Below are 122,991 nucleotides of genomic sequence, written 5' to 3' on the forward strand. Positions count from 1 at the left end.
TTGCAGGAACCTCTGTGGGTTACAGCCACTGCACCTGGCTCTGTTCCTTGGACAGGTCCTGCTAGTTATTTGCAGACAGGAACCTAAATGCTGCCTGCACTGGTGTAGCCACTTACCTCCCTCCCTGGCTGCCTCAGTTCTCCCAGAAGTGAAATATGCTTTTCCATAACTCAAAATTTTGAGCTTATGGTTCACCACTTCACGTACACATGGCCGTGAAAGCCTACAGAAGTACAAGCTTTGCAAAGTTTTAAGAAAGGAGACTTTTTACTTTAGTTAGCACAGTAAAATAAGCAGACCTGGATTAAAAGAAAAAAAATACTCCAGTGTATTTCCATGCTGGAAATCTCGTAAAACTTTGAATATTCTTTGGGTCCTTGTAGCAGTAGAAACCACCACCTTTTTTCAAATGTGCCAGGTATTTTGGAGAATAACTCTTTCTTCCTCCTTTCTAATCTATCCTTAGACCCCAAAGGCGCAGTGTTTACGCTTTTGTTTATAACATCTGGTCTTCTCTGTTCCTCGACATAGAATAATGTTGGTAGGTTGTCAGTTCTATAATTAGCAGTTCTTTATTTGCTGAAGACTAGATTCTACGAGACGTTTGCTGTAGTGCATGGCCCAGAAGCAATCTAGTTAAGTGAGTGCCCATCCAAGTTTAACAGAGGACTCCAGCAGATAAGGGTTTTTATCTTATTATTTCCTTCTGGTTTCATTTCCATCGGGGCACAGAAGACAGCAGATAAATCTTTTGAAGTAGCGTTTGCAACCTAGTCCAGTTAATCAGCAAAAATATCTAACATGAAACAAAATCCTTAAACAGAATATATGTTTTCCAGCTACTCAGTTTTCCAGTTGTGATTTTGCTCACTTTGGTGGTACTAATTATACTGTTGTATTGATTTATTAGTCTCTTAAGTACTGACCTTTTTTATTTTTGTAAGTAAAGTTGTGGTAGACAGACAGACAGACCTGAAAAAAAAAAAAAAAGATACTATCACAAACACCAGAAAGGCCAAAATTTGTCTGGATGCCAAGAATATGTGGGTTGGATGATAAGAATGCAATTGAGATGCTACTCTTCTGTGACAGCCCAAGCCAGGCTGCTGTAGCTGGCCATATGCACGTGCCCTAATTGCCCAGTATAACGAATTAATTTGAACAAGTAATTACCCTGTATGTAATTCCTCCAGGATGTGGAAGGTGTCTGACCACACAGCTGTGGCGCATTTCTTATGTACGTACAGACAGTTAAGCAACTCCACGGACAGTCAGCAGCCAGTGAATCAATGCCAATGTATTTAAGACTCATGCCTTGACTTTGTACATACTCATTAGTTCTTAATATTAAAAGATCAAATATTTTATGCTTTTTCAGTTTTTTCATAGTCTGTCACTGACGTCACTCAAAATGTTTAAAGAAGATGTAATCAAGAGGGTAAAATACTTTTTTCGGTATAAATATGTAAGTTGAAGCATCGAATGCTCAATTGTACAGGGTTAGATGCAATGTAATAAATGTTTGATATTCACTTTCACTTTCTTAGAAGCGTCAATTATTTGTACAACTAATTGTTGAACTATTTCTGTGTTCATGGACACTTTGCAGATCAGTATATTAAGACTGAAGAGTTATTTGAGGAGGATTTTGGAAAGTGTAACTGATCTGGAAGCACTGGTCCTGTTGTTTTCTAATAAAACTCATATTTGTTGGTGTGTCACGTATTTTTGAAACATTCCCCCTTTATAGGTTGTTATGCTGAAAGTTGTATTTTGAGCTGTGTCTTGCGCAACAGCTATTGTTCTGGATTGGTTGTTTGTTTGGAAATGCCCACATCTATGTAGAATGCAAGAATAATTTGTTTTCAAAATATTTAGTGAACTTTTTTTGTTACTAAAATGGTCACTCACCTGTTAAACAAACAATAACAATTAATAAAAACCCTTACATATTTCAGCACTGTTGTGTAACTCGGACAAGGTGGGTGGAAAGAGTAGAATTTGTTGGTTTATTCCAAGTTTCTGAGCAAATTGCACAATTTTAAGGTTTTACAAATTGGAGAATTTTTAAATTGGCATGTAAAAAGTTTTGGTCTTGGTGCTGAGAAGAGAATACTTTGGAAAGTTTTTTTCTTTCTTAGGAAAGAACAACATCATTAAACATGGAAGTGCACCAGCATTAACTAAAGATGAGTGATTAAAGATGACCATCCCACTGAAAGAGTGGGGTAATTCCTTCTGTTTATTTGTTACGTAGGGTATTCTGCCTTCTTCCAGAATCCCTCAGATATCTCTGCATGTCGGCCTTTTTTTGTTTCCCTATGTGGAATTTTCTCATCTTCCTGCTTGCTGTGCAGAACTACAATGTAGCTGCTCTAGGACAGTGTTCAGACACCCTAGAAATAAGTCCTCATTCCCTTCATAAAAGATCCTTAATCCCTCGTGTTTACCCATCCCTCATCTTCATAGCGAAGTTGTCCTCGGTCCATACCCCGTGGGGCAGTAGCTGTGTTCATATGACTTTCTACATTTAGATGCAGGTAAGAAAGCGCCCTGAGAGATCTTGTGCTTTCAATGAAAGCAAAATGGACGTTCATTTGTCTCCTCTCTTGTGCCATACAGCTGCTGTCCCGGGTGCGTGCAATGCAGAGAAACACAAAACACACTCTGGACTTCACAGAACTTGGACTCAGTGCTAGAAAAGGGAAATCTTCCTTAGAAAATGCTCCTGAAGGGGGGCAGGTAAAGAGGAGCAGCTCAGAGGGTCTAGCCTTCTCTTGCTCCTTTTGCCTAAATAGGAGCTGCCAGAAGACCACTGACAGGACATGTCTTGCTTAAAGGGATGCTGCCCTCTGGAAGTGACAGCTCTTTTCAAGCCCCCCTGAAGGGGAAGGATCTTAGGAAGCCACCCATTGCCTCTTACTCTTTAAATCATGCCTTTGAGCACTCCTATGTAAGGATGAGAAAGCAGCGAGTGTTCCTCAGTGGAGGACACAAGGCAGAAACAGTGGTCAACAGTTCAGGTATTGCAGCAAAATCAAAGGAATTGAAGTTATTGCTGTGATAAAAGGATGAAATTCAAGCTTTTTCTATAGTTAACAGTAGTGGTGCTGCTGGATATGAAGGCTTTGCCTCTGGGCATGCCAAGGCCACTTAGTCGTTGATTAACTGCCTGGTCCAGGAGCTCTCCAGCTACTGTGCATAGCTGAGAAAACAGATGCATCTGTAAAGAAGTAACTCACTGAAATTTGGAGTAGTGTGGCAATGAGAAGATCAACTAATCTGCCAACCACTTCACAACAAAAAAAACCTGACTGCTGCAGGAGCTCTCCCAGCAAAGGTTTCCACAGGGAGCTCCTGCTGATACTTGGGAGCTTTGCTCCATAAGCTGATAGACGCTATCTGTATGTTTAGATAAGACATTGCTTAACCACTTGGCGTGAAGGATCCAGTGCTCAGCTAGAGATTTCCCCAAGCAGTTCCCTTTGTTGGTTAACGAGTTGACCAAACCATGTATAATTTTATATAGGCAGTGGAAATTGTTCCTGCCTGTGCAAGAATGGGCATATGAGGCTGTCTTTTGCTCGTAGTTAAAATGTTTCTTACCTGGTTTAAGATAATCAACAAAAACTGATTATGCATACACTGTAGTGGTCACATAGGTCCACAGGGTGGATGGATTATAAGAATTCACCAGCACAACAGTTTGGGGAGTCTCAGTCCAGTTAGCTGAAGACACTGTTGAGGGATGCTTGCAACAGCAGCAGCAGAACTGAAATCAATGGCTGCGACACGTGTACTGGGTAGTATCGAGGAAAACAGAACAATTTTGATACTGAAATCAACTTATGTGGCCAAACTGAGAGATCAATCACAATCTGATCAGTCATCTTAGTACTCTTTCCATGGATTCTGATGACTAGGGTAACAAACGCTTGATGTATTAATGGGTGACAAAGAGGCCTTATAGCTAAACCTGGGTTCTCTGAGAGTGTAGAATCACTCCAACTTGTCATTCAATATTCTTGGAAAAAACATTACCCCTGTGGGCAGTGTTCACAGAGCCAGCCGAGGCCTCCTGGTCAGTGACACATGAACATGCCCTCTGATTCTGAAGTAAACAGATCAATCTGAGCATGTGATCAGATGAAACTTGATCTAGAAGTGCCACCACTCACGTAGAATTGAAAAAGGGTTGTGCTGAGGCAATTACCATCAAGGTCAGAGTCAAACAAGCTCAGAAAGCTTCAGAAAGCTTCAGAAAGCTCACAACTTTGGAGACCTACACAGTAGCAAGACTCACATACTTGGTGAACCACGCAGACACAAAGGATGGGCCTTAGCATCAGAAGGGCTGTTAAAAACTGATCACACCTCCCAGCTTATACACATAAATCACCTACTGTACAACAGCACCAAGGGTGGTGGCCTGCAAGTCACCTGCGTGGCAAGCTTTATTCCAAATCGACAAGTACCGTCATGGTGTATAATCCTACTCACAAGGTACCACCATCTGAGAAACTACTGTGAAAGGAGTTGTGCAAAAAGACTAATTACAGACAGATTATGGATAGCCGTTGGAGAAAGTGGAAAGATTAAATAGACCTGTTGAAATAGCCCCAAAAGTGGTAGCTACTGTATACAGTGCTAATGTTAACAACCAAACAAATGAAAGCACATGGTGCCTCTGAAAACAAAGACTCCACGGAAGAGTTTGAAGAGTGCAGAGGGAATGTGAGACCTGCCGTGATGGCCGTTTGCTGCCAAGCACGTCCAACAGCCCTGTGCTCCAGACTGATCCTAGCCTGAGCTGTCCAGCTGCTGGAAAAACACCCTTCACCCTTCTCTTTACGACTGCTCCTGTGCGTTTGTGTTTCTGAGACACCTCGCTTTTAAACTGGTTTTACACAACCAGAACAAAATCCTCAGCTAAAGCCGTTGGTGCTTCGTATTATTAAATACGACCTCCCCCTTGTGGCTAATGGCTCTTCTAGCCAGCAGCCTCAACGGCACCTTCGGTTCCCATGAGCAGGATCCTCTGGAGAACACTTCCAATGCTACATGGTCAGAGTTCTCTGCTCCAAACACTAGAGCATGATAACAAGAAAGATGAGAAAAAACGTGATGTCTGGTGACAAAGACAGAATGAACTTGTCTCCACCAAAGTGGGTGTTGCGATAGATCTCTATGCAAAGGTCCCATGCAGGAGTTGGATGTAGTTCTGCAACCTATTAGCATCTCACTGTATCCCACAGCACTGGAAAAGAAAACAGGAGCAACTTTAATTAAAGAATACTGTTCATTGCTTAATGAATATGACAAGCAACAACCTACAACTGTCAACATGTTCTGCTGCCTGCTAGAGAAGAGATGCACATGGTAAGATCCAAGCAGTTGCACTTTACTGGCTAAGAAATTTAGGGCTACACTGGCCTTCATGAGATCAGATAATTTGGTGCTGTCCACAGAAGAATTTCTGCACCTATGCACCTTACCTTTAGTTCCTCCCACAGTGATTCCAAAGATTAAATGTATCCTTCAAAGATGAAACCAATATTCTGGGCATCTTCTGAATGTATGCAGTGCAACATTAAGGACAGCACATCTCCCTCCTTGGTATCAACAAGAAGAACAAAACAAGAAAGATGGATGATGATGCTGCAGCTGATATTCAGAGAAATATTTATATACAAAGCTGAAGTAACTATTACACAAACTATCAGCATATACACAAATAAAGATTGTGCCTATTTCTGGAAGATAAAAAGGAGAAAAGTGCCACACGGGCATCAGTGTCAGCTCAGTTCTGGATGAACTATAGCAGATGTGATGTTCATAGCTTGTTCCCTTTAATTCTTTTGTGTCTAAGGACACTGCTGCTTCCACAATAAACATGGACTGTTAATTTCAAGGCATGTCAGATTGATGAAGGAAATTCCCTGACACCGTAAAAACACTCCAGAATGGGATGCTTGTGGATGTCACTGCATATGACATCCTACCTCTGTTGCCCAATAGCCTGAGACAGTTTCAATGACAGCTCAGTCATGTTTCTCCTCTGCAGGGATACTTGCTGGCACAAAAGGACTTCTCTGCCATCTGGAGAAGTTTACAATCACATATAAAGACATTTAGCCTCCAAAGTTTATTGGGCTTCTCCAAAGCCCTCAAGGTACCCCTGCTTGAACTACTGTGGGCTGTCAGCAGCAGCTTTGAAGCACACACACGGGAAATCAAACCATGCCAGCTGAGGAGCTGTATCTTTTGGTTATTTATCAGGCAGAGTTTGAGAACAATACAGCATAAAACTTAGATCAAGTTAAAGATTTACAGAACACTTCTTGGCAAGGTAAACTCCATAACCACCTGCTGTTGATTATTAGCCTTAAAACTAAGTGACTTAAATATTTTGCCTACATATCTCCTGTTCTGATATGATCATTAGCGTCCCTTAGGCTGGGGATTTTGAGTCTCTTCTTGAGCCTGGGGTTCAGTGCTTCCTCTTTGCATAGCTAGTCAAAGATTTTACCCATTCCTGGCTCATAAAAGGATTTTGTGCTTTCTCTGCATATTTTAGAGGATATTCCAAGCAGATTTTGCCAGGGACAGGCTGTCCGAGAGACCATTTCATTTAACCTCTGAATTTTCTTATTATTCACATTTATTACATCTTTACCACTTTCTGTCTCCAAATGAGAATCTTGTGCTTTAGGCATTTGGCTGTATATTTACCACTCTTCACCTTTCCTTCTTTTCCTGTTTTAGGCTCATCGCTCAACCAAGAGTAATTATGATTGCTGTATATATTGCTTTGACTACAAAGTAGAAGCTGACTGGGAAAATAAATTATTAATGCTGGTGAGATATTCCTATAGAATCACTAGAGTAAGAGATTTCACATCAGTATCCACTACAGTACCAAAAAGGATTAGAAAATAATGTAGCTAATCCTAATAGCATGGTATACTGTAAGGCAAGATTAGAGAACACGCTTGTTGTTTATGATTAATTGCCTTTAGCTGCAACACTCTGCAAATGTCACTCTGAAAATATTTGGAGAGCTACAAATATTTGTCCCATGTCATACCAGGGATGATGGGATCACAAGGAAAGGACCGTACTGTATTTCATTCCTGAAACTGTGACTGGATGCGAACCACATATGTTGCTGCTGCTCTCTGCTTTCCTCAAGGGCTTTAAATGAAAGGAATTGGATGTTCTAAAGAACAGGTCCCTGCGCTGCCTTACTAGTTGCTCCTTGTTCTCTCTTTCACAGGACCCATCCAGAAGAGGTTCCTCCACTGCAGCCCCCTCTAGCCCGTAGTGGAGGGCAGAAGAAGACAAGTGCTTCAGCCAGGTCCTGCAGTCAATTGACTCAACTCATTCACGGAAGAGAAGAACCTGTCCTTCTCCCTGTCAGGATGGCTTCCCACTGGGCAAGTGAGCTGTGCTGGCCCAGGAGTGCCCATGCCACCACAAAGCAAGACCCCTACAAGGTCAGAAGCAGGAGTGACTGCTTAGGTGGTCAGCCTGGGAGAGGGTGTCAGGCCCCACCTGCACCTCAAGGGAGGAGGGTTTGTCTCCCAGCCAGAGCCAGCCCAGGCTACCACAGACACGTCAGGGGTAGCCCATAGCCAGGAGCCCCTCACCCCTGGTGGGTACCACACCATGCCCAGACCTGGCTCTGCAGAGGGAATTGAGTAGCTCCATCCTTGCTCTTGTCTTGATTCACATCCCTTGTACTCTTCTACTGCTGTTTCTTTTCTTTACTGCTACCCTTTCTCACAATCTTTCCTAACATCTTCATCATCCAGTGAGATGAAAGACATTTTCATCTAAGAAAAGGAATAAGCCCATATTCTCCCACAAATGTGTATTTGTGTATATTCCAGTAATATATATGACTTTTAGAAAGGGAATATATCCTTTTTAACCAATCTTTTATAAGACTGTGAGTTACTTAATGACAAGTTGGCTTACTTTTTTTGTCCAGTCTCTTAAATTTTGCAAAAAACAGTATATTAAAAATACAGGGGTAATAGACAAAAAGATAAATGTGTAATTCAAAATCTTTTAACACAAGTAATCCAATCTAAATGTAAGATTCATTTTCTCCCACATTTATAATTAGCAATTTGCAGAACATGTCTTGTTTAGCAGCCAATATAGTGAAAGGATTGATTTCGTAGCTGTTTGTTAGCCATAACAAACCCTGTGGGATGTGCCAGACCTAAGCCTTGCATTATTTGAAGGAGAAGTTTACCTTAGAGCAAAGGAAAGAGCTCTGTTGGACAAGCAAGTGGCTGTGACTACCACGGAGCAGCCCCAACTTCTTTGTTCAAGTCCACAGGGTGGCAATATAGACAACCCTGCTGTGCCATTACGGGTCATGTTGGAGCTGGTGTCACTGTTACTGCAGGTCCTTCAGAAAAAGGCACTGTGCCTTCCAAGATCATTAGCCATGCAATTACACTGATAAAGACATTTGAACTAGATGCTATACCAGCATATTTGCTTCTGCAAATATTTAACGACTGATAGATAATTAGCAACCACTGGAACCTGGCGTTACCGAACTAAGATAAACTTGGAAAAGACATTTTGGATTAAATCAGCAGAATGCCATCTGGAATGTATTTTTGGATCCTGATGCAAACTGCTTGCACATGAAACTTAGAGAGAAATTTTCAGATCATCCTAGCACAAATGTGAATTTATTTCATATCCTATCAATTTGTCCCCATATAATTTGATTCCCAAAGGAAGCTACGATAATTCCTTCCATGTCAGCTTGTGCTGTGCTTAAAGAGAAACATGGTATTTTAGATTCCATAAATTCTGTGTGGAATCTTGATTGTCAAAGATTTCTGATTACAAAGAGTCATTAAGTTGTAGCTGTAAGATATGTTGTCTGGACATCATGTAATCATGATCTGATTCAGTTGTTGAAAGAGGCTCTACGTAAAACTTTGCAAAGCTATAGAACTAAAGCCTACAAGTCAGGGAATGTAGAAATATTATGAGAAGGATGTTAGGATTTCCTATTTGTCTTCTATTTCCTCTTTATTACTGCCTCATATTCCCTATGGCACGAACACTAGGGTTATATTCCTATTCCTATTCCTGTTCAGGAGGCAGAATAATAACCCAGATGAGTTGTGAATTCCTGGACCGTGTAGTTTCGTGCTATTGACTAATAGGTCACTGTCTTTCTGCAAAATTGGAAGTTGAAGATCTGCAATTTGAAAGGTCTCTATTGCCACTTACAAGTGAAAATTGATTTTTCTAGACAAGGGAAGTACAGTAAATGCAATCTTTTTGAACTTCAGTAGACCAGTCACCACTTGACTACAACTGGATGAGCTGAGCTAAATAGGAGATATAACATGAACAAAGAGCTAAGTAAAGATCTGATGATGATAGTAAGCTGTGCTGAAAGCAGAAATGGTGGTCTAAGGTGGGGTTACTAATGCAGTTCTTCAAGGATCAGTTCAGGAACAGTCCTTTGTCATTATTCCACTAACGACTAAGGACAAAAAAATAGTAGCATGTTAGTGAAATACTCTTGACACAATCTCAGAAGTATTGTGAATGCTGAAAAAGTATCATTCAGGAAGAACTGAGTAGCTCAATTTGTGAAGTAGCAGAAACTGAGTGAAATTTAAAATATGCTTTTGGTAACTTAGAAAAAGAAGTTGTGCTAGACGTTAGGAAATCCTTAGTTGGCCCTGCCAGAGGAGAAGAATGGCATTGATCCAGTGATTAATCAGGAAACAGTTTATCTGCAGAACTGATAGGGTCACGAAAAAGGCAAGTGCTATCACTAGCCAGACTGATAGAGATATTTTGAAGTAAAGTTAGGGAAATACTAGTACCTGATTACAAGGCACAAGCAAAAACCATCTGGGCTACTCTATACAGCTGTCCATATGAAGGATGAAGACTTTTTTTGTAACTTTTCTATTCAAGGGATAATGAACAGCCTTCTTAGGGCATAAGAGGACTGAAATTCTAGACCAGTCTTTTAGAAATAGGGAGTACAAAAAAATCAATTCTGAATAAACATGGTAAGGTTGCAAAGGGATACTGCGATGCGTTCACCTTCTTTGGCAGGGGCTGGACTTACAAGATCCCTTCTAGTTCCTTATTTTGACCACCCTGTATCATTGTATGCAATGATCCTGCAGGGCTTAGCTGACAAAATTATTTCTTACGACATATACTGTGTTAGATTTTATATATAGTTTTCAGTAACAAGTACTTACCTTTTGAGAACAGGTAGAAACACAACAGTCTTGTTATGATTGTACTGAAAGAGTAAGGATGTGTGTAGTATCTGTGACATTTGTTGACCAGTGTCTCTTTTTGGTTTTGAGCAGTGTATCATAGGGTCATTGAAAAGGTGAAAGGACCTTTGATTTCAAGCCCTTTTATGAGAAAGGTGTTATGTTCTTCAGACCTTGTTCTGTAATGATTAGAGGCATTAAGGTAAGCAGATTATGCTTATGATTTTAAAGGTCAGATTTTATAATCCTTTTCATTTTCCATCCTTTTTGTCAGAGCATTTAGTAGAGTAAGAACCCTTACAGAGAAATAAGAACATGTTTTGGTAATTATCACGACACATACAATTTTGTAAGCATACACTACGGGAAACTGAGTGTGATGATGATTCACAAGCGGTTCTCAATCTTCCTCATAAAAAATAGTATGAAACCTCTATATGCAATCTGAGGCCAGTGGAATCTTTTTACTCCATATTTGCTAGGGCTATATATGTATTTAAGTGAGTTTAAACAGGGGAGTGGCAAGGAGTGTTTCACAATCTATAGGCGATTACAGTTTATAGCCAAATTATCTCCTGAATTACATTAGCTGAAATCAATGTCTTCTACTAGATGAACAGACTGTTCCGTAAAACCTTGACAGGTAAAGCATTAATAAGTGTCAGAGCTGACTTGGTCAATCGAACGATTTGCTGACGCTCCTTTTTACCATGAGCCTGCACTTTCAAGTTCAGTGTCAAAGGTTCACTATATATAGCTGAAGGCAGCAAATAGATGTTCTCTTTTGGCACAGATTTCCAGCTAGCTGCCTGTTTCATTATCTCCTCACTGGGGCAGCATTTTCAGTCAGGAAATTTAAAATATGGTGAAGCTACAGCTTCCCAATCCTGGCCTGGAGGACAGGATACCTTCTCATGCAGAACTTGAAGTCCTTGAGAAAGAAGAGGCAGACTCCAGACCAAAATGGGATAACAAGGCTCAGTACCTGCTGACGTGCGTAGGGTTTTGTGTGGGCTTAGGAAATGTGTGGCGGTTTCCATATCTCTGTCAGAGCCATGGAGGAGGTATGTCTTTTATATATCTTAACTAACTTTGGCTATAAACTAGGTTTGATCTCTCTTTTGGGAAACAAATAGTGGAATATGCTTAGAGCTGGTCAGCTCCTATAGGAACGGCGATGTCCATCTCTAACAGACCATCCAATGGAGAAAACTATTTCACAGGTTATGATGTTATGTTAGTGATGGAAAAAAAAGGAAGAGACTGGTTTTATTTTGGGACAGAGGATTTATCACATCAGTCTTGCACTGTCAATTATATTTTGATAATATAAAACTAATGGTGCTTTAAATACATACATACATAATATATGTTCAAAAACATTCATAAACTACTTGTGAGCGTGATTCTGATCACAATTTCAAATGATCTTTTTATAATAGGGTTTTCATTGGTTTTGGACTGATCTGTGTATCAGCTGTAGGGTTAGTGTGTGTGTAATTTATGATAGGAGTAAACACGTGAAAGCAGTAAACATTAAGAATATGTTTTTAGCAGTTGGTGTTACTAAGGCATCTAAAATCCAAATATATGTTATTTACCATATAATTTACTGTGATTCCTTTGGGTTCATGCGAGGACTGAATGACTATATTAATAGTTTTGTTTCACTGTTTTGCTAGGTATTTTTAAAGATGAACTTGAACTGAACCATTGCCTAAATATTATATGACAACAAAACTTTCTCATTTTCTGACAATCTTTTCTCCCCACTATCTACTTGTTATCTTCATTTCATTCTGAAATATGTGTGGAAAGTGTTTATTCCTTTGTGATGTCTGATCTTGAAAGAAAACTTTTGGTTTACGGAACAGTACTTCAAAGTAATTTTCACTAAATGTAAACAGTAAGACTTTTAAAACTTGCTCTTCCTTGTTAAAGTAGGGATCAAGGAGGGCTCTGTGGGGAGTTGCTGGTACAAACTCAGGGATGTTTAACTACAGATTACTCAGTTGCAAGAAGAGATACTTTTAAAATCTTAAGATCTCAATTCTTAAGCTTTTTCTAACATGGTCTGATTGGAGTATAAGATATGAGAGATGCAGTCCCAGTAGGGAAGCCTAAGTTTATGTCTTCTACTTCACCAATAGCATGAATTCAAGAGGCAATGGGCACAAACTGAAACACAGGAGATTCCCTCTGAACACTTTTTCACTCTGAGGGTGGCTAAGCTCTGGCACAGTTTGCCCAGGGAGGTGGTGGGATCTCCATCTTTGGAGATGTTCAAAAGCCATCCAGACATGGTTCTGGGCAACTGACTCTAGGTGGCCCTGCTTGAGCAGAGTGGTTGGACCAGCTGACCTTCAGAGGTCCCTTCCAACCTCAACCTTTCTGTGGTTCTGTGTGTTTAGAGTTTACAGTGCAAACTGAAGGTCATTTGCAGCACAGCCAACTCTTGTAACAAAAAAAGTTACAAGACGCACACACAAAAATCATAACCCCCCTTTCTATGTGTGAAATTCTAATTTGAAAAAGTGGATGGACATCTCCAAAATTCATGGCACTTATTGCCTTCTCAGGTTCTTCTACTTAATCTTAGAAAGCAGACATACCCTGATTCCCAGGGTTGATTTATAGGCATTTTCCTGCTTTTCTGTCTATCTTGCCTTTCCCTCGTGTTCTAACTGTATGAAACACAGCTGAAAAATGAACATCCAACAATGCAAAGAACTTGGTATGGAGCATGGTTTTCTGACTGACATCAGTGAATATTTATGAATTGCTGTGTGTGTCTGTTAGTACTGTGTTTTAATTTATCCTTTGGGAGCAATTATTTTTCTTTCTCATCATCCTATGTCTTGCCCTTGCTTAGCCTCGTGGTTTAACCAGCCAGCAGCCAAACATCATGCAGCCACTCATTCACCCTCCCCTGTCCCTGGGGAATGGATGAGGGAATTGAAGGGGATAAGGGAAGGAGACTCGTGGGTCAAGATAAGAGCAATTTAAGAACTGAAATAAAATAAAGGTAATAATGATAATAATAGTAGTAATGATAATAATATATACAAACAAGTGACGTGCAGTGTAATTGCTCACCACCCACTGACAAACACTCCTCCCATCCCTGGCTAGCAATCCTGAAGAAGTCTCAAAACTGCAATTCTGGAAGAGAGCGAGCTCCGAAGAGAGAAGACCTTCCCAGCCAACCCTCATCGATATAGTGAGCATGATGTTGCATGATATGGCCAATGGTATATGCAATGATATGGCTCCTTTGGCCAATTCAGGCCTCAGTCCTAGGAGGTGTGGGTCCTTTCTTCCAGCCATGCTCCCTCCCAGCTTGTTATGCACTTGCACACTGGCAAAACATGGGAAGCTGACAAATCCTCGATGTCTTAGCAACAACTATAAACATCAGTATGTTAACATTCTTCTTATACCAAAAGCCATACTAAATCCAAAACAGAGTGCTATTCTAGCTCTTAAGAAGAAAACTAAAGCTATCCCAGCTGAAACCAGGACACTCAGGAACACTAACAACAGTTACCTCTGGCTTCTTGCTTCCCTGAGACTCTCTCACTCAAATTTCAGGCAGAAGCTGAAAGGCAGTACATAGCAAAGGAATTATGTAGCTGGCTCTGGGCTTAGAGCTACTGTACAGATAGGTAGCCAGTAGCCAGCCTTGCTATTTTCTCTACCAATTCTTCTGTATAACCCCAAATGATGTGACTCTTACCAGTACGTAAGAATGAGCAGCAATGTCTTCCTGTGGCTTCCTTGAAAGGACTCCTTAACTTCATCACACCTGAAGGTGCAGAGCTGTTGTGCAATCCCTCCTCCCTCCCTGCTGTACAGTGCACCTCAGTATCTTCTGGTCGGTCTAAATCCAACTCCTGCCACCACTGCCATCCTCTCCTTACAGCACCTGTTCTCCAACTTCTCTCTTCAATCAGTAAAAGAAACATCTCTTGCTGTTCTTTGGATGGATGGCTTTGAATTCAAACTTGTGACTATCTGTATTGTAAAAACAGATCTTGACATTCTTATTTCTGAAGATATTTCTGCCTCATGGATTTTTTGGCTTCTGCATCTCTAATTCCCATTCAGCTGTGTTCACAGCATAGCGAACACCCAACAGATACAGCACTCTGCATCATCTTTGATTGCACAGACACTCTGTGAAGTCTGGCTTCAGCTACCTTCGGTTGGAAATACATATTTACTAGACATTTTGGACAAGCTTTGCCATAGTCATTGCCACTCAACATGGTGGTCAAGATGATTCTTTCATCTTTGCAGTTGTGTGGCCCACTCAGGAGTACAGACATGCCTCTCTAACACAGCTGGGGAAAACTGCAACGTTATGGACCTTCTTCCAAATTAACTAATACAAAGCACACACCACACACTTGAGTGTGCTGAGGAAGCTCCATTTTCCCCTAGTCTGTCCAGTACCTTTACCCTGGGTGGTCTATATCTTCACAATTCATGTCTTCACGATGTGTCTTCACCGAATACTGAGTGCAGAGCAGCAGGAATCCCTGCTGCTGCTCTCTTTCTCTGGAGATGGGGATTATGCTGCTCCTCAGTCTGTCCCTGGCATGATTATTTTGTAGAGTCCTCAAGCTCATTTTGGATATGATGGTGGATTATGGCTGTGCATTAAGACATAGAAAAAAAATACAGCTATTCAGCACACAGTAAGTATCTGCAGAGGATGAGAAAAAGTCCTATGTGATCACAGAATTAGAGGTTGTCTCATAAGTTGCATGCAGAATCAAGGTTGCATAGACTACCTCATGAAATAGTTTCTAATTTTTGTGGGTTGGCTTTTCTATCTTCTTTCTTTTTGAGGTATGAGTTTATATGGATGAACGTTTGGAGTCATTTAGCATGAGTGAGATCAGATAGCAAGGGTGTAGTCAGTATTTCAGCAAGGACACTCCCAAATGAGGTTGGATGTCCAGCTACTTTGCAAATCAGTGTTTGCACATTTTATATCCTTCATGAAACATAAATGGACTATAGCGAAGTATAAAGTTTACCCTTGTAGTGCTCGAACTCCAAGGCAGGTGAATTTTTTTTCTCTGCAAATTGACTTTAGTAAAGGTAGTTAGGAACATTTAGTTGTATAGATAACTCTTATTTTCAGATGTTTGAATTTAAATCTAGAATTATTTGAGGGCTGCTTCTTCTTACACACAGCCTTATGGTAGTGTTTTAACACCGTGTTACCCAAATACACAAAAATAAATAGATGGTTACATAATTTACTTACTTTTCTTGTCAAAGATTATGAGCTTATGTTTTAAAAAATTGAATACCTACCCCAGTAAAATTTAGTAGAGTAAAGCACATTTTATCCTTTTCCCATCTTGAATGTTGTAAAATACATCATTAGCACAGGCAAACTAGATTTCAATATACACACAATGTAAATGCTACTGTGTTTGCCTCAGTGCTTTCACCAGCTTAATGAGATTGACATTTCCTTTCATTTGATAGCTGTCTCTGACATTATGCATAGCTTTTGTTTAATTTTTATTGAGCAACATGTCATTTAATCAACTGTTAAACATTTTCTTTCATCCCTGATGAGTATTATAAAAAAGAGGATGTCTGTCTAATGTTTAAACCATTGATATAAAAAAAAAGTCTTTAAGTCTACAGCTCGCATATGTCTACAGTAAACCTTGCTGCTGCATGAGGGAGAACTTTTTAATCTCTGTGCACGTCACGCTGAATGAAGTAACAGTAATGACATCAGCAGTTCCTCACTGGTACTGGTACCCTCACTACAGCTGAGGTCTAAGAATGTGATAGTATAGAAAAATATCTCTGCCTGAAGTCTACCTGTCTTCCCTTTCTGAGGAATTATGTGAAAGCAATAATAATTTTTTCAATTTCACAGCAGGAATTATGTGTTCTGAAATACAGTACTGAAACAGGATGATAATCTAATATCTCAGCTGTAAGGTCTTCAGACTGGAAAGATTACTCATTGTTTTTATATATCTATACAGCATTTATTTTCAGATATTGATTTATTTGTTAGGTTCATAAAATTGTGACAGCTTAAAAAGCATTGAATTTTTTTTTTACGTCCCATAGAGCAGCTTTGCTGAGTCACTGTCACTTACTTTCCTTTGTAGCTTCTTTCAGAAAGGTTGAAGAGAAATTGAGAAAAATGGAAAATACAGCAGAGTTAGATTTCTGAGCTGGCTGTTAGAATTCCACCCTGGAAAGAGAAAAACCCAAGAAAGATAAAAAAGTGGTATACGTAATTGAGAACTGTCATTTTATTTCTCTTGAAAATTTATCAATATTCCTGCAGCTAAATATCGGTGGTGTTACTTATTTGTGGAGTTCTGACATGGCACACCCTTCGTCTTTAAGTCATCCCAGCTACCATGCTACGCATGGCTAACTCTTCAATCTAGAAGTGTTTTAGCTGGGTTTTTTGCTTAGGGATATAGGTTCTGCACTGCAGGTGGAAACACACGCCATGGGCTTTATGTCTGCGGTAACAGAATGAGCGGACAGAGCCCCAGCTTCTCCGTTTGTGTCCATCCCAGAACCCGAAATCTATTTCCTGGTGATTCCAAGGTAGCGAGGAAGCTGGGGAGCTGTGAGCAGGCAGTTGGACAGTACATCTTTTCACACAATAGACGGCTTCACAAAAGGCAGCCTTGACCCTTTTTGTGGCTGTGCAAGGAAGGTCATGGGGTTCTTTTACTTGATTGCTCTGCCGAAGATGTGTCATGCTTAAAGACTTCTTTTACGACGTCTTAATAAAGGTCCCTCTGCACATATCTTGAGACCTCAGGAAATCCGCTGAGGTTGATAGAGGGCATGTGGTGTGTCTTGTCACCACAGAAGATGGTTCAATTCTGAGTCTTGAAGCAAATTTGATTCACTATGCTGTCCACAGGGAGAGCACAGGGTCAGTGCTATTGCTGCATCTCGCTGTCTTGGAGAGCGAGGCATGATGTTACATTGCTACAGCTGTGTGAGTGGAGGAGCCCTTTGCATTTCAGGTTTGCAAGAATGTCTCAAGCATGGAAAAATGGAGCCCAAAAGAAAACATCAATCATCCTGCTTTCTACAGAAAATACAAAGTCGAGACTACTTGTGAATGTTTTCTGAAGGAAATGCTCCTAATGCTTCATAGGAAATGGCCTGATCTTCCTTCTGCTAACAGAGATTGTAACTACAAAAAAAAAAATTTCCATGACAGGTATGATAAGAAACAAGTGGTCATAGATTGAAAGGACTATAAAGACTGTGTATTTCCTTACACAACAAGACCTTTGGCCAGTGAGGAGACTTTCTAATCAAGTCCCTAAGCGATCTTACTGTGACCTGATGAAAAAAAAGTGACGTATCTCCATTAGGAGCAAAGATGGCTAAGCAAGGCACTTAGCAGAACTAACTGCCAGCCCATCCTTAAGTTTCAAGAGATGATCTAAAATCACTGCAAGTTGAGTTTCAAAGGGTGACAAAGACTTACCCTAAACGCAAATGAAGAGTATTCGGATCAGGTAGCTGTACAAATACATCTTCTGGACTTAATTACTGCCATTGCTGAGGAAGCATTTTGGCAGAGAGAATTGAGATTGCTGTACAGCAAAGACCTATCTTGCATCCAAAAGGGATATAAAAAGAAAAGATCCAGATGGAGTGGCCATACAAACTCTGTGGGGTCAAGTTTCAGACTCTTAGGAAGTGTCTTGGGCTTAAAACAGAGACAAAGCTCTGAAACTAAAACTTGCTGGTATAAAGACAACTATCTTGTCCTTATCTCATCTTAACCCTCATGAGAGCAACAGGAGGGAAAGTGTCTGACAGATTGACATGAGGCTGGAGCATACGACATATTTCTGGCTGCTTGCAGCTCCATGCATTGATAAGTAACTTTGTCTCAGTGAAAGACCAGAGGCTCTGTGTGTGGAGGTTGTCCCACTGACCCTTGCATGTGGGAAGGACATCATTGGGACGTAGGAAGATGGATCTCAACAGTGAGAGGGCGTTCATCTCGTACACTGTAAAAATCCTGTTTTCCGTGAAAGCAAGAACAAAACAGTTGGGAGAGGTGTTATTCACAGAAATAGGGTGAGGTATCAGTAGAGTACAAAGTCTTTGAAGCCAAATATACACGCACCACATATCTAATCAGATGAAGAGGGACCCTTATGTGCATGCCAGTGCATGTGCTGGCACAGCTGAGCAGGTCCATACAGACAAAATGGGACAAACCTTTATAAATGACAGAAACTGAAAGGACAGAGGGAGTCAGTTCCTTGCAGTTCCCGAGTCTGACACAGTTTCAACGAATCCCAGAACCTCTGCCAGCATTGGGTAAGACTTTTGCATCATCAACAATGACACCAGGGCACAGGCAGCTGAGGAGCACATCACCCTTTCTGGCATAGTTGCCTTTCAGCAGCCAGTCAACAAGACCTGGAGAGAGGACTGGCCTGTTGCATCTGACACTAGGAGCTCCAGCTATCAGTAATTTTATAGAAGTCCCTGGAGTCGTGGGAAGACAGAGGGGAAGAACCTTGTTTGGAAAGTGATCCTAGTCCCTCTGAAATTTAAATATGCTCTACATGTTTCACATGTTTGTGATGTGAAAACACATATTCAGAAAGACATAAGTCAGGAAGTGATTGCTTTAGCACTGACACCATTTGTAATGATATCTCAGCTAAGACCACAGTGCTAAATTTGAATTTGCAACTAGAGGAGTTCAGTTTCCTTAAATCTAGTATGGGCCACCATCCTTCATTCCTTTCTTGTGTTACAAAATAGCCACTTTCCTCCAAGGTGACAAAGTACCAGCTTGAGGGTCCTAGACCTAACAAGTAGCTGCTCCCTGCTAATGCAAGGCTTTTGTTCTTGCCAAAACTACATGGTCTTTGGAAAAGGGAATATAGCTGAGGTGGGAGAAGTGGGGAAGAAAACAAATGGGATGCTGTACTCCTTGGTGATGATGTCCATATTATTCATTTCCCAAGATGATAGATTGACATAGAAGAACGAGAGGAAGAGTCAGCAAAGTTGGAAGTTTAGCAAACTTCTCTACAAATAACAATTCATAGTAAGTCCTTCAGTTTGAAGTCAGCTATTCTTCTGTCTCTACTTTGAAACCTCTTCAGTTCATCAGTCTGTTTTTACAGTGATAGTTTTTAATGCATACAAGATGAGCTACACTGATTTCAAAAGTGTTAAATTTTTAGTAAGAAGTTTTTGTGTTGCTAAATGACATGCTTTACTGAAGTCTGAGAAGACCATGTCTACACAGCTACCTTTGGCAATTGGCTTCAACAAAAAATACATTTGCTGCTGCATCAGTGATTAGTCGTTCAACCTGATGAGTGGCATGTGCATTTTCAAAGTGCTCGGCATTTTGAATAGCATTTTATGTATTCAAAACTACTGATTTTGATTAGTAAATCTTAAAAATGTCAATGGAAGACAGATGAGTAACTAGCATTACTTGAATTCCACAGGAGTGGAAAGCGAAACACATAGCTGGCCGATTTCATTATAATAGTGGCCACTTGATACAACAATATTGTTTTCAGCAGACTTTATTGGAGTATATAGAAAATGAAGACTTTGCAGTAATCATAATTTCTAAAACTCTGGTGTAGACAATATCATGAAGCAGAAAAGCACACAGTTCAGCTCTTCCAAAATACATTCAACTGCCTTGAATTCAAAACTATAGCTTCCATTCTTCAAATTTCTTCTTTCATTTGTTATCTGATTTTCATTGCATACATAAGGAAAAAGTCAGCAAATACCCAAGCCTGAACTGTTCACATACTGGTTTACACTTTTTTAATGCACTTAGATTATTTACTGCTTATGATCAGAAGTTAAAGACTTTTTGTCATGACAGATAACCGTATTTCTCATATGTAGCCATTTTCAAGCATTTGAGACTGCACTTTGGTATTCCATTGTGGTGTTATATGTTATGTCCATGTCCAAAGTACACTTTATTGAGGAAAAAATTAATTTGAAAAACTTCTCCTACACTAACAAGCCGTGTCATAATTAACAAGGTTTGAACCCTGAACTTCATATTTCTTTTACTCAAACATAAAGCTGTTGAACACAGTTGCCAGGAAGTTATTGGTTATTTTATGTAGACAGCCCCAGACTCCTGCCTAATCTTTTGAGATATTTTGCTTAATTCATTCAACTGATTCACATAATTTGCATGATTCACGATTATAAGACCATAATCTTTTGAAGAAAAAAGGAAAGTTAACTACCTTTCCCTCACTTGCAATCCAAAGGTGCCTTCTTCATAGTTTAACCTTGGGAGTGTATAATTTGTGTTTATGATTGTCACTTGGGAAGAATAAGAATTCCTACCTGAAACTGCATATGTAATGAAGTCCCTTTCTTGGGCAATCAGACAAAAGCATGGTTCAGAAACTGGAGAAGAGTTTCCACAAGTATGCTTACAACTCGCTTGCTTTTTCAAAAACCTCCAGAACTGAAGTTTGTGCTTTATTGTAGTACTTCACTGATGGGAAACATCTTTTTTTTTTTTCTTTTCCTTATCCATTTCAGGAGCCTTCATGATCCCTTTCCTGATTTTGCTAGTCCTGGAGGGTGTCCCCCTGCTTCACCTTGAGTTTGCCATTGGTCAGCGGCTGAGGAAAGGCAGTTTGGGTGTCTGGAGCTCTATCCACCCTGCCTTGAAAGGGGTTGGTAAGTCTGAAGACGATATAAAAAGCCACTTGAGAAAGCGCAAGTCTCTGAACTGATAACCTTAAGAGCAAAGCTTCAGGATTTTATTCTGGTGTGCCATAAGAGGTGCCAGGATCTATCCCTTTTCCCTTCTTACTAGCTCTCCATTTATAGGTCATACTAATCATGATAAGGCAGTATGACAATTTTGTGTCCATGTTCCCAGGTACCGTGGGTCCAGTTAAAATGTTTCTCTAATTTGAGACCAATTTCAGGCTTCAGAGATATTTTCTATGTTAGCATATTAGCACTTTCTACCATTAGGATGAACATTTAAGTGTGCCAAAAATTTGTTCTGTAACAGTTTTGTGGATAAATAATACTTGAATCTTTGTCTAAGCTGGTCTACCAGACTTCAGCTCCATGTAATGTTACTTTCTTATATCTGAGAGAGGTACCACGCTAAAAGCCATAGAGAGAGTGTTTTGCAGAAAATACTTCTTCACACCTGTATCAGACTTCTGAGTATTCAAACAATCCATCTGACAATGCAGTAAAAGCAGCATGATGCACATAGCATTAAAAACTCCACAGATACCTCATTACACAGAAGGTGCCATCTGAACATCAGGAAACACTGGGAGGGTGATCAAGTACTGGCACAGGTTGCCCAGAGAGCTTATGGAGTTTCCATCCTTAGAGATACTCAAAATCTGCCTGGACATGGTCATAGGTGGTCCTGCTTGAGCAGGGGGTTGGATGAGATGACCTCCGGAAGTCACTTCCCATCTAAGCTGTTCTGTGATTCTGTATTTTCCACACACTCGAAAGGGAAGAAGCACAGACAGTTAAGACTGTTGTTGGCATCCACTGCATCTGTAAATCAGTTACAAAAGATATTTGCTCATTGCATCTGGAATTTTTTGAACTTCTTCAGAACCTAAGAGCCCTCAAGAGGTAATCATTAGCGTTTACTGTCTGCCAGAGAAGTCACCAGGGATTGATTACTTGGGAAGCAGAGGAGGAGAGATACCAGCATGAATCCAGTACGTTTTCACAGACTGTACCTTCTGTCAGCTATCCTTCCTATACAACAAAGATTAGCCAAAGACATCTGCTGACCTCTGTAGTGACCTGGTGGAAGGGGAAGACAATCTGGGTCTCATTTAGGCAAAATCCCAAGTCAGTGGAGCTTTGCATGTGCCCAGCATCCCAAATTCCCTAGATATCAGCAGGCAAGACTGTGAGAAGGATTATGTAGTGTCTCTAGGGAGTTAATCCACTTACAGGGTTGGCTCCTAAGCGGGTGTCAGCTTCAGTCCCAGAGTAGCTGTAGGCTGTACATCTATGTAGGAATCACCTGTCCAATCTTTAGATGACAAGTTCACAGTGATTAAACCTACATCCAAGACAAAGAGAGGAGAGGGGAAGGGCTATAAACCACAGAATTAGGGTGGGGAGGAGGGTAGGGAAAGGTTGAGGCTCATACCATGTGTTTTGATATGTCTTGAAGATGAGAGTATCAAAATTTCCATTGCGTTTTGACTTTATCTTTTCAGGCATAGCAGCAATGTGTGTATCCTTCCTGGTGGGTTTATATTATAATACGATTATTGCCTGGGTAATGTGGTATTTCTTCAACTCCTTCCAAGAGCCCTTGCCTTGGAGTAGCTGTCCTCTCAATGAAAACAAAACAGGTATGTTTTATGAAAGACTGTATTTTGTTGTGCAGCACGTTTTTCCGTTTCTAGCAATTAGCCTAATTGAGCCTCTTTCTGTAAAACAACAGCAAGGCATGGCAGTCCTGTCAGGAACATTGTGGTATTTTAATGCTTGTGCTTTGTAAAAATTCACATTATATAAAATGTGATCAATGCTTAATCTTTGAGACAAACTTTAACTTTTTATATGAAGCTTCAGCGCTGATTTTGGCAGATGTGTTCACATACAGAATATTCACAAAGTGCAATTCTAGCATGAACATTTACATTTAGATTTAGACACTGTGTTTCATCCTTCACCAACAGCCCTCCGTTAGCATATTGAAAAGGAAAAAAAATATGCATAATCCATATGAAACACCTTTATCTCTCAAGATGACAGCAGTCTATAGCCCCTTGGAGACTGCTTGGTGACAGCAGCTTTGTTTTCTGTAGTCAGTCCTGCATAAAACTGTATGAAGCAGGTTTTTCTGGTGGGTCAGTGAACAGCCCTTCAGAGACCTTTACTCCTCCCAGAATAGGTATAAAAAGCCTCGTATAAGGCACATCAGGGCAGAACACTGCACAGGTCAGTGCATTTCAGGGAGCTGAGAATCCAACCTGAGCTGACAAGACCTTGACTGATGCCCCACAAAACAGAAAGATAAAGTATTGCTGATGGGAAGGAGATGTGGGACGGGAAGAGCTGCCTTCCTGAGCTCCATCAGGCAAGAAAGAGTAGGATGCATGTGGAAAGCCCAAAGTTGTTTGTTTTTTTTTTTAAGATGAGGTAGGAAGTGTACAATCATTGAAAAACATCTGCCTGACTGTTTTTCTTCTACTAAAAAAAATATTAAATGCAATATGCATACATATATGCTCCAAAGTCCTCTCCATGCTTTCTTTGGCACAAGAGGATTCTAACATCGCATTTTTGTAGGAAAAAAGAAAAATATTATAAAGATAGAAAAATCTTTGAGTGAGCTTCAAAGATTTTATCTGCATGCTTGAATTACTAGAAATAACAATAAAATCTGTATTAAAATCCCTGTTAAACAATTCTTTTTTAAATTTCTCTTTTTTTCATTAAATCAGTCTCTAAGAATCTGAAATTTGCCAACAATAAATTTGTTGGCTTTAGGTGGTATAATTTAGAACAGTGGTGTTTATTATTTAACTTCCTTTTTTCCAAGTACATAAAAGACATACAGAATGACAACTATTTTGTGGTTACAGGTTACATAGAAGAATGTGCCAAGAGCTCTTCTGTAGATTATTTCTGGTACAGAGAAACATTAAACATCTCCACTTCCATTGAAAATTCGGGCACTATACAGTGGTGGCTTTTGTTATGCTTAACATGTGCATGGGGTGTACTATATGTGTGCACAATCAGAGGCATAGAAACAACAGGAAAGGTACTCTATCTTGGTTTTTTATGAGATTATATTCATTATGCTGTTGTGATTCCTTATTCATACAGACTTAATCATACTGTAGAAACTGCCTGTTTCTTGAGTAAAACCATGTCTAAAACTTTGTGTGTCGTCACTGCGGATGCTTTTTGAAGAAGGAAGCCGAATGAAATGGAATTTGATTGGATTTGATTTGATTTGATGATTTGATTTGATTTGATTTGATTTGATTTGATTTGATTTGATTTCTGTGGAGATTTTTGTGAGCAATTCAGCTTCCTGCTCCTCATAGGTCTTACTAAAACATTCTTTAGATATTACCACCTTAGTGTTAATATTAACCATTAACACAGGATCAAGGGACTCTGTCTTTTTGCTATGGCCATTCTCTTCAAAACATATATGTATAGATTTATTTGGGTTTGTGCTGGTCATTAATATTATCTCTCTAAAAGAGGGACCAATGTTCTGCTGCCCAGCGAAGCCCTAAGAGCCCATCTTTGCATCAGCAGTATCAATCTGATCTCGGGGTGTAGATTATTTTTTATGCTGCATTTGAATCATCTGAGTTGAATTTCAACAATGATGATTTGTCTTAAATAAAGCACTGTAACTGTAAAAATATTTATTATCAAAATGTACTGCACATACTGTTTGTCTTGAACATAGTTTTCTGTAGCATGTTAATAGTGACTCACTTGAAACTTGCCATTACTGTTAGTCACAATACCTTGTTTATCTCCCTCTTTTCTTCCCTGCAGAGCTATTTTTATTCAAAAGTGTTCTATTTGTTTTATTTACATGCTTCTTGTGCAGGTTGTGTACATAACATCAACTCTTCCGTACCTTGTGCTTACCATTTTTCTAATCCGTGGCTTGACACTGAAAGGATCAACCAATGGAATTGTGTATCTCTTCACCCCTAATGTAAGTCACTGCATGGTTCTTCCTTTAGTGAAACGCGATGTAGTTCTCTCTGTAATTAATCCCCTCCATTGATGCTTTTCTAACTATCTCTCAGACACCTTTAAAATCTTGATTCTGAGAGATGAATCCTTTGCATCAGGTGTAAAATACACATACGCACACACGTTCTCTCCCTTTCTCTCTTTCCCACCTCCCTCCATCAAAATCTGTTATAAAAAATGGAAGGATCATTACAGAGCAGTGCAATGGGGTTGCCATAAGAGGGCTTGCTTTCTTTTCCTGTATTCTAGTTAAGGACAAGTCTCACTTTAAAGCACAAACCATTCAGTTGGGAGTAGAACCCACCAAATCGGTATGGCTACATGGACAAAAGTCCTAACAGAATGGTTTAACTATACAACAGCTTTTAAACAAAATTAAAAGGGGTTTCATTTTCCACGAGAAGATCTCTGAATGGTCATTATTAATGCTGAATAATAAACACCTCTTCTGGAAGCATGCATGGCAGCTGTCAGCTATGGAAAGTAATTTGTTTATCAATTTTCAAAATACTTGTAGTAAACCTACAGATAGGTTTTCTTTTTGAAAAGAAAAAGTAAGTTTGACAGAAGTATTGACCTATTTGCTAACATTCTTCAAAAACGGTGAGTTCCGCATGATTAACGTTCTTGTTTTAATTTTTGTTTTGAAACAAAAAATTCAGTCTAAAGAGCAATGCTGCATGTGCTTAAAGCTGTATGTCTGATGCCTCAGGTTACCGAACTGGCTAACCCAGTGACGTGGCTGGATGCAGGTGCTCAGGTGTTTTACTCTTTCTCCTTGGCTTTTGGAGGCCTCATTTCATTCTCCAGTTACAACTCTATTCAGTAAGTAGACAGGCAAAAGCCACATTTTATGTGAATATTTCATTCTTTCAAATGAAGCATGTCCACTTCTACCCTATCATTACACAGTAATTACTTGGGATCGGGACACCATCCCCTCAGCCATGTAAGGCACATCTCTGACTGATCCTAGCTCTCCTGAGCCAAGACTTCAAGTCCCAGAGAGAGCTGATTTCCTGCAGAAAGATGTAGTGGCGCAGGCTAGAAGGAAGGGGGGTGGCTGCCCACCACCAGCTGATGAGCAAGAGCTTCCTTTGCAGGAGTGCTCAACGCATGGTGTTGCCCTTTGTCTCCACGCTGTCGGAGCTGCGTGACGGTATGCACATTTCAAAGCAATTTACAGACCAGTTTAAATCTTTAGCTTAGAGATTCGACTTCTTTATCTTCTCCCTCAGATTAAAGTCTCTTTCTGGCTCTGCAATTTTTTCATCTTAGCACAGGTACGCTGGCAAGTGCCTGCAGCAGAGGAATCTCTACAAAGCAGTTTAACTTTCACAATGTAATAGCTTGTCTGTCTGACCTTATCAGCATAACATTCCATCGTATTTCCGAAACTTGAGGACATTTTGAAGCATCTTCTGCCCAACAATCAAACAAAACTGTTCCCAAGTGCTCTTAGTTACTGAAGCTTCACAGTACCAAAGTGCTACGGAACCTTTTGGTCACTTTTCCCTTCTGACTGTCCAAATTCAACCCCAAATCTTTCACCTTGCAGCAGAACACCCCAACAGCTAAGATACTGCTTATGTCAATGTGTGTCTGCACACATGCATGAAAAGGAGAAGACATACTTTTTCTGCCCCTCATGTTTTACTTTCCATGAGCCAGATATGGAAACAACTCAGCCAACTATTCCTTACTAATGGGATTATTTGAGGACAAGAAAACCAAACATAGCTATTAAACTCTTTAAGTCATCATGTTTTAATTCACTAAATCTATCTTTAGCGGCTGTACTTTTATATTCTTAGCGTACTGATGTACCTAGCATCTGTAGACCACTTTTTTGTTAGTCTTGGCAGCAAGTTTTTAGTATTTATGTTGGGAATGTGTTTGAAATCCTTTTTTATTTTTTTTCTCTCTGAATTGCAGCAATAACTGTGAGAAAGATGCTGTGATAATCTCAATCATCAATGGTTTCACATCCGTCTATGCAGCAACTGTCATATACTCCATCATTGGATTCAGAGCCACAGAAAGATATGATGACTGTTTTGACACGTAAGTTATTGAAAAAAGACCCTAAAAGATACAGGTGTTTGTTTGGGTGAGGCAGCTCTGTTAGCCTGATGATAATGGATTTATTATTTCTGAACAATTGCAGCTCCTGACCAACATGGCATCAGACCACTCATTACTTCAAAAAATTTAAATCATGTGGTATCAACCCCATAGGGAGTGATAATTATTTGAGTCATCTTATTTCCTAGATAGATGTTACTTAAGCAACCGTATTTTACACTATTCCCTGATGTTTCCCAAAAGTAACAAGGGACAAAGAGGATATTCCATACTTTAATGTGGGTTTTTTTGCAACAGTTCTTTCAAATATAACTGCAGTTTATGTAACAATTTCTATTTACATAAAGTTAGATTCAGTTCATGATGCATTACTTCACTAAAGCATGCTAGAATATCTGTAGTTTTGGAGGTAAATGTGAAAAATTAATCATTTGCAACAATGAAACATGTTCTGAAGGAATTTATGTACTTAACTGAATAAGGTAAGTTTCAATGAAACTGGTTCAGTGAAAAATTGGATTTTACATTACTTACTTTAAAAACAAACAAATGAACAATTTCTACTATGGCTGATGTCAAATCCTCAAAGACCTCCCAGTATAATGGCTAAACTACTCCATTCTGCCTTGAAGATCGTTTGCAATGAGCCACTGAAAGCACAGCCCATTTTAAGAAAGCTCACTGTGACCAGGCAGTTCTGACAGTCCTGCAGAATCCTGGCCACAGCTGGATCACAGTGTAGGCACCTCCGATGCTGCTAGTGACTCTGAGTACTACATTGGGAAGTTACTCAAATTAATTAATTAAATTTTTCCCATTTTAATTCATTAGATGAAGCTCTACCAACCACTACTACCACTCACACGTTCCCAGGAGCTGCCTAGTTTGGGAACTGGTGCCCAGTCTGCAGTGCAAAGGTGGGCACCTAACTTCTGCACGGGTCCCTTTTGTGCCGTGAGAGACAGTATCAGACTCACCTTGGAGGAAGAAAGAATGGCACTTGCACAAAACTGCTGGACTTCCCAATTTCAAAATCTGATCTTGAGCAACAGAAACATTGCTCCTTTTGTATATTCATAAAAAGACATTGTGCTTTTTATAACTTGCTTGATGATGAAAATGAATCCTTACAAATAAATAATTTCAAATTACTTGTCTTTCACTTTTTCAGAAATATTCTTACTCTGATAAATGCATTTGATTTGCCAGAAGGTAATGTAACCCAAGATAACTTTGAACAAATGCAGCAGCTATGTAACATGACTGATCCAACGACTTTTGCAAGCCTGAGTTTTGAATCCTGTGATCTGGAAAGTTTCCTGAATGATGTAAGTTTAACACCCTGACTCATATTGATATCATAAATATGGTAGGAATGCATAGCAATTTTTTAATTGCCTAATGCTTTTCTTCTGAGGTTGTTAGTTTTTTTTATATTCCTACTGATTGATTGCAATTGGCCTGGAATGCCCTTGGACTGAAGAACTACTTTACCCCATTTTGCTTTTGAAGAGATAAAGTGTTTAATTCCTCTGAAAAGTACCGGCAGTCTGTCAGATTAGTAGCTAAACCCACAAATGTCCTAGGCTGGCCACATGTTGTGGGCAAAATAGCAGCAGGTGTTTCTCTGGAACTAGCTGGTTGCAGCCATGATGGGACAAGATGACCAGGGAAGAGACTCCAAGAGCGAGGAAGCAATGGGAGCAAGCCCTGTCCCAATCAATACGAGTGTGTCACAACACAGAAAGAATGGACCTTGACAATGGGGTGAAAAAAGTTACAAGAAGAATTAGATGCGTGCACCTTTCTTTTTTGTTGTTAAAAGGTGGTGAGTTACAGATGAAAATGGGTGTCCACAAAATCCCATGAACTGAGTTTGCATTGTAATTACAGTAAATACATTGCGGCATTAGGAGGTCTTTGTAGAAACAAAAAGCATAATTATTGTGATACGACGTAGCATGCACCAAGCCTAGTGAATACCAACATAAATTTAAGTGCCATGTAATGTTAATGAGCCTAAATTTGGAGCTTCTGAAATCTTCCACAGGGAGTCGAAGGAACTGGCCTGGCCTTTATTGTCTTCACTGAAGCTATCACCAAAATGCCTGTTTCACCTTTATGGTCCGTCCTCTTCTTCATCATGATCTTCTGCTTGGGTTTGTCATCTATGTTTGGAAACATAGAAGGTGTGCTTGTACCTTTACAAGATCTTAAGATTATACCCCCCAAAGTGCCTAAGGAACTTGTTACTGGTAAGTGCATTTTTAGAGTCAAGTGACCTCCCCCTACCCCAGGGAATAGTTTATACGCTGAAAAATCAACACGCTGCCCATCTGCTTTCTGATCTGGCATGGTCCTAAGATTCCTAGGTAATCTAATGAAGGTTTTCTCACATCCCCCAACGAGTCAGCTCCTGTGAGATTCCTCTGAGCCTACAGAGGGCTGGTGACTGCACGGCTGGCCCATCAGCTTGCTCATGGTGATTATCGTCTCCTTCACTGAGAAGCTGGCGGACCCAAGTCCTTCACCCGGGCAGGATTTTTCTCACTGCAGCATTGTCCCACCAGATAGGAGGAAGAGGACCTGTTTTCTTTCCTCAGCCATTTTGTTTGCAGCATCTCCCACCTGTTCAACGTCAGGAGAGTTTGGCCATTTTACCAGGATAGATGCAGGCCTTCTCAGAGTATCGTTGAAAAATGAAGTGGTTACCTTCAGGCTGCAATTGAATTAAAAGTTACTTATAAAGCTTCCTAGCTACTGGGAAAATGTCTTACTTTTTTTTTTCCTTTTGCTTTCTTTGCCTAAATGTGCTGTTATTTTGTCTTTTTTCACAGGTCTCATTTGTGTGGTGTCTTACTTGATCGCTTTTATTTTTGTGCTGAAGTCTGGTAATTACTGGCTGGCTCTGTTTGACAGTTTTGCTGGCTCTATTCCCTTGCTAATAATTGCATTTTTTGAGATGTTTTCAGTCGTCTACATTTATGGAATAGACAGGTATGAAATACAAGTTAAACATTAATAGAAGGTAGTGCGTAGTGCGTAAATCGATTAGTTATATAGCTGCAATCTTGCTACACCTCAGTGCATATCATTTCTGTTATAGAAATCACTGAAAATATGCTAAATTAGTTTAGGGTTGCTTACCAATTTAGGTTTCTAAAATAGTTCTCAACAAAAAGAAATCATGCTTTGTGAAGAGCGTAGTGGGGATTTTTATTTGTACGTGAAAGCTTTCCGTTTTTCTATTAACGCATTATGATAGATAATGCTCCATAACAACCTGCTAAAATAAACACATCCCTAAGATCTTGCAAGAAAATATTACGCACTAGCAAGTGCCCTAGAGTACAGTAATATGAATGCAAATAATTTATTTTTTTAGTAGGCAATAAAATGCAGGTATTGCAACAGTCACAAAATGCCACTATAGCACATGTACACTTTAAATATGGTGGCGTTTGCAACAAATCCTCTTTGGGATAATTGCATCCAATATTTAATCAGCAGAAGCAAAGTACAAGCACATTGGCACTGAGCTGAAAGTTTAAAACACAGGAATATCCCAGGAGTGTTTAAAGTGAATGCTGAATGATATTGTCCAAAGCAGGGATCTAAATGCAGGCTGCAGATAACTGTTTTACAATAGGATGCAAAGCCAAGGCTACTGAGATACGTTCTTAGCTGATAGATCCAGTACTTTATCAGTTGTAGCAGTGAGTGATTATCCTATCAACTTTCCAGAGATGCAATAAATCAATTTTCACCATCTTTCTCTTCATAATTAATATGTAAGAAATAAAAAAAAAATGTAGGGACTTCAGTATCCCGTAGGTTTTGCTTGAACCTGTGCCAAACTCTCCAGCTGTGCTGCTCCTGTTGATGGGGTGAACGCCCTTGTGACCCATCTTCCCATATTTAGAGTTTTATATTACCTGAGGAGGCATGAATCAACTTAGGTAAATTAGATGAGCAGAGGGAGTACCCTAAGAATGCTTATTTTAATTTGTTAAGGACAGAAATGTCTGCGTTGATCACTTTTCCTTCCCTTTAAAATCTCAGAACGCTTTACAAAGCCAGATTAAAGCTATTCCCAGGATGCAAACATAGGCTGAGGCCATAGAGGGGTGAGGATTGGTTCAGAAAAGAGCTTCACACCAAACTTTCATGTTCTTGGCCAGTACACGTCACTGTAGCCTTCTCTGAGCACAGAGCTTATCAGGGCTGTCCAAGGTGGTGTTATCTGCTTCAGAGGAGTTGCTGTGACCTTCTTCTGAGAAAGGGTCATTAGTAAAAAGATGGCTCTCCCGCCTGAAGGAGGATCTGTGAGTTATCCGTGACACTCACGTGAACTACACCTGGACACACTCTGCAGTTGGGACATGGAGATCCATATAATTTTAAGAATGATACCTAGATCTTAGATGTTAGGGATGAAAAGATAAAATAAATTTACACAGTAATTGAGACTCAACTGAATTCTGTGTGTTGTTCATAGCTGTAGGACCAACTGAATAGTCCCCTCAGACTTAGCCCAATAGGATACACGGGAAAGCCAGACAAGAGGACTGACTATGGAACCTTCAAACTTCCAGAATAGTTATTTTTTAAGAAGTGTGTGCACATGATGCTGTATCATATGTAGACATCATAAATTGATTCAGGACTGATGCAGACAGTATCACTCTCAATGCAGGGATTGTTTCTTCTTGTGGAGAAATTTTTGCCCCATTGTCCACTGTGTGCTCTATGAATAACCCAAATAACACAATTTTAGTGTTCTTAGTAATGTGTGAAGTTAAATATTGTTTCAGTACTCAACCTGAGAAAACTGATAGAAATTCAAATTATGCAAACATTATACATAGAATCTAATTTTTAAAATTACTCCAATCTGCTTTTTGTCTTTTTTAATATTGTGCCATTCCTTTCAATTTATGCAGTTTGGAGATGCTTACCAAAAAATTGTGGAATAATACTGCAATATAATATAGAGAAAGTCCATCTGTATTGACTCTTTCATGTTGAAACTATTTTTGCATGTGCTTCATACACTTCTTGAAGAAAGTACATTTTCAAAAATAATTTTCTTGACCTACTTTTGAGAACTATAAGCTAAAAACTTCTAACATAGTTGCTACAATATTTGCCTTAATTTGAACTACTTAGGTCTAACTTCTGATTTTGTTAATCAATCCTTGTTTCACACTGACATTAGCAAAGCCCTGGGAAGCACAGCTGGGTGTAGTTTGGAATTCTCCATTCATGAGCACGCATTCTTTGATCTTGACCAGTTTTTACTGTCCTGAACTTCCTGTTTTTGTTTCTAGGTTTAGCAAGGATATTGAGTTCATGGTTGGACACAAGCCCAATATTTTCTGGCAGGTTACCTGGAGAGTTATCAGTCCTCTCATTATGTTAGTTATCTTCTTCTTTTATTTTGTGGTGAAAGTCAATGAAGAACTGCTCTACAGTGTTTGGGACCCTAGCTATGTAAGTATATAAAACCAAAATATTTATTTAGAATTACTTTATGTATTCTTCTTTCATGTAAGAGTCATAGTCAGTTATACTCATCTCCTATCTGAAATGGTTTTCCAGTAAAAAACAGTACTACAAGACATAAAGTAAGAATAAAAAGTAACACTTAGAAAAATAAGTCCTAAATTCAACTGGGATGCCTGCAACTGGTATATAGTGACACCTGAGTTGCTTTCCTGAAGTGGAGAGAACCAAAACATTAGTCCAGTTGTCAGGCAAGACTGAAACAGATCCCCAGTACGGATTATAGAAGAGCTGGAAATGTCATAATCTTTCTATGTTAATAAAGGACCAAATCTGTGAAGCCATTTCGATATTGCACTTGTTTCTGTGTGCATTTAAAACTACAGCACTGCTGGTTACTCATCATTGGCAGAAGAAATTATTATTAATTCATATTAATATCCAGATTTCTTCTTTTGTCTTCCAAATGTATTGGTATGATTTAACTTTTAATTGCAGCAATAAGTTACCTACTTTTGCTTTCCTCCCCTTGCAGAATAAAAAGCTGTATGTGGTACAGAGATGGGAATATCTGAAAAAAAAAGTGGGTCCCATAATTTTAGCCATCACCCCATCTCTTCCCGGTCTATCTAGCTTTGCCTTTTTGTTCTCTGGCTTTATACCAGTTGCAGAAACAGTCATGTAGCACCCATATGGTAAAGATAATTTTTTATTTTCTTAAGACAGAGACAGAAAGGGAGGGAAAGGGAGACAGGGAAATAGGACTGCTTTCTTCTCTCCTCCTTGGCAACCTCATTTCCTTCTTAATAATGTTTCATTTTTCCCGCACCCTTTGATTTCAGCCTTCCCACTTAAAGGCTGTTTGGCTACCAAGCCCTGGTGGCCTATAAGCTGCTCCAGCCCCACGGTCCTTTGCGCCCAGGAAGGCACAGGAGGCGTGCCAAGCGCAGTCCCATCAGTCTCCCTTTCTGGCTCTTACTTCTTCACACTATTTCCTGTCTGTTGCTTTTAAGTAAAAATAAGTCCAAAACAGCTGAGACTGGAAACCCTTGAGCTGGAAACTGCTGTGGAATTGGCAAATTATTATGCTGTTGCGGCTAGCTACTCTTCTGATTACATTTTCCATCTGTTGAATTATTGCATGTGTGCATGTTCCCAGGTATTTGCTCCTCATGACTTTCTACAACTTGAATGTTTGCTCTTTCAGGAGGAGTTCCCCAAAACACAGAAGGTTGAATATCCCAGTTGGGTGTACGCTATTATTGTAATCCTCGCTGGAGTGCCTAGTTTGGCAATCCCCGCCTTTGCCATCCACAAAGCCATCAGAAATTGCTGTCAGAAATCAGATGATCGTGCAGGCCTTATGATCTCCACATCTGAGACTTCTGTTAATGGAAATATAAAGTATTCAGCATAAAACCATTTAAAAATGTGGAGGAATGCTTTGTCTGTGAGAAAAGTAAAAATATTTTTTTTTAAAAGAATCCAGAGTTAATTTTATTTTCATAAAAGGGTAACTATGTATTGTTTCCAGGGAAACATCTCTTTACTTAACAATGCAATACACTGTGAAGAGTTAATGGCTTAAATCCTGGAAGCAGAACAGCCACGTTTGCAAGTGATTGGGGCACCTGACCAAATCATTTGTCCTCTTCTGGTTTGAAGTCAGCTTGTCCACAACTGGCTTGCAGATCTCTGTTTGAGGATGTACTGCGCTTGACATGCCATAAGTAACTCTTCCATGTGCAATCGTTCTGGCTGGGTGGCCAATATGAGGTGTAATTTTACATTGACTTCTCTTGCACGTTAAATTGTTTTTACTTTACATGCTGCTATATTGCACAAAGCCACCAATATTATTTGTCTCATGCAGAAGCTTAAATATTTAATAAAAACATTTCTGAGAATGACAGTTTGATTAATTCATAACTTTGGATATTTTATTAATTGCTTATTACTTCCAAGTTCCTAGCAGATGGCGCTGCTTTAGCTGATGATAGAAGAGGTATACTTGCAATGGGGCAGCAGCAGCTCAGGAAATGCCAAATTCTGCCTTCTCTGGCAATCTTGAGCAGGTGGTGCCTGGGAGGTCCATGCTGGTGGGGGATCCAAGGCACTCAAGTGGTGCAAAGCTTCTTGCCCCTATCTGTCACAGTCAAAGCGGGTAGCTCTAGTTCACGCGCAAACACACACACACATGCACATGCACACCTACCTCACAACAGTCTCAAGCTTCCAACTTCCAGGTGACCCAGAGGAGCTCAGTCAGGAGTCCCATTCTTTAAGCACTGGAGAGAGAAAGAGGCACCATTAGAGCACCCAGGCTGAGTGCCAGAAGAAGACAGTGTAAACATCCCCTCTGGATAGATGGTCCTTTTCATCCATCTGTCCCTGTACATACGCAACATATTCATATCACTTTGCAGCTCTCTCTATACACAGCTTTTAAGACAAGAATTGATTCCATTTACACCCTGACACTCTCTTATAATGAAAATACTCTCTTGCAAGAAATAGGGATAGTAAGGGTACATCTACTGTAGAGTATATCTTTAGAGTAGTATATCTACCCTAAGTAGAGAGTAAAGTACCAGGCATAGTTTGTGCATTTGAACGATTAAATTCATTTGCATTTCAACTTCAATTTTTTAAAATTCTTTGAATGTGAGTATTTATTTAAGGATGCTATTCTGCAATGGGAAAAACAATTTTTGTCCGATTTTCCTCCTGAGAAAAAGCTCAGCCACCAAAACTGAGTAAAACTGAGTTTGAAGCGGTCGGCTGCAGGTGGCAGATATGGAAATGAGCGTGTTGCCAGAACAGCCCCTGGACAGCACAAGGCATATCCAGGTCTGAAATGCAACAGCAATGGGGGCAATGGTGGTGAGTGCCCTGCCAGCACTGATGCTATGTAAGTGCTGTGGAAACACACTGTGTGCACCGACTCGTGCATGCCCTGTAAGAAGCTGTAGATGTCCCATCCCTGAAGGTGTTCAAGGCTAGGCTGGATGAGGCTTTGAGCAACCTGATCTAACGGAAGGCAGGTCCAGGGCAGGGGGGTTGGAAATAGATGATCTTTAAGGTCCGTTCCAACTCAAACTATTCTATGATTCTATGGGACATATTGATATGAGACTGGGAAGTTGAGTGGCTCCACCTAAGGATCTGGATGCTTGCAGAGCTGCAAGCAGATCAACTGTGCTTACCTAGGGAGACCTGTGTAGCCCAGATGTGAATCTGGCTTCTGGCTGGCTGATCTACAACCTGACCATATTTGTAGGCTTAGTTGCAGAGCAGGGCTTCTTCTTCTCTCTAAGTATTTTAGAGGGAAAAAAAAAATCCATCTTCAGTTAGATACTCTTCCCATTTCAAAAAGGGGAACCCAGGCATAAAGCGTTGATTTAGCGAAGCTGTCTGGCTGATCTCTTAAGTGTGGACTGAACTGATTTGAAGTGCAAAATAGCAAAACCTTGGTATAATTGAAAGACAATAGAAAAATATTCTCACACATGCAGTTGAAGGAAAGCACTCAGCTCTTGCATTCATCAGTAACTATTTAATGAACAATGAAAACAGTCACTGGGCATTCATTGACAGATGGGAAGTGATTGACCTCCAGCAGCTATGGTGAAAATGGACCAGATTCTAATGTCTGAACATATACAGTCTAATTTTTTTGCTTTTTTTAAATTTACTTTTTGCACTTGCAGAAGATGTCTTCAATCATTTAACTCTATTAACAAACTAAAAAGGAAATGGCAATTCTTACTTTTTATTCGCAGATTTCTCCAAGTATTTTACAGTTTGAGTAAGTCTGCTGTAAAGGTTTCTTTTTAATTAAATTCAGCATCACGCCTCTCTGAAAGTATCTGAGAACAGAAAGAGAACAGAAAATAAAAACCTCTTTGATCCTGAGTTATCCATTAACAACATATTCCCAAGTTCTCTGACTATAGAAGGAACTGCAGAAAAGTCAAAAGTGGTAACTGTCTATATAATAATAATTCCTGGTTTTGTCTTTAAACTGCATCTTTTGCAATGACACGTTTCTTTGCATCTCATAAAAAGAAAGCTCCACCTCTCTTTCCAGGATCCTTTGGTCACCCCATATAAAACCTGTAGGAAAGACAGGTTTTGAAGTATCTTCCTATTTATAGGGAGCTAAGGATATTTCATAAAAATGTCAAAAGATGTATCGGTGCCACCTGAGCTCTCTAAAGAAGATGGCAGACCCAAGTGGGACAATAAGTTCCAGTATATTTTAAGCTGCATTGGATTTGCCGTCGGCCTGGGGAACGTGTGGCGATTTCCGTACTTGTGTCAGATACATGGAGGCGGTAAGACTGAAATAGGACTTCGCTGAAATATTAAACTACAATTCTAATACAACTATACTAACTTATGACGGGCTTGGAAGTTACGTATTTGCATCATTTTTTATCTTTACTGTCTAATTCTCATAAATGTTTTGCACCAGTTTGATTAGCTTTTTGTATAGAAGTATATTTCATTTTAAAATGATGTGTTTGCTTAGGAAATAAGACCCGACTGATGTTAACTCTCAGCAAAACTGATGTAAAACTTCTTACATTGCGGCTACAATCTCGATGGGAGGAGGAAACTGAACCTGCAGCTCAACACCATAAGGAAAATCCAGAAGTCCTGGGGAGGCCAGAGCCCCCAAAAATGGTCACTGTGCCTTCCTTTAAGAAGGTGACCGAGTCGTTTCCCTCCCTTCTTTGATGCTCTTCAGAGTCACCTCATCATCTGGAACTGCTCCTGTACAAAACTAAATTGTACTTTTTGATGGCTGTGAAGCTGTTTAAAATGCTCACCCTCAACAGGAGCCTGCCAGACGATGCAGACAGCTGCCCAAGCCTGTCCCTGAGCACCATTCCCACAAAGAATTGCTTTAGAAGCAGCCAATTTAGTGGATAATAAACGGATCAGAAAAGAGTAGCTGATAACTCACCATTTACAGGAGCTTTTGAAATCTGCCATGGTCAGTTGTTTAAAGCAGAGTGATAAGGCAAATTGTTTCAGCCCAGTATTATTCATTATCTTTCAATAAACTGGAGAAATACGAAATTCAAACCTGGAGAAACTGGCAAATGACAGAAAAAAATTAACAAACCCAAGCCTGTTCTACCAAGGTATCTGTATTACTTGGCAAAATACCTATATTTGAATCAACCAAGGAACCAAGAATGGATGCTACCTTTAATGGCAGGAGATGTTTTAAAAAGAAGCAGCCACTTAGGGACTCTGGTGAGTAGCTGAATGAATGAGATATAGCAGGCTGTATCCACAGAAAAATCCTGGCCTGTATAAGGAAAGCACTAGGAATTAGGTGGAGGTATTACTACCGATACTAAGACAACTTCTGAACTTCTGACAACTTCTTCTGAAAGTCCACCTTTCAAAGTCATATTGAAAAACTAGACCAAATGCAGAAAATCTCCAACAGTTGTTCAAGGTTTGGAAAACTTATGGGACAAGGAAAGACTCAAGAATCTGGTCTATTCAGCTCATGAAATTGAAAATGAAAGAGTATGTTTAACCATAGTCTATGAACAAGCAAATGGAAATTATTTTGGTGGCAAGGAGCTCTTTAATGGTGAACATGTAACAGCTGGAAGACACAATTACACAAATTCAAATAAGAAAAAAGAAGCAGCAGTAGGTTAGATTCCTCTGAGGAGACTTAACATTTCCCATTGTTTATTTGCAAGATGTGAAACCCAGTGAAACTCAGTGAGTGCCATAGCTGGGTGGTTAGAAAGCCATAGGTACAAGCATGCTGCTGCTCTGTGTTTGCCCATGGGAATGGCTGGGAAAAGCCTGTCTCATCGGTTAATGATATCTGCATTCATGAGACACGATAAACACCTTTAGAGAGACATCCCCATTGCAAAAATGGCATGGGGCCTGCAAGGAAGACATTCTTCTGGAGCAGGAGCTGTAAGTCAGACAAATACCCTACAGCATCTCAGGCCGCCTTTCTACCTTGGAGCAAGGAAACAAGCATTCAGTATTAGCAAACAACATAATAAAGCTAAAATAACAAAATAGTTTTGTAATGTAATGAAAAATTAACACAAAGTGGAAGGCTTGAACCTAACAGACAGGACCATAGCAAGACACAACTCCTCTGCACATCTCATTACAGAACGGCTCCTGGGGCCATTGTTTTCGACAACTGCATGAGGCTGCATGGACTTGTGCTTCAGGGTTTTGTGTGAACTTCTATTACAGATTAAGAAGAAATACTGCTCTAATGCCTGTAAAAACGCTCTTGCACCTTCCCATGAAGCACCGAGGGTTGCTTCTCAGTGCTGGAGGCAAGGGATCAGCTGTGGCCAGCTGTTTTTCATCCTTTTCAGATCCCAGCCTCACTTCAGAAGATCAGCAACACTCACCTCCTACTGGTTTGATCTCGCATCTGCATCCCTCACATCCACGGCCCCCTGTACCTCTGTCCTACAGACCTCTACCTCCCCAGGAGAAGCGTGAGTTTGAGTGCAAGGAGACCCACAGTACCCTGTCTCATGGACCACACAGTGCTCAGAAAGTCAGTTTGCTTGTGTATCCAACTTCTGAGCACTGATACATCCCACAGGAGATGCTAGGGACAAAAAAGACAGGTTTTAGATCAGGTTTAAAGATACTAAAAATGGAAAAAATGCTGCCAGGACAAAGGTTGAGACTTTCTTTTGCACTGTGAGTGGTAATTATGCCAGTGAAAAATTAGTATAAAATAGTGAGCAGAGCCAGCAATGGCATATAGCTGCTTTGCATCACTACAAACAGTGGCACAAGACAGTGGTGAATAAAGGTCAATATATGGACGTATGGCCAATATTTGGTCACCGGATATTAACAAAGGGCTCAGAGAGCTCACCAGCAGGACGGACTCTGTAACAAGATGCTATCGGGTTTTTGAATAATTTATCCCAGAAAGCTGGCGTTAGAAGAGTTTGAGTGAGGCATAAAGACTACCAAGAAGACACAGCTGTTAGGTTTATGCCAATGTATCATGTGGTTGGATTTTTCTTCTGCTAATTTAAGGTAGTGATGTGATTTGAGGGATTCATTTTTGAAAGCAAACAACTCAGATGCAAAAGCCCACTAGATTTTCAAGGGCACTGGAGCATAAACCCTGGTTGCGGGCATCTGAAGATGCAAACATGGGACAGACAAGCAGCATCGTGGTTAACTAGGAGCCCTGAGACGTGCAGTGGCTCTGTGCCTGCAGCCACAGCCACAAGTGTCGTGAAATCTGGCATGGAAATGGCATAGACTTGCTCTAAGGATTAATAGCTTCTGGGGTACAGACCACAGTTTCACAGCTGGTTCAGGTAATATCCAAGTGTTTAAGAGTTAGGCAATGCACTTTTCCTCATTTCTAGACCTTTTGAAAAACAGGAGATAAAAATAAGTGCTTGTATATTTGTCTCATGTCAGCTCATGTCAGCTGTTCTCATCAGACCTCTGGACCTTATTCATTTCACATTAGTGTTACTCAGTAACTCGGATCTAATATAATATCAGTTTTGCTGACATTTATCACCTGCTGCCGTTACTGATTATTTGGATTTATTGCCTGAGTTAAGTTAGTTATTTACTTTTCACGACTAATGGATATGAAGGTTGTTTGCCACAGTAAGTGGAGACAAACACAAAGGTTCCCAGGCAACTGGGATTGAAAAGAAGTCTCTAAATGGCCCAGTATATAGTTTGTCACTCAAAACCAACACTCAAACAAGTCATATAGCTAAATATGTACACATACAGTCACCCGAGTATACTTAAAAAAAAGTATAGTTCTAGCTGGAACTTAGTGCAGTGTCGCACTTTTGATTATAGCTGGTACATATATGCTTGCCTAACCCATGGGTATTAAAAATGTACACAGTGCTTGAGCCTACAGAATGTCCAAAAAATATCTTTAATACAAAATAACAATTTCTTTCTAGGAAAATAAATACACATAAACACTAAAGTCCTGCTAAAAATGGAAAACTGTTTACTTCTGGGGCAATGATTTATAGACTTTCATAACCCGTGGCTTACCTGACCTTTTGCTAGAATTCAAACTACAACTTGCTATGAAACACAGTTGCAGTTGCCCAGCTCACTGTGTCCTCAGAAGGAAAACAAAATCTGAGAGGAACAACAGGAATGCCTGGAAGACACCGTAAAAAAACCCAACCAAACAAACAAAAAAAACAACAACAACAAAATTATGTTGGGAAGAGCAGTTCACTCTCTGATAGAAAAATGAATTATATTACAAGTAGCAAACTTCATTTTCTGGATCGTTACCATGTCCTGCTCAACTCCTTGGTAAAAAGCTATGGCATTTTGGGTTGATCCTTTCACAACTTGTACTTATTTGCCCTTTAAGGCTCAGCTTGCTGCATGTTTGCATGTGGGTACAGCCAATTGCATCCCCTCCGGTCGTGAATATTTCACAGGGAAGTTCACTAAGGTTGTTTTGTAAGTTGAGCTACAGGTGTTACCCATCTTCAACTGAAATGGCTGTTGCCCCCTTGGTTTTCTGGACGCGGCTTTAGCTCCTTCATTGTTGCTCCAGGAGATATAGTCATTTACTTGGGAAACAATTCCCTACAAAGTTTCAGAGTCTGTAAGACATGCAATGTGGCCTGTAAGTCAAAATCAGTGCCATCACAAATATGCTACACAAATACGACATTTAAAGCAGCTCAAACTTTTCATGCGGATTAAGGCATGCACAGAAGACATAACAAAGATCATGAAGTATTGTTTTCCAGAGAGAGGGGTAAATATGATTAAGTTGCTGCTTTTTTTCCTACCTGATGTCTTGATGTGATTCATTGCTGTGTTGGTTACTATGCTACTTAGCTGAACTCCCATGGAGAAAGGGGAACAGGTTTGATAATCCCTTTTCAATAGTAAATAGATTTTTCTCTGTATCTGAATAAGTAGTTACCACCTACTGAAATTTCTTGTAGATAAAACATAAATTATCACATGTATCAGCCTTGAAAAGAGAAGACTTCCGGGGGACCTAACAGCTGCCTTCCAATACCTGAAGGGAACCTACAGGAAGGCTGGGGAGGGACTTTTTACAAGAGTGTTCACTGATAGGACAAGGGGAAATGGGTTTAAGTTGAAGGAGAACAGATTTAGATTAGATCTTAGGAAGAAATTCCTCAGTACAAGGGTGGTGAGACTTTGGAATAGATTGCCCAGAGAAGTTGTGGATGCCTCCTCCCTAGAGGTGTTCAAGGCCAGGTTGGACAGAGCTTTGAGTAGCCTGGTCTAGTTGAGAGGCGTCCCTGCCCATGACAGGGAGGCTGGATTAGATGATCTCTAAGGTCCCTTCCAGCCTATGCCATTCTATGATTCTATCTCACCATTAAGTTCACATTCTTTTGGAAAAATGCATCCACTTCTCCTCTGTACCAACAGAGCCAGTGAAGTCGATCTCTGCTTGTTGCATTGTATCATACTGATATGTGCTTTCTGAATTTTTCAGACTCTACAGATGCATTTCATTCAGAATGACTATTTTGCCCTTTTCCAGGTCACTTCCATCTACATTATAATTATTTTTTTTTTCCTTTCCTAAATCTCTGATCTGAAGGAAATTTGTTATTGATGTTCTGCCCTTTGAAATGCTGTTGTGTCTTTAGATCAGACTTTTAAGTTACTTGTCTTACTTCTGCTAGCTGATCTGCAGGCACTGGTAAGATGCAATATTGAGCATGTGGATCAGTTCTAAGTTTTTCTCCACCATTTAGGAAGTCTTCATTGGTACCCCAACATCAAGCAAAGCTGTTGGGTTTTCTTTACCGCTTCTCACTGAGGCTCAACAATTCCTGCTACTCGTGGTACATCTGGATTAAGAGGCCACCTGGCTGATACTTCAAACTGCTTTACATTTCCTCTAGTCAGGTCTAACACTCTCTCTTTCTAAGGTGTGACACAACCATTTTGGCTGTTCCACTCTGCTTTGCCAGTTGCTGTGATTCAGCTTTAGGCTGCGCTCCTTCTTTAGCCTCCTGGTCATTCTGCCCTTGGTGCAGCCACATGGCCACCAGTAACTCTCTCAACAGGCTGTCTGGTAGCTCAAGCACTTTCCTTCCAGATTGTTGTGTGTAGTTGAAGTAACAAGGGCAGTGCCCTTTGAGTGTCATTTTGCAAGCAGAGGGATGAATATAGTTGAGCAGTTGCTTTTCTGACCCAATTTAACTGTACATTGCAGTCGAGGACGTCAAAAATACTTTTTGCTGGAAGCACCTAAGTGATTTAATGTCAAGTGAACAGGCTGATGTGTCCCCAAGGTATTACCGGGGTCAGATTTTAAAAACTCTCAGTGTATCTAGAATGCACCAGATATTTCTTTTCCACTGCCACAACTACAGAGCTATCTCTAGTCCAGTGGTTCTTCTGGGTTAGCAACACCACCGATCGTGTTGACACCTGAGGCTCTACTGTTGATGAAAGTGGCTTATCAAAATGTGCGATATGCCTAGTTGTTGACAGCCTCATTTGACAAAGCTCTTTACAGCTTTCGCTTTCTGTGCCTTCTCATGTGCACAGGGATTGTTCCTTGTTTTTTTTTTTATCCTTGTGCAGAATCCCCTTCCAAAATAACTTTTAACTCTGGTAGATTTCGGATGATTTTTTTTTGACGACTTTCCTTTAGTAGCGCGTGTATCTACTTGCAGGATGGATGCTTTATGCATCTTGGCTGTATCTCTGACACAAGGAATGGTGCAGAGTAAAATTTTCCTAGGTCATTGTGCTGGTTTTGTCTGACATAGAGTTAATTTTCTTCACAGTAGCTAGTATGAGGCCAAGTTTTGGATTTGTGCTAAGAATTATGTTGATAACACACTGACGTTTTAGTAGTTGCCAAGCCATGCTTACATTAAGACAATGATTTTTTTCAGCTTCTCATACAGCCCCTGCCCTCCCAGTTGCTTCTCCATGAGAAGAAGGGAGGGGACACAGCCAGGACAGGTGATCACAAGTGACCAAAGGGATATTTCTCTTTATCTCCACCCACGAGTTGTCTTACTTTCACCCTTTCAATTCTCTCCCCTGTCCCACTTGAGAGGGAGTAAGCAAGTGGCTGCATGGGGCTTAGTTGACAGCTGGGGTTAAACCACAACAGCCATGCCTCAGGGATGCAACTAAATTGTGCTCTGGTTATACTTCTGATTTTTATGGGTGTTTCTCCAGGCTTTTAAGGTACTTACATATGCTTGATCACTACCATTTTCCTTTCTCTTTTTTTGCGAGAAAAAAGTTACTGAAGCCAAAATGCTGTTTTTAGAGGTTCCCCCCCACCTCTGGGCTTGCTTCTTACATTGTTTATTTTCATAGAATCGTAGAATCATCTGGCTGGAAGAGACCTTCAAGATCATCGGGTCCAACCATTCACCCTGCACCGTCAGGGTCCCTAAACCATATTGCTCAACACCAAATCTACACGTCTCTAAAACACCTCCAGGGATGGGGACTCCACCACCTCCCTGGGCAGCCTGTTCCAATACTTCACAACCCTCTCTGTAAAGAAATTTTTCCTGATATCTAACCTAAATTTCCCCTGGCGCAACTTGAGGCCATTCCCTCTCATCCTGTCATTCATAACGTGGGAGAAGAGACCGACCCCCATCTCCCTACAACTTCCTTTCAGGTAATTGTAGAGAGCGATAAGGTCCCCCCTGAGCCTCCTCTTCTCCAGACTAAACAGTCCCAGCTCCCTCAGCCGCTCCTCATAGGACAAGTTCTCTAAACCCTTCACTAGTTTTGTTGCCCTTCTCTGAACCCACTCCAGCACCTCAACATCCTTCTTGAAGTGAGGGGCCCAAAACTGGACACAGTACTCCAGGTGTGGTCTCACCAGTGCTGAGTACAGGGGGACGATCACTTCTCTGCTCCTGCTGGCCACACTGTTTCTGATACATGCCAGGATTCTGTTGGCTTTCTTCGCTGTGGATCATATATATCTAGAATATCTAGATATAAAATAGATATAAGTATACCTAGAATATCCAGATATAGGATAATTTGCTTCACGGTATTTCATGATTGTATCTCCTAAGCTTTTCTTTTCCCATGCCTCTGGGAAGCCAAACCTACTGAGTTTCTACCATACCTGTGCTACAAGTCCGTCCTATGTTTACTGATACGGTTTTGTTGTGCCCCTGTTTGAATGCTGGTTTGTGATACATGCTCTGTGTTAGGTACCAGCACGCATCCTCATTTTGCTTTTTGGATTTTCTTCTTGCCTTTTCCACTGTTAGATTCCTCAAGGCTTTAAAAAAAAAAAAAAGTATTTAAATTCTGCTTTCTGGCACATCTTGTCTTATCTATTAAACAGAGCCCTTGACTATATAGTGCTAGAGGGTTCCTACTCACCATTAGGTACTTGATACCTTTCCAGTATCTTTTTTCTTTCTAGGAGTAGGGGATTTCATTGTGGAAAAAAGTAAGCTTCAAGTGCTCCAGCACACTGTCTGTCTATGCTTTTCCTGACTATGTCCTTTTCACCTAAAAATATTGTAAAGCAAAGGAATGAAAAACTGAAAACATCTTTCTACACTACAAGCCAATTTATATGAATTAGGTTTGAGAAAGATTAGCTCCATTAACTATTTCTTCTTAGCCCAACCTTCTGCCATGTTTTCAAATTTGCAGGTAGCATACTTTTACACTGTTCTCATGGAAAAACAGTATTTTCTTTCCAAGTGTGACATCATGTTTTGCCGTGCTGCAAATATGGCTGGAGATACATACAAACCAGCGCAAAGCAAACAGGCTTTTATCAGCAGAGTATCCAAACATGCTCTGCGGTCAGTGGTTCAACCAGCAAACAGAATGAGAGGTGACAGGGGACAGTTTGCACTAATTATTCCACAGTTATTTCCAGGGAGATATGATATGGGAGATAGGTCAGTCCCTTACAGCACACTCTGCTAGCAAGAGCTGGGCACCGCAGCAATGGCAGCGGAAGGGCTGCCTCCCAGGGCTAGTGTGCAGCCAGGCAGGCAGGCGAACAAGCAGGGCACTCGGCACAGTGGTGCTCCAGTCACCCATCCGAGCATTTTGCTTTTCCCAGGAGATCACCCAAGGCATGGGGCTGTCAGGAGGGCTGGGTGGGCACCCTCAGATGCGCTGTGGAGGGGCGTATTGCATTGCTGCAGATATTGCAGCAGGTTTGAAGGACAGCGCAGGACTGAGCATGGTGAAAGGTTACCACGTTCCTTCAGAAGGAACGGGCAAATTCATCAGTATTGTGTGGCCAGCAGGTTGACGGAGGTGACTCTGCCCCTCTGCTCTGCTCTCGTGAGACCTCACCTGAAGTACTGCGTTCAGCTCTGGGGACTCCAGCATAAGAAGGACACAGAGCTGTTGGACCAGGTCCAGAGGAGGACCACGAAGATGATTCGAGGGCTGGAGCACCCCTCCTATGAAGACAGGCTGAGAGAGTTGGGCTTGTTAAGCCTGGAGAAGAGAAGGCTCTGGGGAGACCTTCTAGCAGCCTTCCAGTACTTAAAGGGGGCCTATAAGGAAGCCGAAGAGCGACTTTTCGCAAGTACATGTGGTGATAGGACAAGAGGCAATGGCTTTAAACTGAAAGAGGGGAGATTTAGACTAGATAGAAGGAAAAAATTTTTTACAACGAGGGTGGTGAAACACTGGAACATGTTGCCCAGAGAAGCTGTGGATGCCCCATCCCTGGAAGTGTCCAAGGCCAGGTTGGATGAGGTGTTGAGCAACCTGGTGTAGTGGAAGGTGTCCCTGTCCATGGCAGGGGGGTTGTAATTAGATGATCTTTGAGGTCCCTTCCAACCCTAACCATTCCATGATTCTATGATGAAATTTCCCCTGGTCTCAGGAAAATCAGTATCTGTGTGAAGAAGGGAGACCCAAACTTGTGTCCCTTCCGAGGGCAGGCAAGGGAGATGAGGAATTGTACACCATTTCACAGGAACCAGCCTGGCTGTCAGGAGGATCAATACCTGCCCACAAGCACCGAACAGCACTCACTGCAATAAAGTAACCTGGTCTCTCAGGTGTCTCCAGTGCAAAGTCCTGCTTTACAAGGGGAGGATGGAGGTGCACACGTCCAAGAGCTTTAGGAAAAGAAATGAGGCGATGCACTGAAAGGGAAACACACAGTATAAGGGAGAGGCAAACCCTTGTGCTTTATGAGCAGGGGGGAAAAAGACGCTTAAAAAAAAGGGAAATGAAGGAAATAGTGAGGCTATTTGTAATGGGCTGTAGCAGTGCCTGAGGGGAAGCGCCCTGCACTGAGCATCCCCGTCCTTCCTCCTCCATCGTCACCAACAAAATTACCCGTAGCAGATGTTACTTGGCAGAAGCGGCAACGCTCCTGCTCTCAACACATCTTACAAGGTCATAAAGCAGAGAAATTATCAAACAGTAATTTCAGTGAGATGCAGATAATCACATGGCTCAACTGCACTTGATTGTGTTTTCAGGGGCATTCCTGATCCCATACTTCATCGCTCTTCTCTTCGAAGGAATCCCACTGTTGCACCTCGAACTGGCCCTAGGACAGTGCCTGAGGAAAGGCAGCATCGGTGCCTGGAACACCATCTCGCCTTACCTGGGAGGAGTCGGTACGTCTCTCGGGGTCCCAGCTCAAGGAACCACAGCTGAGCTCCCACCCAGGACTCACTTCCTACAGACCTGTACTTCACACTTGTTAAGACAAAAAAAAAAAAATTTATGATGGGTCTGATGAAACACTAGAACAGGTTGCCCATCCCTGGAAACATTCAGTGTCAGGTTGGACGAGGCTCTGAGCAACCTGATCTAGTTGATGATGTCCTTGCTCATTGCAGGGGGGTTGGACTAGATGACCTTTAATGGTCCCTTCCAGCCCAAACCCTTCTATGATTCTGTAATTCTCTATTGCCCCCATCAGGTGTTACTCTAGGCACACGGGAGCCTTAAATGCAAACCTTGTAATCTTTGCTATGGGAAGCATAACAATCATGAGCTCTGCTAGCCGACACTGCCCAGTTCCTACCACATCTTGGAGCTTACAGAAGAGCTGCCTGCCCGCTCCTGGAGCCAGCCTTCCCTGTCCAGGGACAGTTGGACTGGAGGGGAGACAGAAAGACAGCAAATCAGGAACAGGAGCCTGGCACCTCCTAAAGAGCCTAAATCTCCCCTCCATGTGACAGAGGCATCGTGGGGCTACTGAAGGGACACTATTAACACGGCTGGGCACAAGGGACAATCCGTACAGCAGTGAGCATCAGACCAGTCCGCTACTCTGTACCACCAATTTTTTTTCTATTTATTTAATTTAATATACACTGAAAAAACATATCTTGTGTCCTCTGTGCATCGTTAGGCTGCAAAAAGTGAACAGAGCAGCCATCCTTAGAGGCTGGGCCATTGGCTCTACCTGTTTTGAGACAGCACCCTCCTGCCAGCAGGGACAAGGAGAAACCCTTGGATGCTGCAGCCAGAACGGCTGGATCATGCCCTGCTTTAAGCAGGTGCCTGAAAATGGGACAGCTATGCCTGTGGGAGTGTGTAGGAGGAGAAAGGGTGGGTAAGAGGACTTATCTAAGGGCCAGAGGGCAACTAGGAAGAAATACCAGGCAGGAGGGTGGTGCCTCCAGCTAAACTCATCTCCTACAGTTAGGCATGTCCATCGTCCCTTTGGAAAAACACAAGCAAGCAGAAACCGTGGTGTTGCTATTCATCCTTCCTTATTATAGGAGTAAACCAGTCAGCAGTTTAGGGCATACGCGCATGATTTGGGATAAAAAAGTGCCCTCGTACAGCTCTAGCATGCTGTGAATCTTCAGCCTCTTTTGGTCTCTGCTATTAAAGTTGTCCCATGTTGTAGAAAAAAATGTATTATCTACTAGAGCAAAGATTTCAACCCTAACCTTCTAACTAAGTAGGGAGTGTCAGCCTTCTCGGAGCAGGGCTGGTGAGCTGGGGCACTGTGCACCAGTGTTCGGCTACAAATGCCCATCTTTCGCCTGAAAATCTTGTTGGGAAACAGAAAATCTTGAAAAATGAGGAAACACGACCTTCTAAGAGCAAGTGCTGTAACCGCTAATTTTTTCCAAAGCTTTTCTAAGCTGAGATCTTGCACCTTCTGCAGGTGCTGGTTCATGGATGGTGTCGGTTCTGGTGAGCTTATACTACAACACCGTTTTAACCTGGGTGATGTGGTATTTCATAAACTCCTTCCAGGAGCCTCTTCCTTGGAGTGTCTGTCCTCTCAATGAAAACAGAACAGGTAACTACCACCTCGAGCATCACTGCTAGCAGAAGGAAGATCACAAACATCAGAATCTGGGGGCTAGCAGTGGCAAAGGGAATTTTTTTTTTACTTTGCATGCTTGTGCTATGATACAAACACCAGTCTCAAAGAGCATCCTCTGCTTTCTGACTACGGAGAAATAGTCCTTTATCAAAACACACTCATCATAAACTGCTTATCAAGACATGTGGGATTGTTAGCATAATTAAGAATCAAATTTATGACTATATCTTTTAGTAACTGCTTTAAATGAGACTTTTGAGTTTTCATTAGGTGGTGACGCATGAGTTATGACTCATAACAAGCTCTTATAAAAAAACTTTCAGCTCATTTACCAGGACGTGCTGAGAAAGATCAGTTGACTTGTCAGAGCAGGAAACACAACCCTACTGGATAATTTTAGTTTCTGCCTGTAGATTGCCAAAACTACTCTTACACATCCAACAAGGCAGCTAACCAAGAAACCCTTGAGAAGAGAAGCCACACTCGATTTGGCCCCGAGTTATGCATGAGACCTGGTTTGTTTTCCTGTCAAAACACTGCCAGAGTGATGACAGCCTACTCAAATCCAGCATCCTCGCAGGAATGACAAAAGCCAGAAAGTCCATGACCTTTCTGCTTGATTTCAAAATGGAAAATGAAGTAATAGTGTTAAAAAAAGAGAAAAAGAGCAACTAAATAAGCAAAACACTTTTGAGGTAGCAGAGAAACTACTTTAAGAGGGAATCTTTGAGGCTCAGACCAAATTCACACTACCCATTATAAAACCAAAGTAAGACCAAAGACAGACAATGTACCTGAGCAGGATAAGGAAGAGTCTTCTCAATTCTTTAAAATTATTTTTCAGCGTTCTTTTTTGTTCAGAGCATGAGAGATGACAAGTTCCAGGGCAGAGCAAGAAACATAATCTGAATAAGAGGCTAAGAAAAAAGACAAAACACAGCAGAAGTCAACTTTCTTTTGGAGACTTTAGTTATTCCTAAGGACCATTCAAGAGTAGGAAGACAACCAGACATCCCCCATCTTTGTTAAAGAAGTAGAGAAAATTATTTGGGCCTTAAGGAACAGGATTCTTTCATTTCTCAGGATACAGATGTCCCAACTAGTGAGCTAAACAAATGTTCTCCAAACCTGCTTTGGAGATGAAACTTTTTAATCAACTAGTTTGCTATAGAAAACCTTGCATTTTTAGTTAAGTGTCTTTTAGAGAATAGTGAAGAAGTCCTTTAAGGACAGATTTTTCAACACCAGTGGCAAGATGGGAAGAACCTGCACTTCTCCATCATGATTGCAATGCTCTCTCCAGGGAGCTGCTTCCTAAGTGACTAAAGTAGCAGCTGTTCCCATTCACCAGGCTTAGCTGAACACAGACTAAAATGGCACGATTTCAGGCTCACACACTTAAGCTGAGACTGAAGGGACAAGAGCAGCAAAGCTTTTCACTACACAGCTCATTACTCCTACACCCTGCTACAACCCACAGACTGGCATTCACAGCCAGAGACTGGGTATTTCAAGGTAACTGGGATTGCGCTGGTCAGCGCATATCCGGGCGCATGTCCGATTCTTTTAATTCAGAGCTGAGGAGAGGACACCAGTAAGTCTGAGTTCACCAGTGTTCTCATGCACTGAAAGATCACCAGCTTCGGGTGTAATGACATTTCAGTGGCAACCACACTTTCAAGTGTGAATCTGTAACTGGAAAAGTGCCTTGGCTAAATCAGTACATCACATACCTGCAAGTTACTTCGTTCTCCACCTTGCAATCTCACCAGAGCAAGTCTTGTTTGAGAAGTTTCATAAAGCCACAATAACCACAATCATGATTATTCCTCTCCAGCAGCTTCTTGCCAGCTAGGCCAGCTTTCCCAGAATTTAGCCCAGAGTTGAGGTCAAGATTTTGCCACTACTCATTCAGGTCACTTTTCTTGCTTTTCAAAGGTAGGTGCCCTCACTCTTTGTTTGCTAGAATTTCTGTATTATTTCAAGACTTACAAACCAGGAATCTCCTCTGTTGTCTCCGGTGTGATTTGCTGCACCTGTTCGATTAAAAATTTACAATCTGTAGATTACTTCTAATGTAACCTGCATTTTCCAGTCAATTTTTACTACTTGCCAGTCCTGTAATGGCTCTATTTTACAGAAGAATAAGAGCAAAACATTCATTTACCACCAATATTACCTTTTTTACACTATAAATAACAATTTCATGATGTTTTTTCTCAGGGTTTCTTCTGCACTTTTAAAAGATCTTCCTGTTCTCCCTAAAGCAGCTAGTGCTGAAGGCTCTGTGCCCCAGGGTCAGATGGCAGGGGGGCCTCTCCTACCGCTGGGGCAGCCCTTCCCAAACCTCTCCCAGAGCCAGGATCCTCAGTCAGCCCTTTCTCCCGAACCACAGCAGAAGGACTCGCAGCTGCCACCTCTTCCAGAGGCCGGAGGGCTGGGAGGCACGGATGGCACAGCGACACACTTTTGCTTCCACCCTCTAGTTGAAAATACTTGAATTAACATCTCCTGCATAACAGGAGACTCCCTAAAAGAATCTATCAGGGCAAAAAGTGAACCAAATTCTACTCATCGTCAAGCTCAGGGAGCGGGTTGCCTGGGAGCACTGCACCATGTGTTCCTGCTGCAGCCACTGTGCAAGGATCTCAGAAGATCCACGAGCTCTGTTTAAGGGCTTAATTGCCACACAGTTGATTGATTTGTTTTCAATAGTTTGGCTGTGAATAGTGGCTGTTTCAGAAGCGAGCAAAGGGTCACAAGAAAAGGGAGAAATGGGCCAGTCTGAGAGCTCCATTGAGCAGGCTGGCATCTCATACAACAGGAAAATATTCAAAACAGCAGGAAGAGTTATTTCTTGTACCCTCAGGATTATCCTCCCAAAATAAATCACCATGCCCAATTCTGGAGTTTAAACAGGAGAATAAAGGAGGTTCCCTTCAGCCACTTCCTTCATTCACCCACCTTAAACTTACGAGCAGTAAACGCAGCACTAGGATGTCACTGAAATGCAGCATTTTATCATTCTCCTGCCTGCAGACATGCTCTTTCTCTTCGTAAAGTCGTGACAGGACGACTGACTTACCCTTCCGTGCAAGCAGAATGAGACGCCCTTTCTCCAGCCTGGGCTGTCAGCTGTTCACGGCAGGAGAGCGGCAAACCGCCTGGCTCGGCGTGCCGGGCAATCCAAGCAGGAGCCCACGGCCAAAGTGAACAGGGCTGGAAATTGGGGAAGGAGGGGAAAAAACGTTACGCTGAGCTTGAGTGAGACTGGACGCAAAACAGCAGTTCCAGCAGGAGACACTGCAAGAAAATTAGCGTGCTCTCCTAGGCAGAGGAAGAGATGCAGACAAGTCTCACCAGGCAGGGAAAGGAGAAAGAGCTTCCCCAGCCTTGGTGTGGGTCGGACCTCCCGGATACAGGGATTGCTACCTGTGCTGTCTCTGTTGGCTCCGTGCTGCGTAACCCCAGCTCCTGGAAACACTCAGGGCTGCCTCGTGCTCTCAGGACACAGCTGATTCCAGCTAGGAGCAAAGGGAGGAGCTGCAGCACCCAGGGAACTCAAGTTTCCAGCTAAAGACAGCAGGCCAGTGGGTTTGCTGAAGATCCTCTGCCAGCCTCCTCTTCAGGCATTCCTCTTGCACGTTGGCAGAGGGGCGAGCACATGTCGTGGTGTATGTTGTGTTTCCAGTTCCCTATTCTCCAGGTGCAGAGCCTGGCTGGAGAGTGCCCGCTGCCCCGGGTGCAGGGGCCCGAGGTTTCTGCTCACAACAGTCCTGCAAACATGGAACAAAGAGGCTGATGCCTGGGTCTTGCCCCACTACAGGGCCATGACATAACCAGGGGATCCACAGGTGCCCCAACCTTGTTGCAGTTCCACCAACTTGTACACATACAGCCAAAAAATTTCATAATGTCCACCACAACTACAGTTCAGATTTTACCTCGCACTAAGTAGGACATTTTTTCCATTTAGAAAGTTATCTCCCGTGGAAACGCTGGTGATGTTCTGGTGTAGGTCTCAGCCTGCCATGACAAAGTTTGTCTTACTGCACATTACAGGCAGTACAGAAAGGCCACTTCAGTCCACCTTTGTGTTTGATGTGGCAGCCCACAAGAGACCGTCCTGCCACTCTCTGTTAGGATAAAGCATTGCTTCCTAACTATACAGTGAGTGGGAAAAACATGACCAATTTTAAAATTTATTCTTATGCTTGCCACATTTTTTTCCAGGGCTCAACGAAGAATGTTATGAAAGTACTGCAGTAAATTATTTTTGGTACAGGAAAACTTTGAACATAACACCCGACGTCACCGAGAGTGGCACACTACAGTGGTGGCTCATTTTGTGCTTAGCAACTTGCTGGGCAATTGTCTATCTCTGCACCATCCGAGGAATTGAAACCACGGGAAAGGTAGGGAAAGCACAGAGAAGCGCATTATCCCACCCTTTGGATCCTGCTCTCCAGATACTGAGTTTCATCACGAAGGAAAGCCTTACCCATTCGGTGGCATTTGGTACCCTAGTGGCACCATTTCAGCATGCTCCTTGTCAAACAAAGCGATAACAGCGGTACAGATGGATCCAAATGACACTTCTCTACTTTTCCATTGCAAATGCTTCTGCCCTACCAGTCTCCCCTCACACAGTTTTAAAAGCAGTTTTGTTACAGATATGTTCTGCAAAAGCACGTTCTGCTTCTTTTAAAGATGGAATGTTAATCTGTAGCTGTCTTACCTAACATCATCGAAACTGTACGTTGCAATAACTTAAATAGGACTTATCAATGTTACTGTCAGTAACTGTCTGTCTTCTCACTTTAGGCAATTTACGTAACAGCAATATTTCCTTATCTGGTCCTAACCATATTCCTTATTCAAGGACTCACTCTACCAGGAGCCACTGAAGGTCTAGCTTACCTCTTCACTCCTAACGTAAGTATCACTGCTATAGTCAGAAATACTCTTTTTCCTTCCCCTCCACCCTCAGATCTCATGCTGTACATTCATTTTCCAGGAACTCTCGATCTAGCTCCCTATCCAAGAGCTCAGCTAAGCTGTTTTTCCTGAGAGGAAGTGATTTAGTATTTTAATATAAAAATTACAATTCTATATGCTTACTTTAAGCATAATTTAATAAGTACAATTTTATAGGCTTACTTTAGCAAGAATAGAAGCAGAAAAGTATTTAACAGTTCAGTAATACGCATATCAGAAAATACTCGAAAATTGACTATATGTTACAGATGCCTCTGTGTTGAATGTGTAAGTGAAACTGATGCACTTCACAAACAGAATCATCTCTTTTACACATGATAAAGACAGGATTTCCCCGCCAACACTACAGAATTTACACAACTGATCTTTTAAGAATTTACAAGGAAAACAATTGAGGAACTACACTGCAAAGTGATGGGTTTTTTTTAAAGTTGAAAGTCATTTTCTCCTACCCCTGTTTCTCCATAGCTGAAGTTTCTCCACCAGCCCTGTAGCTTTCCCTAAAAGGAATCACTTACTGGAGAATACCCCTCTCCCATTTTTTTCTCATCTTCTCAAGGGGACAGGAGTCCAGATCACTCCATGCATTGGCTATTTCAGATGGACCTCTTCACACTGTCCTTAGTGGCCTGCTGAAATGCCAAGTCAAATTGTCCTGCCTAGTGGCTGCTGTCAACCACAGGCTCCTCACAGCTCTGCCTTCGTGCTAGAAGGCTCCATAAAACGGTGAGTGTGGAGGAGGAAAAGCAGCACCCACTGACAGATGGTCTGGGAGCATCCTCTGCCTCGGCAGCCACACCAGTGCTTCCCGCTTCTGGAGTGCTGGGTGTTTCCCTTTCCCTCCCTCCAACAGGCACTAAGAAAAACATAAGCCAAGAAGCCCAGAGAGATGTTATATGCCAGCCTGAAAAGGGACAACAGCAAGAGAAAGGTCTGACAAGACACCCCTTTCATCCCTCCCTCTGCAAGCCCAGTGGCATGGGCACCCGTTGGAACGCTGTCAGAGATCAGAAAGGACAACTTTGGTCTTTGCAGGAGATCAGGACATGCCCTTGCATTTCTGCAGGGCCCAGACAGGACAACAAACGCTTGGTGCAGTGTCTTAATGAGGAAAGCAGATTAGACAACACAACCAGAACGGGGCTTGGCCTGTTGTCATCTGGTCTCAGCCTGGCTGTCAGGTTTCCCTGGAAGAGCTCAGACATCTTCAGGATTTACAATCATTGCACAGTGAACTTCAAGGAAAAACTAGATTTATGTGCATTCAATTTATGTATGAAAAAGCCTGGAGGTATTGCAGTGCTGAGGAGGAACAGATCATCATAAAAGAAAAGCCGGATGGTTTTGTAGACTGGTGCCAGAAGTCAGAATGAAAACGGCCATCAACCTGCAGTGAATGATTAGCTGGTTTAAGGAAGAAGTTCCTGGGGACATCCTTGAAGAGACATCTGAAGATGGTTTTGGTGATGAAACTGTTCTTATCTACACACATGAAGATACTGATGCAACAGCCTGGTAAGTGATATCTGCTGTGGGTGTTGCTATTGCATAGAACGACAGAGGTATTGTTTTGTTAAACTAACATACAAACTGTTACGGAGGATTTTGGCACTTCAAGGATTTAAAAAAAATACAATAAGAATATAACTGCAATATTTCCTTTCTCTCTTCTTCCTCTTGCTCACAACTGCAGTACCACTATCGCCTTCTCTGTTAGATTTTTAATGGGGAACTATTCCCACAACTGATGTCGGTAAATACACGGATTTTTCTTGCTAAGAGTTGTTTTTGGTTTGTGGGTTGAGCTGTTTTTTTTTTCTTTTGCAAAGGTTTACCTGGCCCATCCAGACCACAGTAGCTTACGAGACCCTAAAGCATATTACTTAAGTGTTTGCTGTTTTCTTCTTCCTTTCCTGTCCTTTTGCAGGAAGTTGGTAAAGTTTTAGCAAAATAAAGCAAGAGTGAACTCACTTATTGCCCATTTCAGCTTGCTGAAACAAAAAAAAAATTGAAAGGAAAAAAATCCAACCTTTCTGAAATTCTCCACTCAGTGGAAGCAATCTTTTCAAACTTTTTTCTGAGTTGGCAGTGCAGCAGATATTGTAGTTTCTCTGTAATAGCTGCCACATGCAGTCTTTAGTAACTGCAACACCTCACTGTTGGTTTTGAAAAACTGGAAGAACCTAGTGCTGTAAGTCCCATCTTACCCAGTCTCACATCATAATCACTCAACTGAATTGACTTTTTTTTTCCACCAAACAATTATTGTATGAGTTCATCCACTTTCCAAGTTTGTATTTTTAATTCCCATTAACAAATCCAACAAATAGTAACTACATTAATATAGATCTTCAGTATGGCAGGCTGTGATTTTATTTTCATGCGGAAATACATAGTTGGCTTTTGCCATCTGACACACTTTCACTGCTTAAATTCTAGAACAAATAATGAGTATTTCTTTCCATTGAATTTCAGGCATGGAGAAATCTGATGACTTACCCTCTCTAAATCCTTGGCTATCTGGAAAGCGAAGCTGACAAGAAAACAAAAAAGATATTGAAGTTATGCTCACAGACACTTAAGCAAGGGAAAGCAGAAGTTGTACAAAGATGAAGCAACACAGGAGATGGAACAGACACTTTTGGAAAGGCTCTTGGGGAAAAAAAAAAAATAAATCAGAACCAGCCAAAAAGGGATCCCATTAAGCGCCAGCAATGACCTTTAAAGAGTTCATCTTGTGTAAACATCTGTGTTGGTTCAGGACAACAAATGCCTCCTTCTCCTGTCTCTTTCATATCTGAAAGAAATTCAGAGACACTAAATATTTGAGAGTTCACTGGCAATGAACAATTCCAGGAACTTGGCTGGGCAACTGATGCCTGTGCCCAGAGCTCTGTAGCTACTTAATGAGCAGTGAGAATAGCCAAAAGAAAAAAAGAAAAGGCAGCACAGGCACCAGATCCTCTATTACAGACTCAATTTGTAATTTTTCCCTCTAATCTGGAGTTTAGTTTTACACCTGATATATTACTGTAAATGGATACTTAAAACTCCTTCAAGGTACCCGGTCTGTCCGTATTGTTTCTGGTATTAGAAGAACAAAAGCATTACCTTAATGAACTGCTGCCTTTAAGTGGTGCAGAACTACTTGTTGGCCACTTGCTTATGAGAAAAGCAATAGCTGTTTTTACACCAAAGTTCAATCATAGGCATCCTAGTATTGTTTAATTCTGTTTTAAGAAAGTTTTTGTCTGTGTTTCAGGTGCTCAAGTAATCAGACATCTCACCTTCCCTCACTACTCCCATGTTCATTCATTAACATTCTGGTTGTATATCTTCATCCGAATATTTCTAGCTTCAGCATATTTTTCTTCTGAAGACTCACTTATGAAACTATATGCCATATTACTAAAAATATAAAATAACTTTTAGATTCATAACTATTTGCTTAAGACCAGACCATGACATTGCCATGACATGCTTGTCTGTCCACTATTTGTTCAAGCTTGGGGGCTGATTAGTATCTTTCAGGGTCAATAAATGCATCACATCTGTCACCAAACTAAACTATCTCCAGACTCATTTGCCAAAGTCCCCAGTCAGAAAGCCAGACTTGTAATAGTCGCACCTATTGGCACTGACAACTGACTTGGCAGGACTTAATCAAACTGTCATAGGCCACGTAGCAACGCAAATACTGAGTTTCTGCATTGAACGGCAATCTAGTTCTGCACCTGCACTCCTACGTGTGAGCACTCTGGAAGTGGAGAGTTTGCTTATTATCTTCCAAAATAAACCTCCAGAAAGGTTTGCCTAAGCCGAAGCATTTCAGCCAGGAAGGGTTACACATACCTGCTTCCTGTGCTATGCTGTACAAAACGTTACACCAGTTCTGCTGTGGCCAAGCACTGGCACACTTGTGGAGAAAGCATGTGCAGTGATGGCATTCACTGCATCCAGACTCGCTGAGGTCAATCCATTATTGTCACTGTTCAGTCTCAGACCAGCTTCAGAGAAACCCAAAATGCTACTAAGGGTCTTTTGCCATATTTACCTCTCATTCCTACAAACGCTTCTAGTCATGTACCAGGATCAATAGCACAAGCACACAGACATGACACAGAGAACATACAATTCAGCCCGCAAGACCAGCATGCAGATCGATGTAAAACAAAATGAAATATTCTACAGACCCGGTATTACTTTTGGGCCAGCTGATTTTTAAAATACTCATTTTTAACTAACACTGTTTTCCATTCCCCTTACTTGGTAACGGACCGGAAAGTAATCCACCTGGTAGTGTATGAATATAACACGTCTCTTCTCAGTTTCTGCAGGAAACTAATACCTATTGAGCATGTTTACATTTTGCACATTACCTATGTTTTATCCTTTTCTTTGAGACTGATCTTAATAGTAAGATTCCTTCTTAATGCATCTGTTCAAAATTGGATATTATTCTCTGTAATCCAACAATCATTGACTTTTTAATTTAGCTTCCTCTATCACGTCGCCCTTACATCAAAATTCAAATTTCGCTCGTCAGTTTCTTTTTTCCTTATTCTTCCTATGTCGCCCTTTCATTTTTTACTGCTGTTTTCAAAGTATTTTGAATCCAATATGCTCTTTTTAATGAATACCCTCTTCTTGTCTGCTTGGGTTTTTAGTCTTTTTTTAACTTTTTTTAAAAAGTGAATTTGGAAAGCTATGGAACCACTTTGTGTCTTAAAACAACAAAGGTTTAGTATTTGCTTTTACAGTTCTAGGAAGATAATATATTTTTAAACTGTAAGTTATCCAGTATGTGGATTAACAAAAAGAAATAAATTCAAGAAAAAGGTAATGTCCCTATGCGTGCCTAATGCCTATCATTTGGAAACACATTTTTATCATCAGACAGAAGAGGTCTACAATGAAACGGATTCTATAACTACTACATACATTTAAATAGACCAAATTATGTCTTCAAAGACACCTGCTTTACTGACATATTTTGTACTAATGTCCATTTTCAGCGTATTTAAATGGCAACACAACTCACAATTTCACGTGAAATGACAGATTAGCTACGAGAACTGGGAGAGAAAAAGAAATTTTAATTCAAGCCTAATACATGCATTTATTCCAATCATTTCAGCTGAACACTTTGAAAAATCCCCGTGTATGGCTTGATGCAGCAACCCAGATCTTCTTCTCTCTCTCTTTGGCTTTTGGAGGGCTCATTGCATTCTCAAGCTACAATCCACCAAAGTGAGTAGAAGTACAACCTCTACAAGTTGGTTAAATTCTTCCTGCATTTCGTGCAATTTTCTAAAATTTTCAAAACTCTTTTTTGGGATATTTCTAAAGGATCTTAACAGTTGCTGTCTTTCTAAAAGACCAAATAGATTTTCTAGCAGCAAGGGGGAAAAAATATCTAAAAAAAGAAAATGAGAAAAAACAGAGAATGACAAATATGTTTTAGAGACCTTTTATTTTACCAATTAGAACAGATTCGTTTCTCATTGTCAGCAAGTATGTTCAACATAGACTAACAACTTGTATAGTAGGCTAAAAATAAGTAACTATTTTCCATACCACAGGGAGGATAAATTCTGCCTTTATTTAGTCATTTTGCTTGTTTGAATTCTATTTCTAGAAATAACTGTGAAAAGGATGCTGTGACAGTGGCAATTGTGAACAGCGTGACGTCCCTCTACGCTTCCATCCCAGTCTTTTCTGTTTTGGGGTTTAAAGCAACCACAGCCTATTGGGACTGCTTGGACAGGTGAGAAACTTGAGTTTCCACTGTTATACTGTTGTTTCAACATCTACATAGATAATGTGTTACTTGAAAAACAGGCATTTAGAGAATTTATTTTCCCTAAAAAGGAAAAGCATCTGTATGGAGAAGTCTAATAAAAAACCAGTAAGTATTATGGCACTGAGGCAAGAATGATCAGGGTAGCATTTGTAAGAAGCAAGACAAATTATAAGACAATCCATTTCAAGTAGTGCATCAAGGATCACATCTCAGATGATGTGAGATCACATCTCTAAACAGGCATTTAGAGAATTTATTTTCCCTAAAAAGGAAAAGCATCTGTATGGAGAAGTCTAATAAAAAACCAGTAAGTATTATGGCACTGAGGCAAGAATGATCAGGGTAGCATTTGTAAGAAGCAAGACAAATTATAAGACAATCCATTTCAAGTAGTGCATCAAGGATCACATCTCAGACTAGCATTAGCAGTTAAGAAAACAACACCTTTTTGTATTCCATCAGATTCATTAAGTTGTTAAACACAAGTGGTGGAAATGGTCTGGAGAGTTGACAAAATAAGAACAGAAATGTTTTGAAGACTGCATCTGCATGAAGTATTCAGACTTTGTATCTGAAAGAGAAGACATTAAATAGTCTGAGTATCTTCTCCTAACTATTTTATATGTAACTCCTCATTTTCTTTTATATTGTAAATAGCAGCATAGAAAGTAAACATAACTTTGTATTAACATCTGAATATAGCATTGATAAGACAAGGGGCAATCACTTCAAACTGAAAAAGGGCAGATTTAGATTAGATCTAAGGAAGAAATTTTTCACTCAGAGTGGTGAGGCACTGGAACAGGTCGCCCAGAGAAATTGTGGATGCCCCATCCCTGGAAGTGTTCAAGGCCAGGTTGGATGAGGTGTTGAGCAACCTGGTGTAGTGGAGGGTTTCCCTGCCCATGGCAGGGGGGTTAGAACTAGATGATCTTTGAGGTCCCTTCCAACTCTAACCATTCTATGATTCTATGATTTCCAGCCACGTCATCTGCTAATGGTCATTTAACACATAATTTAACAGATCATTTAAACTAACGATATGTTGGCTTCTCTGGTAGGAACATTATCCACATCATCAATGAATTTGATCTTCCAGAAGAAAGCATCATGCGACAGAACTATACAGCTTGGGTTAGTTTCTTAAATTCATCATACCCAGAAAAAGTTGCTGGACTCAAACTGAGAAGCTGTGACCTTCAAGAATTTCTTGATCAGGTACCATAATTGCTTTCAACAAAGTAACCCTTAAACAAAATCTGTAGAAGGTCTGGTATCTTCCTTTTTCTTATAAGTACTCGTACTTTATTCTACTTGTAATGAATATATTATATATTATACATAATCTTGAAACAAAACAATTTTTCAAAATTTGAAACAACACTACTGTAGGACAGTCTGAACTCAAAGCTGTCTGGTATGGCATGTGAAACTACACGTTATTATAACAAAATGAATCTTCAAAGGTGCTCCCACATGGAGCCTACCATGGACACTAGATTCAGTCCTACTTTGGTTTACAGGAATAAGCACAACAGGGAAACACATCTAGCTGAAAGATTATAGAGAATGGATGCTGAATGGAGTCTCCTAATTCCATATTTAGGAAAGTATCAAAAAATCTAATAAATGTTCACTTTTTGCCTTTAATCACATATATGACCACCAGGAAGGTATCTTATCACTGTCTTGTATCCTCCTTCTCCATCTTTTTATTCCCTCGTCCTCTCCCTTTTATTTTTCCTCCTCTCTGTACAGGATCTCACCAGTATTTTCTCCTTTTTTTCCGCACAACCCTCTTTCTCTCCATCAAAACACATCATGATCCTTTCCCTTTCCTTCTTTTCCAGCCCTCTCAAAATATTTCCCCTACCACTAAACGCAGATGTTTTTTCTCTCTTTACTTCTCCAACTTCATTCCAGTTGCTTCAGTGATCCCACTCAGTCCTGTAACTCTCATTTACTATTCACCCATTTGTACTCTCTTGTTACAATTCCTTACCAAATGTGAAAAGAATAAGGTCGCAGTTGGAGGAGAGAATAAGAAATAAAGGAGCTTGCGAAAAAAAATAAAATGGAATCTTAGGACAAAAGGGTGGATGCATTTGCTAGAGAGAGTATGCTAGTGCATGGCAGCCTTAACACGCAACGATGGTGAAACAGGCTATTTTACTCACGTGGCGGAGAAGTCCAAGGACAACACTCCAGCTTTGACAAGAGCCGGTTTCTGTTTTGTCTGGCTTCCTCTGATGGCACCCATTTCTGAATTACGGTTTAACATATTTTACTGCCAAATTAGAGCAACATTAGCATTTTTCAACGCTTAGATTTAAATATCCTTGTCCTTGGGAGACTGAATTCAAAGCAATTTGGCTGAAATTGGGGTTTTCTCTATTAGCCTTTTCTGTCCTGGTAATTATGGGTTTTTTGTGATCAACAACTCACCAGTTCTCTTGCTGCTAGAGTGGCAATCATACCCTTATTTACATCTTTTTCTTTCCAGCAGCTACTGCATCACAGATATTTTTAAAAACATAATTTAAGATGGTATTAGCAAAACGATTGCTATTTCAATTACAACTCTCAGATCTGCTGTACTCTGGACCCATCTCTCTCTGCGAGCTGGAATTCTGCTCTATGACTGTCTACACATCTCTGATAGACCATTTAAAATTAAAATCCCCACAAACGCTCCCTGCTACTCGTTTTCTCAATGACTGGCTGCTACAGAACCTCACAGCGTCCTTGACTGACCAGCGGCCTTGACTCCAGGGAAGGACAGAAGCATGTTATAACTCCATATGCATGAGAAAGTACATTTATGCCATTATAATGCGTATTTTTATCTGTTTGTGAATTCTGCAGAGTGTATCGGGAACTGGCTTGGCTTTCATCGTTTTCACTCAAGCCATCATTCTCATGCCAGGCTCCCAGGCCTGGGCCATCCTGTTTTTCATAATGTTGTTCAGCCTGGGCCTTTCTTCTATGTTTGGGAATATCGAGGGAGTCTTCACACCTCTTCTAGAGCTTCGAGTTATATCTAAATCAATACCCAAAGAGCTTTTATCTGGTAAGATATTTGCTTTGCTTTGTTCAAAGAAGGTGGTTTCTTTATAGATGTGCAAACTAGCACCTCCTTAATAAATATCAGAGAGGGATTAAGAATTTGTAATATTAATTTAGCTATCTCACAGTGCTGGTGAGGGCAGTGGCCTGTGTTTGCAGAAGGTAAGCACATAGGTGAGGTAGCAGTTTTGGCAGAAGCTGTCAGATCACAGTATTCTATATATTGCTCTTGACAGCTTTTTTCTTAGCTTGCAAGAGCTGTTTCAGTCTGAGAAAGCTTGTTAAATTGTTGTTCCTGGGGTCAAGTTCACTCTGAGCTGTTGCAAACATCAGGAAGAGCCTTGCCTTCACTTAAGCCTTTGGCACCTAAACAAGTCACTTCAAGGCAACCAGTGACACTGGCTGGTCTGTCACAACCACCTGCTCATGAACTTACCACATTGTCACAACTGTTAAGACAGGCCATTCATTCAAGTTTATGCTGCTATAGATTATTTCACGTTTACTGTGAACATGCCAGAGTAGAAAATCACCACTTCGAAACAGAGGAACGAGTGCGTGAGACCCTATTCTTACATCAAAGCTGGAATCTTTTCAACCAGAGACAGTGACTGAACCCAGCCTGCTCCTCAGGAATCAGACTCAGTGAGAGTCTGAGAGATCTTACTAAGAAACTGATCTAGAAAAATCAGTCTAGAAAAATTTCTGGCAGTTTGAAGTAACAGATTAACAATTCTGCAATGTGCCCTTTAAAATTCTTATGGTGAATATTGCTGTCATGCCTTTTTTAGAGTCTTTCTGTGGCATCTAAATTATATTCTTCTCATATTACAACTTTTTATGTAGAAACAAATTTATTTACAACTTGATGAGGTAACCATACTATTTTGAAATTGATTTTCCAATTGTGAGCTTTTTTTTTTAAAAAAAAAAAATGTAGCATGAGGCCAATTTTTACACAGCGTTGAACCAAAGCCCATTTCAGAGTCAGAAGCTCTTAGTAACAGAGCACAAGGACATAGAGATTGCACTTGCATCCCAGGTCTGCATCCAGTGACACTTTCCCTCCTTCCCACTTTTTCTCTCAATCACGCCAAAACCATGTCTTGGCTAAATGAGAACTGACTGTGCAGAAGTGCAGTGAAATCTGAACCATACACGGTGGGACATAAAGAGGTCTACATTTGTAGCTCGGGGCTGTTTGAGGAAATAGGGAGCAGAAATCCAGTGAGCCCTTACACTTTGGGTGGAGGTCACGGGAGGTCATTTTGCCCCTCTATTCTGCTCTCGTAAGACCCCACCTGGAGTACTGCGTTCAGCTCTGGGCCCCCCAGCATAAGAAGGACATGGAGCTGTTGGAGTCCAGAGGAGGGCCACAAAGATGATCCAAGGGCTGGAGCACCTCTGCTATGAAGACAGGCTGAGAGAGTTGGGGCTGTTCAGCCTGGAGAAGAGAAGGCTACAGGTCACTTTCTAGCAGCCTTCCAGTACCTAAAGGAGGTCTGTAGAAGTAGGTACTTCAGAAAGCTGAAGAGGGACTTTTCACAAAGGCATGTAGTGATAGGACAAGGGGTAATGGCTTTAAACTGAAAAAAGGTAGATTTAGATTCGATACAAGGAAGGAATTTTTCACTGTGAGGGTGGTGAGGCACTGGAATAGGCTTCCCAGAGAAGTTGTGGATGTGCCATCCCTGAAGTGTTCAAGGCCAGGCTGGATGAGGCTTTGAGCAACTTGATGTAGTGGAAGGTGTCCCTGCCATGGCAGGGGTTTGGATCTAGATGATCTTTAAGGTCCCTTCCTACTCAAACCATTCTATGATTCTGTGATTCTCAGGTCCCAGCTGCCTGCACTTCAGGTCAATGACTGTATGGAAATAGGGGCACTTGAAACTTACTACATCAGTCAAAAACTAATACAGGGCAATAGCACAGCCCAGCCCAGGCTATTTTTGGAAGCACTAACAACTGGAGGATGCTCTGAGTCACAAAAATGCATTCCTCCTGCAAAAGTGTTGCCTCTTGGCCAACACACAGGGAAACACTGCGCTTGGGAAGCAATATTAGCTCCTCTAAGAAAGAGCAGCTTGTTGTGGCTCCATAGAGATAGAGAGACTAAAAATCAGTGGAACAAGAGCAAAAATAATTTAGAACAAAAACATACCCACCAAGTTCAATTCACTACTCCAGTAACAAAGATATCTTTTTTTCCTTCAGGTATAATATGTCTAATTTCCTTCCTCGTTGCTCTGTGCTTTACGCTGGGTTCGGGGAGTTACTGGATTGACATTTTTGACAGCTATGCAGGCTCAGTGCCTCTTCTAGTCATTGCCTTCTTTGAAGTGATTGGGGTTGCGTATGTCTATAAAATTAAAAGGTAAGTTGGACGCAGACTGATTTTTTTCTTTTAAGAGGTAAATGCATATTCCTCTCAATCCATGTATGTTGCATACAGGTATACAATATTAACTTAATTCTGTAGCACTTAATCAGTTCTGTGAATGTATTTACCATTCTTTGCTTCAAGTCTCCTATATTTGTAAAACAGGAGGGATAATCTCTGCATAGGACTTATGGAAGGGGGAATCCTAAGTTTAAAGCTAGAAAGTCAACAGCCATTGTGGTTCTTTGGTCAAAAAAGATTATGCTGTCTTTCAAACATTGTCCTCCTACTGCCCTTTTGTTTTGTATACTCTTGTATTTTTTTTTCTACCATTTTTTTTTCTCCTCAAGCTTCACAGTAACATGCAGTAGCTTCCCCATATTAAAAGGCTCAATCTGCCTGCTGAGAATATCCGCAGTCACGGACGTTAACTAAATTCACTTTTTAGTTTAAAAACTTTCCTACATCCTTTGTAATTGTAAATGCCAGAAATCTTACTCCAATTCTCACTCTGACACTTGAATCATTAAAGTCCTGATATTCTGTGGATCAGTTTGTATATCATATAGACAACGAACTTACATTCAGCTACAATTTTAAAAATAAGAAACTGAAGAAAAGTCTTCCTCAGTTATAGCTAAAGTTCCTGCATTAAATTTTCTAGATCCACTGTTAAGATCCTTGGAGCATTTCCCATGTTAAATGGTGGTAACTCCCAGGCGTCATAAACAATTTCACACACCCCTCTCGCTGCACATACAGCTAGTCTCAATCTTCCATGATGCAGAAGCAGCAATAGAATCTGGTTTCACACACTACAACAGACTCCGAATTCCACAGCACCTGTATTTTCTCTGTTCCGCTAGTATACATACACTTTTTCCTCTTTGTTCCTATGGGATACGAGCACAGTCAAACGACTTTTCCCTAGTTCTGAGAGCATTTCTAGTATCTTCAGTTAGATTAACAATACTGAAGAAAGAGCTGGTGTTTGAACACACACACCCCACAATTCCTATTCCAGATTACAAAACTCTTTCTAACTTGATAGATACAGGTCATCAAGTAACTATCAAACACAGAACCATGCATCTACTGCCCATTCAATGTACAAAACTGTAACAGGTACATGTAAAAGATCAGCTCCATGTCCAAACGACCTACACTACTGACTGCAGAGGAAGCTGGCTCAGGTTACAATAATTTTGTTCCTGACCTCATTTGATTCATTTGGTGGTTAATTCAGTCTTCTTAACAACAAGCTTTGTTTGTTCCCTTGGCAATTTTGTCTTTTTAAAATATTTGTATAGTCCTACAGAACTGCTGTAATATTTTCATCACTTATGAGTACTTAGAAACCTCAGACTAGGTGCTCAGGTCATGTAAACTAACAATGTAAACTGATCATTCGTCCCTGGTAAGGATCAATAAAGACCTACTTTATTGATATTACTATTTAACGGCTTACCATAGACTTAAATAAATAAGAATATAGAATAGAAAATATTTAAGGAGCTGTACTATATGTTTAAAACTTATAGAAAAATATGAAAAACATGAAACTGTTACCACTTAGATCTGACATGATCATAAACACGCCTCCTCTTAAAAGGTTCAGTAAAGATGTGAAATGGATGACTGGACGAAAACCCAATCTCTACTGGCAGATCACATGGAGGTTTGTTAGTCCTCTGCTCCTGCTAATTGTCTTCGTGGCATTTGTTGCTCTTCAGATACAGAAGCCGCCAAGCTACACAGCCTGGAACCCTAAATATGTATGTTGCTGAATATTTTCAAAATTTTCTTAAAAGCAAGGGTTGTGTATTTTTCTCCTCTACCAGATCCTTTAAAATCATTGCCATCTACTGCTTATCTGTATAACGTAGCCTGAAATGATGCAACGCTCAGAACGAGAGGGCTCCAGTATGCACAGAGGTTACATGTACTGAAACATTTTCTTGTTAACAGGGCCTCTTCTTGAGAAGTCTCACATACTCCATGCTCCATATTTCTTACAGATGTGTGTAATGGAGGGAACTGTTGCAGTGAAATGTCTCACAGAGGCTGTACCGATAGGGGGTTCAGAGGTGGAACAAATGCATAAGCAGAGCTTTATAGCTGCATAACAGATGCTGGGGATGAAAATATTTCTCAGTGAGAACTACCAGTATCACTGGGGCCCTGATGAATATAGGAATGTGTACCTTTGACAGGCAGACAGGGAGGGAGGCAGTGGTCTGAGAACAGTGTTCGTTAATTCAGCGCCAAAGAGGTGTCAATACTGAGAACGTTTGATCTGGATGGCGCTGGCTCACATCAGTTGCAATTTAGAATCATAAAACCATTTAGGATGGAAAGGATCTTTAAGATCATTGAGTCCAAGCATAAACCTAACGCTGACAAGTCCACCACTAAACTATGTTCCTAAGCATCACATCTACATGTCTTTTAAATACCTCCAGGGATGGTCACTCCACCACTTTCCTGGACAGCCTGTTCCAATGCTTGACAGCTCTTTATAAGAAGAAATTTTTCCTAATAGCCAATCTAAACCTTCCCTGGTACAACTTGAGGCCGTTTTCTCTTGTCCTATTGCTCATTACTTGGGAGAAGAGACTGACACCTACCTCACTAAACCTCCTGTCAGGTAGTTGTAGAGAGTGATAAGGTCTCCCCTGAGCCTCCTTTTCTCCCAGCTAAACAACCTCAGTTCCCTCAGCTGCACCTCATAAGACTTGTACTCCAGACCCTTCACCAGCTTCGTTGCCCTTCTTTGGACACACTCCAGCACCTCAATGTCTTTCTTGCAGTGAGGGGCACAGTATTCGAGGCGCAACCTCACCACTGCCGAGTACAGGAGGACGATCACTTTCCTAGTCCTGCTGGTCACACAACTTCTGACACCAGCCAGGTTGCTATTTGGCCTTCTTGGCCACCTGGGCACACTGCCAGCTCATATTCAGCCAGCAACTGACCAACATCTCAGGTCTTTTTCCAGATCCCTCTCAAATACACCCTGCATAGGGGTTTGAAGATCGAGTCTGGCCTTAAGCTGCAGGAGGACTGCAGTCATCCTCACAGTAAGGCACCAGACTTCATAGTATAAATACACGCATGGACCGGTACCTCAAGAGAAAGCTCTCTGCTCCCAACAGTACATACACCAGCAGTGTATCCTCCAAACACCATTATGTATCTATCATCCCAAAATAAATCTCATAGCTGCGGACTTGCAGACATTGCATTATCATCATTCTCTCCAAATCTCCCAAATAAATCTCTCCTATTTGGCCAAGAGCCTGCTTGCTAATTGCTGAAACCAGGTAAGCTTTGAGTACTTACAAGAATAGTCAGAGCTTAATCACAGGAGGGTGAAAGTTTGGTAACTCTTCGCGCAACCCCTGCATCCCTAGGAAGACCTCACACTTCCAGCTATAAATCTTTGTAACTATAAAGCATTTACAGCCATCTCTAGACCCATGAGAAGGGTATATAGAGGACATGGCCACTGAATGCTATTGTAGAGCAAAAGCAAAACTTTTGCTATCCTTACTATAACAGTGTAAGAAAATGCATCTAGAAATAATAGCAAAATGCAAGTATAACTACCAATTATTTCTTTTGCTTGCTTTTTTATCTCCATAGGAAAGCTTCCCTATGAAAGAGGAGAAGGTTTATCCACCTTGGGTACTGGCTATCTGTGTGCTGTTAGCTGTCCTTCCTTGTGTGTTTGTACCTCTTGTAGCACTCTTCCACCTGATCAAACGAGTGCGCAGAAGCAAGGACCCAAGCTTCATACCACCAGAAGTGTTTTCATGTCAGGGGGCTAACAGCAACTTTTCTCATCCAAAAGAATAAATACCCGTTGTATCTGTCTGTAAGTAAAGACAAGGCAGCCTTTGTTAGACATGATTAACTGTAGTATGGCATCATTCAACCAACCTGGTTTCTGCAGTTCATATGCTTACAGCCAATCACTAGCACTCTATAAACAGAGCTGCTATGCTTCCTTTATTTTCAACCAATTTCACAACAGTTACATTAATCTTGTCCCTCCTACATCCTGTCCTGAATCCTACATACCAACTGAGTACCAGCCTAGTTGCTTTAACCCTTTTCACACATTACCAACTTCACGTCTTTCTCCAGCCAGACTTTAAATTTGGAAAACCTGCTCATATTGCAAGTGCCCTGTCTTCTTTCACTTCTCTTCTAAATAAACAGTCTGTTCCTAAGGATCAGCAACATAAAAATTGGAACACAAGCAGTTTCATTCACTGACCCCACTCTGAGAGATGTAGAATGGAAGCTCTTGAAGAGCAAGGAGTCCTCGTCACTACACTTCACTTTTTGTAAATCCCTATATGCGCTTAAATAGCAGTTATTTTATGATTTGAAAAGAGCAAAAATAAAGCATCAGCAGTTAAAAGAACGTACATTAAGTAAACCTGAGTAATTAATTTTGCAAATATTTTACCTTAATATATTCCAGAATTTATTCTAGTGGAAAACACTGTGAAAACACGCTGTCTATTTCTTTCCCTTAATTTCTCGTACTGAATACAGTAAGCTAATATTGTAATAAAAGTGCAGACGTATGGAAGCTCCTCGGGGAGCTGCAACGTTACATGACACGACAATTAAGTTAATCTTTACTTTAAAACAGGTTTTCCTGTACTTGCCTGCAGATCCTCTTCCAGAGCAGTGATGGTACTAGAAAGAGCAGCATCCAGTCTGTCACACTGGGTTCACCAGAGGATGAAAAGGACACTGTGCCTCTGCCCACTGGAGCAAGAGTCACAGGTGAACTGTCTGCGTGCACAGCAGCTGCCAGGCCAGAGCCTCCTGGCTCTTCCACTCTACGTAGGATGAGTAGTATCACTTGCAAAACAGTTAAGTGCCTGGGCTCCACATATTTTTATTTCTGAGAGCCATAGACTTGGCTAACAGTCTGTGTCATGTCCAGCAATTCCTCATGGTAGCCTGCCAACAGTCCCGGCCCTTCAAGTCAATAGAGGGGCAGGTCCCCCAGCAAGGAAACACAGCTTCTGTTAGCAGAAACCTCACAAGTCACAAAGGTCTAAGCAAAGGTCTTCTTGATGTTCTGCAGCTGTGCACTGTACAGGCTGTTGACAACATCACGGAAGATTTCAATTGCCACTCTGCCTGTTGCAAATTAAATTTGAAAGGTTATGAGTAAAAAAGGCTTCCGTAAAGAATGAATAATAAAAAAACCCCAACATTTTTAGCATCTATTCACATAAAAGCTGTAAATACACAAGTAAGAATTTTTAATTAACTAAAGTGTACACTCTGTATTCATGTCTCTACCTACAGATAGCTAGACGTTCGTTAAAAATCATATCTGCAGAGTATATGCAGCAGGTTTAAGTGTTTGGTCAGAGGTCTGTACTTAAAAAAAACACATCCAACTAATGCAGCCATAAGCTCAGAAAAGAACTCAACTACATAAACAAGACTTTCAAGTCTATAAATCTATCTTGAGTCACTGTCACGGCACTCCCAGACTTCTTGACTTTTGAGCTGCCCCTTCCCATTCACCAGAAGAGAGACTTCATGGGTCGCCGGACACACAGTTCAGCCTGGGACAGGAACTCAGGGGGAAGACAATTTTCAGCTCCAGTAACTACAACTTCACAGCAGGGAAACGCACTAGCTGAAGTTACTGTTTAGTAAAAGTAAGCATGTAGAAAATGTGTTGAGCAACCCTTGCAGGAACACTGCTTTCCTGTTCTCGGTGTGCTTCTGATCTGACCTCTACTAGAATTCCTGCACCAAAATTGCAGCTGTATTCCAGTAAAACTAGTGCTACAATCTTTCCCTTCCTGTTCATAGGAAGCACAGCACCTCATAGGCGTTTTTTTTTACTTGAATAGCATGACTGACTTTGTTACTTCAGAAAGCGGCATGTGCATGCAAACATGAAACTGAATCTGTGTCTTAAGTCTCACATACTAAGCACTTTCTACTTCTGCTCACTCTCCTCCCAATCTTTTATCTGCATATCCCATTAGATCTTCTTTGCTATAATACTCCACTGTGAACTCATACTGTTCTGACAGACAAGACTCTTCTAGAATTGTTCAGGCTTTAAGGACAGCCTGGATTCTTTGGGGGTAAATCTGTAAAGGACACCAACACAGACATAGTGATGTTCAGCCTTAAGCAGAATCCATAGCCCTAAGACAAGGAGCTCAATCACCTATTAGAGTAAAAAACCTCAGACAGATCATTGCAACAGCATTATAAATGAGGAAGTATCCAAATTATCATAAAACAATAAATGGAGAAAAGCTGCAGAGAGAAAAGCATGTTCCTTCTGGACCACAGGCAGTTCCCTATGTTGCAAAATGCGATACCTGCCCTCAAGTTGATATTCACAGCCCATAATCCCCTCCAAAAGAAAGCAGTGGGGAGAAGGATGTGTTTGATGGACGTGTGCAGAAGCTACAATTTCCTCTAGAGAGGCTTCTGTCAAATTCCTCCCTTCAAGCCCTGCATAGAGACACTAAAAAACTATTTCCAGCCCTATCACTCTTCCTCCCCATACAAAGCCTCCAGCACTGACTTGCACAGTATTTTGCAACACCTGCAGCACAGGTTGCATGGTGCAGTTACACCGAGTGGCTTAGCTCTCTGTCTGTTTACTTACCTTCTCCTAAATACTGAGACAACCTTAACGTTCCCCTCAACCATCAAATCTTTTGCAATTTTCCCAGCTTCCCAATGATTGTTAAAAATCCACACTACAGGTTCAGAATTCTCTAAACGAATTCTTTTAATATTTCCAGATTCAAGTTTTTCAATCCACCCAAACATTTCCTGTCAGCAGTTGCTGTTTAATGTACTACCTTGATACCAATTAAGTAGAAAATATATCCAGAGCAAAATTTTCCAGAGAAAATACTTCCAGAGCAAAATTGGCTTAATCCAAACCATTGGTGAAGTTCACATTCCATCCATTCTCCACATTAGAGCATCCTCTGGAAGACACACAAGGAAGCAATGATGATGGAAACAAGACGCGTTGTTCTGAGCCTTAAGGTGGAAACATCCTTTTCTAGAAGGGAGCATGCTGAATGACATTAAAAACTTCTGTCTTTAACATTAAAACTCGTAAAATAAAACCTGTTTTTGACTCAAACAGAAAAATCTAAGTTCAAACGCTTAGAAGCAAATCTATTCATAATTACCTTGTTGTTCGATGGGAGCAGAGAGGTTTTCTTCTAGTCCTCCCAAGCCTACCTATCTGCAATGCTTTCTGAAACACTGATCAGTTCGGCACAGCTCTTGCTTCAGTTATCTACCCCAGTTATCCAGGACACTCTTTTGATCACCCTGGAAGTTTGCCTTAGGACAGCTATTGATTGCAGAAAGGCTCCCTGCTCTTCCCAGGATCCCATCCTCCCCATATGGATTTGTGCTGTAGGATCTTGGCTCGTGAGGTATCCTTTCAGGCTGCCCAGCCCCTATTCCAGACCGTTCTTTCAAAACAGGCACGCTTGTTGGCTCTCAGGAAATGATCTGGCTCTTCTGCATCAACCTTCACTGAAGGTTCATGCAGAACACAGTGACCAGGACAAAGTAAACATGCATTCATCCCTACTGCTGCCCACCAGCACACAACACACAAAACACACAGGGCCTGTGCAGTAAGCAGTAGAGTCACAACTCCCATCACCTGTGACTACACAAAGTCTTATATGCAGCACAGCAGAAGCGGGGAAGAGAAGCAGGTAGGAAGGAATGAGGAGCTGAAGAAAGTCTGGGTAAAGGGTGAACGGACACGGGTAGGAACAGCTCCAGCCGAAGCACAGGAAGTTCTCCCAGTGCTCAAGTCTCGTCCCTGCCAAGGCCCTCGTTGCAGCATCTCATCTCACTGCCTCTTGCTGCCATACGCTCCGATAAAATACAGCTTCCTGCACTGCAAGGCCTCTCTTGTGCGATGTTGTCTGTGATGGTGTTCCCTCACACCAGTCTCACTGCAGAATGTTCTGGGGGTCCGAGAGTTTTCAATGTTTGAGCTGCTGGCTGATGAGCAACTGGGCTGTTCTTCATCTGCTCTCTAGTAGGAGCAACTGTTCTTTGGCTTTTTTAAAAATTTTATTTTTAACAGTGCCACTTCATAGAAAGAAGAAAAACCACAAGTGTATGACTGACTCTCTGTATGTTCTGACAGTTTGAACTGAGTTATGATGTTAATGGACAGACTGCGATACTGCAATCTGGCTCCTAGGAGCTTTGTTACCAATCCCTGCGTGGTAGTGGTCTGTCAATCCTTTGAAATAATCTACTGAGTAACGCTGCCTACACTGTGTTTCGCTCCAGCAAGATACCCTTCATCTTCTTTGAGAAAACCTCCCAGCAGCTATTATTTAGCCTGTAACAGACACAGCAAAATCCTAATAAAACAGTTCTACATTAGAGCAAATTCAACCCACAAGCCTGGAAGAGAATAAAAAACATGGGCAGGTTTATCAGAGCAGCCACAGGGCAAAATTCAGCCATGCACAACATGCCAACAGCAGGGCTAGACAGCACTTCAGTAATATTACAGAGCCAAAGATAAACCTAAATAACAAAGAGGAAACACAAACAGATGAGTAATCTACTTGGTATATTACCTAATCTAGAGCTTTTGGTTTTTAGGTATAAATGCACCACCATCATTCTGTGTATGACTGTATTAAAAACATCACCAAGTAGTCAAAACACACAGAACATATACTAAACATAGTCAGCTTTGACACTGAAATTTTGGCATACATTAGTTGTGTTCTCCAAAGCATAAAATTTCTAACCTGTACATCTTGCTAGGCAGTGCCATGAAACGCCCTTGCCCCGTGCAGGTAACTGTCTTTCAGGACATAACCCAGCTGGGCAGGATGTTAAAGATTACTATAAAATAAAGGTATTGGAGACAAGTACGTGTTATTGCAATTAACCAGACAATTTATTATGAAATAGTCTGCAACACAGAAAAGCAAAGAACAGTTCTTCAGAAACAACACACTGAAACAAGAAAGTAGATCTGTTCATACAAACATAGTTTAACGATGCCTTCATCAAGAAGACGGGAATTACTGAACGGAATCAAGTCAGTTACTTCAAACAGCCTGTGAATTTACAGGCAAACACAAAGAAGAAGGTATTAACAAAATTGTCTGCTCTTTTTAAGTCCTTGTGTGGCATCTGAGAAACAAACATGGAAAACTTCTGAGTTAAGCCGCTTTTGGTCAGCTCCACCAAAATAAACTACAGAGAAAAGTCATCTAAAGACAGCACTTATTTTCAAACCTGGAAAAATTATGAAATAAACTTCAATCCATTAGTCCAGGATAGCTTTGAAATCTTGACAAAGAGACGGTTCTGTCACTGCCTTCAGTAGTGCCATAGTATCCTTTGGGATTTTCCTGAATAGCTGCATCTTACCTACCAAAATATCAGAAACGATTCATTACTACTGCAAGTAACTAACAATTCTGTTTTAGGGCAAATGTAATGAAATCAATACCAGCTGAATCTAATTAAGAAGTTGGAACACCTGGAATATGGAGATAAAAAAAGCTATAATAAAATATGCTACTACAATCAAGGTAATAAATAAAAAGGTTAAAAATTGTGTGTTAAAATATTAACAAACTAAGAAAACCAAGGAGCAAATTCCTCCTACTATGTCCTTGTAACACTCCTCTAATTGGATTTAATTAGCTAATTAGCTTCAACAAGTCAAAACGCAAGGTCCTTCACCTGGGTCGGACCAATCCTAGGCACAAATACAAACTGGACACAGAGTGGGTTGAGAGTAGCCCTGAAGAGAAGGATTTGTTGGGAAGCTCAACATGAGCTGGCAGTGCACTCATGCAGCCCAGAAGGCCAACCACATCCTGGGATGTATCAAGAGAAGCGAGGTCAGCAGGTCAAGAGAGGTGATTCTCCCCCTTTACTCTGCTCTTGTGAGACACCACCTCGAATACCACGTCCAGTTCTGGTGTCCCCACCACAAGAGAGACATAGATCTGTTGGAGCATGTTCAGAGGAGAGCTACAAAGATGATCCAGGGGCTGGAGCACCTCTGCTACAAGGACAGGTTGTAGGAGCTGGGATTGTTCAGACTTGAAAAGAGAAAACTTCAGGGGACCTAATAGCTGCCTTCCAATACCTGAAGGGAACCTACAGGAAGGCTGGGGAGGGACTTTTTACAAGAGTGTCCACTGATAGGACAAGGGGAAATGGGTTTAAGTTGAAGGAGAACAGATTTAGATTAGATCTTAGGAAGAAATTCTTCAGTACAAGGGTGGTAAGACTTTGGAAAAGGTTGCCCAGAGAAGTTGTGGATGCCTCCTCCCTAGAGGTGTTCAAGGCCAGGTTGGAGGGAGCCTTGAGTAGCGTGATCTAGTTGAGAGGCGTCCCTGCCCATGACAGGGAGGTTCGATTAGATGATCTCTAAGGTCCCTTCCAGCCTACGCCATTCTATGATTTAAGAATTTTATTTTTTTTTTTTTAAAAATATAAGACCATTTATTCAATAACTATATCCTCTGAAAAAGACCTTCTGTCAAACCATAGTTACTTTGAAAGACTATTTTAAACAATGCTAAGGACAAGGGATAGGTCCTTATCTGATTGCTCATGTTTACCTACAGCAAGAAGGTATTCTCAAACTGTTTCTTTTCCCCTCTACTTTCAGATATAACAAAGTAGTTTATGTTTTTAACTGACATATACAAAAAAATTAAAAGAAATAAAATCATGTGGAAAATGCGCCTTTTGCTATAACATTGGCAACAGCAATTCTTTCCGCTGTGTTTCTTATAAGAGAAGAGAGGTTAACTGGAAAGCCACCCTTAAGGTGGCAAATTCTGGAGACTAAACAAGGCTCTTAAATGAGGAATGAAATTTTTTATAAGAGGACATAACAGCATTGAAACAGAGAGAGTCATTAAGCATATCATCAACAGAATTACAGACAATAAAAAGGACTTTTAAAGATTACGAAGAACATGTAAAATCCTAGCAACAGTTTAAGTCCGTTACCTAAACAGAGTTGGAAAAATTGTCAATGGTGCAGAAAAGCAGAAGTGCTCAATAAACATTAGTTCAGTGTTTGGAAAGGAGACAGATGATGTATTTATATATCTTCTCAGTTGCTCCTTTCCCCACTCGTAATAATAGGAGGGATGTTAAACAGTAACTGTGTTTTAAACACTAACTCTGAAGAATTACAACAACTTGTACTGACAAGCCCCTGACATTGATATTTAACAGGTTTTGGAACAGTAGGAAGAACCTCCTCCCCAAAACCTATGAGCTTGATATCGATTTCCGCGGACAGTAATGGAAAGGCATGTGCAAGGACACCAGAAAAAAAATGAAGTTTGTATCAATTCGTGTCAACAACGTGATCTTATAGGGGTAATAGATTTTATATAGCCAATACAAACTCCAAAATGACAACAAAAAGCGTAGCTGTTAAGTCAACACAGGCGCTATTACCAGCCCTGGTTATCTCTGTGCTACACAGAGATAGTGAACTAACTTTACAGGAGCACACCTGAGAGCCAGCCACTTCCCTGTCACAGCTAGTCTGACATTTCCTGTTTTCCAGAAGTAAGACAGAACTTAAAACACAGTGTTTAAAACTAGCTCTGGTATCTCTACATAATGCTCAACTCTGTGGTAACCTTCTCTACAGCATGATGTTCTGATTACAACAACGTTACCCAGGAATAAATATGATGCAGGTCAAATGAAACTACCTTACAAGACTAAATAGAAAAGTATCTATCAGTGCCTCTTTAAATGGATTTTTGTGAGTTCCTGCAGGACTGGTAGACTTAGTATCTTACTACATTTGGAAGAAGATACAAATATAAACACCACGTACAATCAGGTGACTGAAAAATAGTCTTCATCTATGGATCAGAGATCTTGGAGACATGGAGATAATGATGCACGTTCGCATCAAGCGTACGCATATGACTTATCACTACAGATCACAAGACGTCTTTGTACAGCACACTGATGTCTCACCTTCCCTCCTGCTCAGTCCCTAAGTGGGGCATCTGGTGCCTTCTCCGTTCCTTTTCAAAAACAATTTGAAATTATTTTTAAAACCTCAACCAACTCAAAGGAGAAAGGCAGGTGGGAAGCAAATTTACATGCAGTCAAAGCACCTCTCAAAATTACAGTCACTGGTAAGTACTTAAGTTGTACAACAAGCTGATCCCAAACAGCTACCCTCCTGCCAAATTACCTAGCAGATGTTTTGGGGGCTTTTCACAAAAACAGCAACTACAGAAGTGCTCCACCAAGTATTCTATCAACCCTTACAGCAAAGGTGGAACAGCGCTAGCAGAAGTACAGGTGAGACTTTAGGGGGCTATAAGCAAAGGCAGATCTCTCGTGGCATTCAAGTTGCTTGGGCACCAGTGATCTCTTGACTAATAAGAGCAAAAGCTTCCATACTAAAAGTTTCATGGTAAAAACAAGTCACAGCCTATAATTGTTTAGGTAGCTATTAAGCAAAAATCTCTGAACCCTTGATCTTCCAGCAGTGTACCTCAAGTCTCAGATATTTCCAAAAGAAACTGGGCCTTCTAGATAAAACAGAGAGCTATCTTGACATCATGGATGTGAAGAACACATTCTGCCTCAGAGAACACTTATGAAAGAACAGCTGGAAATTACTCTTTTAAAGAGAACATGCCTGCCTTTGGACCTTTCCTCCTCCACCCCACAATACTCAGCAAGTATAACACTAATAGTTCTTCCCATTAACTTAGGAAGCAAGGTTATTCCATTTCTGCAAGGTCAATTCCTACTGCCAGAGGAGCCAACTGATAGCTGGTCAGCTTTCCCTTCTTGGGAAGCTACAGAGCTATGCCTGGACCACACACAAGTTTCGGGTCAGTAGTGTGATTAGGCCAGGGGCGGTGCGGGTACAGGGAGCTCTGGCTTGGATCATGGTCTGCCAGCCAAAGATTCCAAGAACAAAACCTTCAGCACTAGAGATGAAAACTCAAATGTGCTCTGTATGGATCTTGGATCTCCATACAGAAAGTCCACAACTGTCAGGAACGCACCCGGTGCAGTCTCAACCATCAGTTTGTTTCCTGTAAATGTTTAAGCATCTTCTTTGATACATTCACACTGCACCATCAAAAGTCAGAGTTTTGCACTCAGCCATTGCTGTAAGCCTTTGATATTGGAGGGAAATTCTTACTTCCAAAAGAACTGCTCTCTTTTTGGGGCACTGAGCCTCAGCACAAGTGTCAAGGGCAGCTTGCAATATATATAAAATCAAATAGTGGCTATCCTGGAACCAGGCTGAAGAATTTCTCAGTATTGTATAATAAACCCACCCAAAGTAATGATTCATTCAGAGCGTGAATTACGGAGCCAGTGTTTGAGAGACCGGCCTTCACTGCAGCTAAATTCAACAACAACACTGACCGCTTCAGAAAAACCTCCTGCTGGTCACTTTTAATATCTCACAACTGAAAATTCTATTATTTCTGTGGCTCGCCTGAGGACAGACCACACAACTGCTCAAAGAGAGAGCTCCTCAGAGGCCAGGTACACAGGCAGCTTCTTTCATAAAGTAGAAGAGTCAGAGATCTGCCAACACCACTCAACTTTACTACAATACAGCACATGCAGCGCAGCACGTGCTTCTGTTTCAAAGTGACCCCCGCGACACGGTTTTGGTAAGAGTTTACATTGCAGGAGGAATTTACCTAATTGCCAGTTAATCTACATTTTCAAAAACAGAAAACTGCGTATTCGTATCTCGTTTAAAGCTGCTGAGAATGCTTGTATGATTAACCCAACCCTATTTAGCTTTCTGAACTGTACAAACACATTGAGTGTCAACCATCAATAGCTGTCCCTTCAGAACAAGGCTCTAGAACACGCAGTGCTGTAAAACATACTGTTTTAATTTGTCTACTTAATACTTAGTAAATTTGATTAAAATCAGAAAGCTCATTAACGTGCATTTCAGAACAATACTTTATGATAAGAAAATTTTTTAAAAATCCATTAGATTCCAAGTTTTATCACAATTAGCCGTATTTCAAACTGTAAAAATAATCAAATACTTACAGATTTTTAGGGGCTTAAGCAGGCATTTGTAAACAACTTTGTGGTTTGCCAGTTTGACAGTGAAAGCATGGTAGCAGAGCCATTCTGCTGCCTCAGAAGGGAACACACCAGATGCACCCTTGTTACCTAAAGCAACTCCTAGAAACAGAACAGGAAAATGACATCACTGAAAATTATGAGCATTAAGAAGTACGTCTGACCCCTCCTCTCTTTCTGTAAAATCACTCCAAGACATTTTACTAAAAATCTATGCAGTCAATGAAGTTTCCTATGCCAGCAGAGGACTGAAAACTAAAACAATTTAGCATTTTCAGGAAATTGAGTTTAAGGAAAAAAAACACACTGTGATTCCTATCACACACTCCATTTTCTTGATCTTTATTTAACACGACATGATCTGACTGTGCATAACAGACATTTCATTTGTCTAAAAAAGAAAAGCCCAAACCCAAACACGCTGGTTCACAGCCATTAACACACTATACCTGCGTTTTTTGCTTTCACGATAGAATAGCAGCATGATGCAGTCTCAGAGATGATCCTTAGGAAGAAATAAGGATTGTTTCTAACTTGCTGGTTGAATGGAAGTTGGAGAACACAGGCGTGGAACCTATTCACAAAAACAACCTGTTTAATTGCAAGTTGTGCTGGTTTTGTCTGGGACAGAGATCATTTTCTTCAAGGTAGCTAGCAGGTGGCTACACTTAGGATTTGTGCTGGACAGAGTGTCAGTAATACAGGGATGTTTTCGTTATTGCTGAGCAGTGCTTACACAGAGTCAAGGCCTTTTCTGCTTCTCACCCCACCGCACCAGCGAGCAGGCTGGGAGCACCTGCCCACAGGGGCATCGCTATTGCTGTTATCAAAATGATCCCAGGCGCAGTAGATTAAGGTGATAAGCAGTACAGCAGAGCGGGTACACCCCTGGAGGGACTGCAGCCACAGGTAAGGCCGTGTTGGAGCAGGTTTACTTCTGAAGGAACTGCAGTTGTGGGTACAGCCACACAGGAGCAGGGCACCCTTAAGCATCTGTGGCCGAGGATAAGCTCGTGCCAGAGCAGGTACATCTCGAAGCATCTGTGGCCGTGGTTATATCTGTGCCACAGCAGGTATACTTCTGAAGAGATTGTGGCCCAAGTATAAGTCTTTGCTGGAGAAGGTACACCTCAAAGCATCTCTGGCTGTGGATAAGTCCAAGCTGCAGCAGGTACACCTTGAAGCATCAGTGCCTGTGTGTGAGGTCATGGTGGAGTGCCTCAAAGCATGTGGCCATGGATAAGCCCATGACAGAGCAGGTAGACCACTGGAGTGACTGCAGCCATGGGTAAGGCCATGCTGGAGCAGGTTTACTTCTAAAGAGACTGTGGCTGTGGGTAAGGCCACGCTGAGGCAAGTGTATCTCTGAAGGCATTGTGGCCCATGGATAACGCCATGCTGGAACAGGTGCACCTCAAAGTGACCGTGGTTGTGGATAAGTCTATGCCACAGCAGGTATAGCCCTGGAGAGGCTGTGGCTCATAGATAAGGCTCCACTTACCTCCATCGAGGTACCCCTTAAGTACACCCCTAAGGGACTGCAGTCTGTAGATAAGTCCAAGCCAGAGCAGGGGCAAGTTCATGGCAACATTAAACCCTATGGGTCTGGTCCAAAGGGGCCAGGGGTGGAGATTGTAATGGAAATACCTTTAAATTGTTGTAATCCAGGATCTGAGTTATGGGAATTGCTACAGCAGGAACCCCTTGTTGCTAACCCGGCTAGAAGCAAGGGGAGGAGTTCGCTGCAACGTTAAGCTCTGTAGACTGGCCCAAAGGGACCAGGGGTGAAAACTGTAACGGAAATACCTTCAAATTGTTGTAACCCTGAATTTGAGTTACATGTTATAGGAATTACCTGAACCAAAGGAGGACAAGCCTGACAAGAAGCAATGCAAGTGCAGCAGTGACCCGACCTGAGCTGGCTTTGGTGCCCAATGATCTCACGCAACACACCACCTCTCCTGTCCTGAGTGACCACCATAACAGATGGGAGCCCAAAGTCATGGACTAAGTGAACTCAGAGGACATTTTGTGGATATTTTACAGACATTTCACAAAGGTGGTCCGTAGAGTAGGGGAATGATATCTGTGTACTATATCAAAGGGTGGGAAGGGAGGTGGTGAGTAAGGAGGATGTATTGGATAGTGTGGAATCCGAGCATGACACAAATGGTATGGAATAAAGGGTGAAGAATGTGCTGGTTTTGGCTGGGATAGAGTTAATTTTCTTCATTGTAGCTAGTGTGAGGTTATGTTTTAGATTTGTGCTGGAAACAGTACTGATAACACAGGAATGCTTTAGCTACTGCCAAGCAGTGCTTACACAGAGTCAAGGCCTTTTCTGCTTCTCACTCCACCTCACCACTGATTAGGTTGGGGATGCACAAGAAACTGGGAGGGGACACAGTTATGACAGCTGATCCCAACTGACCAAAGGGATATTCCACACTATATGACGTCATGCTCAGCATATAAAGCTGGGGAAAGAAGAAGGAAGTGAGGGACATTCAGAGTTATGGTGTTTCGTCTTCCCAAGTAACTGTTATGTGTGATGGAGCCCTCCTTTCCTGGTGATGGTTGAACACCTGCCTGCTGATGGGAAATGGTGAACGAATTCCTTGTTTTGCTTTGCTTGTGTGTGTGGATTTTGCTTTACCTATTAAACTGTCTTTATCTCAACCCATGAGTTGAGATATAATAAATTCTCACTTTTACCCTTCTGATTCTCTCCTCCATCCCACTGGGGAGGAGTGAGCGAGCAGCAGGGTGGTTCTCAGCTGCTGGCTGGAGTTAAATGACGACACGAGTCATTTGCAATTTTAAATGAAACTATGATTACATACCTTAGGCACTATACAACATTTAAAAGCACCCAAGAGTTTTTAGCTATATCAACACTGTTAGCATACTACATCTCTCCTGTATATACATATCCCTGGCATATCAGACACATATGATGTTTGTTTGTAAATTCTGTCCTGAAAGATCCTGAAGCCATCTGCCTTAGTAACAGAATTCTTTTGTGAGGACAATGACTGTTCTATGTGCAGAGAAAGTTAAACCACACATTCTCACCAATTCCATATCATGGACCATGCAGCCAGTGAACACCCACATGAGAGTGTAAGAGGAAGAAAAACCAAAACAAAACCAAATGCCACAACAAATTCTGTTCAGGAATTCAGGAAAACAGACCTCCAAATGACATCATGTTCCACAGACCAGGATCCCCACTCTTTTGCCTATTTGGATGCCAATTCTATGAAATTACTTGCATTGTATGCTCCCTTACACCTCAGTTTGGACGTATTTTAAAACTGCCGGCTTTTTTTTTTTTTCTTCAGACTCTGGCGTTATAATCCTGCTTATGCTGAATATGGTCAACAACTACAATGCTGATTTTAAATTACTCAACAATATATATACTTGCTTATTAAATTAACCCAGCATAAGCGTAATCACTTCAAGAAATTCTGAAATTTTAAAATATTTAAAGGATAAATATAATTACCACACTGTATCACAGAGCTCTGGCTGAATTAAGCTGACATGCTGTTAGCATGGTGGACAGTTTTTTAAAGGCACTCTAACATTAAAAACCTTCGTTAGAGTGTTACCATAAAAGCAAACAGAAGTAACTAAGTAGAAAAACTGTAAGTCACTCAAAACACAGTGTAAGAGTCTGACACATCAGTGGTGTACTAGACAAGTCCAATTACACTTCTTGGACACAGAACGATACAGAGTGAATGTGGACTAAGCTGCATTTAAGAACAAAACTAAAATGTCACTTCCTAACACGTATGAGTCTAGCAAAAGAGCAACACCTGACTTCTGTAAAGAGGGAAGCACCTCTCATACCTTTTCTGCATTAAAACACTAAACAAACAACTACTTAGGGCTGCCAATCATTCAAAGTTTTTGATGTACAGATTACTATTTTCTCTCAACTTGCCTATCAGTTTGGATTTCTTTCCCTTATCCTTGTTTAAAACATTCTTCTTACTCTGCTGGTCAAGAATAGCTCACAAAAATCAAGATATTACCAGCTAAGGAGCAATTAAGACATTATCAGCAGCTAAGAACCTACAATTAACTTGGCAGAATGAAACCTCACTTTAGGTAAAGTTATACAGGTCAAAGTTCTATACGTTTTTAATAGATACAAAGTTCTAAATATAAACTGGTTAATGAGCAATAAGGCTTCTGGTCATCCTCCTGAAGCAAAACAGGTCGCTTTTCTCAAGGTCAGCTGTCAATATAAAGAGATGCTGAAAATCCATTTAGTGAAGTGTCACTTAAACACACACATCAATATAATCTTGTATCCTGAATCTAATAATATTACATAAGAACAGTGTTGATACAAGAATAACATGACTTACTACCGACATTTGCCACTGCACACTTATACAGCACACTTTTTCCTAATCCACAGCTCCTCCATGTGTCAAGAGAGAGTAATGAAATATTCAGAGTTACAGCAGAAGACAGTGACCTACCTGTAAGCCTGAAGTAAAAATATCTTGTAGATGTTAATGAAGACTGTTCTAAGGCTGTTGATCTAAAACAGAACAGAAACAGAGCTATAGAAATATTTCAGTGTCACAACAGAATTTGTTTGAGTTCAACAGCATAAGATGATTTAGAGATTTAGAGAAAAAACATTTTATGCTAAACTTCAAAGATTTCTTTTATGTACCTAAGTCAACTATGTTGTGAAAGCTCAGTTCTGGAAGGCGCTGACACCCTGCCCCTACGTTTTAGCTGACGTTAACATTTCCAAGTTATGTGGATTACCTCTCAAAACCAACTCTATGTTAGAACTCAAAGCAGTTTTAATGCTCTTTATCACTAATCACAATATTTCCAAACATCTATTTCCATATTCCCACCTGTAAATCAAGAAATAAACAATGGCATTTCAGTTTGAGGACTGTAATCAATTTGTATTTCATGTTTTTCCCAGCTGTTCTACTTGAATTGAAGGAAAGACTTGATCTGATAGAAGTACAGGTATAACTAGAAAAAAAAAAAAGAAAAAAAGTAGTTAAACAAAATCCATGGGCTAATAGACTAAATCAAATTCTGTAAAGTAAGCCTCATTTAACTTCTCATGTTACAGAGATTGCCTCTTATCAATAAGTTCGTAGCTAAAAGATGTGTATTACTAAATTCAATTTAGAAAGAGAATAGACATTGTGGCATTAAGGCTATTAGGCAAGGAATGACTTCAAAACCTCAGGGCTGAATAACTCACCCTGCTAAAAAGCCCAGGACAATAATCTTAAACACAAACTAGATGTATTTCTAAAACATGTGGTCTCCTCAGACCATTACTGACTCCAGGGACAACCAAGTTTTTCTCTGTGATCCATGCAACGCAGGAGCTTAGGCTGGAAACCACCTCACTTCACCCTGGTGTTCCAGTTACTTAAGTCCAGCTTATCAAAAGCAAGACAGCCATTGTAACAAACACCCTCAGGATTCTGATCAGTGCCTCCCAGACCAGTAGCACCAATGCCCTTATCAACATAAACCGATTCTTTTACAAACACAGCTAGTGAACGGATCTCTTTGGCTGTTGATTTTAGTCCTCTGTTGTTAGACAAAATCAATGTCATATAAATTCCTTTCCTAAACTGACCAAGCTTTTCTGTTTTGGAAGACTACTGAAGAACTTCACCACTCTGGTGATGAAAAATGTCCTCCTAATTTCCCACTTAAACGTATGCATGGACTGCTTATACTAAACACGGTCAATAACACAGCAGTATTATCCTTCAGTTTAAACAGTTCTTTCTTGTTAATCTTTAGCAAATGTCTAATGCCATCTCTAGTAGGCCATGTAAAGGGTCTACAGAGTTTTTCAGTAGGATACATTGTCCCATACTAAGTTCTACGCCACTTCAGACTGCTTTAGACAAGGTGTATATATAGACAAGGTTGCTAGTTTAAAGAGAAGTTACTTCTACCCTACCCTACCACCTGAAGTGTACCAGAGGGAACAACTCTGATGGTTGAAAGGATTACTAGTCCCTCTAGTCTATACAAAATTATGTAATAATTACTGCTTCTTTTAGGAAGGTACAAAAAAAAAAACCACCAAACAATTTCTGAACAATAAGTGTACTTATATGATAACAGGTACAATACAGTGTGTAATGATGAAACGTTCTCAGAACCATGTAGCCACCATACAGTATATGACTTCTGGTCACTAGTGACCTGTGCCACATCTGATGGTTGTAATGGTATGTACATTCCACCAGCATGAAACGAAGAAAATAGCAGGCTGCACAGCAGAAGAAAATGTTTAGATTACTGGTTAAGAAACAGCATTGTAGAATCTATTTTGCAGTTAATTCAACTACACCATTCACAAGACACCCTCGTGCTTCTCACACTACATACAATATACTGTAAAGGCGACACTGGAGCATACAACTGTATTTACCTGGAGTAATCGCAGTAAACCTCAAGTGTCTGTATATCTAATAATAAACCACACCACGGGATCAAGCGACAATCTGGCAGCTGTTTAAATTTGGAACATCCTGGGATATCATCAACAGGAAAATTCACGACTGTCTTATTGGGGTTTATTAAAAAGCCATACTCAGGAATACCTGTTGCTAGAGTCCTAAAACAGATATAAACAGTTAGCCTAACTCCCCTCGCAAAAGCAAACAAAAAATCCCACCACGCTGCAAGACACACATGATCTTGCATAAAAGCACAGAAACCAAAGAATAAAGGGAACCACGGCCAACTCTAGGTTAAGGAACACAGCTAGTAATGAACAAAACTGAAGATATTAGATGTAAATAAATATAGAAATTAAATAAATAAGTTTGAGGATATTATAACAATGGAGAAAAACTTTTACAGATTAATGCAAATTAAGAATTTATGCCTTGAAACACTTGAGACAAGCTGCATAAACCACACTCTCAGAAACGATAGAGATCAAAGTCACTGGAAAAAGACAGATGAAGAGTTATTGGTTTTGAAAGTTAACAGAAACAAGGAGAATCTACATCACAGGAACCTCATTTATCTGATGAAAAGTTTTGAACTTTCTTCATAAAGTTTTCCCTAAGGATGTTTTCATTGCCAGAATGCCTGCTGATCACCTACTACACATTGCATCAGCAGTGTCATCTCATGGACAAGCTGCAGTTTGTCCTACTTGGCGATGTATTCATGTGAGGCTTCATCCTTTCAAAGAGCAAGAGGAATAGGTAGGCTCTTCTTGTTGGGGAGTAATGGTCATAACGCTGTCTCCTCAAAATTTATTTCTTGAGTCCCCCAGTTCTAATACTATATGAGAAAAAACTTACTACTCCATTTGTGGCAGAGAGTTCACAGGATCTGTAAGCAGTTCTGGAAAACTTGCACAGAAGCGGCTACTTGTCTACAGAAAATCGACACAGCTGGTGCAGAAGTTGATATAGAATAAAGATGCTGATAACTTCAAAGGGCAAGTAGGACAATACCTGCAATGCTACTGCAAGCGACGTTACGCTGAAAAAATGTTATAGAGATTAATAGCTTGAGGCAGCTCTAGATTCTTAGTTTGACCTATTATTTCCAGAACTGTAAATCTGCACATCCCTAGAAATTTATTTATGTCTGATAAGGAAACAAGGACAAATTAAGTCTTCAAGGTACACTATCCACTATTTAGTACAATTTATACTTCAAACTGTACTTAATTGATTTCCCCATCACCTTCAGGCTCACAACAGAGCTGCATCTTTCTGACTATTGAAAAGCATGCAACTGACTTTGTTGCAGATGCTAAGCTTTTCTTCAAGACCTCTCCTTCGGATCCTTAAAACTGGCTTTGGCATCAGCAGAACTCTTCTTGGATCTTGACTGTACATTCATATCCATGGTAACCAAGAACATCTTTTGGGGCCCAATTTTAAGACAAGGTAGTTCTGAAGCACTCTAAAAAATTACTGTGTGAAAACTTCTGTGTGAGCTGCATGCTGCCATGCTATCAGCATCTTCAAATACTCACCCTAGAATATTAATGACCAGAAAATTCTTAGGAATATTGGATAAGAAAAAAGTTGCACTCTTTCCCTAAGAATAGAAGGCAGCAGCACACCACTCTGATAGTTATACTCTTAAAATGTTTTTAAGACATTTTCAAAATTTGAAGGGAAAACGGTCTTAAAAGACAACTGTCAGCTGCTTTGGCTAGTCTGCACTACTAATTGCTGCTAGAAGCTCCATCAAGATCAGTAGCTAGGGCCCTAATTTAAACTTCAGCAGGAATCTCCCATCATCTGAGCTGCAACAGATTGTTAGTTGGCCATCAAGAACATAGCTATTAAGATTCTTCCCAGGCACAAGCTACCAGCAAGGACTCCAAAACAGCCCTTGATTACTAACCCATAAAACAAACATATCTACATGTACAAGCATGTATAAAGATGAAAAAGAATCACCTAAAAGGTGTTAAGGCTTATTACTTCAAAAACTACGTCTTTAATAGCATACCTCAGAAAAGTTCTTGCCTGCATTAGATGTGGCGTAACCAGCAAAAAGTCATCAATGAGACGTATTAGGACTCTGTAATCAAGAAGAAACTGATGTTAGATTTTTTGATATGTAATCCTTTCAAATTTTTGTCATACTCTTCAGAGCAACAACGTGCCCATTTTAATTCACAAGAAGGTAGAGGCCAATATGATCTCCAATCGAGTCTCATGAAGAAATTCTCAGCTCTGCTTCTTTCCTAAAATAAATGAAAAAAAAAATAAAAATAAGAAAGCAAAGGGGCTGGCTACACGAAACATGACAGGAATTTACAGCACACAAGCTACTCCACAGCAGCTTCTTGGATCCAGGGTTTTACACTTTTCCAAGGGAGAATTTGCAGTATCTTAATCCACAATACAAGTAAAGGAGGTGTAATACCAGGTACACAAGCAGATACCAGATTCCTGATGTGCTCTAATTCTGTATTTTTGTTTACCATGCAATAACTTGTTTGTGAAGCTATAACTTCAACATAGAACAGACTACAGTCCTACCACTGTAAAGGCTGGAATTTTCTTTTTCAATAGAAATCAGCCCACAAGCATGCTCATATTTTTCTGATAACTCCTGCCTAGTAGATCATAAAGAGAAAGCTCTGGAGATGATCTTGTCCAGTTTCCTCTTCGAAGCAGGAATACTGCCATCACTATGATCAGATCAGCTGTTTCTTTGCCTAGCCAAGTCAATAGCCATGTTATTTTTTTGACTTAAAGGCCAAATTAATCTACCAAAATACTCCAACAAACACCTAAGTAACATTTTAGAATCCGCTCTATATAAAAATAGCTGCTACATTAAAGAGTGCATTCTTCTGAATCAGTTTCGTAATTTCAGTATATATAAACAATGTCCTTTGAATGCAAAAGATGCTGTTCAGCCTCACATCATTACAGCATCCGAAAGCCTATGAGAAAAACACTTCACTACTTGTGCAGGGAAATGTTTAAAATTCTGAGACTTTCCATCAACCAGTGAGTCTCTCAAAAAGAGCCACCAGACAGATGCACTTATCTGGAGTACTCTTACACACTACTTAGTTTCTTTTTTCTTTCTTTGGACAGAATTCACAGAAACGGAGGGAGATGTGTGAACACAGACAAGCTTCAGGGTCCAGCTCATGGCTAAAGACCCTAACCTGGGATTCAGCTGGGAATCAGTTCATATGAAGGTAAAAGGAACCCCAATGTTTTTACAGCTAATAAAGAGGTAGAGCTTTTATCAGGCTAGTTTTCTGTCAAGCCCCTAAGCAGTAAGCATGAGCAGGGCACAAAGACTTAGAAGAGGTATCAAGAGCCACACAGGGCTTCAAACAAGAACCAACATGCCTTGTAAAAAATCTGCAATAAAGCTGTGACCTTGATAAAATGTTAGATTTACAGATAGTGAATTGGAAAGCCCTCAGGCAGAAGCCTAGAGTTACCAGAAAGTCTATAACAAACATCCCGTCTTGTCTGAGGACAAAAGATCGAAGATGTTGTGGGAATTAGCGTGGGAGAACCATAAACTTCTCAGATGTACAAGAGCAGCTTGTCAGACTCTTCACAGCATCCCTAAATACTGTGTTTTTTGTAAGAATAAGTCTCCTTCACACAGATCTGGGAAAGCTTCTTTTCAGCACTTTTCTTCCCAATCTTATGACAAACATGGAAATTCCCCCCAAAAAACAACCACAGTGACACTGAAGCTCCAGAGATGTTTGTGTGCACCACACTCTCCATGGAGAGTTGGAAATCCTTGAAATTCAAAATTAAACTTCAGATAAAATATTTAACACATATACTATATATTTTGCATTACTATAACAGAGGACAGAACAAAGCATCCCTACCCATCCTGCTGCACTCCACAGAGTAATTTGTTTTCCATGTCCCCATAGCATAAGCTGCAAAGTAAGGTTGACAAAATGGAGCCCTGTGGAATTCCACAGCACTGTAAGTAGTACCTAATAAATAAGAAAAGAAAAAAAAAATCAAAACGTGCAACAAGAAGATTTCGATACCCATTAAACATTTACTTACTTTTTTCAAGTACAACATATATGTTACAGTAGGAAATATGCTACATGCTTGCTAGTCAGCCTTACTTAAATTTGTTTACTCTTTCCTCTAGAAATCTACAAATGACTCCAGAAGTATTACGTTAAACAGTGCAAAAAAAACCACTAATACACATATTTCTTTCTTATTAACAAACTCCAGTAGACAACTGTCATTAAATGAAATTTTGTAACTGCTCTCAAACCACAATGCCTCCTCCAGCTGCAGAGCCACCCTTCATTTAAGCTTTGTACGTCTTTATGTTACATATTACATAGCTTCAAAACAAGCGTCCTTGTACAAGAAATAAAGTGGAATGGACTAATTTTTCAAACTATCACAGAATCATAGAATGGTTTAGGTTGGAAGAGACCTTAAAGTTCATCTAGTTCCAATCCGCCTACCATGGGCAGGGACACCCTCCACTACACCAGGTTGCTCAAAGCCTCATCCAACTTGGCCTTGAACACTTCCAGGGATGGGGCATCTACAACTTCTCTGAGCAACCTGTTCCAGTACCTCACCACCCTCAGAGTAAAAAATTCCTTCCTTCTATCTAATCAAAATCTGCCCTCTTTCAGTTTAAAGCCATTTCCCCTTGTCCTATCACTACACACCCTTGTAAAAAGTCCCTCTCCAGCTTTCTTGTAGGCCCCTTTAGGTACTGGAAGGCTGCCAGAAGGTCTCCCCAGAGTCTTCTCTTCTCCAGACTGAACAGCCCCAACTCTCTCAGCCTGTCTTCATAGGAGAAGTGCTCCAGCCCTCGTATCATCTTTGTGGCCATCCTCTGGACCCGTTCCAACAGCTACATGTCCTTCTTATGTTGGAGACCACCACAGAAGAACACAGTACTCCAGGTGAGGTCCTACGAGAGCAGAGTAGAGGGGCAGAATTACGTCCCTCGACCTGCTGGCCACACATCTTTGGATGCAGCCCAGGGTATGGTTGGCTTTCTGGGCTGCTAGTGCACATTGCCGGCTCATGTTGAGCTTCTCATTCACCAGCACTCCCAAGTCCTTCTCCTCAGGGCTGCTCTCAATTCATTCTCCACCCAGGCTGTAATTGTGCTTGGGATTGCCCCGACCCACGTGCAGGACCTTGCACTTGGCCTTGTTGAACTTCATGAGGTTCTCAAAGGCCCACTTCTCAAGCCTGTCAAGGTCCCTCTGGATGGCATCCCTTCCCTCCAGCATGTCCACAACACCACACAGCTTGGTGTGGTCAGCAAACTTGCTGAGGGTGCACTTGATCCCACTGTCCATGTTGCCAACAAAGATGTTAAACAGCACTGAAGCCAATACTGTAATTTAATTATTATCCAAACAGCTCCTAGCAGATGCCCACTAAAAGTCCATAGGCTGAAACTCATATTTTACATTTACACCAGGAATTAAATTCAGGTAGATTTTGAGAGGGAACACTTCCAATGCTTCTCAAAAACAGGAGACTTCCACATTAAATTCAAATATACGTGTTCACCACCATAAAATCTTATTAAGTTTTCTGAAAAATAACCCTCTTTCAGCAGCACAGTCAGAGTAAAAATGTTTAACTATGAAATAATTTATATCGATTAAATTGAGGTGTCTATTCTTTGTTATACTTGCACAGCGTGATCTAGCCAAAGAAAATATTTTCTTGGGTTTGAGGTTGGTTTTTTTTTTTAGGAGTGGTTGGTTTATTTGTTGGGGTTTTTTTCCCCACAAACAAATATCACTAATTTTAGGGAAATTTCTGATTGCTTAGTCCAATAGAGCATGTGATCTGGTTTTATACATCCCAGCTATACTGTAAATCATCTTTATTTCCTCATTTAACTGTTCAGGCATGAAGCTATTTTACTTCTAACTAGGAAAAAACACTACATCCTGTGAAATGCTATCCCTTATTACTTGTAATTATACTCAACCTCTCTCCTGCTTGAAAAGCTCACTGAAGTTGCTAGTCATCATTTTGCAAAAGAGTATCATAGAATCATAGAATGGCATAGGCTGGAAGGGACCTTAGAGATCATCTCATCCAACCTCCCTGTCATGGGCAGGGACGCCTCTCAACTAGATCACACTACTCAAGGCTCCCTCCAACCTGGCCTTGAACACCTCCAGGGAGGGGGCATCCACAACATCTCTGGGCAATTCATTCCAAAGTCTTACCACCCTCATACTGACGAATTTCTTCCTAAGACCTAATCTAAATCTGTTCTCCTTCAACTTAAACCCATTTCCCCTTGTCCTATCAGTGGACACTCCTGTAAAAAGTCCCTCCCCAGCCTTCCTGTAGGTTCCCTTCAGGTATTGGAAGGCAGCTATTAGGTCTTCTCTTTTCAAGGCTGAACAATCCCAGCTCCTACAACCTGTCCTCATAGCAGAGGTGCTCCAGCCCCTGGATCATCTTTGTGGCCCTCCTCTGAACACGCTCCAACAGATCTATGTCTCTCTTATGGTGGGGACACCAGAACTGGACGCAGTATTCGAGGTGGGGTCTCACAAGAGCAGAGTAAAGGGGGAGAATCACCTCTCTTGACCTGCTGACCACGCTTCTCTTGATACATCCCAGGATGCGGCTGGCCTTCTGGGCCGCATGAGCGCACTGACGGCTCATGTTGAGCTTCTCATCTATAAACACCCCCAAATCCTTCTCCTCAGGGCTACTCTCAACCCACTCTGTGCCCAGTTTGTATTTGTGCCTAGGATTGGTCCGACCTAGGTGAAGGACCTTGCTTTTTGACTTGTTGAAGCTCATGCAGTTTGCACTGGCCCATTTCTCAAGCCTATCAAGGCCCCTCTGGATGGCATCTCTTCCCTCAAGTGAGACCACGGCAAAAGTAGATCTTGATTTGTCTCCTGTGGCTTCAAAGAATTCATACAGACATAGCCAGGGGGAGGTTCATTAATACTTCCCCTATCTTATTGCTTGTATAAAGCCAGTAAGACCACACACAGTAACGGCAATGTAGATAAGCTCCTGAAGACAGAGTTCCCCACTACCTCATGGATTTTCCTATGCTGGCAGCAACAGAACGAGTATGCCTCACAAAACCCAAGGGAACTATTTTCACAACACTCCTTTGAAGTAGTGAGATAATGTATTACAATGTCCATTTTACCATTACTACATGAATGGCTTCATGAAACTGACAAGAATGAAATAATGCAACTGGACACCAGAGCAACTGAAAGACGGTAGATTTTGATTAGATCTAAGGGAGAAATTCTTCACTCTGAGGGCAGTGAGGCACTGGAACAGGTTGTCCAGAGAAGTTGTGGATGACTCATCCCTGGAAGCGTTCAAGGCCAGTTTGGATGAGGCTTTGAATAACCTGATATAGTGGAAGGTGTCCCTGCCTACGGCAGGGGGGTTGGAACTAGATGATCTTTAAGGTCCCTTCCAACCCGAACCATTCTACAGTGATTCTAGCAGTGATCTTACCTATGTTTTGAGTAATTTGTAAATTTTTCCAGCAGTAATTTTACATATTTTCAGACTTTTCATAAATGTACCAAATGCCATTAAAAGATTCCTTCTAGGTCCCCAGCTCAACAATCAGCATTCTTCTCTAGGACAAGGGGAAACGGATATAAGCTGGAACATAGGAGATTCCACTTAAACATGAGGAAGAACTTCTTCACAGTAAGGGTAACAGAACACTGGAACAGGCTGCCCAGAGAGGTTGTGGATTCTCCTTATCTGGACATGTTCAAAACCCACCTGGACACATTCTTGTGTGATCTGATCTAGGTGGTCCTGCTCTGGAAGGGGGGCTGGACTAGATGATCCTTTGAGGTCCCTTCCAAACCCTAACATTCTGTGATTCTCAAAACATCAAGTAAATGTTGATTAACTGTCATGGCTTTTTGAGAACCATCAGTTAAAGAGTGTATTTATTTACTAAACTTATTTGCAGTTTTAGTTCGGTATTTTTTTAAACAAATGAAAATGAGCTACTCAAAAATGGCAAATCCATTTCAGGACAAACGGTGTTTTTTCAGCCACGCTGTAACTGAATTTAAATAAGTGTGAAGTTGGCTTTGTCAGTGTGTGCCTTCTTTAAAACTATTCAACTTCTACTAAACATACTGATATCAGTTAGTCCTTATTAATGGCATGCCATCTCAGCATTCTCGTGATCCTGCCAAAGGGAGTGTAAGCATCAACGCTAGAAAAACCCATAAATGTTCTTCTGTTTGCCTCCTTGAAAGCTTTTCTCCTCCTCCCTCAATGCTATGAGATTAAGTATTCTAAAATCAAGGTATTTTTTCAAGAGCAAGAAGAAATTCATTCTTATATACCTCACTCTGAATTTACAAAGATCATACAAGTACCTGCTTCTGGGACACTGTACACACTTGCCACCAAGAGGGAAAATGTAAATACCAGACTAGCATTTCTAGCAACACAAAAAGAAATCTGCATTACTAACTACCCTGTGTAACATCTGATTCCTAATTTTGGAGTTACCAATAATTTTAATTTCTTTTGCTATTACCTTTTATTTTTATTGCAACTTGTGAAATAGCAAGGCCATGCAGAAAAGGTTTAATTTCGCACTACAGGGAAATTACTAACAAGGCTTTTGCATGATTGCTTGGATGTTACCCCACTTTTGTTCATCACTAAGGATCTCAATATTTTAAATTATTTTTCTTTTGAACTCCACCTGCAGTTTTAAATGAAGAAGGTTACATATTTATAGAATTAACACATTCTGTGTATAGTTAACATCATCGAGGTGGGAAAGTGAAATTTTCTTCAAATACAAGTTTGATTCCAAACTCTTCATGCTTTTATGGAGCTTAAACTGATAAACAGATTTCAAATTAACACGAAACACAATCATAGAACCACAGAATGGTTAGGGTTGGAAGGGACCTCAAAGATCTTTAAAAGACAGCTATCAAAAATCCCCTGAGCCAGTTAAATGTGTCCTACTTAACAGAAAAAAAATAACCAACCAAAAAACCCAAACGCACTATATAAAGAAAAACTAACTTCTTTTTACCTGCTCCCAATCTCCAGGATGTTGTTATGTATCATTTGAAGGAAAAAAGTAAACAGGCTGGAACTTGTCTCATTAAAAGTTAAGCTCTAGAAATGGGACAAAACAAAACAAAACACGATTCACACTTCAGAAACACATTGAAACTAAAAATATAGTATAAACTTAAAAGATGCACAGAAACCTTTACGAAAAGTTAAGACTAGTAGATCAAGCCCCTAAGGTAAGAAACAAAACACCTAAAACCAAGATCTGAATATCACACTAAAAAGCTGCTCACATCCAATAAGTGAATGGTACATTTGGGGTTTTTATGTTTTGATTTAGGAGAAAAGCAGTTTTGATTAGTGTTACATGGAAAAACAGTTAAATATAACATCCAAAAACATTTTAAGTGCTGTCATATTATATTGGATTATTACAATGTATGAGACCTTGCTCTTTTGGCCACTTTCTATCCTGCAGGACAATTTCTGTAACTGTCATATTCTTTAAGATTCCCCAATATAGATACACTCACTTGCCAGTTCTGCTGAAAAATCATTATTTGCCACATATTACCAGCAATTCCATGCGTGACTGTCTACCTTATATTTATGAAGCTTTTTGTGTTAAAAATTGTGTAATAAATTAATTTATTACAGTTTAAATCCCTTTAATAATGACTTCATGAGAGCTAAAGCAAAATTACTTACTATTTGTATAGATTAGACATCAAACAAATGCATGCAGCTTTTGATAGAGCCATGTGAGATCATGGTTATTTGAATGAAAAGCTAACATGATGCACCTGTGGTACAGACAACCAGGCTGACGTGATTACTCTTCTCAGAATGCTTTTTTTTTTCTCATGACATACACACAAAAATTGCTTTCAAATGTAAAATATTTTGAAACGGAAGGCTGCTGTTCATGTAATATCTAGCATAGTTACCTAAATAGATGTCCACTGGAAAAAAAGACCAAACAAAACCTATGTACGTATCATCACAGATCCAGCTAGTTTTCATTTTCATCCATGTACTCATTAGGCTCTTTGCGCTTTGGAATTGTGCACCACCCACACTGTACATGCCACTCCTATGTCCATAGATATCCAAGATCATTTTACTTTTATGTTAGAAGCATAAATTACCTTATGTCAAAATTTTCCACCTACAAGTTTAGGAAAAAAAATAATTTAAAGTAGCTTGTGAGAAAACACCTGCCTGGTCACCTGATGCTCGGGAATCTTGTAGGTTGTTACCATGGAACACCATGATGCCAAGCAGTAAAACACATTAAGAAACTGACTGAGCATGTTATCTACTTCTATGCCTTTCTCTGTCATGTTCCTTGCACAGAAAGAGGTCTTGAGAACAAACATTTGGAATTAGTACAGTTCTCTGCAGCACAAGAATTAAAACCTCAGAAGGATATTTGCTTCTTGCAACAAAGCATCAGTTGGAGTAAACTGAAAATAGATATACTTTTTAAGCATACTTTAATTCACTGAAAGTGAGAAATCTCTCAAAACAAAAAATACAAGAGTTGATCTTGGTTTATGCTGCATTTTAACTCTTCTTTAGAGTTCACTCTTATCAACCTTGGCAGACAATCATTAAAATAAGTGGGGTTTTCTTTTTTCTTTTTTTTTTTTTTTAAGTCATTTTTCTATTCAGTGCAGCTTGCTATTCAAGACGCCACATTTATTTCCTTAGCTACTTAGCTCAGAATACATTTTTGCTTGTTCTTACTTCTGTACGTTTTGGAGATAGCAAGTGTTGAAGCCTTTCTTTACTGGGACACTTAATTTCTCACTTGAGAACTGTTGCAACAAACAATGGAATCAGGAAAGGAAAGAGAAAACACTGGTTAAAACGGAAGATTGAGACAATGAGGAGAAAATCTGCAAAAAGTCTAGGAAAACACTTTGTCAGATTTCTTGCCCGGTGCAAGAGATGACAAGAATCTTTCTACAGAGGGTGCTGGGTAAGTAGAAGAGAGGTGATGTCACCATATAATACGTACACTCAATTAAAAATCCTAATCTTCCTCCAATTCTTCTGTAGCTTGCTTTTTCAGCTGAAAAGAAGCCTCCCAATATTTACCTGTTCAACTATTATTGCATTTTGCAACGAGGCATTCTCCTGAAGCTGGGACACAAACTGCTTCATGTCTGGCATAAAATCCTTGAAAGTAGAAACCTGTATATTGAGTGTAAAGAAATAAATGACAAGAGCAATAGAAAATTCAGTAACAGACACTTTTATTCAGTGAAGGTCAGAGGGCCAGTCTTATTGCACTATTTTAATCTAACAACTGCTATTGTTAAAAAGAAGTATCTCCCTCGCATATCTCTATTTCCACAACACATTTATCTTTATTGTTACTAACTTTGAGTAAAAAGCGTACAAAGTAAAAAGAAGCTTTGCTACCTCTGGAAAATATCCAACACTATTAAAAGTGTTTATGAAGTAATTGCCTAATTCAAATTGTGGCTAAAAGAAAAGCTATAAAGAAAAATATTCCTTGGACTGAAATACATCTACAGCAGCAAATAGAAGAAATCAACAAGTCATACATGTCTCCTATAGAACCTCCTGGCTTTTCCACTTGTGGTAATCATAATCACAGCATAGCGCCGTATGCAGTAGACAGTTCTTTTCTCAGGGTTTAAGATCCGTGAAATCACTTCCACAAGTTTATTGTGAGGAATGGTATCATAAGCCCTGGACACATCAGCCTGAAATAGAAGAAATATCTTCCATTATGTATTCATCAGTATCACCATAAACAATGTGATAGTACGAAAAAAGTTTTGTTGTCGTATGGAAACAAGGCTGAAGAATAAATCACACAGGAATTAAACTACTGCATCATTCAGTCCAAATTTGTGACAGAACAAAAACTCATTGCTTATCTGCAAAATCCTTCCTCACTCATCAACGAGTTTTCCCTTACAAGGGATAACCAAACCATCACTTTTAGCACAATTCTTAACAGAAGATGGTACCATATACAACCTCAAATCCAACACTGAACCTTCAATCATTTAACTGAAGTTTACTGCTGATACTTTTGTATGTTTAAATATTTTAAGAACCTTTCCTCGTCCTAAACCTCATATTGCAATCTTAACTCTGCTTTCATTCGTCATAGTCAAAATTCAAAACCTCCAAAAGAAGCAACAATCTTAGGAGAACTATGCCAATGACATGATTCTTTGGCTTGAAAGATAACGAGACAATCACTGAAAGTAACCTCTGGTCAGGATGAAAACTGACATATGAGAGCACGGGAGAGCAGCCCCACTAGAATACATATAAATCTGTGTAATTCACAGACATCTGTATAAATTGCCCCAGTTTAAAGCTATGAATTCAGCTCAAACACAAAAGGTTGCCTGCTAGACATAACTGAAAAACAGAAGTGTTACGAAGAAACTCCTTCAAATAGCGAGATATGACAAGCATTCCTTTTTTTCAAGTAGGAGAAGAAATTTGTTGGAGAGACACTAGAGTTCACATGCTCATTTTCAACAGAAACTAACGATACTGAGACGAGAGATCTTCTTTTAAAAAGATGCTAAATTCATCCAAATGCACAAAGCGAGGTTTTCCTGGTTTCTCTCTGGGAAGACGGCCCTAAAAGCATATTTGAGTCTATATTTTTGTCCCATTTTTATATCCAAGTAAATGTAACTGCAAAAATCCAGTGCATGTGCAGAAGCGAGAGCTGCTCCATGACAGAGAGATGGACAGAAAAATATCCAAGTAAAGGAAGCGCTACTGCAGGGATATCCCACCAAAAAAAAAAAAAAACAGAAAAACCACCAAAGTCTGTGTTAGGTATGCAGAAAAGTTTATTTTGAAAAAGAAATAATTATGCATTCAGATTACAGCTATTACAGCTTTAGAAGTATCTGCAGAAGCTGACTTTGAAAAGTTAGTTTGAATACATGACTAAAAAGACATACCTTTACATAGTAGAAATGAGGAATTTCACCATCTGATTCAAGAACCTTTGTAACAAACTTCTTCCATGTCTTGTAGATATCATCCTTCCCAAACACTGAAGAGCCGATAAAACTGGTGTTTACAGTCCGTTCATAATTTAACACACTAAACAGATTTTTTAGTCGAGTGTTGTAGTGATGCATCTAAAGAGATCAAAGAGAATCACCTTAAAGTATCTTGAAACATATTAAATTTTGTGCAATACACGGATTTCAAATTTAGATGAAATATGAGATTAAATTTGCATATTTACTATATTATTTTAGTCAACTTCGGTTTTCAGAAACCCTGACTATAGCTGCAGTAACTACTTGGAAGTGACAAAACAGCCTCAGAGATTTTTTTTCTTTTTGTGTACATTTAAATCCTATGGAAAATGATTTTTTCTGTACTTGACTCTTGCAAATCGAGGTGTAATAGTTAAGAAGATAAACAGAGGGACTCCAGTGAAGAAAAGCGTCATCAACTTCTTAAGTATCATTCATTCCCTCTGCTGGAGATTATCACCACAATAAGAACAGCAAAGAGAACACGTGTGCCAAGACTTCAAGGTAACTCCAGCTGCACCATCAGTTCAGCCTCTGGAGGTACTTTATGCAAGTACATTAGCAAAGATTTAACTCTCAGCAGTGGGAATAGTAAAGTACACCAGAGCGGCAGTGAAGCTGTGCAGGCTGATTAGCTCTGCAAACACCTTAAGGAAGAAAAATATTGACAGACCTGGCAACAAAAGAATGTTGAAAGGGCAAGCCATACTACTAAAGAAAATAAACAAATTGCACACGTAGCATAGCTATGAATCAATTTAGAACTTCAGACAAATCCTTCAAAACGTACACACACAATATCAAAGGTTTCTTACTCTCAATGGTACTATTGTGATCATGATACGGATACACTGAAACTACTAATTATGGAAGCATTCCAATTTATCTGAAAACATTTACTTTTGCACTGAAAAAAATCAAACGTGGGTTTCAGTGAAAAGCTGGCAAAACTACAGCACATCAGAAATGTTTAGTGTACTACTGCCACTGCCTTCAAAACAACTGGATCCAACTTCACTGTTCTACATAAGGCAAGTAACTATGTTCATTCATTGACTAATCTTGCAAAATGTTTTTGATCAGTTTATAAACCAAAGATTTCTGAAAATTAAGATGCTCTCCTGAATTACTGCAGTGGTATCTTTTCTGTTGTAAGCCAACTTCCTAAGAAAAAGTCAAAAATAGCAGAGATCTATCTCAAAGGTAAATAGAAGCAGCAAGATCAAAGTAAGAAGTTCCTTCTTTCCTTCTTAGTAACCCTATCCCAGGATGGTTGCTTTTGCACAAAAAGCACACCTTCACCTTTTCTCAAAGCTGATGGCCACACAGGTGTTAGCAGGTGAGTCAAAAAAAGAAAATTGACACTCACTTTAAACCCAGTTTGAACTAGACCTGAGAACCCTGGCATTGCAGTATTCATCCTAGCTCCTCGTTTTCATGGTAGAAGGAATTCCCTCGAGCCTCTTAATTCCCCAGAACAGGTCTAATCCCGTTCTGTTAACAGAGTTGTTAACCTGTTCACAAAACCTAAAGATTTGCTGGAATCTCTGCAGAATGCAATAAAAGACGAAAAACTCTCAGACAAATCAGATCTCTTAGAATCCTGATGTCTCCCAGTGCATTGAGCTTCCCATTAAAAATATTAAAAAAAAATTGGTTCAAATGAAAAAGGAAGAAGAATGTACAAATATGTAAAACCTCTGAAACAAAACCAAATCTACAGTGAACTGAGGACAAATCCACAGAACTGGACTCATTTCACCATGTATTTTGCAGCAAAGTTTGAGAGTTGTCCAAGAATCAGAAGCTGGTTTGCTGGACATTCAAGCGATTATCTCTGTCAATTCATCTAAATACATCCCAGTGCTGAGCTATAGAAGCTGGCCAAGACCACCCCTACAATTCCGAAGTGGCTTCCAAATTCAAGAACCTGAAATACTGTCAGACAGAAAGAACTGGAAGATCATCTTTCTTCTACAATTTAAACTCTAAAAGGAAAGTGGAGTGCAGAGACAAGGTAGGTATGGTACAGGATGTAAAACTGGAACAGAGCACAGGATAAAAGGCCATGACAGAAACAAACTGAGTAGCCATGCAAATTTTGGAAAAAAGAAAAAAAAAGTCTACATCTCTTCCGTTAGGTTGGAAGCCCTGAATTCATAAATAAGATGATCATTTTGCACTAGACACGTTTCTCTGTCTCGGTCTACCCTCCGAGAAGAGAGGTAACACTAGCACCACTTTCTCTTCCATGGATTTATGAAAATCATTAGCTATGCTTTGTGATTAATTTAGACAGATGAGGCCTGTCTAACAGCTGAAGACCTTAGTGTCCTCAGTTGTTTGCCAGCACTCTCCAACAGGAGCCTACTGCTCACAGTTTCCAGCAGATGTAAGTATTTCCTCTCAGCTCCAGGGCAGCCAGGCTACCTCAAACCACTTGACCAGCTACCACGGTTGACTTTGAACTTTCGTCTTCTTCAGTATATTCATGTCATCCTTTATGCCAGATCTGTTACAGAGGCAAAAAGCACCTTTAAAGCACTGCAGCTGCTTCCAAATTAACTCTGTGCACACTCTCAGATTTGACAGCCTGATTGTCATGGAAAGACTATGAAGAAACAACACTTCAGAACAGCTTTTAGTTGATGCCTTGTAAATCCCAGTGATGGTCTGGGATCACATACTCAACCGTAAGTGCCAAGATTGACCTCTCACCCACTTGGGGAACATTTAATCTTGTGTACTAAATGGAACTTAGCCTTAAGGAAATACAATTAATGCAGTCATGCAAAACAGTGAAACCGGGTTCCCACTATGTCTTGTGGTTAACTGGCCTGTTAAATAGGTTATTCTGTGCACTGCGTGGTGTGTCTCTGTTCCCACACTGCAGTAATTCCCAGCTTCCTATCTCCCTACTACGCTTGATCCAGCTTCCTCACCTTTCTTAGACGTTCTTCTGCAACACACCCAGTTCACCACTGTGGTTCAACCCCCTGAGTTGACCTGCCACAACAACCAACCAGCCGATCAACATCCACAATCTGTATTCAGGTAAACCCCAACAGGTGGGCTCACCTGTCCCTCACCCTATGGCGACCCAAACAAAAACAACATGTTAGTTCAGAATACTGAGTATCTCTGAGATTTCCGTCCTCCTGCTCCCACAGATGGCCACTGCCTACCACAACCAGTCTAAGTTAGAAGCCTGAGGGAAAGAGACGGAAAGAGAAGAGAAAGAAAACATGATTATCTGACAGGCCCTGCCATTCTGTCAGGATCATTGCCCTAAGACAGGTCTGCAAACAGAAGTACACGATTCTGGAATCAGAGGCTGACAGTAACTAAGCGCTGGGAAAGGAGAAGCTAAGTTGCAACAGGTAGATCCCTTCAGTCATTCTGGTTCTGGTTCACCATGTTAAAACTAGTTTTTTGTAACATAAAAAAAACTCACACACTTTATTAACTGCCTACATCTAACCCGCATAAAACAATAAAGAAAATAAACACCTTCTTTTCTCTGCTTTCCCTGCTGAATGCTCGTGCTTCAACAACACCGCTCACTTTTACTATGGGTCTTAACCCATTCGCTTTGGGAATGAACCGGAGCTTTGATGCAATAGGAACGTATTTTTTTTGACGGATAGCTTCAATCTCCTCTGAAGATAAAGCACGCAGATGTACTTTGGCAAAATGGTTTCTAAAATACAAATACACATTTAGTGTAAGCAATAGGAAAGGCAGCAAGTTAAAACATTTAATCTCTTTATGATAATTGAAGCCAAATATTTTACTAAGAAGATAATTACAAATACTAACCCCTGCAGAACGAGACAAAGAAATCTGAATTTCAGAACAATTTCACAGTATCTTAATGACAATGTAATACAATAACACACGAGTACACATTTCTACTTGATGCAAACTAAGATAATAAAAAATAATCTTAATTAACATAAATGAAAATCTAAGTACAGATTAGCTGAATACATTTGAAGATTATGAAATATTTTTAATGCAAGACACAGGAAGTTGGATTTCTCATGGTTTCAGAAGCTTGAAAGACATTAACAAAGTTGAATAGAACCTTCTGAAAACTATGTCAAGATCCAGGGAAGGACTTATACACTGTAATGGGCTGTTCTACTCCCATTTAGGGGATGGACTACTTATTAAAAGTTGTAGCTAACTGAGGTCCTAAGATACATATACAACACAAGGGCATTGAGGTACCCAGTAACATGATTCAAAAGAACTGATCCGATGAGCAGGCACCTGCTAAAGCGAGCAGCATAGAATAAGGAAGAACAGAAGGCTCCCAAGTCACAGGTTCTGAGCTCCACCAGTTCATCCTATCAAGAAATGTGTTTCCCCCTCAGGATTTACAGGTCAGTGTAGCTTAGTCCAAATCAATTCTTTCCCATGGAATGAGGCAGGAAAAGAAGGTGGTGCAAAAGCCCTTGCTTTTACTGAAGATTGTGTTGCTAAAGTGGCCTACTTGCAATGTAAAAGACCTAGATCCATCTCCTGCACTGCTTGTATCATTCAGAAGGACAAAACATGCCATTCCAAAAAGCCCTACAGTCTCGTGGTTAGGATAATCCCCTCGGAAGTGCAGAGAGATAACTCAAATCCCTGCAGAAGGGGTTATGCAAATCTTAACTTGTATTCATGTTTTTCTCATCCCACACCAACCAACAGCCTCGTGTAGCAAAAGGAGGCCACACCATCACAAAAGGCAGGGGATGGCTGGTGGAAGCCTGGTAAGCACACTCTAGCAGACACCTGAGAAGCCAAGCATGCAGGTGAGAGGCACATAAATACTCCTCTTCTCTATGCCAGCACAACTCCCACACAAGCTAATGGTCCAGCTGCTTGGGACTGTTGGCATCCAATTAACACAGTGCATGACACCTAGAAAGTACAGGGGCATCCAGAGCCAGCAAGCTGAGCTATTACTGAGCAAGGATTTGTATTCAAACTTTGGAATTAAATTCCTGGTACAGATGTAGCCCAAAGTAAAGCACAATGGACAGATCACTTTTCCACAGCTAGAGATCACTATTATTTATTTTGACTTAAAGTCTTTCCTGAACCCACAAAACTTCATCACGTACTCTAGTATTATCTAGATCACTAAGATACAACAAAGAACTTCAGTTCAACAGAAACAACCAAATGATCAAATCTCCATCGCTTTGCAGTTCACATTTAATACTGAGGGGAAAAAAAAATCCAACAAAATCAGTGACTATGTAAAAAAATATCACTTCCTCTGAAAGTGAAGACGAAGGCCAATTATTGGCAGATCCTCATCAGTACTACCACTGGCCAGCTGTGGAATCGGATGACATCCTGCCTGCAGCAACATCCATGACATTTCATGGCATGTGCAGCAGTGCTAAGGATTTTGAACATGCACTAATCTAGTGGTCACTGAACCACCCTACTCTCATTTGTACACTCACAGCAGGAGAAAGCCGAGAGGATGTTCCTGCTGCCTTATGACATCCTGCCACAATCTGACAGGGGAAGATTCAGAATTTCTGCAGCATTTTCAATCCTCAGCAGCTACTGTGTGTAGCAAGAGCAGGCAGGGTGTGCTGCTTACAAAAACAGGTGTTGTCATCACAACACTAGGTAGTTCATTTTTAAAACACTTTTTATTCTGTGGGCCATGTAACTTGAACTAACTAACATTAAATACTGAGTTTCTCTTAATAAACAGTAAGTTCTATTTCCAATTCGGGGTATGAAGTTTGGTACAGTTTCAAAAATTAATAGAAAGTTGTCTGTGTGCAAAAAGTCCAGCCCACTCTAACCTCCACACATACAGCAAAATAAACAGAGCTGCAGGTCCTCTCTCAGAACCACGGTCTATACCCTTGAGTGGGATTCTGCAGAGGAAGACTGACTCATATGGACAGCCCTTCAGGATGGGGATTTACTTCCTAATGACAACACACAGGCAAACTCATAAGTAAAGTCCAGGTCCACCCAGTCCAGCCTGTTCAATCCATCCTCTTCCTCCCAAAGGAGGATGCAAAAGAACTGCAAAGGCATCAGTGGCTACGCTTGGCTGTGAACGCCTTCCTGCAAGCCAGCTCAGAGCAATTACCATGAGCAGCTCCAGCAGAGGAGAAACAGGACAGCCACAAAATAGCCATTAGGGCAAGAACTGAGGCTGTGAGATACTCCTCCTCCTCCTCCAGGGAGGATGGAAGCAACTCAATAGCCTTTGGCACCGATTCACCAACAGTGACTGAAAACATTGCCTGGGTAAGGGGGGATGGTGCCTGGAGAGCCTTGAAATGGCCAAGGAAGCCCAGGAAGCCCTCAACAGCTGTTTCACAATCTCTCTAATCCCCAATTTCTCTCCTCCCATGTGAAGTGGGCAGCTTGCCACCTGTACGAACGCAGTAAGCCGCATTAGCAGGAGACCTCACATCGCAAAGCACGCTCAGAAAAGCAGAGCGCTGAAAGCCCTAGCCTTGGAGTGACACTGAAGTGCAGCTGCTGGGGTCAGACTGAAAGTCCGTATAGCTACGTACCCTATAGCCAACAGCAAACACCCTGTCCTTAAAGCATGCCCTTGGCAAGCACACAGCAGTACTTCCTTGGGCTCTCTCCCAGTTTCCAGTAATCTGCAGTTCAGGGACTTCTCGAGCCAAAGGTGAGAAGGGGCTTCCTGCATGGTGGGGAAATATGTGGGGAGGAAATCAGAAGAAACCGATCACCCCAGATTAGGGTCTTTTGAGTTCAGAGCAGCTCATCCTTGCATTTTTCTAGAAAACTGGGAATAGGGACAAAAGGGCTAAAGCAAAAAATACTTGTTTTCTTTTCATCTTTCCACTAAAAAAAGCACTATACGTAATATGTAAAAATTAGTACTTGATGATACTTTATGCCAAAAAAGTAGCCTTTGAAGTACACTAGAACTACATAAAACACTAATTGCAACACTAAGGCCATTAGGTTGAAGACAAGACAAACAGTATAAAGCGGGACTGAAAATTATATTTTGCTACTACTATTTAAATTGTATATTCCAGGCAAAATAGGACCAGGGTCCTATTAAGTGCAAACACATATGCAGAAGAGCTGCACAGGAGATACCAATGTTAAGTCAGGGAGCAGCGGGGCAGGAGGGGGAAAAAAGAAAATAAATCACACATATAACATCGTAGACCAACAGACCACTGTGAATGCAAAAGGTTCACCATACAAAATGGCCATTAAAACACCAGGTAAAACAGTCATTAAAACACAGAACATCGAGTATGCTTGTTTTGCACAGTTCCAAAGCTCTCTCAAATACTACCAATTTACATAAAAAAAAAACCAAGAGATGTGAACTAAGGAGATGTATGCACTGTATTGTTCATTAAAATCACCTTCAGGTTTTTCCTATTTTCTCACTTAATTGCTTAAAATTTGATCTTAAATAACACCCTAACTTAAATGCATGCATGTATTTTTAAGACTAAAAAGCAGTAGGAATTACACAGCTGCACTAAAAAACAGAATCTGCAGCTTTTAAATTCCTCAACTTTCAAAAAAATCCAAAACAAACAAAACAAACCCACTGCCTGAATTCATTAATAGAATATTACAGCATTGGAGCAGAGGTTTGTTTTTGTTTTTTTTTTTTTTATTAAGACAGCTAGGGAAAACGGAGTATTTCTAAAATGAACTTTCCCAAGGTTACTTTGAGATTCTACCACAGTGTTTTCCTCATCGTTAGGTGTGAAAAATTGACTTATCAAAACATAATCGTCTTCATAATGAGTTTTATTGCAAAGGTTTCTCTTCCACTATGAAATAATTCAAAGTTTTAATCAGTTATCTCGCACAAAATATTTCTAGATTTACAAGCTGCATATACTACAATTACAGGTTGATTTTTCTTTGGGCAAATTAAGCAAATGAAAGGAGGATAAATGGGCAACAAAGGAAAGCAGAATTGTAACTTTACACTACAACACACGAGGTTTGCACATATTCTATTTACGTTTGACTACTTTTCTAATGTTACCTAATTCCAATGTTCTGTAACTTGCCCCAAATAAACTTTCGGTAGTAGAAAAGCATGTTTTTCTGGAACATGGTCTCGGTGATATAGAAAAATGATCTGAGCAACTCAACAACATACGTATCCATCAGCCAGTATAGGAATTTAGCCAACAGTTCTTCACGGAAACAATGTTCATAGGCAGGAACAAAGTGATCACCTTCAATAAACAATTCAAAGGTAGTTATAGTAAACATCAACTACTTGTATCAGTAAAAAAAAAAACCAAAACAAAACATACAAACAAAAAACCTACATATAACACAGTTATCTTAGCTTGAGGTTAATGGAAAGAAAAAAAGCAAATACAAACAATTGCACAGAGGTTGCCCCAAATTTTCACTGGCGTTAAATAACATAACCGACCCAAGCTTAAAGTACAAACATAGAAACTAATTTGCAGTGACAAACTGACATACAGGATACGAATACACGCCACTAGTAGCCCAAAGACTTACTTTCCCCCCCCCCCAATGTTGATGCACAAAGGCAAGATTATTGTGAAGGGAAAGGTAAAATATAAAACAATGTAAAACTTGGGGAAAAAAAAAAAAGGAAAGAATGAAAATATTTAGATATACTGTAAAAAGAACAGAATTAAATTGGGCTGACTTGGGGAGAATGATATTCAGATTTCCCAAAATTAGCTTTAAGGTTAGGTTTTATTTCAGACATCTTATATAAAACCTATTGCTGCAGTCAAAAAAAAAGAAAAAAAGAAAAAAATCACCCTAAGTCCATCAGCACTTACAATATTTAAATGGCACAAAAGTTATGAACCCAGAACACACCTAGCTACTGTCAAATTTAAGGCTACACAGATTTGTGATGATGTCTAAATACGGGCGAGAAGGGAATAAAACCCTGTGCTACAATACTGAATTTTTGCCAACTTCTAAAAATACTTTTTCTAATTAAATTTAAGAGTAGAATTTAGCAAAATGCAACAGGATAATGTAAAGAAATTAGACAGAAATATTAGTTTAGCTGCATAGCGCAAATCATGATTATGGCAGAAATGTGTTAAAAACAGCTTAATTTTGACACCACAGAGCTGAGGCTTAAAACTGAAACTTATAAAATGGAAATAAGTTTCCATTTCTCTACCCTGTTTGGATTTTGTGTGCTTCAGGGCGGAGACATTTCCATGTATTTACAGCACCTAAGAAAAGACTACCATAAAGAGATAAAACAGCATTCACTTAAACAGAACGCAGGTAACATCAATGCAAAAAATCCAGTGACTGTTAGAAAATTCTCTATCTGAAGAGTCACAATATGCAGTTGTAATACACAAATTAAACCAGGATGTTGTTAAGTAGCTATCCTGGAACTGGATCATTTGTTTTCCAGGTTCTTGACAACAGACCTAAATGATGACTACAATTCAGGGAACTGACAAGAAACCACCACTACTACTTTTAGAGAAAAAATAACAACAAACATCTACAGTGCAGCAAAGCAATTAAATGTGTGTTTAAACTTCAGGCACAAGGGAGTAGTTTCATAAAAATTAAAATCAAGCCCATGTGTTGCTTTTCCTGGAATAAGGCCAGAGAATAAGAAGGTATTACTGGTTTTTAAGATAAAATGTTCCAAATGACTATGAACCAAACATATATTTTATAATATTTTTTTTTAAAAAAATCATGTTTCTGAGCCATAGTTTCTGAATAAAGAATCAACATAATTTGCTACAATTACCTTTTTTTTATGGAAGTGTAACCTCCCCTATTTTTGACATCGGTTCTCAAACATCAGACCTTATTTTCCCCTCCTACATTACAAAGAACCTTTAGTAATTTCAGAACCTTATCACACCTTTTAAAAAGTGCTCACATTACTGTAGGATCCAAGTACATCACCAGGTAAGAACAAACACTGCAAACATACCAGCTAAGGAAGGGCAATCCACATTGTATAGATGAAGAATGGAAGCACAGAAAAATGACAGCATGCATTAGATCCTACAGCAATCAACAACAGAGCCACAGCTCAACAACAGAACCACAGCTTCACCCTAGATTTAAGTTCTAGGATAGTGTCTGAAGAAAGCGTTCTTCAGGGAAGCAAGATTTATCTGACATCACCTGAAAAGAGGACTAAACAGAAGGGATTTGTATAGAATTTGGAGCAATCAGATCAGCTGACACCCTCACAACGGCTTTCAGCCAGGGACCACTCAGTCTGGCAAACTGCACCACCAACTACCCAGCCTGACGCAGTGCTCAGTAAGGGTCTCCTGTTCCTAGAGAAGGGCTCTGGCAAGGTGACAAATGGTGGGCAACCCCTGTATTGCACAGGTCTCATACTCACGTCTTTCTCCCAGGGTTGATGTGAGGGGGGGGAAAAACAGGCTGTGGGATGAAGGTTCACTCCCATAACAGAGCAACACATGCCACCACAAGTGTCTTGATTTGCCTTTAGTTCTTTCCGAAGGTTTGCGGTAACCAACAGGCAGACCTGCATTTGTTCCTTACGTGCTTAGGTCATACTTCAATGAACTTTCAGAGTTACTGCAATTTGGAGGGTAGAGGTGGAAGGGAAAGAGCTCTGTTGAAAGGCCCAGATTCTGAATTCATTTTTATGAAAATGTGATGCCATTAAACATAAAAAGCATGAATGGAAACAACAAAGACTTAAGTTTTGGGAGGAAGAGAGACTTAAGTGTCAAACACTACTAGGTTTCCTCTCTCTGCTATGGTTATTACCACTGATCCCAACAACTCTGAACCCAGACTGAATACCCTTCCCACCTAAATGGCAAACACCAGTCACCTGACATCCCCACCACTTAGTTCTTTAATGTGAGAAGTACCTTTGACTAGACGGAGCCACATGCAGTCATTCACTCTCATCTTCCACATCAACTCCTGCAACGAAAGCTTAGCAAACTTCCCCATGGAAATGAACGCTTTTACATTTTTTAAGAACCGGCACTTGTTATGGTTTGAACCCCAAAGCTCAGCGGGGATGACCCGCTCCAGGCACTCCCTCACAAAGATGTACACCTGCCAGTGGCTGCTGTGCTGCTTGAGGAGCTCCCCGAGGGCTGAATCACACACCTCTCCCGAGTTTTGCTCCTCACTCTGAGACTCCTCAAGCACAGATTTTCCAAGAGGAGCACTTAAGTTGTCTGGCACATCAGTGTGACCAGATTCACAACTGCTGCTTGTCACAGACTTAGAAGGCTCTTTCCCAAACTGTTCGACTTGGTCATGAACCTCTGCTTCCCCAGGCAAGGCTGCCTGACAAGGCAGCTCAGTTTTTCTCACATTGGTTTCAGATATCCAGACAGGGCAATTTTTTTTCAAGAGAACTAAGTAAGGGCACTTTCCATGGTTCCTTAACAGTTTCTGAAACGTCTGTCTCATTTGCCAGTAGCGTTTGGGCAACCTCTTCTTTCTCCAGCTGTGATGTGGCAGACTTTGGTTGTGCTTTTGCTCCAAGGGATTTTGGCTCAAGAATATAGCTTCTATAAGCCGCCTTCCACCTGCCTGACAGCCCTGCAAGCGATTCAGTAAAAACGATTTAGGAAAACCTTCTTGGAAACTCCTGTGAGAATACAGAAGAAACTTCCTGTCAACATATACTGCAGAGCGCAAGAGCGTATTTGGTAACTTCTTTGCCAAATGAGCTAGGGGACTTTCCTGCCTTCTGCATTTTGAAGAAATACCCTCCATGGGTTTGATTTGTACAGAATCCAACTGAGATCTACGCATACGCATCTCTACTCCTTTCCTGTGGGATTCTGCTTGCATTTCAATGATGGACTTTAAAGGTTTTTTACTCTGATCTCCTCGCAGAAAAGAGCTTTCACCTGCCACAAACTTCTTCCCGTCGCGAGATGTGTGAGCTAAAGAAGGACCAGACATATCACTGTTACTTCTTTGAGAAATGTGGGGGTTTTTAATGAGACTTACAGAATGTGATGCTACACACTCAGTTCCGTATCTCCTGGAACTACTACTTTGGTTTACATCAGGAGTGATATTACAAGCCCTTTCCTCTCTCACTTTCTCTTCTACTTTAGCTCTCTTAGCTGGAATTTCGTGTTGTTCCCTATCAAGTTTCCTTTTTAAAGATGGTGCTGCAGCTGACAAATATAAACTGGAGCTACTCTGTTTTTCCAGATGTTCGGTAACCACTCTGATCTGTTTACTTGCTTTAGAAACAGCTTTTGCAGAACACTGGTAACCGGACACTAAGCTTTGTAGCTTGTTATTTTTATTTTCCATGCTGGGGGCATTAGCTTCAAGTCTTTGTCTGCATTTCCACCAATGCGACTTTGAAAGATACTGTCTATGAAACACCAGCCTTTTTTGTATATAGTCAAGCAAGCTACTACGTTTATGCTTTGAGAACCTTTGTTTAACAAAGACTGGGGATGCGTCCACATTGTGTGAAATAAGTTCATAAACTGGTTGCCCGCAAACCTGGTAACAACTACTAGGGGGAACCAGCATAAAGATTGCACAGTGTTCCAATAAATACATCATCACATCATCGCCTATCCTGCTCAGCAGTGTTTCCCAGAGGCCACTGATACGAATAGTTTCTGTTGCAGTATTGGGTAAGTAGCTGTATATATTTGAAGACGGCATGATTTGGAAGTGAGAACTGTTTTCGTTCAGTAAGGAGTATCCATATGCGAGGACATTCTTCTTTCTTTTTTCACACAGTCTCTGAACGACCCTTGCAATGACTTCGCTCTGACTAGATAACTGAAGAAAGAAAGAAAAAAGAAAATTAGCTTTTATCACCAACTCTTCCACAAACTGCAATACACGCTTTAAATAAACAGACACGAAAGATACGCAGCCCTAGACATAAGCTTCGGATCAAGCCCTTTTGAACCAATATTAATGAATCACAAATGCCATAGCCGAAGAGAAAGATTTTTCAAGCATACCACAAGATGTTTACAAGCAGCAACACGGGCCTACGACTTTAAGGAAGTCTTTTTAACGGCCGCCCTTTTGATCCTGGTTTTCATGCCCAGGAACACCCTACACTACTCCCCTCGGCTCCCTCAGCAACCGGGACTCCAGGGCCTTCAGGTCACCCTCCCCGTAGGTACGTGCTCACGCAGGCTCTAACCTCCAGGGAACTAACACTGATTTTCTTGAGGCCTCCATTTCCTTTTACGTAAAGAAAAGTTCAACCCAACGACTCAGTTCACAATTCTAAAACTCGCTCGGCGAGCTTGCAGAGTGCGTTTCCCACCGTAGCCCGGCTTTGCTCGCGCAGGCAGGAGCTCCGAGAGGAAAGCAGCCTTTCCTCTCTGGAAAGTTTCTTCTGCTTAAGCACCGACCCCGTAAAAGCAGCTTTCCTCCCCTTCTTCTCTATCCTCTGAAGAGTGGGAAAGGCGTTTTTTCCATCTCCAGTTGCTCCCCGGCCACACGTGGTTTGTTCACCCCTACCCCACCGGGCAAGCAGGCAGCCCGGGAGCCGCCGGCACGCGGACTTTTCGCGCTACCGACCACCCACCCGCTGGCGCCAGGACTTTGCGCGCCCACCCCCCAGAAGAGGAGGAGAAGAAGGAGGAGGAGGAGGGCGACGCTCCCCCACCGCTCCCCGCCGGCCAGGGCCGACAGCCGCGGGGGCTGCAGGGGCGGAGAGGCCCGGCCGGCAGCAGCCACGAGGGGCGAAGGGCCGCCGCCCCCGCGCACGCATGGAGGACAGGAAGCGCGCTGCCACCCAGCCCGGGCGGGCGGCGGCACCCAGCGCCGTCCCCGCGGCCCCCCGAGGGCCGAGCAGCCCCCACCGCTGCCGCTACCCGCCGGGGACGCCCCGCGCCGCCAGCCGCCGCCCCAGGCGGCCCCGACCGGGCCCCCGGCAGGGCTGGCCCCGCGGCGAGGGCTGCGCGGCTCCGGCCGCCGCGGGCCCGACGCAGGTGCGAGCGGGCCATCACCCGCGCCCGACCTGCTCCTACCTGCTGGAAGGTGAAGGGCCGGGGGATGGCGCGGGCCCCGCGGGGGACGCACACCACGCACTGCCCCACGAAGGCCCGGTAGCAGGGGGCGTCGTCGCCCCGCAGCACCTCGGCCTCCCCGGCGCCGCTCTCGCGTAAGCGCCGGATGAAGGTCTCCAGCGGGGCGGCCTCGGCGTAGCAGCCGCGCAGCGCGGCCAACACCGCCGCGAAGGGCTCCGCGCCCGCCATGTTGTGCAGACGGAGCACGGGGCCACCTGGGGCAGCCCCGCGCCGCGCTGCGCTGCGCTCCCCTCCCTCCCGCACCGCTACGCTGAGCTCCGCGCCGCCGCCGAGCGACAGTGAGCTGCTGTTTAAATTTTTTTTAAAAGCGCTATTTAGAAAAAAAAAAAAAAAAAAAAAGACAACGCCCTCGCAAATTTATCCCCCCGGCCGCTCCGTCCCCGCGCCGCCGGGCCCCAACGTGGCTGCGGAGGGGCGGCGGCCGAGGTGAGGCGGGGCGGGGCGCGGCGGGGCGCGGCGGGAGGCCGCTGTCCAGCTCCGGCGCTCCTGCCCCGCTCCGGCGGCGGCTGGTGAGGCAGCGGGCCCGGGCCGGGGCGGCGGGCGAAGGCACGGCGGCCGGGGCGGCCGTGAGGCGGGGAGCTGGCGCTGGCGACCGCGAGTGTGCGGCACGGCTTGTGACCGGGCATTTCGGCTTTTATTTTCAGACAGCTTTGTAGCGTCTTTTCCGTGTATTTTCAGGACGCTTGGGATGGCATGAGCTGCTGTTAAGAAAGGTGTTGAAGGAAGTTCTGAAGGCGTTGAAGAAGTTAATTTTAAGTGAGTCTTTCTAGTTTATTAAGATAGATTTCCTCTGGAAGAAACCAGGAAGATTCTCTCCCAAGGAACCTCTTTGAGGATCAGCACTTCATGGAAGATCAGCCTGAAATAACTCTTAACTGTAGAAGAGGTTATGGTGGAGATGAACAGGGTAAACCCTAAACATAACCAGCTGGCAGGTCCGGCTTTTCTCATTAAACTCGTGAATGAAGAAGCCAAATCGCTTACGGTAGTATGTGACCTCCTGCTCAAACCTTGTCTTGGTGTCTGAAGACTTCGTGGTAGCAAACTTGATGTCAGATTGTAGAAGGGACTGCAGTGGAGTTCTGGGGAACCGTAGGTCCCTAAGCTTGATGTTAATTCCAGGTAAATTAGTAGAATAACAGTATAGATGCTGGAAATGCTAGATGCTAGAAATACAAGTTGATTAGTCAACATTGCTCCTGTAAAAGGAAGTCCTGCCTTAGAAGACTCTTGGAGTTCTATGAAGAGTTGGGAAGACGTAAAAATTATGGTGATCTGGTTGATATATTCTACCTAAATTTAAAAAAAACTTTGCAAGGAAATGTTATCAATAAAATAAAACCCTAAATGGAAGGTGCTGGTACAGATATATTATTGTTAAAAGATAAGAGACAGAGGTAGGGATAAATGGTTAGTTCTTTCAACTGAAGAAGATCCTCAACAGAGTTCCACATTAGTCTACACAGTGTAACTTTCATAAATGACCCAGAAGTACTGTAAATAAGCAGTAAATGGCAAGATTTGCTGATGGGATGAAGTTAGTCAAAGCAGCAAGGACACAAGCAGACTAGAAAATCACAGAACTTTACGAGACTGATTGAGGAATTACATAGCAGATGAAATTTAATGCTGATAAATCAAGCATGGCACAGAGGTGAAACACAGTCCTAGCTTCATATATAAAATGATGGGTTCTTCTGTCTCACTCAGGAGTGAGACCCTCAAGGTTACATGAAACAAACAGGCATTGTGCACAGCAGCAGTTAAAAAAGCAAATCACGTGTTAGAATCATAGAATACTTTGGATTGGAAGGGACCTTTAAAGGTCGTCTAGACCAACCCCTCCTGCAATGAGAAGGGACATCTTCAACTAGATCAGGTTGCTCAGAGCCCCATCCAATCTGACCTTGAATGTTTCCAGGAATGGGACATCTACCACCTCTCTGGGCAGCCCGTTCCAGTGTTTCACCACCTTCATTGTAAAAAATTTCTTCCTTATATCTACTCTAAATCTGCCTTCTCTTAGTTTAAAACCATTACCCTGTGTCCTATTGCAACAGGCCCTGGTAAAAAGTTTGTCCCCTTTAAGTACTGAAAAGCTGCAATAAGGTCTCCCTGGAGCCTTCTCTTCTCCAGGCTGAACAACCTCAACTCTCTCAGCCTGTCTTCACAGGAGAGGTGCTCCAGCCCTTGAATCATCTTCGTGGCCCTCCTCTGGACCACTCTAACAGGTCCATATCCTTATTATGTTGGGGTTTCCAAGCTGAATGCAGTACTCCAGGTGGGGTCTCACCAGAGCAGAGTAGAGAGAATCACCTCCCTTGACCTGCTGGCCACACTTCTTTGGATGCAGCCCAGGATATGGCTGGCTTTCTGAGCAGCGAGTGCACATTGCCAGCTCATGTCCAGCTTTTCATGCAACAGCACCCTCAAGTCCTTCTTGACATGACTGCTGTCAATCTCTTTATCCTTCAGCCTGTATTGGGTACCAGGGGTTGCCCTGACTCTTGTGCAGGACCTTGCACTTGGCCTTGTTGAACCTCATGAGATTCACATGGGCCCACTTATCAAGCTTGTCCAGGTCCCTCTGGATGGCATCCTGTCCCTCAGGCCTGTCAACTATACCACTCAGCTTGGTGTCATCTGCAAACTTGCTGAGGGTGCACTCGATCTCACTGTCTATGTTGTTGATGAAGATATTAAATAGTACTGGTCCCACTATGGACCTCTGAGTGACACCACTTGTCACCAACCTCCATGCAGACATTGAGACATTGACCACTACTCTCTGGATGCAATCATCCAACCAATTTCTCATCCAATGAACAGTTCACCCATCAAATCCATATCTCTCTAATTTAGAGAGAAGGATCTTGTGGGGGCCTGTGTCAAACGCCTTAGAGAAGTCCAGATAGATGACATCTGTAGCTTTTCCCTTGTCCACTGATGTAGTCACTCCATCACAGAAGGACATTACCTTGATCAGGCAGGACTTACCCTTGGTGACACCATTCTGGCTGTGTTGAATCAACTCCCTGTCCTCCATATGCCTTAGCATAGCTTCTAGGAGGATCTGTTCCATGATCTTTCCAGACACAGAGGTGAGGCCGACAGGTCGGTAGCTCCTGGGGTCCTCCTTTCTACACTTTTTAAAAACAAGTTTGATGTTTCCATTTTTCCAGTCAGCAGGGACTTCACCTGACTGCCATGACTTTTCAAATATCATGGAGAGTGACTTGGCAATTGCATCAGCTGATTCCCTCAGGACTCTGGGATGCATTTCATTGGGTCCCATATACTTATGCATGTTCAGGATCCTTAGGTGGTCATGAACCTGATCTTCTCTTACAGTGGGAGGGACTTTGCTCCCCCAGTCCCTGTATTGTGGTCAGTCCACTCCAGAGGTGTGGGAAAAGAGATTGCCAGTAAAGACTGAGGCAAAAAAGTTGCTGAGTACCTCAGCCTTCTCCTTGTCCATTGTTACCAGTTTGCCAGTTTTGCTCATCAGGAGGGTACGCTTTCTTTGACCTTTCTTTTCTGGCTGACATACCTGTAGAAGCCCTTTTTATTATTCTTTACATCCCTTGCCAAGTTCAGCTCCAATGAGCAGTTAGGAATGATTGGGAAAGGAATAAAGAGGACATCATTATGCCATTGCATAAATTCATTCAATTTGCCTACACCCTGGGTGCAGTTCTGGTCTCTGGATCTCAAAAATGATGTACTAGGATTAGAAAAGGTTCGGAGAGGGACAATCAAATGTATGGAACAGTCCTGTATGAGCAATGGCGTGGTAGGCTGGAACTGGAAAAGGGACAACTTGGTGGGAAAGGGCAAGTGCTGCTTGCTATGATCCATCTCCTGATGCAGTTGGATATGTGCCCTGGGGCCTAGCAGTCTTACAGGTCACTCAAAACATGCTGAAAAGGCATTAATCACCAAGTTCCTCTCCAAATCCAACTCTCCTGCTACAGCTGCTCTGTCTCGCTGTTCTCTCACATACAGTCACAGAAAAAGACTCTGGGGCTCTGACTACCAAGACACGTCTGCTGGTAAGGCTGTGCTCCTGGCCCAAGGGTCTGGAAGTGTTAAAGATTAAGAACAGAGAAGGGTGTGACACACCACATGGCATAAATTCAACAAACCTAGGTAGGACCTGTAAGTAACAGTCCAGCAAGATGGACTCAGCACTCTACCAGAGATGTTGGTGAGGTGACTGTCTTCTAACTAGGCTTCCTAGTTAAATTGCTTTGAGTCTCCTGCAGGAATAAGACAGAGTTCTCTCCCTCCCAAAGATTAGAAGGTACCTCATCTCTGTGAGAAATCATCCTATTGTAGAGAAGGGCTTTTTTTCATGTGTGTCACTAGGTGAACGGAGACCTGATAGTGGTGGTGCCATGCAGCAAGTAATCCTTACCAGAGTCAGGGACAGACAGCGGTGTAGAAGTTGTGAGCCTGCTGAGACAGAGCAATGTGTACCTTCCCTTCCTCATATGAAGGAAGACTAGTGAGGTCAACAGACTAGTCAGGTCATACAGACTAGTGAGGTCAACATCCCACTGCTCATTGAGGACTGGCCTACTTTCCTTCTAAAACAATTAATCTCTTAATTGCTCATCTCCTGACATCAGCATGGCTGAGGAGCCGACTCCTTAGCAGCTTATGGCCTTCAAGTTGAGGCATTCCTACATCACTCCCACTTCAACATTGCCTGCTTGCCAGACTCCTGTATTCCTTGACACGGATAGGCACCAGATGGCACTCCCAAAGCAGGGAGAGCAATAACACCAGAAGGCTTCATGGGACCTCAGCAACACTGTACCTGAACTATTGCACTGCTACTGCATACAGAAAAGCAGATTCGGAGGTAGGGCTGGATTCATCAGCATCTGCACCTAGGGAAGAGTCAGGTTGATGCCGTTGGTCTGACCTCTGGTGGGTCTATTTTGCATGTATTTCTCCCCTCTCCCCAGTGCTCCAAAGGTGATGGCACCCTCAAAGTAGAATCCAACAGTGATGTCTAATGCAGCTAGGCATGTGACAAACACAAGGTTCACCATTTCCTGTGAGGGACGTGTTCAGGAAGAAAGAAGGAGAAAGAGGAAGAGAAAGGGAGAAAAGGAAGATTTCATTAATCTTGAAAATGACAACCCAACCCTTAACTGCCACAATGGAGTCTCCTAAGCAGCCAGTGGATTGACACTGGAGAAAGCAAGGGCATGAGGGTGAGGAGGAGGACCATCTGTGAGATCTTGATGTTTAGGGCCTCCTGGAAGAGATGGACATTGGACTATACCTTTCTATCAGTGGGTCTTCCTTAGGAGGTGCAGCCCCAGGACCAGTGTACAAGGCAGCGATTGGACTGTGGTGGTAGCAAAGGACGTGCCCACAGCTGAGAACATGCTGGTTGCAGATAAGGTTGTAACTGCTTGGCCCTAGCTCTGGCGCTGGCAGATCTATGTTCTCAAAGCTGATTGACATGCTCATCACAGATAGTTGGGTTGTAGGTGTTGCTGCAGGCTGAATTTCTGAAGAGGTCTCTTGACCCTTTCTACCAACTGTTGGTAAGTCCCTCAGTAAGTCCCTGCCTGTGCCTCTTGCTGATGAGGCCTTCTTGGTGGCAATGATCACAGTAACGGTGGAGGGTGAGAACAGGCTGCTGTGGCCAGGCTAAGGAGGTCTCTCCACCTGTTTCTTTTCACAGGTACCACACTGCTTTCTGTGTATCTATCACTGCGCTGGGGAGAGAATTCAGGGGGGAGAGGGGGAATGAAGTGACATGGAAAAGGAGTAAAAATTTTTAGGAGGATGAGTAAGGAAAAGAAGATAATCAAGGAGTCATAGAATAGCTGAGGCTGGAAGAATTCTATGCAGGTTTCTAGTCCACCTCCCTGGGTAGTCACTTAAAGCAGATTGCTCAGTACCATGTCTAATCAGGTTTTGAATATCCCCAAGGATGGAGACTCCGCAACCTTTCCAGGCAACCTACTCCAGTGCTTTGTCACCCTCAGAGTAAAAAGTTTTTTCACATTTAAGTGGAATTTCTGTATTTTAATTTGTGCCCACTGTCTCTTGTCCTGTCACTGGGTACCATTGAGAAGATTTTGGATCCATCTTGCTTACATCACTTTGATACGATCCCCACTGAGCCTTTCCTTCTGCAGGCTAAATAATCCCACCTGCCTCAGCATCTCCTCATATGTCAGATGCTCCAGCTCCTTAATCACCTTAGTGGCCATTAGTGGCAAGTTCACTGGGCTCTCTACAGTATACCCATGTCATTCTTGTACTGGGAACCCAGATCTGGACGAATAATGAAGTCACAGTTCTCCTCAACAAAATTGATCCTTCAAGGCAGACTTAGTCTTATCCACATCCTGCTTTACAATCAGTTACTGTGAAAGGGAGTTACTCTGGGAATGGATGATCATAGCTCGGTGATAAAAATAAAATGCCATTTTTACAGTCCAACAGTGAAGTCAAAGGAAATAAGATGTTTAGGTTTAGCTTCAGTAATGGCTGTTTAAAGACGCAAGCTTACTGCAAGTGTGTCTCTCTTCAAAGCTCCCTTTGCAAAGGCTGAAAGGAAACTCTTATGAAATGTCATGAGAAGAAGAAGAAAGTAAGGTGTGTCAAAAACCTGAAGCTGGGCTCGAATGGAAAAGTAAAAAAAATAATAAAAAATATCAGAATAGTTTGATGAGTAACTTTCCAAAGCTGAAACATCAGACATCAGAAGTGGGACAGCTTGCCAAGAAGTCAATAATGTAAAAGCAGAGAAGGAAGACTCAAGGCAGTCGTGGCAATATTGAGGAAATTACACGAGAAACTTGAGGGGGGTCCTGTGCCAAATCTTTGCACACAGCATGATCTGTCTCAGGCTCAAGTACTACAAATTATGTTGTTCAATAAAGAGAGACGAAAAAATGTTCAAAAACCAGTGAGTCTTTGTGATTAGCTGGTATTTACCAGTGAGTTTAAAGGAACTCAGTGACTGAACAACTATCTATATCATGCCAGAATGTTTTAATATCACGAGCCATGAAAATACATGACATGACACCAAAGATCTCAAAGGAGATCATGAAGACTACCTAGCAGTAAGTCTGAGGACTCTGCTGCAGAAGTTAACTAACTCCATAACAGAGAATGGATTTAGTGGATGTGTTGGTAACTATGGCATATCGGAGGAATAAACATTACATTTGCTGAGGAGGAGGTTATATGGTATGGGATATCCCTTTGGTCTGTTCAGGTCAGCTGTCCTGGCTGTGTCCCCTTGCAGCTTCCTGCCCACCCCAGTCTACTCGTTGTGGGGGCAGAGTGGGAAAAAGGAAGTCTTAACAGCCAAAGCGCTGGTGTGTTGTCAGCGCTGTTAGTCACAGATTCAAAGCACAGAACCACACAGGCTGCTATGAAGAAACGCAGCTCCGTCCTAGCCAGACCCAGTGCAGTTTGTCAGAGTAAGACCCCATAATGATCCGTCACATCCAGCAGTCTGAGTCATCACTGACTAGGGGATCTTCAGCTGGTGCAGCTGATCTTGGTCTCAGTCTCACCCTAAGGCTGCTGCTTGAGCTAGACCTCTACAGTCCTATGCTCTCCATCAGGGACATCCCTCCACTTTAACTAGCTGCTCAGTGTAATCCCCTTATAGGGCACCCGTCACCTGTCATGGCTTTTATCTGCTGTGGAATGAAGCCTGCTGTGACAGTGACTTGCTCTCCTCTCTGCTGGGCTGCATCTGCAGCTTGGTTTTCTTTACAGCGCTTTTGGTAACTGGAGGTGCCATTTGTTTCTCTGGCCGGCTTCCTAAGTTACAGAGCTCATTTTGTGTGGGGAACAAGCCCTTTCTAACACTGTTATTATTACAGTGACCAGACTTACACGAGTCTGGCTCTTCCCATGTGTCTCCATCCCCATCCTCTGGATCAGGACTCTCCCAAAGAGTTGCAGCGTTCCCTTCTCCACCTTTTAACAGCTTTTTCCAGGCAACCGTGTCTCTCTTGCACTGTGTGTGACAGTCCCTGAATGGTGCGTCCGTCTTCTCACAGCAGCCCCAGCCTTTCTATTGATTCAGCTTCTCCCTACCTGCCTGCTGCTCCTTAAAACAGATGTTTAGCCCTTCCTTCTCCTCCTCCGTTTGCCTTCTCGGAGTCATGGTCTTCATTGCATCAGACGCACCCTGTGCTGGTCAAACTTTGAACTTCCCGCTTCAATTCTGTTTAATCAATGTTCAATGCTGCTTTTCACCCCTCAGCCTGAGTATTTCCTCCGGAAACTCTTTGATCCTTTTGTCAGCCTCTTGGCTGACATCCAGCCATGCCCAAGTGCATCATACATTGCTCTTCCTCAGGCACACTCCTCACTGTTTCACCCCGCCTTTCAGTATTAGAGAGTTTGAGGGGAAATTGATTCTCCATGTGTGCTGTTTTTGGCTGAGATAGAATTAAATTTCTTTATAGCAGCCAGTATGGGGCTACGTTTTGGATTTGTGCTGGAAACAGCGTTGATAACACAGGGATGTTTTCCTTATAGCTGAGCAGTGCTTACACCGAGCCCAGGCCTTTTCTGCTCCTCAGACTGCCCCGCCAGCAAGTAGGTGGGAGGTGCACAAAAAGTTGGAAGGGAGCACCGTTGGGACAGCTGACCCCAGCTGACCAAAGGGGTATTCCCTACCATATGATATCATGCTCAGCAAGATATTTGGGAGAAGGTTGGAGTTGCTCAGGTTGGACACTGCTCAGGGACTGGCTGGGCATCACCTGTCTTTCTTGGGTTTTATTTTCCTCTCCCTTTGTCATTAATTTTTTCCCCTTTCTTTTCCTTACAATTTAGTTTTAAAACATTATTAATTTATTTTTAATTATTAAACTGTTTTTATCTCAACCCATGAGTTTCTTTCTCACTTTTACCCTTCCAATTCTCCCCTCATCCCGCTGGAGGAGGGGGTAGTGAGTGAGAGGCTGAGTAGTGCTTACTTACCAGTCAGAGTTAAACCATGGCACCGTGGGTTCAGTCCCTACTGAATTACTACTTTCTGCAAGCTGGCATGGCATTGACATGCCTCTGTTCCTGCAGATGAGACTCGTAAGTTTTGCGACCTCCACACAAACTCGTTCCCTCTGGTGCACATCTCTTTGTAGCCCAGGTGTGATCTGTCCAATTGCTCTCAGACTTCGACTCCTACTTCAGAACTGCATCATCCATCAGTTTGCATCAAAATTTACTCTGCCTAAGTGCAGCATCCATTACCTTGTTACATGGGAAAGGCAGAGCAGAAAACGTGTGCACAGTTGGCTCCCTAAAATTTTATATACTCAATACTTTACACCTCACTGGGTTATTTTATTTTGTTAACTATGTGATTGCAGAGTCTTCACTAGCAACAGGTGAATCAAAAAGCACTGGTCCTCCTGTACCAAAGGGATGGGGAACCTGCTGGCAGTGAAGAGGTGGTGTTGATCGGACATAGCATCCTTACCTGGGATTAATGCTGGAGCATTCTCTCCCTGTTATAACGTCTTTCCTCTTCTTGTAGGAGCCCTTTGACCATCTTTCATGCCTTGTAATCCTCTGCATTTTCACTGTATATGGGAGGTTTTTCAAATGAGTTTTGTTTCATTTTTGTGTCCAGAACCTTGTTCTGCTCTGACTCTTAGATGGCATTCCCCAGTGATGATTAATTGATCATTGGCAGTTTATGTATCTATTTTTGCGTGGCAGGAACTCTGCGCTCAGCCCTGTGCTTACATCCCTGGAGGGGACCTTCTATGTAAGAAACATCAAGTGTAACTCAGCTTTAATATCCTAACTCTTTACACTTAAATCCAAGCTCACAAACCTATGGCATGGTGTTACCATATAAGAAAAGGCATGTCTCACTATACAT

The 122,991-nt window shown here is 41.3% G+C and overlaps 3 protein-coding genes across 3 annotated transcripts; 2 read left to right on the forward strand and 1 right to left on the reverse strand.

Annotated features, from left to right (window-relative positions):
* Positions 1 to 11,148: 11,148 nt before the first annotated feature.
* On the forward strand, positions 11,149 to 34,086 carry LOC104371719 (sodium-dependent neutral amino acid transporter B(0)AT1). Its single transcript, XM_009977220.2, has 12 exons — positions 11,149 to 11,350; positions 20,877 to 21,017; positions 22,556 to 22,693; positions 23,933 to 24,114; positions 24,928 to 25,038; positions 25,792 to 25,904; positions 27,015 to 27,143; positions 28,336 to 28,492; positions 29,215 to 29,419; positions 30,002 to 30,161; positions 32,495 to 32,657; positions 33,877 to 34,086. The coding sequence occupies exons 1-12, from the start codon at positions 11,149 to 11,151 to the stop codon at positions 34,084 to 34,086; spliced, it is 1,911 nt and encodes a 636-aa protein (XP_009975522.1).
* Positions 34,087 to 36,849: 2,763 nt separating this feature from the next.
* LOC104383914 (sodium-dependent neutral amino acid transporter B(0)AT3) lies at positions 36,850 to 69,095 on the forward strand. The gene is made up of 12 exons (XM_086609125.1): positions 36,850 to 37,006; positions 47,174 to 47,314; positions 48,826 to 48,963; positions 53,224 to 53,405; positions 53,815 to 53,925; positions 59,126 to 59,238; positions 59,627 to 59,755; positions 60,853 to 61,009; positions 62,657 to 62,861; positions 65,072 to 65,231; positions 66,850 to 67,012; positions 68,883 to 69,095. The coding sequence occupies exons 1-12, from the start codon at positions 36,850 to 36,852 to the stop codon at positions 69,093 to 69,095; spliced, it is 1,869 nt and encodes a 622-aa protein (XP_086465251.1).
* Positions 69,096 to 74,586: 5,491 nt separating this feature from the next.
* TERT (telomerase reverse transcriptase) lies at positions 74,587 to 113,267 on the reverse strand. The gene is made up of 16 exons (XM_086609126.1): positions 113,040 to 113,267; positions 109,923 to 111,828; positions 107,069 to 107,264; positions 102,544 to 102,733; positions 98,947 to 99,129; positions 97,552 to 97,713; positions 97,079 to 97,174; positions 94,992 to 95,077; positions 89,785 to 89,898; positions 87,915 to 87,986; positions 85,858 to 86,043; positions 84,296 to 84,422; positions 83,903 to 83,964; positions 79,850 to 79,974; positions 79,365 to 79,502; positions 74,587 to 74,690 (listed from the first exon to the last, which is right to left on the reverse strand). Exons 1-16 carry the CDS (start codon positions 113,265 to 113,267, stop codon positions 74,587 to 74,589), a joined length of 3,975 nt encoding a protein of 1,324 aa, XP_086465252.1.
* Between the last annotated feature and the right edge of the window lie 9,724 nt (positions 113,268 to 122,991).

The sequence above is a fragment of the Tauraco erythrolophus genome, chromosome 3, assembly GCF_009769465.1.
Source record: "Tauraco erythrolophus isolate bTauEry1 chromosome 3, bTauEry1.pri, whole genome shotgun sequence".
NCBI lineage: Eukaryota > Metazoa > Chordata > Aves > Musophagiformes > Musophagidae > Tauraco > Tauraco erythrolophus.

Bases quoted from the DNA above. Each gene is read 5' to 3' on its own strand.
- TERT (XM_086609126.1), bottom strand. From the start codon at position 113,267: ATGGCGGGCGCGGAGCCCTTCGCGGCGGTGTTGGCCGCGCTGCGCGGC. The intron at 97,714-98,946 runs GTATGTCTTTTT...CTTCTATTTCAG, and splicing joins CTCATTTCTACTATGTAAAG to GCTGATGTGTCCAGGGCTTA. The intron at 89,899-94,991 runs GTAAAAAGAAGT...CTTATTTATTAG, and splicing joins ATCCTGGAGATTGGGAGCAG to GTACTACTTACAGTGCTGTG.
- LOC104371719 (XM_009977220.2), top strand. From the start codon at position 11,149: ATGGTGAAGCTACAGCTTCCCAATCCTGGCCTGGAGGACAGGATACCT. The intron at 22,694-23,932 runs GTATGTTTTATG...TTGTGGTTACAG, and splicing joins TCTCAATGAAAACAAAACAG to GTTACATAGAAGAATGTGCC. The intron at 29,420-30,001 runs GTAAGTGCATTT...CTTTTTTCACAG, and splicing joins GCCTAAGGAACTTGTTACTG to GTCTCATTTGTGTGGTGTCT.
- LOC104383914 (XM_086609125.1), top strand. From the start codon at position 36,850: ATGTCAAAAGATGTATCGGTGCCACCTGAGCTCTCTAAAGAAGATGGC. The intron at 53,406-53,814 runs GTAGGGAAAGCA...TTCTCACTTTAG, and splicing joins GAATTGAAACCACGGGAAAG to GCAATTTACGTAACAGCAAT. The intron at 59,756-60,852 runs GTGAGAAACTTG...CTTCTCTGGTAG, and splicing joins TATTGGGACTGCTTGGACAG to GAACATTATCCACATCATCA.